Source organism: Myotis nattereri, assembly GCF_964212035.1.
Source record: "Myotis nattereri genome assembly, chromosome: 2".
In the NCBI taxonomy this organism is placed as follows: Eukaryota; Metazoa; Chordata; class Mammalia; order Chiroptera; family Vespertilionidae; genus Myotis; species Myotis nattereri.
In genome coordinates, this window is record NC_138076.1 from 86,899,382 (window position 1) to 87,043,560 (window position 144,179).

General features: G+C 44.5%; 1 protein-coding gene across 1 annotated transcript; it reads right to left on the reverse strand.

The window, feature by feature from the left end:
- Nucleotides 1-29,603: 29,603 nt before the first annotated feature.
- Nucleotides 29,604-109,894, reverse strand: SIAH3 (siah E3 ubiquitin protein ligase family member 3; the record flags this gene model as incomplete). Its single annotated transcript, XM_081082778.1, has 2 exons — nt 109,670-109,894; nt 29,604-30,272 (listed from the first exon to the last, which is right to left on the reverse strand). Exons 1-2 carry the CDS (start codon nt 109,802-109,804, stop codon nt 29,604-29,606), a joined length of 804 nt encoding a protein of 267 aa, XP_080938904.1. The 5' UTR covers nt 109,805-109,894.
- Between the last annotated feature and the right edge of the window lie 34,285 nt (nt 109,895-144,179).

Sequence of the window (144,179 nt, forward strand, 5' to 3'; positions counted from 1 at the left end):
TGTGGGGAAAAGGCTGAACTGCAAATGTGACTGATCTTGGTGTGTTCTCCATAAGACAAAAGAGGAAAGGGAATTGATTTTGGAGACTTGGGTTCAAATTTTAATGGCACCACTTATTTTATTGGTCCGTATCTTAGGCAGATCTGTTTTTTCATCCTCCATAAACTAAAAAATGCAGTGTTAAACATGCCTCAAGGAGTGTGTGTTCTTAAGCAGACATAAAATAAGAAAAGCACCAGACTGCCATGACCTTGTCTTTGATTCTGACCTGTTAGGAACTGTAGTAGGGTTATTATGCAATGAACCCACAAGAGCTCTACTTAGTTTTAATACACAGATCCCAGGAGACACATGTATGCATGAACTTGTCACCCCCTCCCCTTCGAAGAGCCATAGTTAAAATATTTCCATGTGTGGTTCACATTTAGGGGCCAACATATACATATAAAGAGATAATATGCTAATTTGTCCTTTATGGTGTCTGAGTCACTACCAGGCAGGAGCTGGTGGGTGGGGATGGGGGCGGGGACTTCCACCCCCAGAGCAGGTGCACACAGGCCTGCCCAGCACTAACTATACACTGCCTTGTAGACGGAGGTCGCTCCTGACTGGTGGGCCGGGACAGGGGAGCAGGCCTAAGCCATCAGTAGGACATCCTGTGAGGGCTCCCAGACTGTGAGGGGGGACAGGCCGGACTGAGGGACCCCCCTCTCCCATGCATGAATTTTCATGTACTGGGCCTCTAGTAAATAGAGATCCACTAGTAAAAAGACATTTCAAGGAAAGATATGTCAAAAGAGCCCAAGGTTGGGGTGGGGCTGATATTGTCATGTTATTGAGTGTAAACTGCCTGATATTTTAAAAAAAATTTTTATTAATCCTTACCGAGGCTATTTTTTCCACTCGATTTTAGAGAGAGTGGAAGGGACGGGGAGAGACAGAGAAAAACATTGATGTGAAAGAGACATTAACTGGTGTCCTCCTTTTCTCACCCAAACAGAACCAGGGATACAGCCTGCAACCAAGATATGTATCCTTGACCGGAATTGAACCCACAACCCTTCAGTCTGCAGGCCAACACTCTAACCACTGAGCCACCGGCTAGGGCTAAACAGCCTTATTTTTAAGATTAAGACACGCAAATGCATCAAAAGCAGGAAGAGAAGAGAGTCCAACCAAAATAATTCCTTTTATTCCCTTCTTATTGAAGAGAAACACGCAGCAGTGCTGGGTGAATACACTCCACTGGATTTCCCCCCCACCCCCCCACCCCCCAAAAAATATTTTATTTAAATAAAAGTAAACCACCTTAACTGGTATGGCTCAATGGATAGAGCATCGGCCTGTGGACTCAAGGGTCCCAGGTTTGAGTCCGGTCAAGGGCATGTACCTTAGTTGCGGGCACATACCCAGTAGGGAGTGTGCAGGAGGCAGCTGATCGATGTTTCAAATTCTCTATCCCTCTCCTTTCATCTCTGTAAAAAATCAATAAAATATATATTTTAAAAAATAAATAAATAAGAGTAAACCATATTTATTATTTTCTGTTTCATTAGAGTAAAAAGTATGACAATGGTATTTGTCAAAAGAGAGACTCGTGACTTCTGAGTAAATCAGAAAATCAACCAGAATCACCAAGAAAGATTCTTCCTTTTTGCTGGAAATCCTGAATATTAAAACTGAAATTGTTAAGCCAAAATCAAGGTAAATCCGCACTGAGTGGAGGGAAGAGCACCACATTTTTGAAGCTAGAAAAGGAGGCATTTCTCACACGCGACTATTTCTGATTGAACTCTTTATGAGTGGCCTGCAGTCCTTGCTCATGGTGATTAAACAGCTGCCTGCCTAATCAGCTCCCCATTAGTTATTATCTATGCTTTCACTTATCAGCCACAGTGAGTGGTGACTGGCTTCCTCTGGTTCCTTGTCAGGCCTTCAGAGTTCTGAGGAGGGTGAAAGAAAGCTCCAACCTAAATGGAGGTTGAGAAAATATCCTTATTGGTGATGAAGGGTCCCCACTGTGAATGTCCCCTGGAAACCACCCCCTCTGTGGGGGTGAGCCCGATGGGAAAGCTTTTATCCTGTCCCACCTGATCCAGGAGCCGCTGTTGCCTGTACTGAGGAGGCAGATCCGAGAAAGATGTGAGTAGGTTGGAAGCTATTTCTGCTCAACAGCAGTATCCTCTGCATGAGCACTCACAGCAGCTCTGGGAGTCAAAGGGGATAACCTGGGGTTAGTGCCAGTCCCATGATTCCCTATGGAGACGGTCCTTTGAGTGCTCCCAAAGGGTGGGAGGAGGTGAGCTCACCCTACTGACATCTTCCAGCCACTCAGTGTCTCACCTCTTTGGGGTCCAAGTAGACCCATGCTGCCGTGGTTGAGGTCCTTACGGGTTGAGTTATTAAAGGCTTCTATGTGGTTCCCAAAGGCAAGGGCTACAGATGAGGGTGGTTTCTCTCAGGGAAAGGGATGGTGGTGGTTTTAAAACACGGTCACTAGTTCTTGGACTCATCCCCTCTTGAGAGGTGGGGTCCCTGTGCCCTCTCGGTGCCAGGGCAGGTTCTGTGACCACGGTGTACCAATAGCCAATGGTGAAGTGATGCTGTGTAACTTCCAAGGTTGGGTCATTAAATGGCATGCAGCTTCCACCTTGTTTGTGAAAACACTTACTCTTGGAGCTCCAAACCACCATGTAAAGAGTCCGACTGTCCGGGGACTGCCATGCTGGAGATGCCACATGGAGGCACCTCAAATGACAGTCCCCGCTGAACAAATTCATCCTTAAGCCTTTCAACCCAGGCCCCAGACCTGAGTGAAGAAGCCCCTGGGGAAGTGGGTCCTCAGGCATTGTGGAGCACCTTCGCCCTCTCCAGATTCCTGACCTACAGAACCCTTGAACATAATTAAGTGAGTATTATTTTATGCTACTAGGTTTTGGGGTAGATTGGTAGCAACACATAACCAGAACAATGGTGTATGGTAAATATACCAGCTTTGGAGTCAGTTATAGGTCAGTTCAAATGCAAATGCCCACTTGGCTCACTCTGTGATCTTAGATAGGGTCTGATACAGCTTTAAAGAAGGGAGGTATCACCTATATTTCAGGTTGATGTGAGGATTAAATTGTGTGTTACTTAGTGTATAAACAAGGCCTGTAATGTATTAGGCATTTGCAAGAAAGTCTGAGTTTCCCTTTTCTTTCCTCCCCTCTTCCCTGGAAGGAAGAAAATAATAACCTGGCTCTGTCTGTGTTGGAAACGTGAGTATAGTTGCAAATTGTGTCCCCATGGTGGGTCACTCTGCATCAGGGCTGCCAGGTCACTTGTCCCAGTGCCCTGCCTGCCTCTTCCAGCTCCTTTAGACAGGGCCTGCTCTCTATGCTAGTAAACTTAGAGCTAGCCCAGGGTCTGGCTCAAAACAGTTGCTCAATAAGTGTTGTCAAAGAAATGTGTTGAAGAAATGTCTACAAGCAGAAACCAGAACTTGTATGTATGGCTTCACAGTGGATTATGGGTATACAAAAATTATTTCTCTAAGAGTTAAGTTTGATTTTTAAATGTTAACTATTAACAAGGCCCAGACTTTGGCACTCAACTGCCAGAGGTCAAATCCTGGCTCTATTTATTGACTATGTAACCTTAGACAAATTGCATAAGCTCTCTGTGCCTACATTTCTCCATCTACCAAAGGGAAGAAGAATAATGTTTGCTGTCATGAGTAAACACTATGCATAAAGCACCTGTAACAGTGCCTGGCTCATGGTAACCCTGTGTGACACTGTATTGTTGTTGCTCAAAGTATGATCCTTGGGACCAGGAGCATCCACATCACCTATGAACTTATGAGAAATGCAGGGGTCTCAGGCGTAAGCCCAGACTGATCAAATCAGAATCTGCATTTTAACAAGATCCACAGGTGATTCATTTGCTTATTAAAACTTGAAAAATACTGCTCTAATAAGCCTTAGCTAATATAATGGTGTGGTATTGGCCTACCTTTGGAAAAACATCTTCCTAAAATTTTTCTGCAGTTTCAACCTGCAGGGTTTTACAAAATGGTATTGCCTTTGGGATTAGCCAAATAAAAGACAATGCACTTGTCTAGCAGCAGCATCTCCTTCTTCCCCTCCCACTATACACCATCCTTCAGTATTTTTTCTCACTTGCAGGCTAATGCACACCTTGCTGGGTGGCCCCTGGTTTATTCCTGGGCCTGATCACTCTCTATGGTTCAAGTGTGGTTTATTGTCCAGTGCTCATTCCAGGTAAAGGGGAATCTGCAGCATCCCATTCACAGAAATTTTCTGTACTTTTGTCAGAGGAATCTTCCTTTGTTATACCTATAAGTGCACCTGTAATTTTATCTCAAGCTATGAACCCATTAAAAATGTATTCCTTTGTATAAAGCTTCAGACAGCTTCACAGTTAACACCTTTGCCGCTCTTATGCAAAAATAACCATCGTGGCCTATTTGTGAATTGGTTCTTTCAGTAATATACACCTCTCTAACTGCATGCATATCACTGGGGAGACAGTTATTCAAATTGTTTTTGGAATGAAGATAATCCTTGTAAAATTACTGCAACCTGACTTCTCATTAAAATTTCATTAATGCTTTTCATGAGTGTGTTAAATCGGATACTTTTTAAAGTATATTACTCTACTAGAGGCTAGGTGCATGAATTTGTGCATGGGTGGGGTCCAGCCGGCCTGCCCGATGGGGGCTGATCAGGGACAGGCCACCTGGGGGAGGGGCCATGGGTGGTTGGCCAGCTGGCCCCGCCCCTGATCAATGTGGAGGGCAATTGGGGGTGGGACTGGCTGCGGGGAGGGGCTGCTGGCAGCTGGCCGGCTGGTTTTGTCCCCAATTGTTCTGGTCATTCTGCTGTTCTGGTCCCTTGGCTTTTATATAAATAGACTAGAGGCCCAGTGCATGAAATTTGTGCATGGGGGGTGTGTCCCTCAGCCCAACCTGCACCCTCTCCAACCTGTGACATCCCTCTCACAATCCAGGACTCCTGGCTCCCAACCGCTCGCCTGCCTGATTGCCCCTAACTGCTTCTGCCTGCCAGCCTGATCGATGCCTAACTGCTCCCCTGCCAGCCCGATTGCCCCTAACTGCCCTCCGCTGCTGGCCTGGTTACCCCTAACTACCCTCCCCTGCCAGCCTGATTGCCCACAACTGCCCACCCCTGCCGGCCATCTTGTGGTGGCCATCTTGTGTCCACATGGGAGCGGCCATCTTATGTGTTGGAGTGATGGTCAATTTGCATATTGTCTCTTTACTATTTAGGATTACATTTCCATTAATATTTCCCACTATTTTAATAGTCCAGAATTATATTAATACCTTTACATTTTGTATTTTAATACAATGTAGAGTGACTGGACTAGAGTAAACATCCTGATGGGTCTTTTGCACACCTGTCCCATTCCCACAGCTCACTAACTCTAGAACTCGCCAATAAAAGCAGAAGACCCTTGGAAATAATTCTGGGAAAATGTCAGGAAATCAGCAGATTCCTGGGGCCTTGTGTTGACATGTGACTGAGAAGGGCCCTCTAGGCTGCAAATGCAGCTTCTCCCTTGGCTTGGTGGTGATGGCTGGGGCTTCCCCAGGTGCAGCAGGCAGGCTATGGACACTGCACAGCTCTTTGGACCTTTGACCAGGTTTAAAGCCAGGGAGGCATCGTCCACTCCTGTGTGGAGGCTCTCTAACCCCTCCCTACCCCACGGACCCCCCACGCCTCCTCTGCCTCACACAGTTCACAGGTTCCTAAGATGCCAGATGAGAAACGGTTTGGAACAAAAAGGAAGATATGACCACTTCACCAAGGCACCTGTGTTCATGCTGCCTCCTTCTCCTGTTGTGGTTTAATGGGCAGTTGTGGAGAAGAAAGCTGCATGTCTTTATGTCCCCAAAGGGAGTCATTCAAATTTTCAAAGCTTCCACCCCAGCCTGCAGGAGTCCAAAGGTTTTCTGGACCAAAGGATCTCTCTCAGCACAGATATTATTATTTTAACATAATGAAAAAATGCAGTGACTTAAAGGGCTTATAATAGCCCCCATCATTCATGCTTTCAAGCCACGCAAGAGTAGTTAGTAAACAAATAGAGTAATCAGGGAGCACAGGGCAGGCTGCTCCATTACCCGGGTTATTAGGGAACCAGAATGGGCAATGTTGACTTTCTTATTATAGTTTTCCAATTAGTGGGAGGGATGGCAACAGCACAGCTTGGGGTCTCTAGGGAGATGCCTGAAATTTTACATGCAGCTTAAAAGGATAGAAGGAGTTATCAAGGCTGTGATGTGCGCTAATCTTCCCTTACCACCAAGGGATTAGGTGGAGAGTTGTGGATTTGCAATTTTAACCAGAGGAGCTGCTGGAATGTTTGTCACAGCCTCTGAATGATGCCTGTGCATCCCTCCATTTCTGATTGCCAGGGCTTTCTGGAATTGGCAGCTGAATGGTTGCTGTTTCCCACTCTTGAGTCCATGAACCTTTCCTCCATTCCTGGCTCTGTGACACCCTGTCCCTCGGCCACAAGTGTGATTGAGGACACCATACTTAGCTGGACACCTCCGTGCTCCAGCCAGCCTGGCTGCTCCCCCTACTCCCATCTGTGCCCTTGGCCTTCCCTCAAATGTTTTCCTTACCTCCCTCTCAGGCCACCACACTTGACTGTCTCTTCCACCTCTGAGGAAGCCTTCTGCATGCATCTTCTTCCTCTCAGGGCTTTAGTAGTCTGTAAATAGGCCTTTTCTTCTTTAAAAAAAAAATAGTATGCAAAGATATGATCATAAAGCTATTTATTTTAGAAAATGTTAATAATACAGTATCTATAATAATAAAAGTGTAATATGCTAATTAGACTGGACAGCTGAATGACCTTCCGGATGTCATTCCAGATGTCCTTCCAGACAAAGCCACTGTGATGGGGGCCGAGGCAGAGGGATTAGGGGTTATCAGGCAGGCAGGCAGGTGAGTGGCTAGGAGCCAGCAGTCCTGTATTGCGAGAGGGATGTCCGACTGCCGGGCTGAGGGGGACCTCCCCCACCAGCCCCCGTGCATAATCTTGCTGCACCCAAGGGCATTCCTTTTCAGCTCTTTAGCAATGGTTTTCATATATGCATATTCAGTTACTTTCTGACAGTACTGTGACTTCTTCTTTATGTCATTACTTTCTCTACAGCATCATTTTAAATAGCAGAGTAGTAGTTTATTATGTGGGTATCTTGTTATTGTATTAAAACCAATTCCTTATTGTTGTCCATTTAAGTGTTTTTTTTAAGATTTCTCTCATATAAGCTACCCAATGATGAATATGTTTGTACATATCTATTATTGTTGCCTTAAGATAAATTTCTAAAAGTGGATTTACTGAGTTAAAGTGCATGCCTATTTTGAAGAGTTTTGACCAATGCTGACATTTTATCCTCTGGAAATATTGTTCCAACTGCCTTTGGTCCAGCAGGCAACTGTATTGTTATGACTGCTCGCTAGTTTCATTAGGTAAACCTGTAAGTTCCTGAAGGGTGGAAACCATACCTCTCTTTGTGTCCCTACACCAAATATTGGGGACTAGTCTCTTGACCCTACCATACCCAGCCAATCTAGCCTGGACCAGGTTAGAAATTCATTCTCAGGGTTGTGCAAAGTGCAGGATCACATCTGGTCTTTATTTACAATTCTAATATTTTTTCTTAATAAATTTTTTGGCATCAGTTTTGATTTTTAAAAAAATATTGCATCAAGCCCTGGCCAGTATGGCTCCGATAGTTGGAGCGTCATCCTGTACACCAAAAGGTGGCGGGTTTTGTTCCCAGTCAGGGCACATACGCAAGTTTTGGGTTCAATCCCTGTTTGAGGCGTGTGTGGGAGGAAACCAATCCATGCTTCTTTCTCTCTCACTCTATCTCTCTTTCCCCTTCCTCTCTCTAAAATCAATAACATACATATTGCATTAAAATATTATTTATCTCGCCGAAGCCGGTTTGGCTCAGTGGATAGAGCGTCGGCCTGCGGACCGAAAGTTCCCGGGTTCGATTCCGGTCAAGGGCATGTACCTAGGTTGCGGGCACATCCCCAGTGGGGGTGTGCAGGAGGCGGCTGATCGATGTTTCTCTCTCATCGATGTTTCTAACTCTCTATCTCTCTCCCTTCCTCTCTGTAAAAAATCAATAAAATATATTTAAAAAAATATATTATTTATCTCGATTACTAACTTTTTGGCAGCCCTTACACTTTGCACCTGAAGTGAATGTCTCACTCTCCTACTCTCTCCCTGGCCCTGTGCCAGCTTGCAAGGTACTCTCTAATCCACTGCTACCTGCAATGCAGGGCCTTGCCCTGTGGTCCTAAATGAGCTGACCAGCTGCCACGCAGCCAGTGTGCTTATCTGGTGTTCTTTCTTGCGGCAGTGAATGTGTCTTATCCCTTGTAGATGCATGTGATGAAAATGACAGCTCTGAGGTTGGTGTCGGCCTTGGCCCCATGTGTTGCTTTTCTATTGGGTGTCTGATGCTTCAGGAGAGGGAACGACTGATTTAGAATAAGAGAATGGGGCCACGCTTCTAAGTTCTGGGCTTTCTGTAAGCAAAAGTTTATTTCTGGCCAGAAGATATAGTAACACCCCAGTGATCCTCCCTTATCCTCCTGCTTGCTAAATCCCATGGGTATTCTGCTTCATGGTCTCCATAATTAACTGGCAATAATTATGATGATCATAATAGACACTTATTGGGGAGAGTGGGAAGGTGGGAAGAGATCAACTAATGAGCTTGTATGCATACATGCATAACCCAGGAACACAGACAAGAGGATGGTGAAAGCTTGGGGTTGGTGGCAGGGGCAGGCTGGGGGAGGACAATGGGGGAAAAGGGGGACATATGTAATACTTTCAACAGTAGAGATTTTAAAAAGTTAAAAAGAAAATAGACACTTACCAAGCACTTACTGTATGCTCAAGAGAACACAGACAGTAGAAGAAGGAGTCCTTGTTTAAACTCAAGTTACCTGGCCATGGAAAACTGTTTACAAATCATGGTTCTGGGCTTAGCCCTACTGCGTTCAAAATCTAATTTGTCATTTTCAAGATGGGTAACTTTGAACAAATTACTTTAGCCTCCCTAAGTGAGCCTCAGTTTCCTCAGCCATAAAAGGGAATAACATGAGTGCCCATTGTGTAGGCAGTGCTTTGCAGATAAAGTACCAAGCCCAGTGCTTTGCTTACAACAGGTGATGATTCAATGTCAGGATGTCAGAGGCAGTAGTGATCCTCCCCCTTTTTCCCCTGGGCATATGACTCTATTTAATAGTGACTCCTCTTCCCAGCACCCACAAGCCAGTGTGGTCATCCTAATTCCAACCCTTTAAAGAATCGTAGGCTTAATTAACGTGGGGAAGAGGCCTTAGAAATCACCTCACTCTTTATTACACAATGTGTGGTTTGAGGCACAAGAAACAGTCGTCACTGGGGACTAGTCAGAAATGCAGAACTGGAAACTCTACACAGCCTTGTGGAATTGGAACCTGCATTTTTATGAGGGATCCTCAGATGATTCTTGAATACCCTAAAGTTTGAGAAGCATTGATCTAATCCAATTCTCAACTCTGTCTCTCCCTCCCCAGTTCACTGCCTCTCCTACCTCTTCTATTGCACCCCTATCCTCTTTGAGTGTTCACAGCCGGCACTCTAACCCTAACTTTCTCCTTTCTCTTTGATGTCCCTTTCTCCCATGGGACAGAGGAATAGGAGAACTTGATGCCACATTCTTAAAAAGACTCTCACCCCCTAATCTAGGTTCTCAAGATGCTCCCGCCTTGCCTCACATTCTAGATGTCTACATTTGGCCAGGTTTGGCTCTGACTGACATAGGAATGTTTGTGTGCAGCCATGTCAAGCTTGGGTGGAACCATGGTTACCAATGTCTGCAATGACTGTAGTGTTCCCAAACCTACACGAGAGGGAGCACTTCCCTGGTGGGCCCCAGAGAAGACTATTATCAACATAGGTGGGTCTGGGGTTAGGCATGGAGAGGGAACACAGGTGAACCAAAGAGCTAGGATAGTTGAGTTACAACAAAATTGCACCAATGTCACACCAGCCAATGCACAAATCTACCAACAGGAACCCAAGATACCATAAGAAAGGCTAAGAGGTGAATCATGTGGAATTACCTTTCCAGAATTTATAGAAGCCAAATTCCACTTTGCTCTGTTTCTTTGTACTTAACCTTTTGCACACTAACCTTCAAATTCAGCTTGATCAAAAGCAGCAAATGTTAACTGGGCTCCTACTGATACCATTGTAATAAAGCTGAGGTGGACTCTCTTGGTGCACCCCTTTGTGGGCTTTGTGCACAGTCTTGTTGTAGTTAAGCCTTGGTTGTTGTAGGTAATACTGGGAGGAATTGATCTCCAGGCCAATTGGCTGTGAGAATCAGCTGTGTCTACAGTGGGAGAACTTCTGTGCTGGAGACACCCTTATGGGGCAAGACTTGCTTCAGTGGGGCTTTGGTGCTCACTGAGTCTGCCCCCTGAGTGTGTCCCTTATGGATCTGAGGAGTTGTAATCTGGATGGTCCCACACTGACCACTGGGTACACGGGCTCTTGGATCTCTAAGGAGGTGCTAATTTAGCCTCTGCCTGAGCTACCCAGCGGGAGCTATGGAGAGATTCCTCTTCTTTGTTTGGGGTTTGGAGGTGCCCAGATGAGGCCCAGTTGTGAAGCAATGCAAGCTGCTGTGGGGCCTTGGGCCTTTTGGAAGTTCTGGGTCTCTCTGACCCAGCTGCAATTTGTTAGGTAATTTTCAGATTGCAAAAGGCCAGGTCTTTCATATGCAAAAGCCTCTGCGCACAGCTTGGATGGGGTGGGGTCTCAAGGGATCAACAGGGTGGAGCAAGCAGCTATGGCTGCTCCCCAGTCCTACCCTAAGAGGCCCTGGGTCTCAGTGTCCTGGTAATCGCTGCAAGCACCTCTGAGAGAAAGCTGCCCTCAAGTTCTGCCTGATGCCAGACAGTCCAGTTTCTCCCCGTATGAGTCTGGGTCCCCAGAGACTCACCTGGAATTGGAGTTCAGAGCAGTCGGGAGCTTGAGACTCCCTCCAGATTGAAAAAGACAACCGTATCCTCAGCTGCCAGCCCTTTCGGCGTGGGCCTCTGTACCTCTGCACTTTACTTCCGCACCTCCTCTGAATCTCAGTGTGCTTTTCTCTTTCCTTCTAGTTGTAGAATTTCCACTCAGCCAGCCTTCCTGTGGTTCTGGATGATGTCCGTTTTGTCTTTTAGTTGTATTTTTGAAGTGGTTGTGCGAGGCAGCAATTTCCGGTGTTTACCTATGCCGCCATCTTGGTTTTTTTCTCAATAGCATGTTTTAAATTACAATTGACATAATATTATATTAGTTCCAGGTGTACAACATAGTGATCAAACATTTATATAACTTACGAAGTGATCACCCCACTAAGTCTAGAAACCACTTGACACCATCCATAAACATATCTTGAGGACACACTATGTCAAAGTGTAGATACCGAGGAGGATACAAAGACCATGGGGCAGCCTTGGCTCAGGGGCCACATGCATTAGGGGAGAGGTATGTAAATAACTAAATAATGACATAAGGAGGGTGAACTAACTGCTCTAATGGGGCTTCAACAAAAGTGGGGACCTGGGAGCCCAAAAGGTTTTGCGGAAGGGTGACCCATGTACTGAAGCTTGGAGCCTGACAGGAGGAAAGGGAATACAAGTTGAGGGAACAGCATTCAGTGGTTCTCAACCTTCCTAATGCCGTGACCCTTTAATACAGTTCCTCATGTTGTGGTGACCCCAACCATAAAATTATTTTCGTTGCTACTTCATCACTGTAATTTTGCTACTGTTATGAATCGTAATGTAAATATCTGATATGCAGGATGTATTTTCAGGGGTCGCGACCCACAGGTTGAGAACTGAATTAAGCAAAGGTCTAGAGAAGTAAACACACCCCACTGAAGCATAGGGTATGTGCTGGAACACATGGAGGACACATTTGAAAGGGAACAGGAGGGACCTCATTGTGATAGCTTTACATGCCACACTCAAGAGTTAGAATTACCTCTCAAGTCAGTTGGGTGCCACTGAAAACTTGGAAGGAGAAGAGTGACATGACATGGTCTGATGTGTGCTGCACAATGATCATCTTTCTTGCGGTGCAAAGAGAGGTTTGGAAAGGCAAGAGGTTGGAGATACCAGGAATGGGGCAGGGGATGGATGATAATTTTAGTATCTAGGTAAGAATTTGAAAAGAAGCAGTAGGCCTGGAAAAGAAAGTTAAATGCAAGCTGTAAGAGAAGGAGCAGTATTTATCAACCCCATCTGAAATGAAGTTCATGAATAACATAACCAACTTACTCTCATAATTTCAGAAATTATAGTACACTAAGTGTAATATAAAGAAGAAACATCAAGAAAGTAATTTATAATAAAATAACATGCATTTCACTATGAAGTAGTCAAATATTTTTACTCATACTACGATCATTGCAAAGGTGACAACTGCAAATACAACCTACTATAGTAGGGGACATTTTTAATTTGAATACCTTGAGTGATACTGTCAGTGTGATTTTTTTTCTGAAATCTGGGACAAGTCTTGGAGAACCAGTGATATAGGGGAAGAATCAAGAGGATGCCAAGGTTGACTGGAAAAGCTAGTGGGATTAAGATGCCTCTGGTGTGAAGGCAGCCTGAGGTCCCCCCCCTGCACCGCCCCCCCCCCCCCCGCACCTGCATTCCCATGCTTATGCTTGCTAACCCCACTCCCACTTTCCGCTTGCGCCCTAGCTAGTCTTGCAGAACCTGTGTATCTGCAGGGACCATAAAAAGCCCCCACAGAAGATGAACTGCTGGCGCCAGCTATCCTGGGTGGCTGGTCATAATCTCCCTTCCCCCTTACCACTGTCAGAGGGACTGCAAAGCCTGCAAAGAAAGTCCAGAAGCCTGGTCCATATTTGGGGAGACAAAGAAACCAAGGGGATAAATGGGAGAAACCCTCCGCATTCAGTGCTCAGGCTTTGGAAACGGAATCCCCTGTACTAGTACATCTGCAAGAAAGGGTTTTTCCTGAATCTTCTGAGTATCTGTTGTGTGTTTTCTGGCTGCCTGGTAAATTCTGTGATAGCTCTTATCTTCCCCCAACTGGTGGGCGGAGTATGACATAACCTGCAGCCCGGAAATACCTGAGTGACTAACCATGTACCTTATATGGACTATACATTGAACCACCAATCCACACCTGCCAAATACCCTAAGCCCTTGTTCCTATATGGACCATACAGTAAGCCACCAATCAGCATGCGCCGAGTACACTAAGCCCCCATTCCTTCCCATTCCGCCCCTCAAAAGGCGTGCCCACCTCTGCACGTGCTGCTGTTCTCCCCTCGCGAGACAGCCCGGCAGGTGCCTCTCCTCTAATAAAGCCTATAGTCCTGGTTTTCGGCCTCTGTCTGATCTTTCATTCTGCAACACTGAGATTTCTAGTCCAGGTGACTGAGAGAAGAGTGCTTCCTTACCAAAGGCAGGGAACTCAAAAAGAATGGAAGGTTTGGTGGGATGTCCCCTTGCAGGTAGAGGATGCAGGTCAATGTTGGCTTTGGGTAAACTGAGTTTGAGGTGCCTGGCAGGCCTCTCTGTATAGTGTTCAGGAATTTCCTGGAAACTCACGACTGTGCACAGAATCAAATGTGGTAGAGAGTTTGAGTAAAACAGAGTGAGAAGAGGCACTGAAGTTGGCAATATATGACCTGAGAGGGCCCAGGTAGTAGAGTTGTGAGGGATGACATAGAACACAGAAAAGGAAGACAGTAGAAGTGAAAGAAGCAGAAGCAGCAGATTTTAAGTGGGCGGATTGTTGCAGGGAGTGGGAAATAAGTGTGGCTACAGAGAGTGTGTGTGTGTAGAGGTAGATGGGGAGACAGAGGTAGGGACAGTGAATTACAATTCATTTGGCATGAGTTCTATTTTAGAACTTAGAGAATGAGACCTTAGCCAGGATATTACAAAATTTGTTGAGTTAATAAAAACAATATCAATATTTTTTTCCTTGAGGAATTTAAAAGGCATCTAGCCCAGTGTTCCTGGTACACATTGTTGACACTTTATTGTTACCATTGAGTGTAGGCATTGGTTGGCCTTCCAGTAAAACAAAGATAACCTAGTTAAAGGAAACATTGGCAATTTAATTATTGTTTTCCAATGATGAGGCCAAAAGATCAGAGTTAGAGGAGGCTTCTGTTGGGCTAACGCTCCTCAAGGAGGCAGTGGGCAGATTGCAGACAGCCCTTCATTTGGACTTGGACAAAAATTTTTTTAAAAAAGTGATTTTATGTAAAGGGTCATCTGCATGGCACCAGGATAGAAACCCATGTAGTGTTGAATCATGAGATTAAAGTACTTAGAGGCTGATATTCAGAGCTCACTCAAAGGCACCACAGACCCCGAGCCCCTCCCTCTGAGCCTGCTGTAGAAACATTTATCTAATTCTATTTTACATCTCTGACCTGCTGGGCTTATTACCTTGATTTTCTCCCATTCACCCAATTGTTTAGCACAACTGAATCAAAATGACGTTTTGATAATAAACTCCACGATGGGGCCAGTTTTCAAATTTGGTATCTTTTTCCCTAATCTGGTTTTCATTGATCCCGAGAGTTGTTGGAACAGCGGTGGCTCTTTTACAATTCCCAGGCAGGGACTGAAAACACTCTCTTTGTACAGAGATGGCTTAGATTTCTCCACAGCTTCCTCTCCTGCGACAGCTCAGGGAGCATAAATGGGCTGTTGGGGGGTGGGGTGTGTGTGGAATGGATACATTTTGTAATTTCAAAGCAACCAAACAAAATAGATCCTTCAGAATGGTTTTATTTTCTGTGGTGACATGGTGGGGGGCACACAATCTCCTCCTCTTCCTTAACCTGAGTCTGTAGCCTTTTGAATTACCTCATCACTAGCAGAAAATAGGATTTCTCACCTACAGATGGTGAAGAGAGAAGAGTCTAGCCTGAACATTAGGTAGAAATTACTTGTCAAGTTTGATCAATTCAGAGAAAATCCAAATCCCCTTTGAAAAGACACAGTTGATATGTGAAGATTAGTGGGGATGTCCTTATAGATCCATTGTTTGGCTAAATTGTCTGCATATGCAGCGTGTATGCTAAATGAATGACACATTTGCATGTAAATGGCCCATAAATAATTTGATTCTGCTGCAGACAGGGCAATCAACAAGCCCCCTCCCCACAGTTGGACTGGCGAGATGTGTGTGAGTGCAGACTCCTTTCCTATCGCTTTGCCTGCTACTATTTGACAAGGCACTGGGGAAAGAGTGCATGAATCTATTAACGAGAACCAATCTCCATTATAAGCTGAGATTTGAGTGAGTTGGCAGAGAAATCTTTCAAAATGTGCAGCTTTTGGCCTCCAGCTCTCTGGGCAAAAATTTAAAAAAAGAAATTAGAAATCAGAGTTGCTGCCACCGTAGCAAGTCTGCTTTGTAGGTTGGGGACAGTGTGAGGCCTTAATTACCATCTGCTTGCTGCTTTTTATGAGCGCGTTGTGTCTACTCCTTCCATCCAGCACCTAGGTATTTATGGCACACACGTGGACGGGGCCCATGAGCTACGTTTGAGTTGATACCTTGAGGACTTTAGCTACTGAGTGGGCACACCCCGGTGTTAGGATCACAGTGATCTTCACCTCCGTGACCAAGCTGATGAGTTCCAGCGCTTAATTGGGAAGGCAGGGGGTTCAGTGACGGCATGAATAGTTTCCAGTTTCCATTTGCAGTTCTGTCATGCTTGTTATGTCAAAACTGTGATTTTTTATGGCCTCCTTTCATGAGATTTGTGAGGTTCCGTTCTTTTAAAGGGTCCAAGGGAATGGTATACCTTGATTTAAGATAGCTCAATCTATTAAATCCAGCTTCATCTGAAAGAAATATAGAAGGACTATTATTCACTTTGCAAAAGGGTTCACAATAGGATTCTTAAAGTAATATATAGTATAAGTGGCACTTAGAATGTGATTTAGTTCTTTTTTTCAGGAATGGGTCTATTGGCAAAATGCAGTCTACTTAAAGGGTTTTGTTCCTGCTTCAGAATATTCACTGCTTATTCCCCAGCCCATACCAGCATGGGTACAACCCAGAACTCAGATGATAACCCTAGTGCTGCTTGCATTGAATCCCCAGTTTTGTTCCTGGGACTCTAAACCTCTTATACTTTACTATGGCAGGTAGCTTAGCTCTGGCTCGATCCCCTTTCAGTTTGCCTTCCTGAGCAAAGAGCCCGAAAGCTAATCAGCTAGGAACCCTGAAATAAAAGACAGATTAACAAGAGAAAAACAAACAGAAGCTTATTAACCTATACCTTATGCAGGCATGGGAGATGCCCAGGAAAAAATGAGTAACTCTCTAAGGTGGCTTAGAATTCAGGATTAAATAAAACAGGACAAGGGATATAGGCCTCCTAGTGTTAACAAGACCTCAATTCTTGTCTTATTGAAGATAAGATTTCAATCAAGACACAAAGTGTAGCAAAGTAAGAAAGAATTTATTTATTTATTTTTTATTTTTTTATTTTTTTTTAAATATATTTTATTGATTTTTTACAGAGAGGAAGGGAGAGAGATAGAGAGTTAGAAACATCGATGAGAGAGAAACATCGATCAGCTGCCTCCTGCACATCTCCTACTGGGGATATGCCCGCAACCCAGGTACATGCCCTTGACTGGAATCGAACCTGGGACCTTTCAGTCCGCAGGCCGACGCTCTATCCACTGAGCCAAACCGGTGTCGGCAAGAGAGAATTTATTGACTGAAGCAAAAACACACTTAAGACAGTGAAACAAGGAAGGGCATAGAAGAAGCAGCAGGAGAGCCTAGGCTGGGCCGCTTTCGCTCACTGGGAAGTCAGAGAAAAGGGGGACCTTGGAGACAGGGTCAGGGGGTGAGCCCGGGACAAGCTGCTGCTGCCCATTGCTCCCCTGGCTGCAAGTCTTGTGGGGTCCCTTTGAGGGAAGGAGAGGGGGGAGGGGGTGGCGCGGACATGCTCCTCTGGGGGAGAGTGCTCGCTGGGTCCTTCATCCTGAGCATATTTATCTCTCTCTTGTAGGTGGAAATCTTAGGGGAGGTCTGAGGGGAGGTGTGAGGGGATGGGTCATTAGCTTTCTAGGTGTGCTCTTTCAGGGTCATGGTCTCCACTGATGGGTCAGCTCCAGGGCAGAGGGCCTTCAGTCAGTGCAGCTGGTCCCGAGGCAGCCACAGCATCACTGGTCTGGTCTTGCTGCTTTTCTGGGTCTAGAGTTGAAACACAGCTAAGGCCTAGATGTTAAATTTAGGGAGGAAAAAGTCAGGGGGTCCAAACTGCATGACCAGCGATATGCTAGGGGAGGATAAGCTACCCTGGAGACGAGGTTCCTTTTTCCCCCAGTTTTGCCCCTTGCTAGGCATCTAGGTCTTTTTGCCCTGGTGAGTGTCTGTACCTGGCCCATTGTCCTTGCTCTGCTCATGTCTAACTGCCTGTAACACTAGAAGAGAGTAAATGATTTTAAGGAAAGATGCATGGGTCCTTAGAGGAATAGATGGGAGGTAGTATAGTTTGTGACAAATTTTGTCTGGGTGTTGTGTCAACTTGTAGTCTCCTCTCCCATGACGAGTCAATCTTCTCTGGTTGATGAAATTGCCAGGGAGGGGGTCTATGACAGTTGAGTCCTTTCTGGAGGGTCAGTCTTTAGGCAGATAAGGGGAGTTCAGAGAAAACTTCTCCCTGCATTTGCTGATTTTTAAGTGCCTACCACTCAACACAATCAATATACCAAAGGGGCATGTTTTGGGGTGGCGCATGCCCTGCTACCCTTCCCTCTTCCGAGGCAGCTGGGAGAGAGTTTTTGACTCTAGTGTGTGGTCCCTAGTGTCAAGGTTCTGAGCAGCAGATGGCAGCAGCAGTGGCATTTCTGCTACAAAAATTCTGTGCTGTAGCTGGGTGTTGTCCCTGGCTGCTCTGCCCCTGACTGTGGGACTCTCTGGCCCTCCTGTGAACTTCCTAATTTATTTTTTTGCTTCAACTAACTAAAGTAGATTTTATTGTCCACAACTAAAAGTCTTCACTGGAGTACTGCCTTCCCCTGTGTCCTGTGGGGTTCACACTCAGGGCTGCTGTTTACAGCTGTGCAGACTGCACTGCACAGCTGAAGATGGAACCGCCCACACGGGCTGAATGCTCTTCCTTACCGACTGCTGTCCTCCAAAGGCTGCTTTCTGTCCCTAAGCTCTGCTGCTCCCACTGCCTTAGTTCAGGCCTCACTCACAGCTTATGCCGTAGCCACCCAGGTATGAAAAGAGAATTTTCTACAAAGATCAGAATGCTTTCAGCCCACACGACCTTCTCCAAGAAATTAAAACACATTTAGGCTATACTTTCTCCTGTCTAGACATTTAGAAAAAAATTTCCCGGGGCTAGAGGTTATAATCATGTGTTCTATCGTCTATATTTTATGATGCTTTGACAACTTAAGATCCTGAGGAACTCTGCCCCTTCCAAGCTTAGCTAGTTAGTTCCTAGAGATTGCAAACAACTTGCTGTGAGAATGCCCTCCATACGCAAACCAGCCAATCCTGAATTCACATCCCAAACCTCCTCCCTTTATGGGCTCCTGAAGCCCAGAACACCATCCCTTGCCCTGAATCACCACAGGGCGCAGTGTGGGACAAATTAGAGACCATCCTTGTGGCCCAGGGCCATTGACATCATTCCAATACTCAATATGAAACCTGCTCAGCTGCTTGTCCCCTCTGCCTCACCCATCCCTTCCCATGAAAAACCCACAATAAAAGCTCTTCCCACTGATGTTTCCCCTTACTCCTCCCGCCTCCTGATCACACAGCTTATCCTCCCTCCTCTGGGAATTGTAGGTAATAAACTTTTCTTTCAAAGGCAGCTGTCTTTGTGTCTCTTGACTTGATTAGATCAAATTCTGGGTACATCTTAAAACAATGAGAAAGAAGATATTTGAGCAGCACCATGTAGTGTCATATTCCAAAATCTTTTTTCTCCAGCGATGAACTGGATTTCCCAAGACAGAACCCTTGTATTTTGACTGCTTTCTGCTTCAGGGAAGTTACTTACAGAATTCTCCATCTATGCACACCCCCTCAGTGTTATAATGAAGCCTTAATCACGACATTATGGACAGGTCACTGACTCTCACACTCAAAGTCCCCTTCATCATTGGTTCTGAGAACGTAAGAGCTATCATGAGTAAGGCTCTCTATAGCCTTCTAGAATCGCTATCTCTTCTAGAATCTTGGAGGTGAATACATGGACTAAAATTCTAACAGGACTCTAACTTCATTCTTCTATCTGGGAGAAAGCTCAAATTGTCTGTATAGTTTATTGTTACTCTACCTATGGAATTTCAGAATATAAAGAACCCTGGGAATTACCTAATTTGGATATTTCCTTTTATTCCTTTCATTGTTCCCTGCTTCTTCATCTAATTCTCTTCCCCTTGAATGAATCGCTTCTACCATTTCTGACATTTGATCATCTCATCGCATCTGTGTGAATGTTAATTGTTGTGAGTTTTAGTGCAGGAATTGACAAAATATAGCCTGTGGTACAAATCCAGTCTGCTGCCTGTTTTTGTAAATAAAGTTTTATTGAAACACAGTCACAGTCATTTATTTAGGTATTGTCTATGGGTGTTTTCAAACTACAGTGGCAGAATTAAATAGTTGCAATAGAGGGCATATGGTCTGCAAAGCCTAAATATGTATTATTTACTAATTACTATTTATATGTAGATACTGGCAATTCCTATTTTAGCAGATAAAATGGGCTGTTAGTCTTGGATATTATTTACAAGTTCTTCAGGAACAATCTCAGGTTTTTTCTCTATGAAGCATTCTTCTCTTATTTAATCATCACCCAAGGATATGTTTTTATTGATTTTAGAGAGGAAGGGAGATGGAGGGAGGGAAGGAGGAGAGGAAAGAATGAGGGAGGGAAGGAAGAGAGAGAGAGAGACAGAGAGAGAGAGACAGAGAGAGAGAGACAGAGAGAGAAACATCAATGTGAGAGAAAAACATTGTTCAGTTGCTTCCTGAATGTGCCCTGCCAGAGGATCGAACCTGCAACCTAGGTATGTGTCCTGACCCAAAATCGAGCCTGTCACCCTTCTGTGTGCAGGACAATGTTCCAATCACTCAGTGAGCCACCTGGACAGGGCTATGAAGTATTCTTTAATTTCTGTATCAGCTGACATCAAGTTCTTCATCAAACCATGTCAGTTAATCATTTTTTTAACTGTGTATTATGTAAGACTGTATTATATAACGCTGTATTACATAAACTTTAATCCTGATGCTATGAAGATTGTCGTTGGTAGACAATTGTCCATGGATCTCTCATGTGTCTACACATATAAGCATGAATAACTCAATTTGCTTCAGAACTATCTTTTCAGGAATGTTAATATAGGCATGGAGACTGAGACTCATTTTAGAGCAAATTTATTTACATTCTGGAGAGTAAAGATAGAGGTATTCCCTTCCCAGGAAGATTGGCTTACAATCCAGGGTTAAAATAACCCAGAACACTCCCTCTCCCGAGAGAAGATGGTGAGCAACCCCATACAAGATCAGTCTCCTAATCTCCTTCAGTGCAACACCTACTTTGTGCACACGCAATGCCTCGCCCTCATTATATCATCCTATTAGAATCGGGGCTGAGGGAACCTGCACCAAAATGTTCTTATTGCTGTAAATACTAAGCTAAGTACATTTGGGCTCATTGTTTTCTTACTGGCCAGGTCCAACTTCAGCTACTGGGCTGCTGCGTGGGAACTGCTGGCTGCTTGACAGTTTCTTGATGCCTCTGTAAGTACATTTGCTTTGTCTCCTTGAGTTCACTGAGAAATTCCTGAGGGGAGGGACCTGGTCTCCTCTCCGCTTTGTGTTCTTCAGCAGCCCCAGCATACAGCGGGCATGCAATAAAACGTTGTTACTCAAGATAAAGGCACCCAGGCGTCCTTCCTGAAGCATTCTTCTCGGTGGAACACAGAGACTTGGGACTATTTCTAAATTGCCTTGACTACCTTCTGCCTAAGTGCCTCTGAGACTCTGGGATCTAAAGCTATTTTGGTCTTGTTTTAAAGCAGAGGCGAGTTCCAGCCAAACATTGTCCACCCATAAAACAGGCCCAGCGTGGGTGTGGCCGTGGGGCCTAAGGAACATGATCCCACCAGCCCTGTGACCAGAGGGAATTAGACGTATTCTTGGCTCCCCAGGTTGGGGGCAGTTAGAAAGGGGGAACGCTCCCTCCTGAGTGATTGCTGTGGGAATCAACCTGCACCCATAATAACATGGATGCACTTTGCTCTGGCCAGTGTGGTTTAGTTGGTTGGAGTGTCCCATACACCAGAAGGTGGCAGGTTCAACTCTGGCTCAGGGCACATACCCAGGTAGTGGGTTAGAGCCCCATTCTGGGGCATGAGGGAGGCAGCCAGTCAATGTTTCTCTCTCTCTTTCCTTCTCTCCCCCTTCCTCTCTTTAAAATAAAAATAAATGAATGTACTTTATGGACTCTTGCCTCCTAGGTTTGCCAGATTTAGCAAATACAGGACACCCAGTTCCATTTGAATTTCAGGTAAACAAGAAATACTTTTGTAGTAGAACTATGTCCCAAATTTTTCACAAGATACCTGTATGCTAAACATTTTTTGTTGCTGTTGTTTATCTGAAATTCAAATTGAATGGGCCTGTTCTCTGCTCTCTCCCCTCCAGGGCCCATTCCCCAGCTGAGTCTGACCCCCAGGGCGTGGCCTCTTCTCTAAACCAGCCCCAGCAGAAACCGCTTTTCTGATTCCTCTTTTCTGTAGTATCTTTAGTCAGGGCAGAGCTGGATGTTTAGGAACTGGACACAGACTTTCAGGAGACCTTCTTTGAGTTTCGCTGATGGGCCTACTAGACCTCCTGTCATGGTTTGCAGGAAGCAGGACGAGATAGGTGGTGAGCTCAACCTTTTAAATTATCTGAAAGCATTTTGATGCATTGGGGTGCTTAATGTCCTGTTTATTTGTGTTTCATTTTCAAATCTGCAGTTCCCAGAATTATATATCAAGTGAGACATAAAAATCAAGAAATGTCTACCCCCTGTGTGTTGTTGAAACTGGAATTGGAACCCAGGCAGAGGCAGAGAGAATAGAAAATTCAATGATTTCCTAGCTGGGTGGTAATCTGTGTTCCCACTTTGATCCTTAGCAGCTGCTTTTCCCACCTGCCCCTTGCAGAGGGTGTGCAGAGTATATCTTGTCTACCTCCAGGCTGATAAGAGACTAGTTTAGTGATTTCCTTCTCTCTCGCCCAGCAGGCAAGGCTTACGTGGGGTTTAGCTCTGAGCTGCTGGGGAAAGCTGCCTGATAATTCAGTCCCCACTGAAGGCCCTAAAACATGCCGCCTGCTCAGTCATTCTGGGGAGATTTGCAGGGAAATAAATGCCTCCCTGGGGATTTGGTAGGTAACCCCTTGTCCGGGCTAGGGGCAGAGATTGAAATATGAATTATCATCCCTACCTGGCGGGGATTTGCAGGATGAGCCCCTTCTGTACTCACAGGGAAGACTTATGCAGTCTCTTCAGCCGCACCAGGCTGCAGGCTTGTCACTGTGTGACGCTTAGCAGTGGGGAGCATTCCACAGGGGCCTCCGTCAGCCAGCCCTGGTCCTGGACGGTATCTGCTGAGCTCCAGCATTCTGCCCACCGCTGCCCTCCAGCCCCAAATGACGAGGAAGAGTTCTCTCTACGGCCTGGTTGTAGGAAACTCCTGCTCAACTCACCTCTGCTATCCTTTGGGAACTCCATTTCCTGCTCCATTAGGACGTGGCTGTGGCCACTTCCCTCACCTCCTTTCCCGCCTTCCTCCCTCTTGCAGAAGGACCAGCTCTCTTCTTCAGGTGATTTTATCTGCTCCTTTGTTTTCTGTGATCCCTTTTCTCGCCAGTGTGTCCAGCTCTGGATCTGAGAATCTAATGGGCAGCCAAACACCCACAGCAGAATCCCATGGGGAGAGTGTAAAACCAGAATCCTGATTCTACCCCAGATCTCCTGAATCAGAATCTCTGGTTCTGGGGCCCAGAAATCAAGTTCTCCAGATAATTCTTAAATACACTGAAGTCTGGGAACTGAAACTCTAGATTTCGGAGCGGAGCCTGGACTTGGCCGCCCTCCCCTGCCGAACTTCGGGAGGTCAGTTTCTCCCTTCCTCCCGTGGATTCTCTCTCTAGCACTGGCAACCTCACTGCACATCTTTGAAGGTATTTTGAAGGGAAGGGCAAATAGCTGAGACACTGTGGGGTTCAGAATTGTCCCCAAAGAGGACATGCCTGAAAACTAACCTGGCTTATGAATATTCATGCTGGCCATTCGGTCAGTTTTGATCACTCAGATCAATTCAAGACATTCTCTATAAGCCTTTGTGAGAGCAGGAAACAGGCTGGGGAATAAGAAGGTAGGGAAGAAGATAGAGGTTAAAAGGAATTGACAGGCAATAGGATTAGAACTCTTGCTCAATCCTGATCTTGCCAGTAAGTAACAGTAGCCTGAAATTAAAGAATTAAACCATGAAGGCTCCCTTGACAACTGATCTGATAGGCCAAGAAGTAAATTTCAGAGACACTGTCATCTGGAAGAGGCAGGGGACAGCTGAGATAAGGGGCACAGGGAGGAAGGGGGGCTGGGAGTGATGGCCTGTTTCTTTCTTTGCAATCCAGTGGTTCGCACCATATGCTGAAATAGTATTGGGAGCAAATTAGTTGCTAGGCTTTTATTCACCCCCAGTAGCACTTTCTTTCCTACATCCAATTATAACTTTAAAATGGAGGCAAAGTGAAAAGGGGAGGGAGATGATGAAACATAAGTCAAATGTGGCATCTGGCAAACCTCTGATAATTGTACTTTCCCTTGTAGCATTTCATTTCTATTCTCTCATATTGCACAGTAGCCTATGGGGAGGGGAAAAAAAGCAACAATAACATAGAGCCACTCTGAAGGGTTCAAGGAAACAATATCAAATGCAATTTAATGACATTTCTCATGGGAGACAGGGTAGAGATAAAGTAGTATTCTCAGTTTGCTTCTTCTTGTCTTTAACATCATAAGAGAGTCTAGAAAATTAAATATACATCAATTTAGGTTAAGTAAAATGATTCTTGATTACCTTTCTCTTCCTTATCTCAATAACTTTTTAAAAAGGTTAAAAAAGGGAGAGGAGTATTTATAGACTAGCACACAAGGCAAAATATTTCCATACAATATTGGAAAAGACAAACTAACCCATGCAGGCAACCCATGTGATAACCTGCTTTGGGGGAAAAAAAATCAGTGCTTATCTGCAACAGGTCTCTTGGACCTCTTCTCATTGTTTGTCTCAACTGGCCATTCTCCAGTTTAACACAATGGAGAACTCACCAATTCTTGAAAGAAATGTTTTGAACAAATAATCTGAAGGTTTAACAATCCACTAGGTGACTCTGCTCTTACTCTTGATACTATTTATAGCTGAACTTTAATCCAAGCATAATTCTTTGATGTCTAGTCCATAGTCCCTTCCCCTTCCATCAGAAATTGGATCCAAGTGGAAACTTCAACAAGCCTCACCTCTTCCCTCCCTTACATTGAAACCACTGGGATCAGAGTAATTGATTCACTATTGAGCTTGGAGATTCTGCCTGTTTCAAGGTACTCAGGCTGCAGTTTCCTGTGACTTTTATCCTAGTGGGAACCATGTCCTTAATTTAGAAAAAGTATTGCTCTGGGCTATGGACTATGAACAGGGTCCTTTTTCAGTTGCAATGAAGTGAAGTAGCCAGAGTAGAAAGGTAAGATGCTGGGCTCTGTTCTTCATGGGATTCATTTCTTGACTCATTCCCTTTCCTGTATCTCAGCTTTGTGCTATGTAAGGGTCCTATTTTGGTGGTTCCATATTTTATGTGATGTTTGAAACCACTGCTCACTTTGCCCTTCTCAGGTGTTGGATATTTCCAGTCTCTAATTTAAAAAATAAAATATTTCTTTAGATTGGGTTTTGATCTACATGTAGAGATAAGAAAGATGACCTATAAGAACAAGTAACAGGAGATACCAGTGTTGTAGAGCCTGGTTTTACTTTTTGGATTGGGATGGCCAATAGGCTGGTTTGTGGGGCCATGATATTTCTGTGAAAGTCATTGAACAAAACTTCCCACACTAACAGCAATAAAGAAGGGTCTGGAATAGGGCAGGGAATGCTCTTGAAGCAACTTAGAAGCCTCAGTCTCTTCAGTAGAACAGTTTGTATTTTCCCGATAATTTTCTGTTTCACTGCCTTGCCTGTCAACTGTGCCCCTGTCAGTGTGGCCACCAGGATCTTGCTTCATCATTTAAAGTCCTGTGTATATTAGAATTGTCTAGGTAGTGGTGTGCTGGTTACTGTTTAAAGACTAGATCTCTGAGAGGTAAAAGCCTAGTTAAAAACACTTGCCAATTTCTATGATATAAATACTACCCCCAAGGTCAATTTCAAGCCATGTCACTAAATGTGAAGTTGGGAGATGTGCTGTAGGACACCATTATATAGTGTGCTCACCATATAGTTATGAAAGATGGAAATAACTTCTAGAGCACAGAAAATAAAAAGTAGTGAAATAATTAGGAAGTGGAGAGTTTTGAGTATTATCTTTGTTTAATAACTTATTCAATTGCAAATTTATACAATTTAACTTTTAATAATGGCTGTGTTTAACATTTGTCTCATAAATGTCTTTTAAAAATTTAACAACTGGTATATAAGCCACCTTTAGCACACCACTCTGCCTTGGGCTGGGGAAAAAGGGAGAAAAAGGAGAAACAAAGGGGCACATTTAGTATTAAAGTACAAAAGGCCTCTATGCCATTCAGACTTTAAGATCCTTCTTAGCCTTGGTCCATGAATTCATTGAAATTACATAGTTGGTATTGGACAGAAGTCTGGACATTAGAGCTAGACGTACTGGGTTACAGGCTCAGCTCTACCTTTTGTTAGCTGTGCAATCTTAAACAAGTGTCTAACCTCTCTTAGCTTAAGTTTCTTGTGGGTACAATAATGTACTTGCTTCATAAGGTTGTTATGGGAATTAAATGAGATAATATACTCTAAGTAGTTAGTCCACTGGGTCACATAGTAAACCCTCAATAAATGGTAGCCATGAGTATTACTATTATTATTAACTTGATCTATTTCTAAACTGTCCACAGTAGTTGCAATGATAGGATCTACCTCAGGTGCAAGGTCACACAGAGATTGATTGTTAAAGACAATCTTCTTTGTGTAGCCTGACCTTCATTTCTGCAACAACCACTTATGTAGGGTCAGCGGCAGGGGCAGAAGTGTCCTCTCCACACCTCCTGAAAAAATTGCCCTCACAGGTGCCTAAAGTTCACATACTGGTGACTCACTTCTTGCTGTTAAATGCTGTCTTCTCCCCAGGCCTGCTTTTAAAATGCAAACACTCTTTGGTGCATAATTAAGGCAGCACCTGAATGGAATGGAATGAGGCAACCAGTTCCCAGGGCTCTGGGAGTCTAAGAATGAGGAGCCTGGAGTGGGTGATCAGATACATGAGGGTTCCCACACCTCAAACGCCCTTCCATTCCCCCTCTCCCCCCACCGCCACTTCTAAGTTGACCAGTTCTTCAAGCTGATATGCCTCTAAGAGCAAATCTGTCTGTCTGCTTCCCCAAGTATCCTAGGGTCAAGACCCAGTTGACCCTCAGGCCCACAGTCCACTAATGAGGTGGGAACATTGCTGAATATTTGGGGTCAGACTTCCTATTGAAGGAACATCAAGTTTGCGGTTGATTTACCGGGTTCTAGTCATGGTCCCAACCACTTGTGACTTTGGAAAGGTCATTTAATGTCTCTGAACCTTTTTTTTTTTTTTTTAAGGATACTGAGGATACTAATGAAGATTAACCTGAGACTCAAATGAGGGAGCCCTTTATGACTGTAAAGCTCAACACAATGTGCTTTGTTGGTACCAATCTCTGTCCCTGTTCTTGGAACCAATCTCTTGTCTCTGTCACTGTTTCCAGTTGGCTCCTTTTGCTTCCATTCTCCACATGTAGAGATGGAGAGAAGGCCTTCCTGACAGCACCATAGATGGACAAAAATAACGCACTTCTACCCTTTATGCTAAAAGTTTCTAGTAATCAAAAATATCGGTTCCTAGCTAGGATCACTTATTCATAAGACAGTCTTGTGAGCAATAGCAATAATGTGAAGTCATTTCCAGTTTGGCTCAGGTAACTTGGCACAACAAGAAGGCAGAGGTAATGTTTGCAGGAGTCCTAAGGCTCCATGAACACTAATTATGCTCTAATTGAGGTTTTGTTTGTTTATTTATCTGGGCACCTGGGATGCTACACAAATGCTATAAAAGCGGTTGAGTAGCAGAAACCGGGAGGAACTGTAGCGTCCAGAGGGAGCAGACTTGCAAGGAGGTCTTAGGTTCCAGGCGAGGGCCTGGGCGAAAGCAAGAAGCCAGGTGAGCCAGGCTCTCCAGTGCTGATCAACTGGCCCCAGTTTGCTTCCATTCTTAACCATCTGTGTGGTCTGAGCGGGGCACTGGTGCCCTGGTAGGATGTTCTGACTACCTAAGAGAAAGGAGGTTGTAATCTGATGCTTATCTCAGTCAGTGACACAATATGTATTGGTCCCCTTACAGCTCTCAAAGAAGGAAACCGCAGCCCCAGGGTCCTAGCAATCACTGTGTGACTAGAGGGGCTTCGTGATTAAATCTTCTGTTGACTGGCACCACCCTTCAGGTGCTTGCGGTGTGGGTGGGTGAGACAGGTGGCTAGAGGATTACCTGGTCATTAAGGGAAGGGCGTTGTGTTTCAGGGCTGATTATTTTTGGCGGGGAAAAGATTGCTGGTGGCCAGCCAGGCAAGCTGCCTGAAACTAAGTACTCGCTTGGAGGCCTTCCAGGATCCAGCCAAGGGGCTGGGGCGAGGGAGTGAAGCATTGGTTGGCGAAAGGCCCACTGGGTTCTGACGAGCATTGTGTGGGGTTTGGCGCCATGCTTCTGCAGTGACTGGAGAGTGGCCAAGGGGAGCACAAAAATGACAAAAAGAAGGGAGAAGAGGGCCTTCGGGGAAAGATTACAGATATTCCACCTTGAACAGAAGAGACCAAGTTGACTAAACATGCTATTTTCTTCAAGTATATGAGAGATTTCAATAAGATGTTGACAAACTGTTCTAACAACCAAATAGAGAAAGCCGTCTACCTAGAGGCGACACGGATTTTCAGTCACACTGCAGCAGGGCGCCGGATGCACACCTGACCAGTGATAACATCTGTGCGCTGAATGGGGCCCTCAGAGCAACTTGGAAAATAATGAAAGGTAAGAGGACCCTCCCTGATGTATGAGGACCTGGGCCAGCCCTCCAGGTCCAAGGATCTGGGCACAGATTCCAAGCTCCTCCTATCTGATGGTGAGCTGTGGTTCTGGTTTGTAAGGTTCCAAGAGCACAGGGGGTTTTTTGTGTGATAGAAAAGTGCTCCAAGCTAGTGAAAGGACTGACGGATTTTTAACTTGATAATAAAACGCTCTGAGTAGAGAACACCCTCCCAGAGGTGGGAGATTAATTTTATCCGTGTTTTTTTCAGCTGCTTCTCTTTCCCCACATCTTGCCCATTGTATTTTACTACTTGCTCAGAGGAGGGCAAAGAGGTTTTCAAGAAAGCACCAGAATATGAGGACTTTGATTCCAGAGCAGGAAAAGATGGCACAGGCCGAGAGCAAGCCCACAGCAGCCTGCCAAAGGGGCTCAATGCCTGCCCCTCCCCTGAGCCCTGGGACCAACCAGAAGACTCATTGTGTGATGGCGCCTCCAGCCCTGGGCCCTGCCTGGCCTTCTGAGGAGACACCATCTGCTCACATCCAGCAGCATAGCTCCGACCCTGAGGTTGTGTCTGCTTGGTCTGAAATATATCTCTGAACTGGCCAGGTCCCCTTCCCACCCGGCTGTTCTCACACACTTCGGTTAGCTCGCCCTGAAATAGACTGAAAAGGGAAGGAAGAAATGGTTTGGATACCAAGTCTCTTTTCAACCCCAACAGTCTGCTTCGTGGTCTCGGTAAATTTTGCTCATTTTGGAAGCCACAGAGGAGGGAATTGGGGGGTGGGGGGTGATAATAATTATCCTGATTGAATTAATTAAAAATGTTCTGTAAAACTATTCCAACTAATCAGGACAAACATTACACCAAGGTCTTGAATCACAGGATGTTTACATAATATAATGCCCAAGGCAGACAAATACTAGATACCCCTAAGCACTTGAGACAAAAAAAAACCAAAAAAAAAAAAAAAGAAAGAAAGAAGGAAGGGAGGGAGGGAGGGAGGGAGGAAGGGAAAGAAGGAAGGGAGGGTGGTGAAGGAAGAAGAATAAAAGGAGTATGGAGTCCTGGAATCTGGAGATCCGAAGGGCACAAGCAGAGTTTCTTGGAGGAGGGTGGCTGTGTGTGAGCCTCCGGTGGCCTGTCACTTCACATCTCGGCTTCTGAGGAGCAGACCTCTCTCGCAGTGATAGCGATTCCGATGGCAAGGCTGCCATTGTCGGAGAAGAGCTGCGCCAGCGAGGTGTTGAGGACGAGGCAGTCCCCATCAGTGATCACCGAGTCCACACACTCAAGGACAGACCTGGGGGTGGCCTCCCATTTGAGACGCCGATGGTTTCTGTTGAGCTCCAGGCGGTAGGTGAAGCAGTCGGCCTGGGTGGGGGTCCCAATCAGCATCATGGTGGCAAAGAACTGGGGGTGCCCTTCATGCCTCTCCTGCTTCCTGAGCACCAGCAGAAAGTGGTGGCCAAGGCAGGAGTGCATGATGATCCAGTCAGCCGGGGCCGGGAGGTGCATGTCCGTGGCCAGGAAGACGATCTCAGCTCCCTGCAGGATATCCACCCTGTGCATCTGCTGCAGGTGGGGCACCACCACCTCCAGGTGGCCTTCCCACTGGCAGGAGAACAGGGGGCACAGGCAGGGCGTCACCTGGGTGGCATGCAGCTCTGCCTGCTGGTGGTGGAGGTGGTGAGGGTGGGCGTGGTGGCGGGGGTGGTGGTGGGAGTGGTGGTGGCGGTGGTGGTGGGTGAGGTGGTGATGGGGGCAGCCGCCTTGCTCTGGTGCACTCTGAGTGACGGCGTGACAGCTGGACACATACTGTAGGACAAAGAGAAGGATGTTAGTTGCGAGAGGTCAGTCTCCCAGCCTGGCTGAGACTCCCCTGGTGTTCAAAGTGTAACAAGCAGATTTTCCAGTGCAGGTAGAGAAAACTTTATTTCTTAAAAAATGAGAACTGCTGTGCTGTTTTCCAAAGTCGCAGGACCATTTTACACTCCTGTCAGCATGTAAGGGAACTCCAATGTCTCTGCATCCTTGCCGACACTTTTATTATCTGTTTTGACAAATATTTTGAGACAAAATTGTTTTGAATGTTTTGCCAAATTTAGATGCTGAAATATTATAAGTCCTTTCTGTCATTTCATGTCAGTATAAAACCTAAATTTACCCAATTAAAAAATAGAAGGTCCTTCAAAAGATTCCTCCTACAAGAAGACATTTTCCAAATCTAATGGAACATTTTTAAAAGTTTACAAAGAAAAATGAGGGACACGGTGAATGCTTTGCATGACTGAGATTCTGCAAACCCAGTCCAAAAAAAATGCACTAGTTACGCCTTTCTGATTCTTTAATAAGATACTCAAACAAATAGGAAATTTTCTCTTGAACATGTAGTATGATGATTATTTGTTGTAGAAAACAAACAAAAAAGCCTTCCCTTTTGCTTTTTTGATACTGTTGATATTTATGTGCAGGCACTGGAGGTCAGTGGATCATTCCCCCTATTTTATTATTGCTGGTATTTTTAAAACAAAATTTTGGCAGGTTCCCATTTGTCCTTCCAGTGCTGTCAGGGGTTGTGCTGTTTTGGGTGCCCTTCTCATGGATTCCCAGGTACCTGGTGGGACGCAGAGCTGGTCCTATGCAACTGGGCAAGGTCCCCAGAGAGGAAGCCTCACCTGGGACCCCTGGGACTCCTGGGACTTTGCCCCCAGGCATACTTCTGCCCTGTTCCAGGCTCACTGTGGGGAGCAGCTTCCCAGGCTCTCACCACCAGGCAGCTTCCACCCTCAGGCTCTCCTAACCTTTTGTTCCTCATAGTAGCGCCCCTCAAAATGCCCTTAAAAACACCGGGAGCTGTGACGGTACCTTCTGCTCAGGTCTGAGTAAACATTTATTGAGCACCTGCGATGGCCAGGCTCTGCGGGGGGTAGGAGCACAGCCATGAGCAAAATAAACAGAATGTTTCTTGGTGTGGGTAGTGCAGACATTAGTGTGCATATGATAACTGTGGTTTTCACAAGGGTCCTCCCTGTGACATGATGACTGTGATTCATATTTTTCAGGTGAAGAAACAGGCCTCCTGTAGTAATGTGCCTGGGGATACAAAGCTGGTAATTGAAAGACAGATTCATTTTTCACACCTCCTAACTCTGAGCACAGCAGCATCCCCCACCCCTCCTCCAGCTCCTTCCTCCATTCCTTTAGTTCTTTTTTATTAACTTAATTAGCCTGCAGGACCTAGACTGCTGAATGGAGGTGGCAGCTCTGTGGGCGGGTGCTCCAAGCAGGAGGCTGTCACATGGTTGCCTTTCTCTGGGCTGCCCTGAGGGAGAGAGCGCCTTCTGCCCTCACTCTCCAAGCTCTTTCTGCACTTCCGGTGCCTGTGAGCACTTGCCTCCTCACCGGGCTTTGGTGTGCAGAGGACGAGGGCACAGGTCTTTTTCACACTCACCACCACTGCTGCCCACGTTTGTCTCCCTGGACCCAGAGTGTGGCGAACAGTTGAGGCCTAGCTAGCTCCCCTTTCATTAGGGTGTGCAGTGGACACACACACACACACACACACACACACACACACACACGCGCGGTGTGCTGGGATGGCCACCCTGGTGGTGGAGGTGACCTACCGGCAAGTGGGGGCCCGACTAGCTCTGCCTCCAGTTGCTCCCCCAGCTGCCAGTTTCTGCGTCTCCTGGGGGAATGCTGCCAACCCAGAGAGTGAGCTACGGTGCTCCTGCCCTGTCCCTGGGGGGCAGCTACTGCTGTCACCAACCTGCACACCCACCAGGCCCAGGAAGGAACAGGCTGTGTCCAAGAATCCCCCTAACACTTACCCATTAGTGTTAAATATAGGGAAGGAAATAGTATGCAGCATTTACTAAGTGTTACTAACTGTGGAAAGTAGATTTTATTTTTTTGCATAATTATTTCATTTAATTTTTCATAGAAAAGACCAATTTCCTTTTTTAGAAAAAATAAAACTAAATCTGGCTTAGTTCTGCCAGATAGAGAAAGACAAATACCATATGATATCACTTACTAGTACATGTGGAAACTAAAGAACAAAATAAATGAACAAACAAAATTGAAACAGACTTATAGATACAAAGAACAAACTGATAGATTCCAGAGGGGAGGGGTGTTAAGGGAGGAGTGTTGGGGGGGAGGGTTGGGCAGGGTAAAATAAGGTGATGGGATTAAGAAGTACTAAATCATTACAAAATAGGCATAGGTATATAAGGTAAAGAATAGGGAATATAGCCCTGGTCAATGTGGCTCAGTTGGTTGAGCACTGTTGCATGCACTGAAAAGTTGTTGGTTCGATTCCCAATCAGGGTACATGCCTGAGTGTGGGTTCGATCCCTGGTCAGGGTGCATACAGGAGGCAACCAATCAATGTTTCTCTCTCTCCCTCTCCCTTCTTCTCTCTCTAAAATCAATTAAAAACATTAAAAAAGAGATAAAGAATAGGGAATATAGTTAACAATCCTATCTAATATAGGGAATATACAAATTGACTGTTACACCATCACAAAGATGGTGGCGCCCATAGCCACAAGATGGAGGCACCCAGTCCCCTCAGCCCCACCAGAGTCCCCCAGTCCTTTCAGCCCCACCGGGGGGGGGGGGTGGCAGGCACATGGTACGGCCGGACCCGCCCTCAGCCCCCCAGCCACCTAGGGCAGGCTCGAGGTGCAGGCAAGCCTTGGATGTTGGCTGCCCAGCCACCCAGGGCTGCCTGAGGCTCAGGTAACCAGGGCCGGCCGAGGCTTGTGCTGCCGGCAGTGGCAGCAGCGGAGGTGTGATGGGGGCATCACCTTCCCCTGATCGCCAGGTCACCTCCCACTCCTGAGGGCTCCCAGACTGTGAGAGGGGGAAGGCTGGGCTGAGGGACTCCCCCGCTTCAGTGCATGAATTTTCATGCACTGGGCCTCTAGTATTGTAATAACTATCAATGGAGCCAGGTGGACACTTGAATTATCGGAGGGAACACTGTGTAACCTATATCATCCATTTTCGTCTCATGGCACACATAAACTAAGTACTAAAATTCTGCAGCACACCAAAACATATATTTTTGCCGATCTAACAAAAATGAAATAGGCATAATTTTGATTCATTCATACTGGATGGCTAGTGTTGTGTTGGCTGTTGTCACTTTTTTAAAATTTGACAATGTAAGGAAAAAGAGGTCAGTGCCCCTGACTAAATCGTCAGGTATTGCATGTTTTAAAAATGCTTGGGGCACACCGGTTGAACATTGCTGACCTATATGAATGTCTATCTGTGTTGTACATCTAATACTATTACAAAACAGTGTTGAATGTAAACTATAATAAAAAAATAAAGTAATAAAAATAAATAAAAATCTCCTATTGGTTGCAATTGTACAAGCCCAGGGCTCACACACTCCATTAGCCAGGTATGAGGGCCCCTCCCAGGTCCTTCTACCAATTTCAGGCTTTCAGGCCCTGCAGAAGGCCTGGTCTTGGCTTCCCATGGAAAGCCCCAAACGTAGCTTCCTCTCCCAGCCTCTGAGAGGCCCCTCTCTCTCACCTAGTCTTTACAACAATCAGGAAAGAAACATATTGTGTTTGTCTTATTGATGAAGAAACTGATATACAGGGAGGTTGAGTCACATGACCAGATCACACAGCTTATAAGGAGCTCAGCTGGGAATGGAGCCCACATCAGTTAAAGATGATATAGATCATAGACCAGAAAGATCACACCCTGAATATCAGTAGACTCCGGTTGTTGTTTTCTTTCACAGTTTACTTGTCCAGCAGTGTCGACTAAGTCAGTTTCCCCATCAGTAAAATATTTATCTCAAAGGGTTATTAGGGAATCAAATGAAATAATGCCTGTCAAACAGCTTTAAAACCACATCAAGTATTACATCAAGAGAGCATTTCCATATAGATGTGCTTTTGGGTAAAGACTTGGCAGCCTTCTGCCTCAGTCCATGCCTACTTGTGTCTATCCTGGTGATCTGATCTTTGCCCCTGGGCAGTATTCTGGGCTGAGAACAGGCCAACATGAGGGTCTGGAGACCCCAACAGTGCACTAAACCCAGGGCCTCCTCCCCCAAAGCTGAGCCATGACAAACATTCTGAAATTTCCATCTCAGAAACAATCTCTGGGTGAATTATTTTCAACATGTCCTTTTCCAGATCCCTTTTCCATCTTCTCCATCCTGTTCTGTGTAGCTAACCTTTGAAATCAAAGCAAGGAGGAGTGGGAAAGAAGTACCTAGCTCTCCCTTTCTTCCCAGCCTCCAAATTCTTGCCAGGGTTTCCCATTGGCCGAACCCAAGCAGAGCCCAGAGAGGCGCTTAGCAAGGGTCGGCTCCCTTTGGAAGTGGTGCTGTCTGAGGTGCTCAGGTGAAGCGGGAATGCCCACCTGTTATGCAAATGTCTCCATTCCTCCTCTGTGATGTTTGCTGATCTGACTAAGCTTTCCCTCCTAGGCTGAGATTTGATGAGGCTGAGGGAAGAGGTGGAAAGGGTAGAATTCCCACCTACAGTGCACTTGGCCATTCGACAAACGTGTATACACCACTTACCATTTACAACAGGCTGAGAATGCTGAACAGAATAAGATCCTTGTCCCTGCCCCAGTAGCTCCATATAAGTATAAATCATAGAATAGAATACAGAAATGCAGGATGCAGTGGGGGCTCTGACTGAAAATGTGGGAGGTAGCTATTCTAGTCAGTGCAAAGTGACATTTACCCTGGGCAAAGCATGAGTGATGAATGCTCTAACAGAATAGGCAAAGGGTTTGCTGACAAGATGGATAGCAGGTTAGAAGGAGCTGGGTTTAAAAGAACATGGGATAGTTAAGAAAAGACAAGTTCCAAGTAGCTAGTAGATGGAGGTCCTGGTGGGGATGGAGAGGAGCTGGGCTGTGGTGCTGGAGAGCAGTCGGACCATATTGCCCAAGACTTATAAGCTGAGCTGAGGCACCAAGGTGGCACCCAGTCCTGGTAGAAGTCAGTAGAGGGGCCCAAGAGATACAACTTCATGCTTTAGGGAGCTCCTGCAGGCAGCCCCAGCAGGGCCTGCTCTAAGCTGGTGCTCAGGATGGGGCCAGCCACCAAATCCCCACACCTGTTCAATCATTGGACCCTAGCAAAGGGCATTGCACCTAGGCTGTCCCATTGCTTCTGTTCAGCCTCCACTTCCACTAGCCTTTTCATTTTTAAATTGCTGCCGGGTAGGGTAACAAAGCAGCAGGGGTGTAATCTAAAGTGATGGAAGTCAATGACTGTGCAAATAGAGCGAGACATTATAAACTCATGGAGAACCCTGTGCTTTCTGCGCCCCAGGAAGATGCTAAGAATAAAAACAGCCTTATTCTTCACTTCTTCCTGCTCCATTTTCTGATGCTAAATATGTTTCATTGAAATGATCTTTGGGTGAGCGAGGTCACAGGGCTGCTGGCAGGGAGAAGGAATTCTTTTAATTGGCAAAATGCTAATCATTTTGAAAAAGTGAATTCTAATCTTTCCATCTAATACAGTGGATGTGTGAGTAATTACTTTCCTTCACTAAACTGTTAGTGCAACATTAGTGATTACGCTAATTAAAACTAATGAACTCTCACAGGCTGATAAACCCCAGTCAGTCCACAGATGCCTTCCTTCCATTGGCTGTATTTAACTTTCCATTTGGAAGAAGATCTTGAATTAACCTTTAGAACATTGTACAAAATTGGGTTTTAAAATGTTAGGCTTTATGGACTGCATATAATTCTTTCCCCAAGCATTACTGAGACCATTTCCACTGAGGGTGTAATTGAATTTAAAAACACTTCCCTAATTTGATCAGCCACACTCCTACGGTTGGTAATGGCTATCCCTCCAAATCCTGGCATCCAAAGGTGAAACCTGCCCTGGAAAATCATGTGACCTTTTTCCAGCGACTGCTCCCAATACTTAGCGGACAGCTTTGCCCTTCCACTTGTTTCCAGGAACATGGCCATGCTAATGCATTCCAGCTGAAGGAGGATTTTGTACCCAAGGTCAAATAAAGGACATTTGTTCTGAGTTTGCTTGGGCCTTATTTGTGAGAGTTAATTAACTGGGGTTTTCAGTGCTGGGAGAAAGGGGAAAGGCAGCGATGCTATGGATGCATTTTACACAGAGAGGAAGAGCAAGTGTGTGGGGTACCATTTCAGGGCCGAGAAGTGGGATAAAGTCAAGGCCTGAACCAAGTTGAGAATCAGGTCGATGGGGAATAATTGTAACTGCTCCCAGGCTCCACTTGGTAGTGTTAGAAAAATCCTCAATGTTTCTGGGAAGGACAGCTAAGGCTGAAGGCCGAGTGTTGCTCACTCCACCTTCCTGGAGTGGACACAGTGAATAGGCCCCACCTCTCTTTCTCAAAACCTAACGTGATTGTACGTGTGCCTACAAAACCCAGGAGGACTCCGAAAGGCTTCCAAACAGTTAAGAAATAAGTTAAGGTGCGATAGAAAACAACGGCTTTTATCACCTGGGATAGAACATCCTCATTAGAAAGTGTATCTTGCACTCCTTTCTCTCAAACTTAGTTGTACTTGGTTCACAGATGGATGAGGTCTTCATGTGGACAGCAAGAAGATATCTATAATTTTCTTTAAACTACTTTAGAGGAGAGAATGTGATATAAATGTGTACATTTTTAACCTACACTTTAGGGGTTATCAATTCCCTAATCAGAAATTCACACTTTGAGGTGATCACCTATTTGATTAGAAAGGCGACATTCCAGAGATAGCGGACAATTGCCTGAATTAGCATCCATATTTCTGATCTACATCAGATGCTGCTAATTAACATTCCGCAGAGGTTTTCATTGGGGAAATTAGGTTGGTTTCTTTGTTTCATAAGAAAGGCAAACTGCCACATGCAACACCTACATCTCCTACATTGAGAGCTTGTTTGGAGGTTCTAGGAGGGGAGCGCAGCTACTCATACCCTTGACCAAAGATGGTTCTCTCTTCTGGTGGGAAGCTGTCCTCTTCCAGAGCTTGTGCATTCCTCAATGCACACGGAGCAGTGAGGGAGGAAATGGACACTGGCTTAGCCAGCCATAGCAGTGGAATCAGCCCTGGCGATCAATGGGGTGACAGATGTCGTAGGCAGATCACCCTCATATCCAGGTTTTTTGTGTTTTGTTTTCTTTTTGCCCAGAGTGTAGCCAGTAGTGTCTTAATTAGCATAATAGGTGCTAGAAATTTCTCTTTGGTGAAATTCATAGTCTTCAAGCTATGAAAATTGGTTAAACTATTTCAGAGAGATTCTTTACTCTAGGAATGGGCCCGGGAGCTTATTCCCTACGTATTGCTGTATCTGTCCAGAGTCAAGGGCTTATGCTGGTCTCATGTCATCTCTAAGGGTATCAAAATCTTGGCTCTGATATACCACTACATACACAGTTTCTTTACTGCTGATCAAAATTATGTGAATTGAACAAGGAGATATTGGTTAGTAAACACACAGATGCCTTGAGTTTTAGGCCATATAGGTATTAATTACTTAGAAAAGAGAGAAATGAGTATTACTGATAAAAGAGAAAAATAAAAATTTTGGTGGGCAAAACTTTTTAAAAACAGGATCCATGGGTAACATACTGTAAAAATGGGTCCATACAGATGTCTACACAGATGCTGGTCCTATGGTCTCAAACACTTCCTCATCAACCTGGTCATCTTATAAATCAAGCTAGTCCCTGTTTCTCACTCCGACTAGGTCAGGTGTGTCTGTTACATGTTTATTTTATAATATGCAACACACTTATTCAATGCCCAGTTTTCCTGCTGGACCATGATGTGAGCTCCAGGTGGGTGAGCATTACATCTGTTTCTTTCCCACTGTATCCCTAGTGTCAGCAGTGCTTGGAACATGGTAGGTACACAAGAAATATTGTGGACAGGCTGAATAAATTGATTCCTTCCTATTGACTTGTCACACCAACACAATCGAACCACTTCTTAGCATCTGACTGTGACCACCAAGAGCAAGTCATTCTCATCACCTTTCTTGACTACTTTGATAGCCTCCTGATTGGCCCTACACCCAATGACAAGTGTTCTAAAGAGACAGAAGAGGAGAAGACACAGACACAGAGAAAAAGGCTATGTGAAGACAGTGGTAGAAATTGGAGAGATATGGCCATAAGCATGTAATGCCAGGAGCCACCAGAACAAGAACAAGAACAGGTCATATTGCACATGCCAACACCTCGATTTTGGGATTTTGGCCTCTAGAACTGTGTGAGAATAAATTCTGTTATTTTGAGGCACCAAGTTTGTGGTAATTTGTGTGGCAGCCTTAAGAAACTAATACATGAGTCTTCTTGTGTCCACCTTGCCTTTTCTCACTAAATATTTTAATGGTTTTCCATCACATTCAGAATGAAACCCAAATGCCATATTATGGCCATTAAGAACCAACATACTCTGGCCCCTGGCTAATTCTCTGGCCTCATGTTTTATTCACCCACACTCCTTCGCTCATTCTACTGTAAGCACATTGACCACTTGCTATTCTTTGAACACTGTCTACACCTGCCATAGGGCCTTTGCATTGTCAGTCCTCTCTGCTTAAAACACTACCAGGTACTCACATGACTCCTTCCCACACTCTGTTCAGGTCTCTGCCCTGAATTATCTTCAATCTGAGGCTGTCCTTCACTTACCTATTAAAAAATGAAAGCCTGCCAATCCCCTTACCCTGTTTTGTTTCACTCCATAGCATCTATCAGTACTAAAGTTAGTCCCTCTTTATCTACCAGAGATATGTTCCAAGAACCCCAATGGATGCCTGAAACCAGATAGTACTGAACCCTATATATACTACTAGAGGCCCGGTGCACAAAATTTGTGCACAGGTGTGGTACCTAGGCCTGGCTGGCTATCAGGGCCGATAGGGGCCGGGCTGATCAGGGTCCGAAGGCCACAGTGGGGTCGGGAGAGGAGGAAATGGTCACCAAGCTGGGCGAGGAAGGAACGGGCACCAGATGCCAATGCCACTGTCGGCACCCCACCAGTGAGTAGTTCCCCCGCTCCTTCCCTCGCCACTATGCTGCTACCGTGACAGGCAGGCGGCGGGTCGATTGGGCCCTGCCAATCAGGGGCTGGGGGAAGGGATTGTGGGAGGTTGGCTGCCGGCCCCAAGGAGGGAGCTGGTCCTCAGCTCCCTGGGATAGGGGCTGCGTCTGCTACCACCCACCCCCAGTTCCCCATCCCAGCCCGGGGCATGGCCATGATTAGGCAATCAGGGCCTGCAGGCCAGGGGGAGGGACCACAGGATGTTGGCCAGTCAGGAGAGGTTGTCTGTGGGAGTGCACTGACCACCAGGGGCAGCTCCTGCATTGAGCATCTGCCCCCTGGTGGTCAGTTCATGTCATAGTGACTAATCAAGCAGTTGTTCTGGTTGTTCGGTTGTAACAGTCACATAGGCTTTTATATATATAGACTAGAGGCCCAGTACACAAAAATTGGTGCACTCAGGGGGCAGGGGGGGTGCCTCAGCCCGGCCTGTGCCCTCTCACAGTCTGGGACCCCTCGGGAGATAACAACCTGCTGGCTTAGGCCTGCTCCCAGGTGGCAGAGGGCAGGCCTAATCCCTAGGTGCAGCCCCTGGTCGGGCTCAGAGCAGGGCTGATTGGGGAGTTGGGGCGCCGCCCCCTGTCATGCATAGAGCAGGGCGGATTGGGAGGTTGCGATGCCACCCTCAGTCATGCTCAGGGTAGGGCCGATTGGGGGGTTGGGGCACCGCCCCCATCACACTCAAGGCAGGGTCGATGGGGAGGTTGTGGTGCCACCCCGTGTCACGCACAGAGCAGGGACAATCAGGGGGTTGGGGCGCTGCCCCCTGTTACTCACAGAGCAGGGCCAATCAGGAGGTTGGGGCCCTGTCCCCTGTCACGCACAGAGCAGGGTTGATCAGGGGGTTGGGGAGCTCCCCCCTGTCACTCACAGAGCAGGGCCAATCAGGAGGTTGGGGCACCGCCACTGTCACACTCAGGGCAGGGCCGATGGGGAGGTTATGGCTCTACCCCATCACACACAGAGCAGGGCCCGGGCTGGGGTGGGGATGGAGTTGGGGCGCCACACCCTGCCACACACATAGCCGCAGGGCGATCAGGGGGTTGGGGTGCCTTCCCCTGTCACGAACAGAGCAGGGCATATAGGGAGGTTGTGGCCCCACCCCCTGTCACACACAGAGCCGCAGGGCGATCAGGGGGTTTAGGCGCTGCCCCCTGTCACGCTGATCCCATTGCTGGGATGCCTCTCGGCTCCGCTGATCCCGGTGCTGGGAGGCATATTACCCTTTTACTATATAGGATAGAGGCCTGGTGCATGGGTGGGGCTGGCTGGTTTGCCCTGAAGGGTGTCCTGGATCAGGGTGGAGGTCTCCACTGGGGTGCCTGGCCAGCCTGGATGAGGCGATGATGGCTGTTTGCAGCTGGTCACACACCCTTCAGGGTTGGGGTCCCCACTGGGGTGCCTGGCCAGTCTGGGTGAGTGGCTGAGGGCTGTTTTCAGGCTGGTACTGAATTTCCAACCGCTCCTTTTTCTTTTTTTTTCTTTTTTTATTCTGGGCCAGCTTTAGCTCTGAGGCTTGGCTCCAGCTCTTGGGCCTCAGCTGCTGAAAGTAGGTATCTGGTTTGTTTAGGAACTATAATCGAACTCTGTATCAACTCCAGCTCTGAGATCCCAGCTTGCTGAAAGCTGGTTTCTGGGGTTTATGTTTAGCTTCTATATTTGTAACTATGTTTGAAACTGCAGGCTCAGAGGCCGGCAAGGCAGGTGGGGAACGTTGGAGTCCTCTATCACTGAAGCAAGCAAGCCTCATGTTCACTTCAAGCTGCCTGGCTTCCGGCCGCCATCTTGGCTGGCAGTTAATTTGCATATCGCCCTGATTAGCCAATGGGAAGGGTAGCAGTCGTACACCAATTACCATGTTTCTCTTTTATTAGATAGGATGCTTTTCCTATACCAGTAGAACCTCTGTTCTCTAATTTAGTTCATTCCAGATGGCTGCTTGAGAAGTAATTTGTTAAAAAAACCAAATAAGTTTTTCCCGTTAGAAATAATGTAAATTGAATTAATCTGCTCCAGAGCCTCAAATGATTCCCTATTTTAACCTTTCTCAATTGTCTGTGATCATTATTTTGTGAGAGCACTTTCACACTCTTAGCAGCATCAGCACTCTTGATGGCCTCTTTATGTTTTAAAATTGTGCTAATTGTCAATTTTGCCATGCCATACTCGGTATCTATATCAGACATGTGAACACCTCTATCATACTTTGCAATTATTTTGTTACTAAACTCTATCATCATTCTCACAACTTTTCTTTTCAGTTTGCTGTTATCACTAATCTTCTTAGGACCCATGGTGACTTATTGTACATATCCTATCTAATAAAAGAGAAACATGGTAATTAGCCATACATCCGCTACCCTCCCATTGGCTAATCAGGGCGATATGCAAATTAACTGCCAGCCAAGATGGCGGCCTGCAGCCAGGCAGCTTGAAGTGAACATGAGGCTTGCTTGCTTCAGTGACAGAGGACTCCAACATTCCCCGCCTGCCAATGCCAGCCTCTGAGCTTGCAGTTTGAAACATTGTTACAAATATAGAAGCCAAACAAAACCCCAGAAACCTGCTTTCAGCCAGCCGGGATCTCAGAGCTGGAGTTGAAACAGTGTTTCGATTATAGAACCCAAACAAACCAGATACCTGCTTTCAGCAGCGGAGGCCTAAGAGCTGGAGCCAAGCATCAGAGCTAAAGCTGGCCCAGAATGAAAAAAAGAAAAAAAGAAAAAAAGAAGCAGTTGGGAGCTTCAGTCACCTGCCAGCCTGAAAACAGCCCTCAGCCACTCACCCAGACTGGCCAGGCACCCCAGTGGGGACCCCCACCCTGAAGGGTGTGTGACCAGCTGCAAACAGCCATCATCCCCTCATCCAGGCTGGCCAGGCACCCCAGTGGGGACCCCCACCCTGATCCAGGACACCCTTCAGGGCAAACCAGCCGGCCCCCACCCATTCACCAGGCCTCTATCCTATATAGTAAAAGGGCAATATGCCTCTCAGCACCGGGATCAGCGGAGCCGAGAGGCATCCCGGCAATGGGATCAGCTTGACAGGGGGCAGCGCCTAAACCCCCTGATCGCCCTGCAGCTCTGTGTGTGACAAGGGGCAGGGCCACAATCTCCCTATCTGCCCTGCTCTGTTCGTGACAGGGGAAAGCGCCCCAACTCCCTGATCAGCCCTGCTCTGTGCCTGATAGGGGGGAGCTCCCCAACCCCCTGATCGCCCTGCGGCTCTGTGTGTGACAGGGTGCGGCACCCCAACCCACCACCCCCACGTGCCCTGCTCTGTGTGTGACGGGGTAGAGCCATAACCTCCCCATCGGCCCTGCCCTGAGTGTGACAGGGTGCAGAGCCCCGGCCCCCTGATCCGCCTTGCTCTGTGTGTGACAGGGGGCAGTGCCCCAACTTTCCTATTGGCCCTGCTCTGTGCGTGACAGGGGGGAGCTCCCCAACCCCTGATCGACCCTGCTCTGTGTGTGACAGGGTACGGAGCCCCAACCCCCCTGATGGGCCCTGCTCTGTGAGTGACAGGGGGCAGCGCCCCAACCCCCTGATTGGCCCTGCTCTGTGTGTGACAGGGGGTGGCACCATAACCTCCCCATCAACCCTGACTTGAGTGTGACAAGGGGCGGTGCCCCAACCCCCGAATCGGCCCTACCCTGAGCATGACTGAGGGTGGCATCACAACCTCCTGATCTGCCCTGCTCTGTGCATGACAGGGGATGGCGCCCCAATTCCCCAATCAGCCCTGCTCTGAGCCCGACCAGGGGCTGCACCTAGGGATTAGGCCTGCCCTCTGCCACCCGGGAGCAGGCCTAAGCCAGCAGGTTGTTATCTCCCGAGGGGTCCCAGACTGTGAGAGGGCACAGGCCAGCTGAGGGACCCCCCTCCCCCGCGAGTGCACCAATTTTTGTGCACCGGGCCGCTAGTATATAATAATATATAGTACATAGTATATACTATATACTATATACTATATAGTATATAGTATATACTATATACTATATAATATATAATATAATATATATATTTATATATATTTATATGTATATATATAAATAAATAATTCTTTGTACTATCTTCCCTACTGCAAGGTAAGTTTCTTGGGAATAGGAACTTGGCTATGTTCACTGCTGTGTCTTTAGAATGCTATCTGGTTTCATTAAAAGCTCAATAAATCTTTTATATGGAATGAATGAATAAATTCCTCTGGGACTTAAGCTTTTCTATCTTAGAGGACCTGAGTAAATTATACATCCCCCTGGAATGTTGATGTGACTATTACCATTCCTCCTCCCCCCAACTCTGACCTAGTGGTTTTCTCACAGTGTCTGACTGCTGGAACCATGGACCTGCTGTAATGCAACCTATTGTGTGTGCAGGCATCATCTAGCCCTATCTTTAATACCCTGTGTGAATTGGGTCCCAAGGAATGAGTGCAAAAATGCAAATCCTCTGGCTACTGCGATTGCTGTAGGTAACAAACTGCCCTTCATCTTTGACTCGGTGTCCCATGTCATCCATTATCATCCATGAAATTGGGGTGAGCTTGCAAATAGAATGAAATCTCAGGCTCTTTGTAGTTACATTCAACCCCTGATAAAATAAACATTTTGAAATAAAAGAGCACACATACATGAATATTTATAGAAGGATTAACCAAAATAATAATAACCAAAAATGGGAAAAACACCTAAATATTCTTTAGATGGATACTTTGTGGTATAGTCACACAATGAAATGCTATACACCTATAACAAGAGAATGAACTGCTACTGCATCCAGCAACATGGATACCTTTCAAAAACATGTTGAATAAGAAAAGCTAGACACAGAAGAATACATACTTAATAATTCTATTTTTATGAAATTCAAAAACATGCAATGATGAGGAGGTTTGCATAGTGGTCATCTTTGTGTGGGGCATATTGACTGGGAAGGGACAGGATGGATCTCTGGGGGGCCAGAAATATTTTGACTCTTGATTTAGCTGGTGGCTACATGGATATACCTATATATATAGATATAGATATGTATATACATAAAGACAGATAGGTGTATCCATGTAACAATACATTAACGATCTGTGCTCTTGCCCTGACCAGTTTGGCTCAGTGCATAGAGCATCAGCCTGCAGACTGAGGGGTCCCAGGTTCAATTCTGGTCAAGGGCATGTACCTTAGTTGCGGACACATCCCCAGTGGGGGGTGTGCAGAAGGCAGCTGATCGATGTTTCTCTCTCATTGATGTTTCTAACTCTCTACTCCTCTCCCTTCCTCTCTGTAAAAAATCAATAAAGTATATTTTTTTAAAAAAATAAATAAAGATCTGTGTTCTTTACTGCATGCTATACACCAGTGATGGCGAACCTATGACACGTGTGTCAGAGGTGACACGTGAACTCATTTTTTTGGTTGATTTTTCTTTGTTAAATGGCATTTAAATATATAAAATTAATATCAAAAATATAAATCTTTGTTTTACTATGGTTGCAAATATCAAAAATTTCTATACGTGACATGGCACCAGAGTTAAGTTAGGGTTTTTCAAAATGCTGACACGCTGAGCTCAAAAGGTTCGCCATCACTGCTATACACACACACAAAAAAAAAAAAAGAAAGAAAAAGAAAGAAAGGAAGAAAGGAAGAAAGAAAGAAAGAGAAAGTGGGCGTTGTGTGGCCATTGCCTCCAGATCACTATTAAATGGGCATATTGTATGAGACTTACGAACACTAGAAAGCCTTTGCTTTCATTTTCACATGTGCTTGTTTGACCATCCAGTGATCTAGTTGCTGTGATACCAATAACTAAGGGCATTGGAGGCTGGGAATGAGAATCACAACAGGGACAGGTCCTGGGTATCCAGGGAGAGGGAATCACGTGGGCTGAGAAGGGGTTGTGGCTGACACTCCCGGGAGACTCCGGGCCTGAAAACCAGATGAAAGGCAGTGAAGGTATCCACAGCCATGCCTGGAAGGTGCAGGCCTAGCCCTTGAGTGCTAGAGGCAGAAGGCTCCCCTGAGATAGATTAGGGGCTGAGGACTGACACTAGTACTACAGCATGCGAAGGGGTTAGAGGAGGCTAACCCCTGACTTTGGTGAGGGTCTGGCTGAATAAATGGCTCATTCTTTCTCCACAGCCCCACCGTGAAAAGCTACTGACAGCTCTCAGTAAATCCCCATAAGTGAGGTGGGCAGGTGTTTTATTGACTCTAAAGCTTTCCCAGTCACTGGGTACATGTTTAATAAAAATCTTAGGCTTTGGAGCGGTACAGGGGAGATATAGAAAGGCAGGAGAATTGATACCCCTTAGGCTTGGGAGGTTAGCAGTCTGGCCAGTCCCTAATAACTCATTCATCCAATATTCATCTTTAAGTTATTACAGCCACTGTGTGTCTCTAAGGAACACGTTTATTAGTGTGTGCTACGATAATGAGCTCAATGTACTTCAAGGCAATTGAAACTGTGTCAATAATTGTATTTCTTTCCAGAATTCACCATGGCTACGATTCCACTTGGCCCTGTTGTGTTCACATGTTCCCCATTGGAGGATGCTCACTTTCTACAAGCATCTCAAACTGGCCCAAGGGGAAGGAGATTGGCGTCCCAGGCTCAGCCATCTGCAGGCCAGGGTGGTTGAGCCCACACAATGCCTGCAGCTTGGGTCACTTCTGGGATGGCCGCAGGGGCTGGCCTTGCTTCCTCTCCCTGCTGTTCCCTGTGCTCTAGGGGTGTCGTAGGAGAGAAGACACATGTAAAGTTTCAACTAATCTAAAGCGCCGGATTTTATGCCCTGCACTTGCATAAGTCTCTCTCCCATAGCGACCTGGAATTTCACAAGCAGAAAAACTCTTTTTACTCTTCTCCACTGAGAGAAGGCTGGGCCTGCGAGCCTCAGACACGGCCGTGTGCACACGCATTACCCAGGCATCTTGTGAAAGGCAGGCTGAGTCAACTAGGCTGGGGCTGCGACTCTGCATCCCTAACCAGCTCCCCAGATGCCCAAGCTGCTGGGTCACAGATCACATTTTTAGGATCAAGGGCTCAACAGATATTCCCCGCCCACTTTCCTCCTCCTACGGATCCCTTTTGGAATCAGATATATGATTCTTAATGACCTCAGACATCTCTCTTGCCTCTCTGATTCTTTTATAGCCTCTATCCTTGTGGATTTCAAAGTCTTTTCATAACAGAGGGCTGCCCCATTCTGCAAGAACTTGTCAGTTGTATGGAGTCCTCATGGCCAGGCAGAGCTTTGAACACAGACCAACCTCACAGGAGGGGTGGGGGAAGCATGGCTCTGAGGGAATTTTAAGTACAGAATGGGAATTTGGTTTATCTTCCTCCCCCATCCCTACACAGTATTTAAATTCTTTTTTTTTTTTAGGAGAAATCTTAGCTTTATTTTTATTTATTTATTTTTGTTAATCCTCACCAATATTTTTCCATTGATTTTTAGAGAGAGTAGAAGGAAAGAGGAAAGGCAGAGAGAGAAACATTGATGTGAGAGAGACACATGGATTGGTTGGCTCCCACGTGGGTCCCAATAGGGGTGAGAATCGAACCTGAAACTGAGGTACATGACCTTGACCAGAATTAAAGCCAGGACCCTTCATTCAGAGGGCCGATGCTCCAACCACTGAGCAAAACTGGCTAGGGCAAGAGCTTAGCTTTAAGTAATACATTCTCCACTTTCTGTAATCTCTTACTATTTAGTTTAGAAAGTGGAGAATGTATTACTTAAAGCTAAGCTTTATTACTTAAAGCCTAGCCAGTTTGGCTTAGTGTCTGTAATCTCTTACTATTTAGTTTAATTTGGTTTTCAAGTCAGAATTTAGAAGTAGCTTCCTCCTCTTAGTTTTAAGTAGTAACAATACATAAACAAATAAAAATCACCCTCTTCAGTAGCATCTATTGATTTCTGTACCATTCTGCTGTTACATAGTAAAGCTGTTCACTCATTCACTCACTCATTAATTCAACAAATACATATTGAGCAGTTACTATATGCGATGCTGGAGCTTAAATAGTGAACCAGGCAAACATGGTCCCGATCATCACAGAATTGGTGTTTCCAGCAGGGACAGAAAATGCTCTCAGGGGTCTGGGAGGGATTGGCAGGAGAATGATCAGGGCGGTATCCTGTCCAGCGGCTTACAGAGGCCTGAGTACAAACTCCCCGTCCTTTCAGTTTTTCTTCTCTGAATGTCAATCCCAACAGGAGGAGAGGAAGGAGAAGGAAGGTGCCTTAGACAGGAGGTGACGAAGGAACTAGAACCCACTTTAAGGGCCTGGTTTTTGTATAAATTACCTGTAAAGGAAGGGGAGTTTGGAAGGACTTTATCCTCCTCCTCAGACCTTCCCCCATTCCACAGCTGCCAAAACTTCTTCCATGAATCTATTATCAGAGTATTTTGGAAGGAAGCCTTCCTCCATAAAACACAGAAATGGCGTCGAAACCGGTTTGGCTCAGTGGATAGAGCGTCCGCCTGCGGACTGAAAGGTCCCAGGTTCGATTCCGGTCAAGGGCATGTACCTGGGTTGCGGGCACATCCCCAGTAGGGGTTGTGCAGGAGGCAGCTGATCGATGTTTCTAACTCTCTATCTCTCTCCCTTCCTCTCTGTAAAAAATCAATAAAAAAAATATAAAAAAAAAAAAAAAAAAAAAAAACAAAAAAAAAAACACAGAAATGGCAGGTCCTCAATCCCAGCCCTGTTAATGCACCAGCCTCATGACAAGGACTCAGAATGAACAGTCTCTCCAATTTCTCCCCATGACTGGAACTTGGCGTTTTCATTGAATTTGATCTTGGCCAAGCACTTAACAGTAACTCCCCTGCTAATCTTCACAAGTCTCTATGTATAGGCCTCAGGTTAAAACTGACATTGCCTGAGCTAAGAAAAGAAACAGAGGTATAGTTGAACCCCACTGTGTGTGGTGGGGAGCGGGGGTGGGACATACAGCAATGAAGACTCATGAAGAACTGACATATGGTCACAGTTCTTCCATGCCTTACAAAACTAAGGGCAACTCATTTTACTTTTCCAGGCCTTGGTTTCTGTGACTGTAAAATGAGACTGATGGTACCTGCTCCTCTCCTAGACCTGTGGTTGGCAAACTGCGGCTCGCGAGCCACATGCGGCTCTTTGGCCCCTTGAGTGTGGCTCTTCCTAAGCCTTACGAGTACCCTAATTAAGTTAATAACAATGTACCTACCTATATAGTTTAAGTTTAAAAAATTTGGCTCTCAAAAGAAATTTCAATCGTTGTACTGTTGATATTTGGCTCTGTTGACTAATGAGTTTGCCGACCACTGTGACCTAGGGGATACATGGAAGAGGTCAAAATGTGTTTCAGTCTGGAAGAAAGTATTATGTGAACACAAATCATGGAAGGGCATACACATAATAGTCCTGACTGACACCTGCTGAGGGCCTCTGACAAGCACATTACATGCACCATCTCATGGAATCCTCCTCTGGGCTCCAGGAGGTGGGCACTATTACCACTAGCAGTTTGCACGCAGGGAAACTAGGGTGCAGAAGGGATGGGGGTCTTTTCCAAGGCCGCAGGGTTAGCAGCGGTGGTGCTATGCTTTGATCCTTAGGAGCCTGGCTTTAGAACACAGGAACTGAGCCACCAGAGCTGCCTGCCTCCCCTGTGTGTGCAGCCGGAGCTCAATGATCTGCCTGTGGATTATCTGCAGCTCATACTTCATTTCATTCCAAACTGACTTTTCCCTGCTATCCAATTCAGCTCATTAGCTGGCAAGGGAGCTCAGGGACTTAGAACTAATCCTAATACTAAGTATAGAGCAAAGCATAATTAGGAAGATAAGTCTTCTGGGGGAAAATGTATGTAGCATATTCCAAAGTCAGGCACGGGTGATTTTCCCCAAATTCTAGATGATCTACACCACTGTTACACCACTGTTCTCTTTTTCTAGCACAGATAACTATGAGCTGATGATGTAAAAAGTTTTAAAAACATTTTTTTCTGATTAGAAGAAAATGTATTCTCATTGCTAAATTTTTAGAAAATTCTGCATAATATAAAGAAAATGAAGAATGCCACTATTCTGACAGTAGCACTATTAACATTTTGGTGTGTGTGTTCTTCAGTGCCTTTTGACCATAAATACCTAAATATGATATATATATATATATATATATATATATATATATATATATACACATATATATAGCTTATAAGCTGTTTTTTCCACTTAGTACCTTACAAACAATACAAGTGAAAAAGTGTAGGTTAACATCACTGTTTTTATTGGCTCCTTTAGTCTTGGAGAACTTACATGGATGTGGCATAATTGGTTTCATTCAGATCTGGCTAAGAGAGACACTATTGTTGTTATGTATCCAATAATTTATTAGTAAATGTATTTGGCAAACCTGCCAGATAGTGGGGATGGAAAGAAAAATAAGATTCAGTTCAGATCCTCAAAGAGTTCACTGTCTCATCTCGGAGTCTCTACCTCAATTTCTTTTGTGGCCCAGTTTCATTGCCCTCTGTTGCACCCTCCTCCTGATGCATGTGGTACAAGAAGTAGCTTTGTGGCTGGAAGCAGTCAGGCCTTATTTGCTGATCCTCCCCCACTTCCAATCCCTTCCCTCCTCCCCCTTCTTTCTTTGCCTCTGGGTTTAACAGTTGCATAAAACTAATTTATAGCTCTTGCCAGGAAGAGGACAAATTTTCATCTCAGCCCGTCATGCAAAAAGCACTAGTATAAATGAATAATTGTTGACCCATGCTACCTATTAGAGATTGTACTGGGGTCACCTCATTTGTTGTTTTAACACAAGAAATTAAGGGTCCTGGCAAGGGTTTCCACAAGGACTGAATTGGTAATGAGATAGAACATTGTCTTTGTCGGTGACCTCTCCTGGCGCTCTGTCCATGCAAGGAGGGGGATGGGACCTCACTTCCATAGCTATCTCATAAGAAAGGCAGATTCTTCCAGTATTCACTTTTGATTGTAGGCTCATTCCCTGCCCATCCTTGCCAATCAGCATATGCCCATAGGGCAACTAGACTATGCTGGACACTGTGACCTATTGACCATTGGCATTGCTATTTTGTCCACCAGGAAGCTCACCAGCACCTGCCATATGTGAAGCCTTGTGTTTATGAAATAAAAGAGTGCATGGAGTGAAGCAAGCTGCCTTCCTTTCAATATCAAATGGCTTGAGTTGTAGGAAAAGGCTTTTCCCTGGGGGGGGGGGGTGACCCTTGAAATGGGCCAGAAACCATGAATGAGAGCAGGGTAGTGGAGGGAGAGGAGAGCACTCCTGGAGGATAGGGAGCAGCTTGAGCATGGCAAGGAACTAGTCTTTTCATGGACTGGTGAAGCCCCGGCAGAATAATGAGAAATAAGGCTGGGTAGGAATAGTGTAACCAGATTACCGACTGCTTCAAAAGCAAGACTGGGGTGGGGTGGGAAGAGACCTCACAACACTTTTGATTGGTTCGGTATCCTGGATATATGACCACTAGGGGCCCGGTGCACGAAATTCGTGCACTGGGTGTGTGTGTGTGTGGGGGGGGAGTGTCCCTCAGCCCAGCCTGCCCCCTCTCACATACTGGGAGCCCTCAGGCGTTGACCCCCATCACCCTCCAATCGCAGGATCAGCCCCTTGCCCAGGCCTGACGCCTCTGCCAGAGGTGTCAGGCTTGGACAGGGGACTCCCATCTCCCCCCGATCACTGGCTCTGGCTCCCGCCCAGGCCTGAGGCCTCTGGCCCAGGAATCAGGCCTGGGCAGGCGACCCCCATCTCCCTCTGATCGCTTGCTCCACCACCCCCCCCCCCCCCCAAGCCTGACGCCTCTGACCCAGGCTTCAGGCCTGGGCAAGGGGACCATCATATCCCCCCAATCCCCGGCTCTGCCCCCCACCCAGGCCTGAGGCCTCTGGCCCAGGCATCAGGCCTGGGCAGGGGACCCCCAGCTCCCCGCGGTTGTAGGCTCTGCCCCTGCCCAGGCCTAACACCTCTGGCCTAGGCGTACGGCCCGGGCAGCGGGGACCCGCAGCTGCAGCGGCCCCGCGATCGTGGGCTCCGCTTTAGGCCCAGGCAAGGGACCCCTAGCTCCTGGGACTGCCAGCTTCAACCTTGCCCAGCTCCCATCGCTGGCTCCACCCCTACTTCCTGCTATCACTGGCCAGGGCGGAAAAGGCACCTTATTCTCCTATCATGGCTGGGGGGCAGGGCAAAGGCGGCCTCAGGGCCGCCTTTGCCCTGCCCCCCAGCTCTTAGCTCCCCCCTGGGTTTCTGATCACCATCAGTGGCAGGGGGCTTCTTCCTGCTTTCCCTTTCGCCTCCCTGCATTGTGCCTACATATGCAAATTAGCTGCCATCTTGTCAGCAGTTAACTGCCAATCTTAGTTGGCAGTTAATTTGCATATAGCCCTGATTAGCCAATGAAAAGGGTATCGCCGTACGCCAATTACCATTTTTCTCTTTTATTAGTGTAGATGATACATAAGCTCCACTGGGTATGATATGGCTTTTAATTGGAGTGGCTAAAGATTACAGTGGAAGTATGTGTGTACAGAGCCTTTCCCACAGGGGCTCGACAGATAGTAAATAACATATAATATTATTCATTTTTATTCTATCTCTCCAGTCAAGAACTATTACCCTGAACCATCACTAGCATTTTAAAAAGTGTCTCATGTAATTTTGAATATAGGTAAGGTCAATAGCATTTGCTGATTCACATTTTCCGTATTCCTCTAGGCTGATGGATGAAGACATTGGCAGCAAGGCTGTTTGATGCATATTCTGCCTGTCCAGGCTGACTCTGGAAGAGGCAAGTAGCAGGAGGGGAAATGCTTTTCAAAGAGACTGAGATATTACCTAAGAGAATCAACTAGAAATTAGTACAAAGAGGAAGAAAATTCAATACAGTGGTAGGTTAACAGGAGTCCAGTTTTGGGGTGTTTTTTTTCAGCCAGTGAGCCCTGACCTGATGACAGGGTGGCAAGGTATAGAGTGAGGTGGGGTGAAGCAGGGAAGAACTATTGAGTGAATGCTTATCTTGGATCTTGGAGCATGGTCCCAGGGCAGAAAGGAGAGTGGGAAAAGCTTCTGGATTAAGCTAATTCTCAGCAAAGGCATTCAAGCACTAGATTATGGGGGAGACACATTTTCTGTCACCAGGAGCCACAGTTCATGTTGTGTGGCAGGCAGTGGAAATGCTCCGGGAGAATGCAATATTTTGTAACATGAGGCCGTGGTGAGCCTCATGAAAGCGCCCAGCTAGTTCCAGATCTGCACTCGGTATATTGCCATGCCAGGCTCATATGCACTTGGCAAGCTAAAGAAGGTTGAACAAGAGTTCTGGATTCAAGCAGCCATGGACCATCATGCCAGCTTAGTAGGGTGTGGGCAGGAGTGATTTAATCTTCTACACAGTTTGGAAGTGAGGGCTGCACTTTTTATAACTCCACCTTATTCAGGTCACTGGTGGGTATGCAGCGGGTGATCAGGTAGTGCTCTGTTAGTATGCCTGAAGCTGGAGTGTATGGATTTAGTTTTATTCTTTCATTTTTTCATCTAACTTTATCAACCATCTCCCATGTGCCAGAAACTGTGATAGAACTTGATGATAAAATAATAAGACCTAGTGTCTTCCCCTTAAAGAGAGCACAGTCTGGTGGAGAAGAGGCTGGAAACAGAGAACTACAGTACAGGTGTAGTCAGAGCTATGGCAAAAATAAGCTTAAGGTGCTGTGGGAGCGGAGGAGAGACAAGGAGAGAAATCTGGCCAGGAAAAGTTTATGGAGGAGGGGATAGCTGAGCTCAGCCTTGGGAGACAAATGGGGATTATCTTGTCAAAGAGTAGGTTGTGGAAAGAGGGAAAGGACATTCAGGTAGACAAATAGCAAAAACCTGTGCAAAGGGTTCAAGACTACAAATAGTTCAGCAATCCTGGGAGGTCAAGGTGGTCAGGTAGGTGGGAATGATGAGAAATGGCAAGGAAAAGGTAACTAGCTATGGATGTCCTGCAAGAAAGCTTGGGTCTTGTCATGAAGGCTTTAGTGGTCCATTAAACCAATTTAAGGGGATGGAGAAGAGGTTGACATAAACAAATTTCTTACCAAAAAAATTGCCAGGTAGACGGAGTGGGATGTGAAGAGGGATATAGAACTAGTAGCAGTTACAAAATGCATATTTAAAGCCAATCACATACAACTCCTTTGTAGAGATACATATAGTTGTATACTGAAAACATAAATTATGGTGGGAATTTTTACAAATAGAATGGTTTATATACTACATTTATTAATAGAACAACTTTATATTTTACTTAAGTGAGTTCATTATTACTATTAATATTGCTGCAAGTACATTTAATTAAAACAATCTATTTCTAAAAAGCAAAGGCTCCTTTTACATTGCAAATATTCTATTGTTAGCTGTAAAGTTGTACATTCAAGTTTTGTGTAACATACTAGGTATTTTTAAAATTATATTTTTATTTTGAACTAATTTTAGATTTAGAGAAAAGTTGAAAAAAACAATGCATGTATTGTTAATACAGCTTCATCTCATGTTAACAACCTGTTCAACCATCATACAATTATTAAACCAGGAAAATAAAATTGGTGCAATACTCTTAACTAACTACAGACCTTATTCTGATTTCCAATTTAGGACTAAGCTACTTACCCATGTCTGTTCAGGAAATCACCCTAAGTGAGCAAGACAAGAAGCACAAGAAATGAGCTAGTGACTCGGTGGAACCTGTGCCAAGTGTCCTGAATGGGGAATCTGGGTTTAGTGTGCAGGATCTAACTTGTTTCACATTTAAATCATTCCACTGAGGCTAATGTGCAAAAGTGGGACATGCAAAGAGGTCTCCTTTACCTGAAGAAACAACTTGAGTAATTATTAAAGGACAGCTCAGAGGGAGGAAATTTGTAGAAATGACGAAACTATTTTGTTTCAGCCTATGCAAATATATGTCTACTTTTTCTAGAATAGATGAATTAACAAAAGTAATCTCAGAAGAGATAAAAAATTTAAACATATCAATTGCTAGAAAATAATAGAGAAAACTGTTGTTCTTTTCCCACAACCCTCCCAAGATGCAACCACCAGTTTCACAGAGAAATTCTTTACCACAACTGTTACCAGATCTTTACAAACAGGTGATCCACACCCTACTTAAATTGTTAAGAAGATCAAAAGGAGGTCTTATTTTTAGAAAGCCATTATAATAATAATAATAAAATATAATAAAGATAACACAGAAAGAAAACTATAGACTAATATCACTTATGAATACCAATGTAAAATTCCACATAAAATAGTAGCAAATAAAATACAGCAGCAGCATATTGAAAGAATGATAATCCTTTGGCTTGGAAGTGACCATATCAGGAATGCAAGGATGATTTAATATTTATAAAGCTCTTAATATAATTCATCACATAAATAGATAAAAAAGAATTACATAGCCCTGGCCAGGTGCCCCAGTTGGTTGGAGCATCATCCCGTACACCAAAAGGTTCAGGTTTTATTCCCTATAAGTACGGTCACATGCCTGGGTTGTGGGCTCCATGCCTGGTAGGGGGCATGCAGGAGGCAGCTGATCTCGATGTTTCTTCTCTCTCTCCCTCTCTCTTCCTCTCTCTCTAAAAATCAATAAAAAAATCTTTTTTAAAAAAGGTAAAATATTTAAATAGGTATTTCTCAAAAGAATATACATAAAGGAGGAATAGGTAAATGATGTGCTTACCTACTCCCATGAGCACATCAAAATTACAAATAAATTACAGAACAACCATCATTGAGAACCAACTAAACACTAGTTGAACAGAAATCCCATAACTAAGGATATGCAGAAGAAGCCATGTAGAGACTAGTAGGAAGGGTGGAGATGTGGAATGGGGGGAGGAGGAGGGTTCCACACCCACTGTGTGGCAGAGAGTAAATGGAAAGGATATCTCAACTGCAGTCGTCCTCTTGAGGAGAGAGGGGTCCTAGCCCCACACACAGTTCCCTAGTGCAGGGCTTCAGTGCTGGGAAGAGAAGTCCTCTAACTTCTGTCTGTGGGAACCAGTGGGGATTGTGGCTGAATGAGACAGCTCTTTATGGACAGAAGTGCTGACAGACACCTCTCTTCCTTTGTTGAGCTCTCCCCGCACTCAGCCTGAAGGTTCAGGCTGAGGCCAAATCTGAGTTTCCATCAAACTGGCTAATACCGTTTGCCCAGCTCTGCTGATTCCCTGAGATCCCCACACACTCAACTTGTGGGCCAGCACAAGCCACTTGCAGAGGCTTTTACACACAAACAGCCTGTCTCAGATTGTGCTAGGGACTTGATTAAAATCTCTCATAGGTTCACAAACCACAATAAACAGTGTCGTGCCTCAACAGGCTCCGTACCTCTTACTAAGTGGCCCTAAGCCTGGCACTAATGGCAGCTGCTCTCAATTTGCAGCTTAGCCTCTCCCAGGCACCTCCAAGCCCAGCACAGGTGGCAATCATCTGCTGATCACTTTGTAGCTCCTACCAGGTGGATGCAGGCTGAGCATGAGCAGTGGTTGTCTTTGACCTGCACCAAGACACTCCCAAGAGGCTTAAGACCAACATACCCAGTAGCTGGTTTCAGACCACACCAGAGCACCACCCAACCATCTCTACAAATGACACACACAAAGACAGACTCAGAACTAGAGCCTGCTAAAGTGAATACTGCTTCTTGGGGTCAGCCCCTGCAAAACAGCTCCTCCACTACAGTCATGACCATCCTTCACAACCAGTCATCCCTGAGGGTCAGTCTCTCCTGACACCACAACAAAAACAAAGGCTCATCTACAATAGGAGGATATACACAACCCACACAAAGGACATGCTTGAAACACCTGGATCAGATGACCAAGGAGACTGTGCCACTGGGCCCCATATGACACCAACTACATAAGGCAACTCTGCCAATACCAGGAAAAGCCAATACCAGATTTACCTAATAAATAGAAACAAACACAGGGAGAAGACAAAGAGACATGTCCCACGTGAAAATAAAAACAAAAACAAAAACAAAAGCAGGACAAAACTTCAGAAAAAGAACTAAACAAAATGGAGACAAGAAGTCTACCAGATGAAGAGTTCAAAACATTGGTTATAAGGATGCTTAATGAACTTAGGGGAAGAGTAGATGATCTCAGCAAGAACTTTAATAAAGAGATAGGAAACATAAAAATGGAGCCAGAAAACATAAAAATGAACCAGTCAGAAATGAGAAATATAATAACTGAAATGAAGAAAAAGAGAGATAGCAAGGGATTGGAAACATATGAAGAAGTAATGACATAAAATGTTTCTTATCTGGTGAAGGAAATAGAAATAAAAGTCAAGGAAGCATAGAGAGTCCCAAATAAATGAACCCAAAGAAGCTCACACCAAGACACATCATAATTAAAATGGTTAAGGTTAAAGACAAAGAAAGAATCTTAAAAGCAGCAAGAGAAAAGCAGCTATTTATGTACAAAGGGACTCCCATAGTACTATAAGCTGATTCCTCAACAGAAACTTTGTAGGCCAGAGGGATTGGCACGAAATATTCAAAGTAATTAAAAGCAAGACCTACAACAAAAACTACTATACCCAGCAAAGCTATCATTTAGAATCAAAGGAGATATAAAGAGTTTCCCAGACAAGAAAAAAATAAAGGAGTTTATTACATCCAAACCAGTATTATAAGAAATGTTAAAAGGACTTCTTTAAGAAGCAGAACAAGCTCAAAAATATAATGAACTTGTAATAACTACAAAACTACCAATAATTAGTTTAAATATAAATGGATTAAATGATCTAATCAAAAGAGATAGGGTGGCTGAATGGATAAGAAAACAAGACCTACACATATACTGTGTACAAGAGACCCACTTCAGATTGAAAGTTGCATACAAACTGAAAGTAAAAGGATAGAAAAGATATTTCATGCAAGTGGAATAAAAAAAAATAAAGCTGGGATAACAATACTTGTATCAGACAAAATAGACTTTAAAACAAAAGCTATTATAAAACACACAAAAACAGACATTTAATAATGATGAAAGGACCAATCCAACAAGAGGATATAGCCCTTGTAAATACAGATGGACCCAAGATAGGAGCACTTAAATATATAAAGCAAATATTGATGGACATAAAGGGAGATACGGACAACCATACAGTCATAATAAGGAAATTTAACACCCTATTGACATCAATGAATAGATCATCCAAACATAAAATCAACAAGGAAACAGTGGCCTTAAATGACATTAGACCAGATGAATTTAATTGTTATCTTTAGAACATTTTATCCCTAAAGAGAAGAATGTACATTCCAAGTGCACATGGAACATTTTCCAAGATAGACAACATGTCAGGCCATAAATAAGTCTCAAAAAACTTGAGAAGATTAAAACCATATCAAGAATCTTCTCTGATCACAATGGTATGAAACTACAAATCAATTACAAAAATAAAACTGAAATAAGCACCAACATATGCTACTGAACAATGATTGGGTTAACAAGATCAAGGAAAAAATCAAAAGATACCTTGAGACAAATGAAAATAAAAGCACAATGACCCCAAAAATCTATGGAACACTGGCAAAGTAGTTCTAAAAGGAAATTCATAGCAATTCAGGCCTGCCTCAAGAAATGAAAAATCTCAAACAATCTATCCTTATACCTAAAGAAACTAGAAAAAGAACAGCAGACAAAGCCCAAAGTGAGTAGAAAGAAGGAATTAAACATCAGAGTGGAAATGAAATAGTCTAAAAAATACGAAAGTTCAATGAAACTAATAGCTGGTACTTTGAAAGGCTAAAAAAATTAATACACCTTTAAACGAACTCATCAAACAGAGAGAGAGAGAGAGAGAGAGAGAGAGAGAGAGAGAGAGAAAGAGAAAGAATCAGAAATGAAAGAGAATAGTGTCAACTACACCACAGAAAAAAAAGTATAAGGAAATATTACACTTTTCAACACAATAGAGGCCATATATGGCAAACCCACAGTTAACATCATACTCATTGAGGAGAATAAGAATATTTTCCTTAAGATCAGAAATAAGATAAGGATGCCCACTTTCTCTTTTATTCAATATAGTATTAGAAGTTCTAGCCACAGCTATCAGACAAGAAAAAGAAATAAAAGGCATCCAAATTGGAAAGGAAGAAGTAAAACTGCCATTACTTGAAGATGACCTGATACTGTATAAATATAAAGACTCTACCCAAAATCTATTAAAACTGCTAAATGAATTCAGTAAAGTAGCAGAATACAAAATTACTATTCATAAATTGGTTACACTTTATACACCAATAATGAACTATCAGAAAGAGAAATTAAGAAAGCAATTTTACTTACAATTGCATAAAAAAAAACATAGGAATAAATTTAACTAAGAAAGTTAAAGACCAATACTTGTAAAACTATAAGACATTAAAGAAAGAAACTGAAGAAGATACAAATAAATGGAAGGATATACTGTATTCATGGATAGAAAGAATTAACATCATTAAAATATCCATATTACCCAAAGCAGGCTACCAATTCAATGTGATTCATATAAAAATACCAATGGCATCTTTCACAGAACTAGAACAAATGATCCTAAAATTCATATGAAACTACAAAAAAAACACACACACAAAAACCAAAAAAAAAAACCAAACAAAAAAAAACCCCAAAGAGCCAAAGCCATCTTGAGAAAGAACAAAGTTGGAGATATCATAGTACCTGATGTCAAGCTATACTAAAAGGCTCCAGTAATCAAAATAGCATCATACTGGCATAAAAACAGACACATAGATCAATGGAACAGAATAGAGAACCCAGAAATAAATTCTCACCTATATGATCAAGTAATCTATGACAAAAGAGGCAAGAATATACAATGAGGTAAAGACAGTCTTTTCAATAAATGGTGTTGGTAAAACCAGACAGACACATGCAAAATAATAAAACTGGATCACTTTCTTACATTGTATACAAGAATAAACTCAAAATGAATTAAAGACTTAATGCAAGATCCAAAATAAAAAAACTCCTAGAAGAAAACAGGCAGTAAACTCTCTGCTCTTGCTCTTAGTAATGTTTTTAGATATCTCCTCAGACAAGAGAAACAAAAGAAAAAAAATTAACCAATGGAACAACATCAAACTAAAGAGCTTTTGCACAGTGAAGGTAACCATCAACAAAATGGAAAGGCAACCTACTGAATGGGAGAAGATATTTGCCAATGATGCATCCATTAAGGGATTAATATATAAACTATACAAGAAACTCATACAATTTAACAACAACAACAAAAAATTGGCAAAGCACCTGCATTGACATTTCTCCAAAGTGTACATTCAGATGGCCAACAGACATATGAAAATATACTCAACAACCCTAATCTTCAGGGAGACACAAATTGAAACCACAATGAGATATCATCTCACAACTGTCAAAATTGCTATAATCAATAAAAAAAACAACAACAAATGTTAGTGAAAATGTGGAGAAATGAGAACCCATGTGCATGATTGACAAGATTGTAAATTGGTGCAGCCACTATGGAAACAATATGGAGGTTCTTCAAAAATTAAAAATAAAACTACCAGATGACCCAGCAATTCCACTTCTGGATATTTATCCAAAGAAACCCCAAACACTATTCTAACACACATATACACCACTATGTTTACTGCTGTTTTATTTTAAATAGTCAAGATATGAAAACAACCTGTCTATTGATAGATGAATGGATAAAGAAGATATGATACATATATGCAATGGAATATTACTTAGCCATAGAAAGGAATGGAATCTTTCCATTTGCAACAACATGGATAAAGCTAGAGGATATTATGCTAAGAGATATAAGTCAGACAGAGAAAGATAAATACCATATTATTTCACTTACATGTAGAACACAAAGAACAAAATAAATGAACAAATAGGAAAAAAACCTCATAGATACACAGAACATTTTGATGTTTGCCAGAAGAGAGGAAGTTGGGGGAATGATTATAAAAGAGAAAGATTAAGATGTGCAAATTGCCAATTTAAAAAAATAGTCATTGGGTATAAATTGTAGGATAGGGAATATAGTCAATAATATTGGGACAACTATGTATGGTGTCAGATAGGTACTAGATTTATCAGGATGACCACTCTGTAAGTTATATAAATGTCTAATCACTATGTTGTACACCTGAAACTAATATAATGCCGTATGCCAAATGTAATTGAAAAATTAAAAAATAAATGGCCAATAAGAACATGAAAAGATGTTCAACTAGGGAAATGCACTTCAAAATCACAGGGGTATACTACTTCACACACTAGTGTGGCTAAAGTAAAAAAGATAGATAACCAATGTTGATGAGGATATGGGGAAACTGAAACCCTCATACACTGCTAGTGGAAATGTGAAATGGTGCAGCTGCTTTGGAAGACATTGTGGCAGTTTCTCAGATGATTAAACATAGAGTTACCATATGACCCACTCCTAGGTACATACCCAAGATAAATCTATAATAATAAAAGCATAATATGCAAATCAACCAAACGCCTGAACAGTGGAACCACCGTCTGGACAAAGCAGCAGTTGTGAGGGCCAAGGCAGCCGCCAGGGCTGCAAGGACCTACTCTTGCATGAATTTTGTGCATCAGGCCTCTAGTAAAAACTTATATTCTCACAAAAAGTTTTAGTTTTATGTTCATAGCAGTATTGTTAATAATAGTCAAAGCTGGGGGGAGGGGGGTGGAGTGACTGGGGAGGGGTGGGGGACAAATATCCTTAAACTAATAAATATATGAACAAAATGTAGTATGTATATCCATTCAATGGAATATTATTTGGCAACAAGAAAGAATGAAATATTGGTATGTACTATAACATGGATAAAACCTGAAAGCATTGTGCTAAGTGAAAGAATCCAGTCATAAAACACATAAATTGTATGACTTCACTTATATGAAATATCCAGAGAAGGCAAATCCACAGAAACAGAAAGCAGCTTTGAGGTTGCCAGGGGCAGGGGGAGGAGGTAATGGGAGTGCTTGCTACTGAATATAGGGTTTCTTTTTGGGGATGATGGAAATGTTCTAAAAATTGATAGTGGTGATGGTTTCACAACTCTGTGAAGATATAAAAACCAACTAAATTATATACTTTAAAAGGCATGTGAATTATACCTCAATAAAACTGTTATAAAAAAGAGAACTAGAAAGAAACTTTCTTAACAAGTAGGCTGACATCATTTATAATGGGCAAATGATGTCTGGAACAAGTCCAGAATGTTCACTGTACCATTATTATTTAATATTTCACAGAAAGCAGCCAATTTAATTTGATAGGAGAAAGAAATAGGGATATAAAAATTTGGAAAGGGGAAGATCAACTGGGAAATTATTATAAAAATTAAAGAACTCAGTAAAGCACAAATTTCATAAGTTTAAATAATAATTTTTATATATTCACACACAAATTATAAACATTAAAAACAATATCTATTAATAAACTTTATAAGAAACACTCACAAGCAATAAGAATAAAAGTATAAATTGCTGCTGAAGAACACAAGTAATTAAATAAATAAAAATTACAATCTATTCATGAAAAGGGTGGTTCAATATTATAAATTTGTTGACATTCCATAAATTTAACAGGATCATAATAAATATGCTAATAGGTTAAAAATTAAACAAGTTGATTTAACATGTTTATATACAAAAAAATATATATAAGTACAGTCAAAATGTTACTGAAAAATGAATGGTAGTGCAAAAGACTAGCTGACCACATTGTAAAACACAGTATAAGATTACAGTATTTAAAACAGTGTGATTCTGGTGCATAAAAAAACAAGTATGAACTTAGGGGAACAGCAGAGTCCAAATATAGACTATGGGTCTATTTAATAAATTTAGTGGAGCAGCAAGTAAGCATTGCATATCATTAAAGAATAGAATCTCCCTAATGAGTTTTAAAATCTGAACTGTTCATCGAGAAAGGCAGAGAAGTGAGCTGAGAGACAGTATTGTGTGGAGAAGTCAGGACACAGCAGCGACCTGCTTGAACTACGACAGGAGACCAGATGGTAGCAAGAACTCTTTAATGGGCTTCAATATGGATCGATGACAATAGCTAGAAAGAATGCCCACCAAATCCAACCACTGGCAATACACAGGCGCAGTGTGTACCAGACCTCAAGAGCTACTTGTTAACATTTCAGAAACTTAGTGAGCTGATTGTTAAACACAGCCACTATCACAATTAAATTATGTAATCTGGCAATTGATAAGTTATATTAAAATAAAGGTATTAGTAAATAGCCCTGGCCAATGTTCTCAGTGGTTAGAGCACTAGCCTGTGCACCAAAGAATTGCAGGTTTGATTCTTGGTCAAGGGCATGTACCTGAGTTGCAGGTTTGATTCCTGGCCCCAGGGCACATGGGGGAGGCAACCAGTCTATGTGCCTCTCTCACACTGAGATCTCTCGATCTCTCTCTTTCTCTCTCCCCTCTCCCACTCTCTAAAATTCAATGGAAAGAATATTCTTGGGTGAGGATTAACAATAACAACAAAACAGCAGCAAAAAACAAAGGCAAATAAACTTACTGCTTCCTAATTATTTTACTATTATATTTGTTCTTGAGGTTATTCACATATCTATAAATCTGTATTTGTATTTGTATATATGACAAAAATACTAAATACTGGTAAGCAACCCTTTCCCAACTTTATGTACAATGTCATATTGGTAGCTTGAAATTAGCCATGGTGCAAGTATTTATACCATGAAAATTGGCAAATGCTGAAAATCAGGGCTAGATTTCCTGTTTTGTTTATTTATTTATTTATTTATTTATTTATTTATTTATTTATATTACATAGAGTAGACTGAAGAAAGTGATGGAGAAATGATATGGTGACATCTCATTGTAATCTGATTTTGTCAAATGATAGCTGCATTGTCACCATAAGTTGGCTCTGGGAACAAGCAAAACTAGTGAAGGCGCTTGGTGTGGCTACATGGAATTTAAAATTAAGAATATTGTATATGTTATTATTCTTTTAAAATTGTGTCACACATCCTTTATATTAGTAAAATTTATAATAAACTTATGCACATATGTACATGCATACTTTCCCTCCAGGCAACTGATTGTCAAACATCTAGCAGGACATCACTTCATAGGCTCTCAAAATTTGGACACAACTCTCGGCAAAAGTAGGGAATCTTCAACTTGGCTAAGATTAAATTTCCACTCTCGATGGAATGGAAACCCTAAATAGATATCAATTCAGTTATGGAGAAAAGAATGTTGCATTTATTGCACACCTCAAATTAGGAATATGTTTAAGACTTGTACACATTTCTCATTTGAAAGAGCTTAGTTGAGGAAGGAACCTCTAAAGCTACAGTACCCTCTGCTTGCCTTCGGTGACATGTCTTACGTGGTGAATGAATGGGCTTCTAATCCTATTGTAAGAATATTGATGGTCCTTTCCTGGTCCCGACTCATAAAAGAAGTTGATGAGGGTCATGAGTCTGGGAGTGGACATAAATCCTGAGGCTGTCCTGCATAACCTTTGACCTTTCAGTGGCTGCTGCCTTAAGGAAATTGGCTGAGCTGCTGGGAGTTAGGGTCGGGGGAGTGGGGATGTTGGGGGCTCCATAGAACTGAGACCTTTAAATGGACTCCATAATTTCCATTCCACGCTTAAGGCTACACTGGAAATTTATAGACTGTGGTTTGAAAATCATTTAGACACTTCTGTGTGTGCGTGCCTGCAGATCTGCAGAATGAGAACCTCTGGATGTTGTAACGAGTGCCCCAGATAAACTGCATATGTCCACTGAAGATTGAGAGCTGTGCTTCATGGAGATATTGCCAGGCATGACTTCCGCTCATGGGCGAAATCAGCTGCTTTATGACTGCAAGGAAGTTTCAGACAAGAGTATCAGTAATTGGGACCATTTTTCTCTAGCGTGGTCAAGACTCAAATCAGGGAATACTGGGCTGAAAGTGCCCAAAGTAACTTATGCAAGAAGGTCCTATCTCCAGACTGGCCTAGTAAAAATGTTTACAATATAGTAATTAAAAAAATAGATCAAGGTAAAACTATATATGCATAATGATATTTAATGTTCTTATAAAAAATACAATAAAACACATCGAATTAAAAATTTGCTGGAAGTACAAACACCAGAATACTAATCATGGTTATCTTTGGGTGGGATTGTGGCAATTTTTTCTTAGTGATTTTCTGTATTTTACCAGCATACTTAAAGAGCACATACTGGTACTGGTTTTATAATTAAAAAATAAATGCTATTTTCAAACAAATTGTGTGAGAGAGAGAGAGAGAGAACAAAACAAAACCAGCGCAAAAATCACTTCCATTTAGAATTTCTCCTATCAGCAGCCCAAGTCCAGGGCTTTCACCCAGCCATGGGCTCCCTATTTGTGCCAGTCTTTTTTTTTTTTTAACTTTTTTTATTTTAGAGAGTAAGAGAGAGTGAGAGAGAGAGAGAGATAAAAACATCAACGATGAGAGAGAACCATTGATCCGCTGCCTCCCATATGCCCCACACCAGGGACTGAGCCTACAACCCAGGCATGTGCCCTGACCGGGAATCGAACCATGACCTCCTGGCTTATAGGTCGATGCTCAACCACTGAGCTATGCCTGCCAGGCTGTGCCAATTTAATCCATAGCACTCAAAGTTCCTAAACCAATGCAGAGTGCTGGGGCAACCTGCTGAAGGCACAATTCAGCAATGGCAGTTGGGAAGTCAGCTTTGATCAGAATGGTCCACAGCCAACGTTCTGGACCCTCCCCGGAAACTAAGGTCTGTGTCCTCCCCTAGGAGACACTGGGTTCCTCTGGTTGCTCAGTCCTCCCTCCATCTTCCATGGAGGTGAGGAAAGCAGGCGCAGCCCTTTCCCGAATGCATCAGGATGCTTCATAATGCCTAGAATGGATGGATGAACTTCTGCTTTCCATGGGAGTCAGCTTTCACACAGTGCGGGGGTGAGGAATGGTTTGCACCAAGAACGCACATATATCTTGACTCTGCTATATGTTGTCTGGCTGATGTAGTGCTGCTGCAAACCACTCTGGATACTTAAAATCCAGGAGGCATTTTTCAAACCTACCAGCAGCTGGTATTTGGTGGCTAGACAGGGAGCATTGATATGTCCTGGAATTGGAGCAAATCACTCTCTGGAAACAGAAAAACGCTGTGACAGGCAGCAATGCACCACTAGAATTTTAGCCCAGCATTGCCTGGAGCTCATTGATTTCTCTACTCTAGGCTTGGAGTCAGAGGCAAAATCCTGAGAAACAATATGCTGCTATACTCAGGTGACTGATGGGAGTCTAGAATTGATAATCAACTCTACAAGAATGATTACTTTGAACAAATTCTATTCCTAAGATTGCCTGTGCATTGTCACTACCAATTTAATTTCAAGCAGCTCTGGAGACTTGAAGCGACAAGCTTCCCATGGATCCTGTGTTTTGTGTCTCCATGGACCCTTAGTTTGATCGTGGGCCTGAGCATACAGTGCCTGGAAGGGCCTGGGACAGAATTTCCAGACATCAGGCACTGAGTCAGGAAGAAAGACCACACAGCTTGCATGTCCACATCCTTCTTGTTGGCTTCAACGGAAATATGGTTGAGGAATTATTCCATTATACCCAAGAGAGGCAAAATGGGGAAGAAGTTAAGAGCATGACTTTTGGAGACTTGGGGTTGAGTTCTGGCTCAGCTGCTCATTTGCTGTGCGACCTGGGAAAAGTTACTTAACCTCTTTTAGCATCTATAAAATGAGGACAATAAGAGAACGTCTGTCATAGAATGATTTCAAGAATTAAAATAAAAATTAGCACACTACCTCGGACAGAGTAGATGCTAACTAGTGGTGGTGGTGGTTGATGATGATGAGATTATCTGAACTTAGTGAGGCAGGACTACTTGGAGGGGATGAAGGTGGTAGTAGTTGGCACTTTGGCCATGATGGAGGCAATAAATGTTTCCTGGGAAAATGAATGTTTTCAGCCTAATCAGATCTTGAAAACTCTGTAATTTGGCTTTGCTGATAGGACAATTAGACAACCTGGAAAAGCACTTTTAATGCCCTCCAAATGAAGCCTTATGGCTGACATTTTCTTTACATCTCAGGAAACCAGGATCTTAGGCTATGAAGCTATGGTGTGGGACAGGAGACGGCTGCTTTCCTGGTCACCTGCTCCACTTTCTCTTTCCAAGGGCCCCAGGACTGCCCTCTCCTGGAGTTTGCTACTCTTGGGTTTAACTTCTGCTCTTCGTGTACAGCAACCTGTACTGAGATAGGGCTCAGAGGTCATTTTGGAGAGAGCGTTTTCTAAAGGGAAGGTGATTCTGTCTCTGGGGAGCCAGAGAACTGTTAACCTGTTCTGCTGTGAGAAGGGTTCGGGCCTGAGCTGGACTCTGGTGGGAAGGCTCCACCTGAACTTTCTGAGGTGCCTCAGGGGCTGAGGGGAGGCAGATGTCACCTGGGCATGGGTGCTGAGGACACAGTTAGAGAACAGGAACCAGACTCTCCCCGTGCACTCCCTTTAGCCCAGAGCCACTCATCCAGAGGAGACCTGTCAGCGCTGGTGTAGGTGGAGGAGAGACAGTGAGTCATGTTGGAGCAGATGCAGGGACTTCTGAGGAGGAGCTGCCAGTGGAACCTCAAGCTGATGCAGAAACTTGGCCTGAGGGTTGATAGTGCAGGGCCACACGGGACTATGTTCCAAGCTTTGCTAGTTTTCATCAGTGTTCACTTGCATGATCTCTTCTTGTCCTCACCCAACCCCAGGAGAGAGGACAGACAAGCCCAGGGTGCCCATTTTAGGGACAAGGAAATAGAATCAGAGAGGTTGCATAAGTGGCCTAAGCCTCTCGGCTAGGGCATGGCAGGGTGGTGGCCAGGATGCAGTCCCATTCCTAGGTTATGCTTTTCTTTTTCACCTGAAAGAGGTTAAAAAACTGCCTCCTGAAGAGCTTCCCTCAGGACTCATGGCACTTTGTTAACAGCATTCCATTAATCCTCACAGTCACTCTGGAGCAGCAGGTGGCTCATATTATAATGATTATACTGATCATTATTCTGACACAGAATCACTAGGAGCCTGCGTACAGCTTACTCGAGGCCATACTTGTTTGTCACACACACACACACACACACACACACACACACACACACACACACACACACCAAAGAGCAACCAGGTGAGGCAGCTTTCACTGAGTGCTAAGAACAGGCCTGAGGTCCCAGCACAAGCAGGATTTTCCTAGTATTTCCTGATGCTCTAGTGGCACAAAAGCTTTTGCCAATGACACACACAGGGAGTTAACACAATTAGAGAAAGTTTTGGGTGTCTCTGCAGGCTCAAGTGCTGGAAATGTGAGGCCACAGTCAGTCCTAAGGAGCAGAAGGAAGCCAGCGAACTGAGGCCCCCCAGGCTTCCTGGGCTCCCATGGGCTGTTGGGAGGTGGAGGTTATCCAGCCTTTGCTGTCGGCACTGTCCACACTCAGAAGCGAATTGGCCAGAAGCAGCGGGAGGGTGGTGAGCCTGCCCCAGGACCGGGTCCCGGCACATGGCTGGCCTCAGCTCTTTACTCTGTGATGCTCTCATGCATCTGAGAAAGGAAGAAGGCAAGGGTGGGAAAGAGGTTGCTTGGCTTCCACAGTGTAGTGAGCGAGAGGAAAAGCCCTGGGCTTGGTGCTGGGGCACCTGGATGCCACGGTCTGAATGTTTGTGTCCCCCCAAGTTCATATGTTGAAAGCTTAATGCCCAATGTGATGGTATTGGAAGGTGGCCCTTTGGAGGTGCTTAAATCATTAGGTTGGAACCATCATGTATGGGATTGGTGCCTTATGGAGGAGGCTCCAGAGAACTCCCTGCCCCTTCTGCCATGTGAAGATACATGACCCAGCAGAGGGCCCTCACCCAATCCTGTTGACACCTGATTCTGGGCTTGTAGCCTCCAGATCTGAACAATAAATGACTCTCTAGATGAGCAGTCTGTGGTACTTTGCATTAGCAGCCAAACAGACTAACACACTGGAGAACATTGTTCCTGGGGTCTTGCATCTGAGCCTCTGTGGCCAGCTTTGTGACGATGAGTCCTTCTGCAGAGTCATTCACGCTTTCATTCACTCATCTGTCTCAGTCAGTTCATGCTGCTATAACAGAATACCATAGAAGGGTGGTTTAAACAACAATTTATTTCAGACTTTTCTGGAGGATGGGAAGTCCAAGGTCAAGGTGCCAGCAGATCTGGTATCTAGTGAGAGCCCTCTTCCTCACAGGGCAGAGGGAGCCCAGTCTCTTTCTCTTCTTATAAAGGCACTACTGCCATCATGGGGGCTCTGCCCTCATAATCTCATCGAAACAAAACCACCTTCCCAAAGGCTCCACCTCCTAATATTGTCCCATTGAAAGTTGGGGTTTCAATATATGAATTTTGGGGGATACAAACATGCAAACCATAACACTCTTCCATCCATTTAAAAGTGTGTTTGGAGCATAGTCCCCAAGATGCTGAGAGTTCAGTGTGAGGAACTGACAAGTTATTAAACAACTAGTAGCCTGGTGCACGAATTTGTGCACATTAAAAGGAAATTAATTAGAAAAAATATTTTAATATTGCTATTTGCCCTTTCTCTATAATAGAAGTGTCAACCAAATTCACGATCCACAATGACAGATTGAAACACACACGTGCAATTGGCAACAGCGAGAGCTTTATATGTATCGTGTATGCGAGAGTCAACATAGCCTTTTATAGATATAGAATAAACTTGCTTAATTAGACCTGCTTTCTGATGTAGCTAAACTTTTTCCAGCCCAGTGAAGCACCCCAACTTCTCTTTCAGGTAATTATCAGCAACACAGCAATAAATATTAACATGAAGCACATTATTATTGTAGATCACTCAGGGAGAACAAATGGTGAAATATTTAACTGCAGCAGTGTTTGACTATATTCTGTGCAGTGAGAAAACCTAAAGTCATTTTCAAGGTCCACCATTTCTTACTTTTTTTCAGTCGGGTCAAGTTTCTAAGCTTTCTAAATCTCTGTTTTCTGGTGAATGAAAAGAAAATAGGATTCCACCACGTCTCCTATTTACCTACTCCAGGAATTCTGTGAGGATCAAGTGAGATGAGGCATGGGAAAATGCTTCACAGACATTTGGTTAAAGTGTGCAATGTTTGCACCTGGCTATAAAGCAAGTCATGTTCCTGGGCTGAATAAATTGCAAGGAGGCTAGTTGCTAGGGAGAGGAAGCCAGGCATTGCTACATGACATCATTACCCCGCACCCACAGCGACCTTTCCTGGGCTGGGCTGGGCTGGGCTGTAGGCTGCATTTTGCACCATGGCAGCACTGGCTGAGATTTGGTGGGGTGTCACTCTGGGATGGTGGTGGGGACTGTGTCCCACTTGGGGGAAGCTGAGTGTTGCTTTGTCAGCACCAGGTCTGCACTGCTGTTTCTCTGTAAATGACCAGTGCACATCACAGCAGCTTCTGCGTTGAGCGTCTGCCCCCTGGTGGTCAGTGTGCATCATAGCGACTGGTTGGATGGGCTGAGGGACACTTAGCATATTAGCTTTTTATATATATAGATTACATTGCACGTGAGAAGTGCCATGGCATGGGGAAGGCACTGGGTGCCAGAGGATATTTAACAGAAAAACCAGCACCATCTTGGGGTATTGAGGAAGGCAACCCAGAAGTGGCCACTCAGAGAATGGCAAGAACTGGGCAAGCAAAGAGAAACAGAGCAGCAGGCTTGCTGATATGTTGCACAAAACTTTGCTCTTACCCCAAGCCCCATGCTGCTCATATCATTCTAGGCTGCTGGGGTAAGTCATGAGTTTATCTGCCCACAAAGATCCAGCAGGAAAAAAATACTCAATGTGGAGCTTGCTGGAGAGCGGCTGTACTGATGCATTATATCTTCTGGGACGTGATAGTTAATTTTATGTGTCAACTTGGTTAGACCAAAGTACTCAGATATTTGGTCAAACACCAATCCAAAAGTTTCTGTGAAGGTATTTTTTAGATGAGATTAATGTTTAAATCAGTAGACTTTGAGTGGAACAGGTTGCCCTCCATAATGCTGATGGGCCTCATATGATCAGCTGAAGGCCTTAAGAGAAAACAGACTGACCTCCCGGAGGAAGAGGGAATTCTGCCTGCAGACTACCTTCAGACTCAAGCTGCAATACCAACCTTTCCCTAGGTTTCCAGCCTGCTGGCCTACCCTGCAGATTTTGGACCTGCCAGTTCCCACAATCACATAAGCTAAGTCCTTAAAATAAATCTCTCTCTTTTTTCTACATATAAATAAAGTTCACTCTCTTTTCTTTTTTTATAATATATTTTTATTGATTTCAGAGAGGAAGGGAGAGGAATAGAGAGATAGAAACATCAATGATGAGAGAGAAACATCGATTGGCTGCCTTCTGCACACCCCACACTGGGGATTAAGCTCACAAGCCAGGCATGTGCCCTCACTGTGAATTGACCCATAACCTCCTTGTTCATAGGTCAATGCTCAACCACTGACCCACACCGGCCAGGCTCTCCCCCTTTTCTATAGGTCGGTCGGTCGGTTCTATTGGTTCTGTTTTCTGGAGAAACCTGACTGAGATAATCCCTGGCACCTTTAAGTTGCCACATTCATTTGAAAATATTACATCTTATACACCAGGGAAGACCAAGCTTTTTGGCTTTTCCTGATGTTTTTACACTAAGAATTCAGAGGCTTTTGGAGGAAAACAACAGCCCTAAAATCCGTTCTTGCCCCAACCTGTAATGAGACTCTGAGTCTAGAGGAGTCGATGAACTTCCTGGTAGCTGTTTTTTTTTTCATCTCTCACACAACTGCAGAGGCCATTAAGATTATATGGAAGTATGGAGGATCTTTATAATAAAAATGACAACAGATAATATTTATATAACATTTTCTAGGAGTCAGGCCCCCATTGAGCACATTACATGCACCATCTCATTTAATGCTCACAGCAAAGCCACGTGTTAGGAATCATCATCAACTCTATTCTAGAGATGAGGACACAGGCAGAGACACTCGGCTGCAGTGTCCCAGTTCACACGGGGGGTGGAGGCAAGACTGAAGGCCAGGCAGCCAGGCTGAGTCCTTTTAACCACTTTGCTGGGCCTGGACTGAGACCAGAGGAGGTGAAGGTGAAGCTGCTTCTAGTGTGTGCTTCTGTTCTGGGCCGTTACGTTGCACACCTCCAGGAGCCCTCTCTTCTTTCACAAAGGCTATCAGGGATGGGCCCTGCAGTCAGGCAACCTGGGGCCTGTTTCTGCTGGCCTCTTCACCTTCCGACCCTGATGACTAGACTGGATGAAAACCATGGAGTGAGGTTTATCCAGTGAACCCTGTTCATGTCCCAGTAAAAAAAGAGAGGTGTTTACAGCTACTTACTTCCACTAACATGTGGACTAGAAAATGATGTGTATGCATGTATTTTTTAAAGTCTTGTGATAAACTAGAACAATAGAGTTATAAAACCTGAGGAATGACATTCATCCAAACGTGAACAGAAGCACTTCTGCTGCACCTTTAAGTCATGCTTGCTCCACCCTGCTCACCTTCATCTCCAAGCAAGGTGAAGGCTCATGGGGCTGCTCTGACACCACGTGCATCAGCAAGGGGCTCCCTTCACTTTGGGTGGCATTTAACTGCTTTTCACCTGGTCTGGGACAGCCAATCCAGTGTGGCTGCAGAAGGCGGCTCAGAGAACTAGGACCATGGGAAAGGAGTGTTTGCTGTGCACTTCATGTGCCTAAAGGTAGCAGCAATGATCAATAATATATTGAGCACTTATTACCAACTGGGTAATTATTTCAGCGAATCAGGCAATATTATTTCATTGCAAAGAGGCAGTACTACATCCTGATTAAGAATTTGTGCTAGGCAATCAAATCCCATCTCTGCTATTTACTAGCCAGTGCCTTAATGTCCTCATAGGCAATATAGGAATAATGATACCACTGGCCTTTTACTATTACTAAGGTTTAGATCAGTTATTTACATAATGCAGTTAAAATAGTGTCTTGATCATTGTAAGCACTTTAATGTGTGCGATATATTGACATTTAATGTATGCATTGGCTTACGTTTATATGATATTTACTCCTCTGACTGTCCCATGAGCCAGGCCGCAGTGCTTCTTCCATTTTAGAGATGAGAATATGACAAGGTCTACCGGAGCCCCATTCCATACTCTCGACCTCTGTGCAGCTGTTGACATCTCCCGCACTGGAAGACTGCATGCTTGGTGCACACGTTGCAGCGGGTGCTGCATCCCCCTGGCACTGCCTTTCCCAGACACCCCGATGCCTTCCAACCGCAAGTGCCTGAGACTAGCCCAGGGCAGCTTTCACAAAGGATGAGAAGAAATTGGGGGAAAATACCCAGATTCTTCCTTCCTGAGGGAACAATTGTGAGGTGTGTTCCACAACATTTCCCATGGGTTTCCAGGGTGACTGCCCCCGTCGCCCACAGTGGTAACTTGCCTACGCAAGCACTTTGCATGGCTGTCTTTCTACGGAGTGAGTAGTTCCAAGAGCCACTAAGCAACAACATTCCTTGGCTCCCACCACTCCCCTCCCCTTCTCTGCCAACATCCTAAATAACCTCCTGCAGAGAACAGACTCTCTGCCTGGGCTGCTTCTTCCCACATCTCTGGTTCCCTGGGGTTTTTCTGCCCCCACCCCATCCCAGATTCTGGGGTCTTTGGAGTGACATCACCAGGGGCTCAGCTGTGGGGCTTGTTTCTGTCCTGCTGGCTCCGTTTTCTAGGAGGCTAATCCTAGCCCACTGGGCCTTTGCACATGCTTCTCCCTCTTTCTCCTCCACCTAGCCAACGCAGTCTCTCCCACCAGGACCTGCTGTTAACTTTGATCTGTGCTTTGGGTAGCATATGGCTTGAATTATGTTCCCCCAAAAGATGTTGAAGTCCTAATTCCCAGTGCCTAGGAATGTGACCTAATTTGGAAATCGGGTCTTTGCAGCTGGTCAGGTGAAAAAGCTATCATTAGGGTGGACCATAATCCACTATCAATGGTGTTCTTACCAAAGGAGGAAATTCGAACACAGAAACAAACATAAACAGAGGAAAGAGGAAATGAAGATACAGGGAGAATGCCACCAACCAGCCAAGGAACTCCCGAGGCCCCCGGGATCCTCCCTCACAGCCTGAAGAAGGAGCCAACCCTGCCTACACCTTGATTTGGGACTTCCAGCCACCAGAACTTTGAGATAATAATTTCTGTTGCTAAGCCCTCTAGTTTGTGGTACTTTGTTAATATGGCCCTAGGAAATGAATACAGGCACCAAGAGCCCAATCATGATGTATTGGATTTATTTGATTTCTCATCTCCCCAACTAAACCATCAGTTCCTAGAACCATATTCCCCAGGACCTAGTACAGTGCCTGGCATGTAGTAGGCAGTCAAAAAATGTCGGTTCCATTCAAATAATTAGACATTAAAGTGGAAACTCATTTAATTTTAACCATTGTTCTAATTAACTATAACAAAGATGTGAATAACAAGCGTGTGCTATTTCAATAGCTTTTCAGACGTCTTAATTACACCATCACCTAGCTATGGCCCCAGGAAATGCCTGGTCATTATCGGGCTGATAATCAATGAAGGGGCAGAAAGGCAATGAAGGGGGGTCTACTGCTCAGCAAACTGGGTATGGAGAGAGGGTAAGAACAAATGCTCACTGTGAACTACCTGGAGGTTCTTTTTCCTAGGCCACATTGATTCCTGGTTACCTTTCAGCACCACTCTCCAGGAAGCAGGGCCCAGGGCCTGGGGAAGAGCTGGCAGTGATGTATGAGGGCCATCCACAGCTGCCACAGGGAATGCATCAGACCTGTGTGTTCCTACCTCAGACTACATGCTTCTGCTCTTGGTGCACATGTTCCCAGCTGCAAGTGACTCAGGGCACCTCAGAGAACTCTGGCTGCTGGAGCTACAGGTCCACGCTCCCCAGGCCTGAGACCTGCCCAGCTGCTGTGACAAGGCACTTTCTGAAGACATTGAGGTCTCAACTCAGACCTGTATAATATCCTGCTCTCATAATTTGAGAACAATGAGCAGGAAATTTGCAACCTTTCTGAAATGTGATTTGGAGACTTGTTCTTCAACTCCAACATAGATTTCTTATTTCCCCAGTAGTCATTCATTATTTTTCCCCATATAGTAGGCAGCATATTGGCTCATGTGGAAAAACACTGGGCTAAAGGACTAATGATTGCCGCTGGGCCATGAGATTATGGTGATTTAAATTTTTAATATTGTTGATTTCCAAATTTTGAAAATGACTGTGTATTTTTTATATAATCAGAAAAATGTTACTTTTTATTTTATTTTTTAAATGCCTTCCTTCATTTTCTTTTTTTTTTCTTTATTGATTAAGGTATTACATTTGTGTCCTTATGCCCCCATTGTCCTCCACCCCCCAATCATGCCCTCACGCCCCTGGTGTCTGTGTCCATTGGTTAGGGTTACATGCATGCATACAAGTCCTTTTGTTGATCTCTCCCCCTTACCCTCATCCTCTTCTACCTTCCCTCTGAGGTTTGACGGTCTGACTGATGCTTCTCGGTCTCTGTTTTTATTTATCAGTTTATGTTGTTCATTATATTCCACAAATGAGTGAGATCATGTGGTATTTATCTTTCTCTGACTGGCTTATTTCACTTAGAATAATGCTCTCCAGTTCCATCCATGCTGTTACAAATGGTAAGAATTCCTTCTTTTTTATAGCAGCGTAGTATTCCGTTGTGTAGATGTACCACAGTTTTCTAATCCACTCATCTGCTGATGGGTACTTAGGTTGTTTCCAACTCTTAGCTATGGTGAATTGTGCTGCTATGAACATAGGGGTGCATATATCCTTTCTGATTGGTGTTTCTAGTTTCTTGGGATATATTCCTAGAAGTGGGATCACTGGGTCAAATGGGAGTTCTATTTTTAGTTTTTTGAGGAAACTCCATACTGTTCTCCACAGTGGCTGTACCAGTCTGCATTCCCACCAGCAGTGCACAAGGGTAAAAAGACTCAATATCCTCAATACAGGTGACAAATGTTTACTGTGAAGAAGCTGGGTGTGCAGCAAGTCTGGAAGATAAAAGCTCCTTCTTGTTCTGTAACAGGAAAAACTGCTTTTAAAGCTGCCCATGACCTCCAGCCCCAGCCTTAAACATTAGCTATGAGTGGTTCTATTTATTGTCTTTATTAAAGAACAAACAAAGACCAGAGGGCACATGGTCTTCCCTGGAAGTCTATGTCTGGGTCACCCTAGAGAAGCAAACATAGGGCCTCTTTTCATGACCCTCTGGCCAGACAGCTCCTCCTTAGGTGTAACTGGACCCTTCTGCTAAATATTAAAGCTGTTAGCTCTTATTTGAGTCTCAGTAGCCGGTGGGCACCCTATTCCATAATAGTCCTGTGCCTACTTGCATACTGACATAATCACAACTCATATTTGCAGGATGCTTAAGAATGGCGGTCTCTCGGCTTTAACTGTGTAATTGAAATTGCCTGGGGAGCTTTTACTGCTCAGGCCCACACCCCAAACGCTGGCCTAATCCGTGTGTGGTGCCAGCCCCCTGGCCCCCACTTCTGGAGCTCTGTGAAGCCTCCCCTGGGTGATTCTAACATGTAGCCAGCGCTGAGGACCTGCTTCCCGGGAGTGTGTAAAGCACTTGCCCACTATTGCAGCGGGTCCTCAGAATTGCCGTGTGCAAAGTGAGCTGCCCCAGTTTCTCAGGTAGGCCTTTTTATAGCCACTGCTTTCGAAACCTTAAGTCTCATTCTACCCCTGGGGTTTCCCCAATTTCCTTTTCTTTTGTGAAATCTACAACTGATATGCCTTCCAGCTTTAAAATTCTCCAATTATCTGAATGCACGCTCTGGACCTTAGAGAGCTTGGTCTATTCTGTGATTCCCCGACCAGACCACGGGAAACATTTGGGTGGCAAACGTGATCTGCAGACACTAGGAAGCTGCTCCAGCTCCCCTCCACCCAGCATTGTCCCGCCCTCCCTTCCAGGCAGAGGCCGAAGGGGCAAATGCCCACAGGGTACGCAGGTGCCAGGAACCTTCGCACCTGTTGGTTTTGTCCTATAGGGGGTGGTGCCGATTTGTATCAAAAGAAGGGTGTCTGTCCCAGGAAGGCCTGCGCTGTGACCTGTGACCTCAGGCAAATTGCTTACCGGCTCTGAGACTCAGTCTTCTCCGCTGTGGAATCACCGGGATGATGTGTTTACGGCTCACCGAGTAAACCCTACACACTTCAAAGATACACTTCCTTTCACTTGATCTTCACACGAACTTAGGGCAAATTTTCACATCCCATTTTACAAAGTAGGTAAATTTGATTTAAAGGGCTTTAGGTGCCTTGTTCAAAATTGGACAAATAAACATTGGCAGAGCTTGGTTTGGAAGTCAATTCTGATTAGCTCCCGCCTCTATTTGTTTCACGTTTCCATACTGAGTTCCCTAAAAGTTCAATATGTTCCTCGCCTCAAAGGGATGTCAGTGGGATTAAATGTGACCAGGCCCAGCAGCAGGCTGGGCACCTGTCCATAAAGCGTTGCCATCACAAGTGTTAGCAGAGGAACCATCATATTCTTACCATTTCCTTTCTTCTTGCTCCCATCTCTACAAGCTGAAAGGTTTGGGCCTGACCTGATCTAATTAAAGCAAATCTCTGGGGCTGGGACCCAGGTTCCAGCACTTGAAATTTTTTTTTAAGTTTCTTGATGAGAGTGCAGGCAGCCTTGGGAAGTGTTGGTAGAAAGCACGCCATGTGCTAAACTTCTCTGGGCCCCAGACTGCATGGCACAGAGCAGGCACATACAGGAAGTGGTGCGATGCACCTGTAAAGTGCACTGGAATCGAACAGCCCAGCCTTAAGTCCCGCCCACCACTTATTACAGAAGGAACTTATTCTCTCTGTGCCTTAGGTTTCTCCTTTATAAAAAGCAAAAGCAGAACAACAGGCCGTCTTCTACTGTCTCCACGGCTGGGCTGAGAGGCAGGTGAGAAGCCCAAAGTGCCCCAACAATGTGTCTGAATGTGTTCACATTAATGAGTGCCGAACGCTATGCAAAGGTGAGGTGGTGTACCAGTTTTAGAGGTGCTTCATGTATTTATTAATCATCATGAGATCTTACTGACCCATCTTTTCTTCACCCTTAAACATAAAGCGTGGAGAATAAATAAGAAATATAATTGTACCTCACACTCCAGGACTCCCCAGGCATCTCACAGTAATAGGTCGCTTCAGCTGCCCTCTCCAAGTGCTAATAATTCCTGGGCGATTTGATGGTAGCACTCTCTCCCAGAGATGAATTGACCCCAGCTAAGAGCCCAGCTCCCTCCCAGATCTCATTACAATCAGCCTGATGGCAGACAGGCTTCAGAATGTAACAAAATTGTAGCTTTTAAATCATTATCTCAACTCTGGGAGCATCACATTAATAAATAGGAATAAAGAGAAAGAAAAGTCAGGAAAGGGAGTGTGGCCTCTATGCCAAGCTTCCCACCACACTGCTCACCATGATACACAGGCAGAGAAATTGATTTTGCAAAAGCCAGGAGCCCAGCTCTCAGCCAAGTAGGAGGATGTGCTTAGCATCACCTCGAGGTGGAGGGCCTTATATCTGAATTGACCCTCTCACCTTTGAAAATCAGTGCTCCAGATTACCCAAGTCTCCCAGATCACCTTCCTGCCAAAGGTAAAGGTAGGGGAAATTAAAAAGTCAGTGTCTTTATGAAGCATCTTGGTGAGCAAGAAGTGACTTTGGAGGCAGCATAGCACTTTTTCTTGCTGCACTATTTTCCTTCTTGCTGCTTCCCTGAGCTTCTGAGCTGACTCATCACTTGTTCATTCATTCTGCAAACATTAGTGCACACCTGTCATAGGTAAGGTATCAGGCAGGCCCCGAGGAACATCCAAAAAAATGAAATCATACTTCTACTTCCTACTTATTTCCCAGATCAACTCTGTTTCATACCACTCAGCCCCCTCTAGATATCACAATGCCTCTAATGGGTATCCTGCCAGCTTGTACTCCCCCACCCCAGTGGTCCTCGCCTGTTCCCATTCACTGCCCCACCAAGGTGTTCCCAAGGGTCTAGGGCAGGGTCTTCTCAAAGATCCTTTGTGTCTGCACACACCTTCCCTTCTCCCATGTCATACCTGCTGCAGCCACACACTCAAGCCCAGGCCCTTTGCCATTATCCCGCTTTGTCCATAGGATGGCCCTTCCTTCGGCTCCCTCCATGCTATCTGGGCTCATCCTCTAAGACCCAGGTTTCTTCCAGAGGCTCCGATACATGTAGGCAAAGCCCAGAACCCTCAGCACTCAATGCCCTAGACCTGTGGCTTTGCCTTGTGGGTTCTCCTCAGCCTCTGCCTGGAAGGGATTTTCCCTGAGCCCTGCCAAGCTGGCTGCAGAACCATTCTTCTCATTCAGATCGAGCTCACGTGCACTTATTTAGAGAAGGCGTTCCTGGATGACCCAGTCCACAGAAGCTTGTTTGAATTCTCTGTAAAGCACTTACTACTACCTGACATGTTTATGTATGGTTTTTTCTTCCTCTCTCAATTAGATTGTAAACCCTGAGGGACCAGGAATGGATTTGTTTCATTCACTGGTATATCCTCAGAGCCTAGTACAGTGCTTGGCATATAGCAGTTGCTTAGTGAGTATCTGAATCGATGGATGGATGGATGGATGGATGGATGGATGAATGGATGGATGAATGGCCTTGTCTGAAAGGTGAGCTCTTTGAGAGCGGAGATGCTCTTTACTTCTCTCACAGTGCGTGGATGGTCACTTGTTCTTGGTGGGCACTAGGCAAAGGTTTAGATGTACAAATGCTCCCCTTAAAGCTTCCAGAACTCTGTGTCAAAGCCCACTTCTTTTTTTTTATTTTTTTTTTTATTTTTGATATTACATATGTGTACCCTCTACCCCCCCCCCCCCGCTCATCCCCTCACCCCCCCGTTGTCCGTGTCCATTGGTTAGGCCTATATGCTTGCATATAAGTCCTTTGGTTGATCTTTCCCCCTTGCCCCCACCCTCCCCTACCTTCCCTCCAAGGCCCGACATTCCAATCAATGCCTCTCCGTCTCTGGATCAGTCCTTGTTCATCAGTTTATGTTGTTCATTATATTCCACAAACAAGTGAGATCCTGTGGTATTTATCCGCTCTCCAGTTCCATCCATGCTGTGGCAAATGGTAAGAGTTCCTTTTTCTTCTTCCTCTTCTTAAAGAATACCTTTCAGCATTTCATATAATGCTGGTTTGGTGGTGATGAACTCCTTTAGCTTTTTCTTATCTGTGAAGCTCTTTATCTGACCTTCCATTCTGAATGATAGCTTTGCTGGATAAAGTAATCTTGGTTGCAGGTTCTTGCTATTCATCTCTTTGAATATTTCTTGCCACTCCCTTCTGGCCTGCATGGTTTCTGTTGAGAAATCAGCTGACTCCCTTGTAGGTAACTGACTGTCTTTCTCTTGCTGCTTTTAAGATTCTCTCTTTATCTTTTGCTCTTGGCATTTTAATTATGATGTGTCTTGGTGTGGTCCTCTTTGGATTCCTTTTGTTTGGGGTTCTCTGCGCTTCTTGGACTTGTAAGTCCATTTCTTTCACCAGGTGGGGGAAGTTTTCTGTCATTATTTCTTCAAAAAGGTTTTCAATATCTTGCCCTCTCTCTCCTTCTGGTACCCCTATAATTCTGATGTTAGTACGCTTGAAGTTGTCCCAGAGGTTCCTTACACTATCTTCATATTTTTGGAATCTCTTTTCTTTTTTCTTTTTCGGTTGGGTATTTTTTGTTTCTTTGTATTTCAAATCTTTGACTTGATTCTTGGGATCCTCTTGTCTGCTGTTGGATCTCTGTAAATTATTCTTTATTTCAGTCAGTGTATGCTTAATTTCTAGTTGGTCCTTTTTCATGTCCTCCATGGTCTCACTATACTCCTTGAGGGATTCATTAAATTTATCGGCGGTTTCCATAAAATTCTTGACAAACCTTATAAACGTGGCCTTGAACTCTATATCCAGTCGTTTGCTTTCCTCCGTTTCTGCCATTTGTGACCTGTTTCTTTGTCTCCGCATTTTGGCTGCTTCCCTGTGTTGATAGAGTGGCCCTGCGCGCCAGGTGTCCTGTAGGGCCCAGTGGCTCAGCCTCCCCAGTTATCTGGGGTGGACACTCTTGGAGCACTCTTGGTGCCTTGGTTGTTGTAGGATCACTGGGAGGAATTGACCTCCAGGCCAATTGGCTGTGGGAAGCAGCTGTGTCTGAAGTGGGAGAATGGTCCCCCTCTGACCACTGGGTACAGTGGCTCCTGGATCTAAGGAGGTTCTAATTCAGCCCCTGCCTGAGGCCACACAGCAGGAGCCACAAAGAGGCTCAGCTGTGAAGCAATGCAAGCTGCTGCGGGGCCTTGGGCCTTCTCTTGGAAGTTCTGGGTCTCCCTGGCTGGGCTGTGGTTAGGTACATTCACATGCAAAAGCCTCTGCCGCAGCCTGGGTGGGGCGGGGTCTCAGGGAGTCAAAGGGCGGAGAAAACAGCTATGGTGATTCTCCGCGCCTGGAGTCGCGCGTCTCAGTGTCCCTGTAACGGCTGCAAGCACCTCTGAGGGAAAGCCACCCTCAAGTTCGCACGCTGCCGCTTGAGCTGCTGCCTGACAGACCAACTTCTCCCCGTATGAGACCTGGGTCCCCAGAGACTTGCTGGAACTGGAGTTCAGAGCAGTCGGGAGCTTGTGATTCAAAAAGACAGCCGCGTCCTCAGGTGCCACCCCCTTTCCGCGCGCGAGCCGCCACCGTACCTCTGCACTCAGCCTCCGCAGCTCCTCTGGCTCTCAGCGTGCTTTTCTTTTCTTCTAGTTGTAGAAATTACACTCAGCCAGCCTTCTGGTTGTTCTGGATGATGTTTGCTCTGACCTTTGCAGTATTTTTCAATTGTTGTGTGAGGCGAAAATTTCCCGGTGTTTATCTATGCCGCCATCTTAGTTTCTCCCCCCAAAGCCCACTTCTTCTACTGAGGTTGAATTAAGAAAATTAGTGCACACCTGTCATAGGTAAGGTATCAGGCAGGCCCTGAGGAGCATCCAAAAAAATGAAATCATACTTCTACTTCTTACTTATTTCCCAGATCAACTCTGTTTAACAGAAGTATAAGAAGGAAGGCATATTTAATATTTCTGTGAGACTCAAAAACTACTATCCCAGGTCACCTAATATAAGAAGTCAAAACCTCTTCTCCATCTCTGCTGAGCTTCTGGGTGTAATGAGATTAGAGCCAGGACTTTACCACAAGGAATCAAATGCAGCCAGGACCAGGCCTCTTTGGGGGCCGAAGCAAAGTCTACCGTGAGGGCAATAAAGGTCTTTTTCAATAAAGCCAGTTTCAGCGGTGTGCTCTAGCCCCCGTAGGACTGAATCCAGGCCATAGCAATGCCTGATGGCAAAGGGGAAACCTGCTTCCCAGGCAGGAAGTCGACACCTAGACCAAGTGTGGTTTCAAAGAAATCAGTCTGTGAACACAAGTGGTATTGACAGAATCATTAGAAGGGAGGAGAGGTTTGGACAGCACTGACTCATTTTGTTGCATTTAGAAAAACTGTACCTTAAAAAAGTACATACATCTCAAAGTTTTGTAAACAATAATATAAATGGAGCCACTTTAAAATAGAGCAGGAATTGCCATGCCATGCAAAGGAGCTGCCTTGCATGTCTTATGCCTCAAATTTTTGGAATGTTAAAACAGGCAAAATAACCTCTGGACTGGGCCTACACAACCTCGTTTCCCAAAGGACTGCTTGCAAAGATAACAAGAAAGCAGATATGATTACTGGACTGATGACTACTGGGCTGAAAATTAGAAACATTGTTTAGAATTAACATCACAATTACCAACGTTATTTTATCTGCACCAATAGAAGTGCCTTCTTTCTATTGATGTAATTGTTCCCCTTCCCGTTCTCATAAACACCCTTTGCCTCTGTCTCCTAATTGGAACATTATTCCCGCTTTGGTCTCAATTAATGGTTCCCGAATACCTATTCTGACTGATCTCAAATAAATGCTATTTGCCTCTCACTTTGAAAGGCATTTTTATTTTTAGGTTAGCAGTTTTAAGCATTGTAATAAGCAACAGCTTACATACCTAATTGAATAGTGGTTAATGTAGCTAATATGATAACGAACCACCATTGACTGAGCACTAACTCCTCTCACCTTTCCCACAGCCCTGTGAGGTAGAAGTGCTGATCTCACCCTCTATGTGTGGAGCAAAATGAGGTTTAAGAGGATAAGTAACTTGCTCACAGATATAGAGCTGGTGAGCCCAAGCTGACCGCCTCCAAAAACGGCTTGTGTGTAAAGTGCATCAATCTCAAGTGTGCAGCTCAGTGGATTTAAACGTGTGCACTACCCAGTAACCACCACTCAGATCAAGATATAGAACACTGCCAGTATCCCGGATGCTTCCCGCATGCCCTTCCCAGGCGTTACCCCCTCGCGGCCCTCTCCAGGTCACCCCTCTTCTGATATCTATCTCCATCAATTAGTCTGAGGCAAAATAATCTTGCTTGTTTCTCTTCCTGTATTTTATTTTTTCTTCAGAGAAGACCAAAGTGTGCTTCTCTCTCTCAGGTCTGCTAATAAATCATCCTGTCTAATAAAGAGGGAATATGCAAATTGACCATCATACCATAACAAGATGGCTGTGCCCACAGCAGAGGTAGGGATTCCATAACACAAGATGGCTGCGCCCACAGTAGAGGCCTAGTTCCTGTAATGAGCCTTAATGAGCAATCAGCAGGGACCTGAGGCTGAGTGGTGCTAGGCCAGGCAGGGGCTCTGAGGCTGTGCTCCCTGCCTGGTGGGAATTGACAGGAGACCTCAGGCCATGCCCCCTGCCCGGTGGAGCTTGATGGGGGACTTCAGGCTGTGCCCCCTGCCCAGTGGGGCTTGACGGGGGACCTCAGGCCATGCCCCTCACCCAGTGGGGCTTGAGGGGGTTGGGGCCAGCTGGGTCTGTATCTAGCCCAATGGGGGTGGGGCCGGCTGGGTCTGGGTCTCGTGCGATTTCGAGGCGCATGTGGGTGGGTGGGGACTTGACTCTGGTTCCTGTGGCACACCCCAGACTCTGCCAGGAGGAAGATTTTCATATACATTTTACTAATTTTCTTTCATCTCTGACACTTCTATTATAGAGAAAGAGAAAATAGCAATATTACAATATTTCCTCTAATTAATTCCCTTTTAATATGCATGAATTTTATGCACCAGGTCACTAATATATATATATATATATATATATATATATATATATATATATATATGGCTAATAGGCTAAGTGTCCAACTGTCTGACTGGTCGCTATGATGCACACTAACCACCCGGGGCCAGACGCTCAATGCAGGAGCTGCTATGATGTACACTGGCCAGCACCACGGACCTGGCACCGACAAACCAACACTCAGCTTCCCTCAAGTGAGACACAGGCCCCACCACCACCCCAGAGTGACACCCCACCAAATTGCAGCCAATGCTGTCAAGACTCCATGGTGCAAAATGTGGACCACAGCCCAGCCTGGAAACGGTTGCTGTGGGTGCCAGGTAAGGACATCACGTAGCAACGCCTGGCTTCCTCTCCCTAGCAACTAGCCTCCTTGGAGTTTCTTCAGCCCAGGAACACAGGTGGAAACATTTTACACTTTAACCAAATGTCTGTGAAGCGTTTTACCATGCCTCATCTCATTTGATCCTCACAGAAGTCCTGGAGTAGGTAGATAGGAGACTTGGTAGAATCCAATTTTCTTTTCATTAGCCAGAAAACAGATTTAGAAAGCTGAGAAACTTGACTCGACTGAAAAGAAGTAAGATATGGTGGGCCTTGAAAACAACAATCTGAAGTTGTTGCACTATATTGTGCAGAATATAGTCAAACACTGCTACGGTGAAATATTTCACCCTTTGTTCTCCCTGCATGATCTACAATAATAATCTGCTTCATGTTGATATTTACTGCTGTGTTGCTGGCAATCACCTGAAAGAGAAGTTGGGGAGCTTCACTGGGCTGGAAAAAGTTTAGCTACATCAGAAAGCAGGTCTAATTAAGCAAGTTTATTTTATATCTATAAAAGGCTAAGTTGACTTGTGCATGCGCAATACATATATAAAGCTCATGCTGGTGCCAATTGCACATGTGTGTTTTGATCTGTCATTGTAGATTGTGAATTTGGTTGACACTTCTATTATAGATAAAGGGTGAGTAGTGATATTAAAATATTTCTTCTAATTAATTTCCTTTCAATGTGTACAAATTCATGCACTGGGCCACTAAAATTATATATATATATATATATATATATATATATATATATATATATATATATCTCCTATCTAGAATAGCAATTTCCCTATATTTTTAGAACTTTTGAATTCAGAACACAAGAACCATTTTCCCCTCTTGATGAGGACTTCCTTCCTGTCTGGCTGAGATGCAGGCCACCCCCTAACATTAGGGAGACCCAGGGCAAAGGTCAAACATTTATCTAGATGTTTCAGAGTTACAAACTAAGCCAACAGACTGTTAAATAAAATACACTTTTTCTTCCTATCATGATACATAAACATCTTCATAACATGTTAGAAGGCCAGCCTTGAATTTAGAGAGCTCAGAGTTCTGGAACAAGGTAGTGGAGATAGTCACACCCCCTTTTCCTTTATCTCTGGCTCCATCTCATACCTGGTACATGTAGGTGGCCACCCCAACCTATACATCTAAGTTCTGCTCACAGTTTCCACAAAAATGAAGCCCTGACTACCTGCCTGGGGGCATGCATGCTGGCGGCACAGTGAATCCTTGGAGGACAGATCGGCAGAAGACAAGCCCTGTACATCCAGAGAGAGGCCTGGAAAAGGAAGTGTGAGCTCAAGGTAGGACATTCACTTGGGCTGCAGATTCTTTACCTCACAGGGTGGGCACACCCTGAGGAGGACCAGGTGAGACCTGCAGAGTTTGGGGCTTAGGATGCCCTCTTGTCTGGTCTAAGGGTGGTTCCACAGAACTGAGATCATCTGTCTCAATCAAGAGACTATTCTCTTCACTCTCAAATTCACTTCCTCCAGCATATATTTATTTACAGAGGCCTGTTATGGGCAATGGTGCGAAAATGGAAAGATTGTACAGACACTGTCCCTGTATTCACAGTAGTTATGTATTGTGGGGGAGTCAGACATCATTCAAATATCCCACCGCCAGAGATTATACTTTGAAGAGAAGGAACATGGGTTTTTGAGAGCATATAAACAAGGAACCAGACGTAGCCTGGGTGGTCTGACAAGGCTTACTTTGGGTAGGTGGAGGAGCATTCCAAAGGTGCAGTGGTGGGAGAGAGCAAGTAAGGCTGAACCAGCCTCAAGTGGTTGCAGGTGGGGTGAAGCCACCTGGGCAGTGTCCTTCCATGCCCAGCTTTGTTTGGAGACTTTACCTATTTTTAAGTGAAGTTTTTTTTATATATATATGATTTTATATATATATCAGAAAAGTTGCTACTTTTATATTATTTTTTTAAATAATTGTATTGATTTTAGAGAGATCAGAAGGGAGAGGGGGGAAGAAACATTAATGAGAGAGAAACATCAATAGGTTGCCTTTTGCATGCCCCCTACTGGGGATTGAACCCACAACCCGGGCATGTGACCTGATGGAGAATTGAACAGGTGGCCTCTTGGTGCATGGGACGATGCTCAACCAGCTGAGCCACACTGTCTAGGGTTATTTTTAGTATTTCTTAAATGTGCAATTCAGTGGCACTAATTACATTCACAGTGTTGTACAACCACCATCATTATTTCCAGGACTGTTTTTATCACCCCAAATAGAAACTGCCATTAAGCAATAACTCCCAATTTTTCCTTCCCCTTAGCTCTTGGTAATGTCTAATTTATGTATCATCTCTACAAGCTTACCTATTTGAGATATTTTATATAAGTGGAATCATGCAATATTTGTCCTTTTGTGTCTGGCTTATTTCACATAGCATTATATTTTCAAGGTTCATCCATGTTGTAGCATGTATCAGATTTTCATTCTTTATGGCTGAATAACATTCCATTGTTTATACAGACCACATTTCGCTTATCCATTCATCTGTTGATTGACATTTGGGTTGTTTCCACCTTTTGAGCCCATTTTCAATGGTACATACTCAGAAGTGGAATTGATGGGTCATACAGTAATTCTATGTTAAATTTTTTTTAGCAAACTCCATACTGTTTTGATAACAGCTACATCATTTTCATATTCTCACCAACAGTGCACAAGTTTTCCACGTTCTGCCAATGCTTGCAGTTTTCCATGGACTGTGCCTTTATCCTAAGAGCATCAGGTCTAAATCCATTCTCAGAACTCCTAAGACCACATAAGTCTAGCACGTAAGCTGGGGAGTCCTCATTTGTAGGGCGGAGGGGGACTTTGAGTAGCGTGCCTTCCAGTTAGTTGAAAGAATTCAGGGGGATCCTGTTCAATACCTATATCATCAATGTCAGCTAGAAAGCAGGGGTACCCGTGTGAAGAAACTGGATAAAAATTGGGAAGCTGGTGTAAAATTCGGGACCTCTCCCATGAGGCACTGGTTAAGTAGGTAGCTTTTGAGGGTTTTTAAAATCTTTCCATTAAAGTGCCACTTTTCATAGCAAGACCTCGATAAATAAATATGCACTCATAACAGAAGCTCAATAAGTAGACACATGAGTTAATGGGTTACTCCATCTTCTTTCCCTCTGGCCCAGGGCTGGGCAAACTACAGCCCGCGGGCCGGATCTGGCCCTTTTGAAATGAATAAAACTAAAAAAAAAAAAGACTGCACCCTTTTATGTAATGATGTTTACTTTGAATTTATATTAGTTCACACAAACACTCCATCCATGCTTTTGTTCCGGCCCTCCGGTCCAGTTTAAGAACCCATTGTGGCCCTCGAGTCAAAAAGTTTGCCCACCCTTGCTCTGGCCCATTATCCATAGCACATTCTGTGCTCTGAAGACCCGGCAAGGGTTCTACTCTCTCCAGGGCCCTCAGGCTCCTGTCCAGTGGAGCAAGCAAAACATCCTGGGTCTGGTTTTGGTCCTGAACCACTGCCTGCCATGACAGTTATTCTAAAGTGTGTCCAGAGCTCTATAAGAAATTAGGAAAAAAATAGGCTTGTTGCCTTGAGTCCTTTTTAGAGCAGGGCGGGGCTAAGCAAATTAAAGGGTGAGAAAGGGGGTAATTTATCCAAATGCTCTCCACCCACATTGGGATTTAAGATGACAGAACACTTTGCCAGATATTTTCTCATGTGATACAATAAGTCATTGAGGTTGGCAGAGTTAGTTCTACACTCCATCCAGGTTCTGCAGGAGGGAACAGATTCAGAAAGGAGGTGAAGGTCAAAGCTGAAGGTCAGGGAGGAGTCTGCCCAGCTACGGCCCCCTCTTCCCCAGTAGGTGGTAACCCACCCTGCCTTGCTACCCAAACCTGCTCAGGGTCTCTGGGCAGAGCTTAGCCAGGCTTTTCAGAATCAGTCAAACGTTTTCTTGAGGCATCTGCACAGACTTTGGCTAGCCTTCTCAAAACCTGTTCTTGCAAAATGCTTTCTTATTTTTTTGCCCAGTCAGTACTAAGGTAAAAATAAATAAATAAATAAATAAATAAATACCCTTCATTCTCTTTTTTTTTTTCTTTTCTGTACCAGCCTGCCGGGTGAAGCCTATTTCATTCCTGAAATTCAAATTGGAAACTGCCTTCTGTTCTCATTAGTTTGGGTTGTAGCAGTCATTATATTCTAAACAATTAATCCCTGAATGCCAATTTCTTACTAGAATTATGCTGGACTCAACAGCTGGTTTTCTTAGCAGCAAGGCTGAAGCAATTATTCCTGGCTTTTGTAACTAAACATGCTGTGCTTGGCACTTTACAATGTTTTCATTATCATTGAGTTATCAACATTTATCTCTATCAGGGGAGAGAAAATGCTGTCCAATAGTGAAGGCTGGGCGATCACACAGCCCTGTTCACTGACATCAACAGGCCCCCAGGGCATCTTCCTTTTGCTTGGAGAAAAGGGAGAAAGCCCCAGGCCCCAAGCCCCTGTGTTCTGAGACTGGGGACCATCCGAAAGAACTGGGAAACTGAGGGGAGAGGAGGTAGAGGGCTCTCAGGTTATAGGGTTCCCTGGGAGCTCAGGGCCCATGGCTGAGACAGTGTCCTTGTCCCGTCCTCAGGGAGACTATCCCCTGGGGTTCTCAGCTCAGTGTCTGTGTGTAGCAAAACCTTCCTTCCAAAGCTGGGCTCCTTGGAGTCAGCCCTAGGAATCTGGTGGGGTTTGTGGGAGTCCCCTTTCCTTCCAGCAGGGAAGGCAGGGTTTCTCTGAGGGGGACACTCCAGGACAGGCAGGCAGCTCCACCCACCTGGGCTGGAGAGGCCTCTTACATTCTTGTGCATTTACTCAGGGTTCCTGGACAGGCGGGACGAGAAGACATGGGAGGAACTATGACCAACTCCCGAGTCCACTCACAATCCCGGCTCACCACGCACACAGCTTATCCTCATCCTTCATCACACAGTGGTGGCAGTAACTGCTATATTTCACAGGGGTTATTTTGGTGACTAAGTGGATGCATACTTGTCATTGGAAGAGTGTATCTGGCACATAGCAAGTGCTTTGATGCATTTAAAAGGCGCATGGAGCGGTGCCCCGAGCAGACACTGCAACCCCTGCAGAACGATCTGAAGGTCCATGCAGATTTCATGCCTTGGACAACAGAGGAACAGAAGCTTTTGGAATAAGCTTTGGAAATGGACCCAGTAAATACACCTGAAATCTGGGGAAAAATAGCAGACGCGGTGCCTGGCAGAACAAAGAAGGACTGCATGAAACAATATGAGGAACTTGTCAAGATGGTAACAGCAAAGAAAGCTGCTCAAGAGCAAGCACTGAATGCAAGCAGAGCCAAGCAATGACTGACATAATCTTTGCTATGTGTATATTTTTATAATAAAATGGAAAATACTGTAAAAGTAGAAAATAAACAGGAACTTTCCTTTAACAACTACAGGGGCTTTTTAATGCTCTTTTGTCCTCTTTAGGCCTGAGAGTCCACAAAACAGACTACAAAGACGGAAAGAGGAAGATTGATTCCCCAGCCCCTAAGCCACAAAGCCCCTGATTCATTTGAATGCACCAGCAAACCAATCCCAAACCCGTGTTTCTTAAAAAGTCAAGTTTTGGCACCATTGTGGAAGTGACTGCTCCCAGGCTCTCAAAAAGTGGAACTTACAACATTTCTCAACAGCATATAGGGAACTAATCTTCAAATGATCAATTCCTAACCAGTTAAAGTTAGAGCAGCTATATATTACTAGTACAGTTGGTAAAATCCAGGACCACTAGATTCCTCTTTCATCTGTCCCTGCATCACTGTCAGGAACTATGGACTAAGTGTGCCTCACATGTGGTAATGATAATAAAAGCAGCAGCAGCAATAATAATCACTAGCATCCATGTAGCATTTACTCTGTGCCAACCACTGTTTCAAGCAGTCTACTATATTAACTCAATTAGTCCTTACAACAAACCTAGGAGGTCGGTACTATTATTATATCATTAGGGTCCCAGTGCATTAATTCGTGCACTTTGAAAGGAAATGTGGGCCACGAGGCTGCGGTGGGCACAACAGCGGGTCTTGGCCCATCCTCTGTGCCCCCACCCGGCCCCTCCCACCATGGCTCCCAGTCCCCTGATGGCACGGAGCAATTGGGGCTGGTGCCAGCAGCAGGTGCGAGCGTCAGCTGCTGCCCCAATCACCCCTCAGGAGCAGGGGGAGGTGGAGAAGCCCTCAGGGGTGATCGGGGCTGGCAGCCGCCGCTTGCACCCACTGAGGGTGCTGAGCAATCAGGACCGGCGCTGGGCACTGGCAGTGGGTGCGAGCAGTGGCTCCAGCACCAGCTGTGGGTGAGAGCGGGGCCGACACTGACAGCAGGTGTGAGTGTTGGGTGGGACTATGGTGCACGGGAGCAAAGAATTTTCAGTAACCACCAGAGGCTCACCTGATGACAGCAACCGGTGCCCCATCTTGGTCTGGCGCCTCCACTCACATGCTCCACCATCCTGCCGCGGCTGATGCCTGCCATGTTCTGCATGCACCCCCTGGTGATCAGCACATGTCATAGCGACCAGTTGTTCAAATGTTCAGTTGTTCCAAAGTTCAGTCTATTTGCACATTAGGGTGATATATATATTCTTACAGGTGGGAAAACTGAGACATTAAAAAGCTAAGTTGCAAATCTAAAGTTATAGGACTGATAGTGGCAGTAGTTGAACTCAGCAGTGTGGCTTCTGAGCCCAACACTTGATAACACACTACACTTTCCTATCTCATTGACTCCAACCATGAGCCCAGACCTAGTCCAGGCCGAGATACCCAACACTGTCTTAAGACAGGAGGGCTCTGGGAATCTGAGACTAAGTCTCACTGCTTGTCTAGCTCTGGCTTTGTAACCTGACTGTCTTCCTCATAGAGAGTTTCTAGCGAAGAGCAGGCTTCCCAAAACAGGCTCTGTCTTTTCCAGTGTTCTTGTGCCTCTGTCTTGACAACACGCTTGGTTCTCCCACTTTCTTGCCTTGTTCTCATGAGCTTTCCAATTATTACCTAGATCCACATCTACTAAGCACGTACTATGTGCCAGTCATGTGCAATAGGCCTGGGGACACAGAGCCCTTGGGAGACTCACTGTCTTACAGAGACACAGATCCTATATAATAAAAAGCTATTATGCAAATTGACCGAACAGTGGAACACCAGTTGCTATGAGTGCACTGACCACCAGGGAGCAGATGCTCAATGCAGGAGCTTCCCCCTGGTGGTCAGTGTTCTCCCACAGGGGGAGCGCCACTCAGCCAGAAGCCCTGAGCTGGGCTCATGGCTGGCGACCACAGTGGTGGTGGTGGGAGTCTTTCCCACCTCCGCGGCAACACTAAGGATGTCCGACTGACGGACATCCCCCAAGGGCTCCTGACTGCAAGAGGGTGCAGGCCAAGCTGAGGGACCCCCTGAGTGCTCGAATTTTGTGCACCAGGCCTCTAGGCTATACTAATAAAAGGGTATTATGCTAATTAGACCAGATAGACCAGATGTCTTCTGGACATCATTCTGGATGTTCTTCCTGACAAAGCCAGGGGCATGGCTGGCCTGAAAACTACTGGCAGCCCCTTGCCCAGGTCGGCCCTGGCCCCCAGAGGGGACCCCCACCATGATGGGGGCGTGGCTGGCATGCAAACTGCCAGTGGCCCCTTTCCCAGGCCAGCCCCACCCCCTAGTGAGGACCCCCCACCCCGATTCTGGGCCCCCTTCAGGGCAGGCCAGTCGGCCCCTACCAGTACACCAGGCCTCTATATAATCTAATGAAAGAGTAATATGCAAATTAACCATCACTCCATGACAAAGATGGTGGCGCCCATAGTGGCCAATGTCCTGCACCTGACAGCGGAGGGAGAGGGGCTGCTGGGCTGGAGGCGTGCTCCGAGCTGCTGCTGCATGGCTAACGGCTCGCCCCCAGCCCAGCAGACAGAAGCCCAGCAGACAGAACGTGGCTGGAGTTCCCAGTCCTTTTGGTTTCTACAGCCCCTGGACCAGAAGTGGAAACCCACAGTGTGGCAAGCACCAAGAATTCTAGGAATTGTAGTTCTGGTGGCAGCCCCTGGACTGGAAGTGGAAGCCCAGAGTGCAGGAAGCACCAGGAATGCTGGGAATCGTAGTCTGGTGGCAGACTCGTTGCATGATCTCCTCTAGACACTAGAGCAAAGTGAGCCTGGAGCCCTAACCAGTTTGGCTCAGTGTGTAGAGCGTTGGCCCATGGACTGAAGGGTCCCAGGTTCAATTCCAGTCAAGGGCATGTACCTTGGTTGTGGGCACATCCCCAGTAGGAGGTGTGCAGGAGGCAGCTGATCAATGTTTCTCTCTCATCGGGGTTTCTAACTCACTATTCCTCTCCCTTCCTCTCTGTAAAAAATCAATAAAATATATATATATATTTTTAAAAGTGAGCCTGGAGCAAGTTACTGTTGTGGGTGGAGGATGGAGGGAAAGCAAAAGTGAGAGACATAAGTAAAGTCAGAGTGTTGAGGAAAAATTAAAAGGAAGATATCCTGCAACTTCTAGGAAATCTCCACCAATGGAGCAAAGAAAAAAAAAAAAGACCTCTACTATTCTGTGAGCACCAAACCAGACTGGCCTGGGGTCTCAGACAATTTGCTCATATGATTGCAAAGACAGACAGAAACTTTACTCTTTTATGTAGCCAGGCAGATACAATGCACGACATGCACATTTTCGCGGAAGAGGACTCAACAGCACAGTTTGCTATGCACCCTTTGGTAAGTCACCTTTTTGGTGGCCATCTGTTAGTTAATTGCCATAATCAAGAGTAAAAATTAAAACTTTTCTATCTCTGTGACAAGCAGGTCCTTACAGTTTGGAGCAAGGCAACTATAATAAAGTGTAATATGCTAATTAGATCAGATAGCCAAATGACCTTCCAGACATCATTCTAGACGTCCTTCCGGATGAAGCTGTGGTGGCGGGGACGAGGCAGAGGCTGTTAGGGGTGATCAGGTAGGTAGGCGAGCAGTTAGGGGCAATCAGGCAGGCAGGTGAGCAGTGGGGCAATCAGGCAGGCAGAGTGGTTAGGGGCAATCAGGAAGGCTGGCAGGCAGGAGTCCCAGATTGTGAGAGGGTGCAAGCCAGGCTGAAGGACTGCCCTCCCTCCCTGTGCATGAATTTTGTGCACCAGGCCTCTAGTCCTACATAATAAAAGGGTAATATGCAAATTGACCCTAATGGCAGAATGACCAGAATGACTGCTGGACCAGTCACTATGGGGCGCCTCTAGCTCTGATCACTCACCACCTCTTGCTCTGATCACCTGATCGCCACCCGTGGTGGGGGTGAGGCTGGCAAGCGGGCGGGAACAACCGACCTCTCAATCCCTTTCCCCAGCTGTCAGGCACAGATCACCCAATGGCAAATGGGGAACTGGAGGTGGGTGGCGGTGGGGGATGGGGCTGGCTGCAGGCAGCTGGGGAAGATGGCCCTGATCACAGGCCAGGCCTAGGGACCGTACCCACACATGAATTTCGTGCACTGGGCCTCTAGTATACGAATAACTGCATAGAGAGAAAGAGTCCGAGGAATGTGATTAAATGTATAAAGGGATCAGTGAGGCAGAATGAGGAGGGCTGATTCTCATACAAAAGAGGGGTTCTTAAGACAGGATTCACAGCTGAGACCACGTGGGCTGCTTCCTACTGATGCCTGTCCCTAATACCAACCAGTTGCCAGTGGCTACTTTGCAGACACCACATCCTGCCTGTTTGGACATACCCATGTGACCTTAGAGAGTAAGAGGAAATTGCATTTGTCATATTTATTTTCTTTTAAAAAATTATAACATTTATTGGGATCACATTGGTTAATAAAATATTATAGATTTTAAGGGTACAATTCTATAATGCATCATCTGTATATTGTATTGTGTGCTCACTACCCCAAGTCAAGTCTCCTTCCATCACCATCTATCTTCGCTTTACCCTCTTCTACCTCCCCCACCCCTGTTTCCCTCTGGTAATCGCCATACTGTTAACTGTGTCTATGAGGTTTGATTTTTTTTTTTTTTTTGCTTAATCCCTTGACCTTTTCCATTCAACCTCCAACTCCCTTCCCCTCTGACAGCTGTCAGTCTGTTTTTTGTACCTATGAGTTTGTTTCTATTCTGTTTGTTAGCTTATTTTGTTTGTTAGAGTCCACATATAAGTGAGATCATGTGATACTTGTCTTTCTTTGACTGGCTTATTTTGCTTAGCTTAATACTCTCCAGATCCATCCTGTAAGGAGTAAGATTTCCTTCTTTTTTACAGCTGTGTAGTATTCTATTGTGTAAATGTACCACAGCTTTATTACTCATTCATCTACTGTTGGGCACTTGGGCTGCTTCCAAATCTTGGCTATCTATATATATAAAAGTCTAAGCAACCATCCAACCATCTGACTGTTCGACCAGTAGCTACGATGCACACTGACCACCAAGGGGGAAGATGATTAACGCACAGGCATGGAAACATGGAACAGACTGATGACTCTCAGAGGGAAGGGGGAAGGGCGGGAAGAGATTAACCAAAGATCTTATAAGCATACCAGATGCCCGGTGAATGGATTCGTGCACCGGTGGGGTCCCTTGGCCTGGCCTGTGGGGATTGGGCTGAAACTGCCAGTCTGACATCCCCCAAGGAGTCCTGGATTGCGAGAGGGCGCAGGCCAGGACTAGGGTCCCCACCAATGCACGAATCTGTGTACTGGGCGTCTAGTTGTAAATAATGCTGCAATGAACATAGGAGTGCATATGTCTTTGGATTCAGTGTTTCGGGTTTCTTCAGGTATATTCCTAGAAGTAGAATTGCTGGGTCATAAGGCAGTTACATTTTTTATTTTTTGAGAAAGCACTATACTATTTCCCACGGTGACTGCACCAAACTTCATTCCCACCAACAGTGCATGAGGGTACCCTTTTCTCCACATCCTTGCCAAAACTTGTTTGTGATTTATTGATAATAGCCATTCTGACAGGTGTGAGATGATATCTCACTGTGGTTTTGTTCTTCTTTTAATCCTCATCCGAGGCTATGTTTATTGATTTTGGAGAGAGGAAGGAAGAGAGACAGAGAAAAAGAAGGAGAGAAACATTGATGGGAGGAAGAAACATCAATTGGTTGCCTCCTGTATGCACTCCAACTGGGGACTAAGCTCACAACCTAGGTATGTGCCCTGACAGGGAATCAAACCCATGTCCTTTCAATGTACAGGACAACACTCCCACCGACTGAGTAACACTGGCCAGGGCTCACTGTGTTTTAAATGTGTATTTTTGTGATGATTACTGACTTTGAGCATCTTTCCATATGCCTATTGGCCCTCTCTATGTCCTCTTTGGCAAAGGGTCTTTCATAATTTCAAACTCTTCCTCATACCCAGAGATTCCGCTCTAACCCACTACTCAAATAATGTCAGAGGTGTCTTCTGAAGACTTTCTTATTTAAGATGGAAAACTAATGAAAAGAAAAATGAAAGCAGAGAGAAGAAGGGAAGGAGTGATAAAAAAAAAAAAAAAGAAAGAAAGAAATCAGTATTTACAAGGGCCCTACTATATGCCTGGCACTGGTCTAGGTGCTTTTGCATATACTGTATTTGTCACTTTTATGCCTCCTTAACTCCACATTATCTGTCTTAATATAGACAAAGAAAATGAAGCTCAGAATGGTTAAGTAACTTGTCAAGGGTCACGGACTTATAAATACAACTAAATTTGAAGCCACATTTCAGCCCAAAGGTCATGATCTTCCCAGTACACTGAGAGGTGTTTAAAGCACATACATGGAGTTTCACTTTTGTGTTAAATTTCTGTCACCCATGATAAATGGGTTACACCTATACAACTAATCTACTTACATTCTCCATTTTACTTCCATTTTGTTTACCTTGTCAGTCCATCATTTGTTGTAAACTGCCTCAAACCCCTTTTGAAAAGAGGCAGTACGTAGATAAGGCCAGTGGTAAAGACCCATCGCTGCGCACCAAGGTCACCTCAGAGAGAGGCAGACAGCAGAGTCACCTTCTCATCTGACAGACAGAGAAGCCAAGGTTAAAGGACTGTTCCAGACCGCACGGGACTGGGCCAGACTGCAGATAAAAGCTTAGCTTCTTGGTTCTGAGAACACTTCCTCTGCCAAGTATTTTCAATGTTTGGTTAGTAAGTGCCTGGGAGCTCTCCTTTCTGCTTCTAATTTCCCTCGGATTCTTGGAGAGCCCTGTGTATCTGGCACTTGCTTCAGTAAGCACACTGAGAAGAGTCCAACTGGCATTTATTTAATTACCATAAACAGATGTATCACTTTGGCTTCAATGAGGCAGCTTCTTAATGTGCTCATCAGCTCTCCTTCTTGTGGGAATGCCAGGCAGAGCACGGGCACAGCAGAGGTGCCCATGGTGCCAAAGTCTGCCCTGTTGCTCTCCATGCCAACACCCAGGGGCACAGGGATGAGCAGGTGTTGTGGGAGACTGGGAATGATGGTGATGGAACATTACCCATGTCTGAGGTACTTCCCTCACAGAATTCCTTCCATTCCTTCCACTTCAGTGTCCCCTGTGAGCCCTCTGCAGCTCTGTGTGATGTTTTCCAGATGTCAGGACTGCTGGATGAGTCTTAACTCCAGGCTTTACTTTGGTGACTTCCCTCCACAGCTCCTGGCTAAGTGTTTAGACATTCTCTGATGTCAATATAAACCCTCGCCTGAATTTCTCCAGCTTGCACAACTGGAAACAAACCTCACAAACATCGTTCCACTTTCCTCCAATAAGCTCCCCTCTCACCTTGACGCCTCTCTCAGTTCTTCCCACAGCAGTTTTGGAAAGAGAAAATGTTTGAAGGGCATTAGGCGAAGGATTTACTAGAGGCTGAATTAAATTAGGTAGAAAATAGTCATCAAATGTTTTCCTCTTTGCTTTAAAAAATTAATTTACACAAAAGTATGGCTGCTAATGAGAAGGGAAATTTCAAACGCCTATGGATCTCTCAGAGAACAGGTGTGACATGGTAAGAGCCATGTTCTCTTAAAGCACATTTTTGCTTTCATATGAAAAGATTTCTTTCTTTTTTTTCTTTTCTCAAAGAAAAAGTGACCTGTTTAATCCTGTTCTAATGCTCAGAGAGCGTTTGCATTTCTGATGTCCTCAGCGAGCTCCCATTGTCATCGAGAAACAAGTCAATCACCCGCCCCAGATTTGGAGTCACTGCTAGTTTCAGAGGGTCTGTCCACCTGTCAAACCATGTAACCCATGTTTTGAAAAAGTCATAGGTCACAAATTTCCTTTTCTGCAGGATAATTTTGTGTTGAGCATTTACGTAAAGTTGTTGCAAAGATTTCTGTCAAGTATTGTATGCAAATCATAATTTTTATTGAGCCTGAATTTGGACAGTTGGGCTCTTTGTAGAAGCTTCTAGATAACCAATCCTGTGATGAAGAGGGAGAGACAGCGTAACATAGAGGTTAAAAACCACCACTCACTGGATGCGTCCTTGCAGAAATGACCTAATCTCTCTACGCCTCAGCTTCCTCCTGAGTAATGTGGGGATAGACTGATGGCATGGTTCTGAGGATTTTTTAAACAGGCAATTAATTCAGGTAAATTACTTAGCACAGCACTTGGCACTTAGCAAGTTCCCCATAAACATTGGCTAATAAAACACACAGGTGTAGTCTTCATTTGGTTCCCCCAGGGAGACTGAGATAAGGACTTGGATGTAGGACTTATTTGGGAGGTGATTCCAGGTAGCAGGAGGCGAGAACAGGGTCCCCGCTGTAGACCACAGACAGGGCTTGCTTTCACAGGCAGCTCAGAGAAGCCTAGAACATGCCTCCCAGGGTCATCCACCAGCAGCTGGAGCATCTAGTGTGTGTTTGATGTGTATGTACACACAAGGGTGAATAAGTCAGAATCCCAGATCGGTATTTTAAAATGAAATACTAGCATAATACACTCAATATTAGACCTATAGCCAAGCAAGTTGGCTCACTTGTTTGTCGTGAGAAGAGAGCACTAAGGGATGACCTAGCAATACGTGCTTAAAAGCACAGAATTTTAATTTAAAAGATTCTGCCACAAAGAGCTGCGGGACATTGAGCTGCGGTGAGATTCTGTATAATGGGGAATGAAAATAATGTACCATTTCCTAGTGGGAGTCAAATGCATAGCATTTAACACAGTTCCTGCACATAGCATGCCTTTCAGTAAAGAGTAGTCATTTTGCAGTTGTTCTTATCATCATTATTATTATTGTGTGCATAACTGAGACACTAGAAAACTATTGTTGGAGTGTTTCAGGATGTGTAGTCAGCTTACCTTAGTATAAGTCACAATATACTCCTTTTTATAGAAAGGGAGCCTGAGGTTCTGAGTGGCTGCTTGCCTCAGACTTCCCAGCACATCCTTGACCAGGTTGTAGAAGTTAAAGCTGAGGGGCGGAGGGGCTGTCTACAAAGCTGGGCAGATGGCTAGACCTGCTGGCCAGCCTTTTAAAATCTTATTATTGATCTGCATTGGTTCCATCTCTGTGGGACCTTGCAAATGCCAAGCTAACCCCATCTTCTTTCTCCAAATACCATCTGCAATGGTTTTTCTCCTCCATAGAGGACACCCTCTGGTTTTGTCCTGGGAGGCCCGCCCTATCCTGTCCACAGGCCACTCTTTCCTGGCTGGAGTTCCTGATGCTATAGCTGGAGACAGCCCTGCAGCACACAGCTCCCTACTAATCATGGATGTGTGATTAAATATACATTACAGGACCAATAAATGATTGAGATACAGCATCTTGCAAGGAAAACTGACATTTCCAGTAGACCACACTTCTGAATTACACACAAGGACCTTGTTCTTCGGCTAAAAACCGTAGGATAGTTTCAAATCCATTTTCTGATGGCTCTTTCATCCTGGGCCCATGCTCAAGAAAAAAATGTAGCATTTGTAGCAGAACTTGATCCATCCTGTTATTCAAAAGTCTGGGGTTTTAGCTTTGTGGCTTTGGTAACTGCACTTGGAGCCGCATCCCTATCTCTGCCAGCACTAGAGACACAAGGAATATTTGTCTTTTGAATGCCCACTGTTACCCCACTGGTTTATACTCTGGCAAGTTCCTGGGCACAAGGACCCTCAGTGAAGATGTCTACCACTGCCATGGGTCATGTTATAAAGGCAGTGTCCTTAACCAATGCCCCAGCCCCCGGCAGTGTGGTGGTACAGATGAAACAATGGATTCTGCCCCTCATCACTGTGACCTTGGGCAAGTCGATTCAACCCTTTGGACTGCATCTGTTAGAATACAACCTAGAACTAGAGCATCACTCCGGTTATCTTAGCTTGAACATATATGTTTCAAAATCATGGTCACTCAACAGATCTGTTCCCTCCCTTGTCCCCAACACCCAATTAGAAGAGGAAAAATTTGGTCACCCATACAACCTGGGCTAAAGAACCGTGGCCACATCTTGTGCATCAGGTAATATCTCTAAGGGACTCCACTTAATAGCAATGGTGGCGACCATTTATGGAGTATTTATTATGTGCTAGGTGCAATGCTAAGTAAGCACTTGACTTTGGTGACTTCACACATTATTTCATCTTCACAACAATCATTTTACAGGTGAAGAAGTGCAAGCTCAAGAAGGTCAAAGGCATTACTCAAGGAACATGACAGCATTGGATTCAAACCCAGATCTGTCTGACTCCACCACCCATACTTGAGCTTTAGCTAGAATGGTGCTCTTCTTTTCCAGGCCTACTTTCTCCCTTGCCTCTGTCCTGAGACTGGAGTGACCCATCACAGACTGGGTGGAGGAGAAGGGTCTTCTTGTTCATCCCTAGTCTTTCTTCCTCAGTGCTGGGGACCAGGTTCTCCCCTCCACCGGGCTTAGCATCCCGTGATCTTGCACTGCTATTTGGAGATCACTTTGGGTCCAAAGAGGTTGGCTTCTCAGAATTACCATAAAGCGTGTGTGTGTGTGTGTGTGTGTGTGTGTGTGTGTGTGTGTGTGTGAATGCGTGTAGAAACAACTCAGATTGGAGCGCAGGGGACTCAGGCCCATGGCCTAGCCTGGGACTTTGTAAAATTCTCTGATGATAGTGGGATCCAGGAATTTTCTTGGCCCAGAAAGATCAGGGTGTCTTTCTCAGCCTCCTTCAATTCTAAGGACTGCAGCCTCCATTGAGCACTGGCGCCTGTTTCATTTCCACCCCACTCAGATCAAAGCTACTTCTCAAGGTAGAAAGAACTGAAGGGCAGAAAGAAATATTCAGTCTTCCAGGGAGCATATGGTTTTTGCCCACCAACCTCCACCCTCCCCACTGAATCTCAGTGGTATCACTGGGCCTCAGATCCACAGCCTCCGGATCAGAGCCCCCTCACAGAGTCCTGCCCGTGTGCTCACTCAGCTGCTGCTAATGAAAAGAAATCATGCATAAGTCATGAGGGACAAGTTTCAGGCTGGGTGGGGAAGGGGACTGATCTGCCTGGCTGGCTCCTGCCTGTGAATGACAGGGGACGCCACTCTTCAGCTGCTGTCCCAACATAGACACCCTGTTCTCCTGAGACCCAATGGGCTGCTGGACTCAGAACCCAAGCAGAGTTTAGAGTTTTCTTTAAAATTTAGCAGTAAGGACAAATCCAACTTTTATGTAAGGTAAGACAATGTTCTATTCAAAATTCTCTTCAAGGCCAAGGGCAATTTACATACCACGGAACAGCAAGCACTGGGGCTCACAGAGAAGGAGGCAGGCGGCAGAGAAAGACAGCCAGTGGGGATCCTGGGGAGTGGACACCAGCTTCTGAAGAGCCGCTTTCATTGTAATGACCTGGTTGACAATAACTGCTCTTTACAGACTTTCCTCTATGGCAGACATTTTCCTTATGTGAGCTCGTTTAATTTTCACAGCCACCATAAAATGTGGGCATTATTGTCTCCTTTTTATAGATGAGGACATATAGCCTCTGAGAGGCCGAGTCATTTGTTCAAAGTCACACATCAGCAGGTGGCACAGTCTGGACTGGAATTCAGGACAGTCTCTCCCAGAGCCCCGGTTTTGCCCTCCACCCACTGCTTCCCTCCCTGTTAAGTTGGTGGGTTTAGAAAATCTGCACCAAGATAGATGAAACTACCATATAATATAAATAATATTGAATGTCAACTGTAATTGAAAAATAAAATTAAAATAAATAAATAAAATATACACCAGGGGAAAATATAAAACACTATGCTTTTGACACTATGTATCTGGTTATTATTTGATTTTCAATATATGGTGTGTATGCATCCATGTAAATTGTATTATTTTTAAAAGAGTTTGAAAAAAAAGGAAAGATTTATGGGAAAGGTGGAGAAATAAGGGGGGATGATAATGTAGAGGTTCCAATTTGCTAAGAAAATGTGGGTCTGGTGAAAGGGAAATGGTTGAGTGTGGGGTACAGCCATGGGGTCATCCTGCTGGCCCAGGGCAGGCTGATGATGGGGCACCAGAAGAGTTCCTGTGATTTTTTGCTTCCACAGAATGTACCAATGCAGGGCCATCTAGTTAGGGCTGATCTGAAGGCATCCCAGGTCAGTGCAGGGAATGTAGGTCTGTCACTCGGAGGCCTAAATTTTGGTTCCAATTCTGTCAGGAAATAAGTTAACTTTGCAAAAGTCCTGGGTTGAATAGTGGCCCTCCAAAACAATGGATCATATCTTAATGTCTGGAACATGTGCGTACTACCTTATATGGCAAGAGTGAATATTATTTTATATGACTAAAGGTGTGACTACATTAAGATTCTTGAGAGGAGAAGTTTACCCTGGAGTATCCAGGTAGGCCCTAAATGCAATCACATGTATTCTTAAGAGACAGACACACAGAGAAGAGAAGAAGGCAATGCGACCACAGAGACAGAGAGTGGTGTGCTGTGTCTACAAGACAAAGAACAATGGAGCCACCAGAAGCTGGATGAGGTGAGGAGCAGGCTCCTCCCTGGAGCCTTGGAGGGAGCGTGGCCCTGTTGTCACCTTGATTTTGGACTGCTAGCCTCCTGAACTGTGGGAGAATATGTTTCTCTGATTTTGAAGCAACTCAGTTTGTGGTAATTTGTTATAGCAGCCATAGGAGACTAACACCAGTCACTTCCTCTCTCTGGACTCAATTCCCTCAACTGTAAAATACGATTTAACCCCCCAGTTCTGACATTCTCCCCATCATTCCCTAAGCTGCAGACCCTCATAGGAGGACAGGTCTCCATTCTCTAGATTGACCCCTTCCGTGTGACATCAGTGTCTAAATAGGTCAAGTTTTCCCTTTGGGGAACAGAGCTGGTTTGAGACAAGATGACTTTGCTAAGAGTAAAATATATTGCCAGACAGTTAAATTTTTTTCTTACTGTTAATTGCTAGAAAAATATTCAGCCTCATCCCAAGGAAGCCATCCAAATAACTCTGATCTCTCTGTGCATTTCAAAGAAAGCTCTCAGTATCTGCTTTCTAATTTCTTCCAAACAGGCCCTGAAGCTTGAGGGACCATGGTTAAAGGAGTTCCATAAAATTTGCTTTGGGAATGTAATCCCCATCAAAATCCCAATGTAATTTTTAAAGAAATAAAATGGAACCACAAAGGACCCCAAATAACCAAAGCAATCCTGAGAAAAAAAGAACGAATTTGAAGTTATCACGCTACTTCACTTCAAATTATACTACAGAGCTATGATAATCAAAACAGCATGGTATTGGCAGAGAAACGGACACACAGAGCAATGGAACAGAATAGAGAGCCCAGATGTAAAACCATATTTATATGGACAGATAATTTTCGACAAAAGAGCCAGAAACACACAATGGAGTAAAGATAATCTCTTCAATACATGGTGCTAGAAAAACTGGAAAGCCACATGTAAATGAATGAAACTGGATTACAGTTTATCCCCAATGTACAAAAATTAATTCAAAATGGATAAAAGACCTAAATATAAGACTCAAAACAGTAAATTACATAGAAGAAAATATAGGTACCAAACTTATGGACATTGATTGCAGAGACCTTTTATGAATTTGACCCCAAAGATAAGGGAAGTAAAGGCAAAAATAAATGAATGGAACTATATCAAACTAAAAAGCTTCTTTCTGTACAGAAAAAGAAACTGACAACAAAACAAAAAAGCAGCCAACCAGATGGGAGATGATATTTGCAAACAGTAGCTCCGACAAAGGTTTAATTTCCAAAATGTATAAGAACTCAAAAAACTCAACACCAATCAACCAAACAAACAACCTAATCAAAAAGTGAGCAGGAGAGGGGGTGGGAAAGGGGGATAGGGACACATATGTAATACCTTAATCAATAAAATAAAAACAACTGCAAAAAAAAAAAATGTGGGCAGAGGACCTGAAAATACACCTGTCCCAAGAAGACATAGGAACAGTCAACAGATATATGAAAAGATGTTCAACCTCACTGGCAATTAGAGAAATGCAAATCAAAACTACAATGAGATACCACCTCACACCTGTTAGAATGGCCATTATCAACAAATCATGCAATGACAAGTGTTGGAGAGATTGTAGAAAAAGGGAACCCTCATCCACTGCTGGTGGGAATGTAGACTGGTACAACCACTATGGAAAGCAGTCTGGTGGTTCCTCAAAAAATTAAGAATAGAACTACCATATGAGCCAGCAATCTCTCTCCTGGGAATATACCCAAAAAAACCTCAGAATCATGTATTCCTAATTATATATACATCCCTATGTTCATTGCAGCATTATTCATGTGGCCAAGCCAAGAAAACAAAGAAAGTGTCCCAAGATAAAGGACTGGATAAAGAAGATGTGGTATATTTACACAATGGGATACTACTCAGCCATAAGAAAGGATGAAATAGCGTCATTTGCAACAACATGGATGCACATTGAGAACATTATGTTAAGTGAAATAAGTCAGTCCGAAAAAGCAAAGAACTATATGATTTCACTCATATAAAACTGAAACTCGCCGAGGCCGGTTTGGCTCGGTGGATGGAGCGTCGGCCTGCGGACTGAGGGGTCCCGGGTTCGATTCCGGTCAGGGGCATGTGCCTGGGTTGCGGGCATATCCCCAGTAGGAGATGTGCAGGAGGCAGCTGGTCGATGTTTCTCTCTCATCGATGTTTCTGACTCTCTGTCTCTCTCCCTTCCTCTCTGTAAAAAATCAATAAAATATATTAAAAAAAAAAAAAAACTGAAACTCATGAACACAAGCTGCACTATGGTGATGTCAGGGGGAAGCGGGGGGGGGCGGGGGGGCAAAGGAGGTTCTAATATAAGGTGACAGGAGAGCATTTGACTTTGGGTCATGAGCACATGGTACAATATACAGATCTTGTAACATAGAAACCTGTACCTGAAACCTATATGTTCATGCTGACCAATGTCACCCCAATGAATTTAATTTAAAAAATTGCTTTGGGGCTCCTGGGTAAATGTGGTACAGAGGTAATCAACTCACCTCATCTTAGGGCCAGCTTCAGCCTTCTCTGCAACTCCATTATTAGCAGTCACCAAATGACTGCACGGGACTCAGGGCATCCAGTTATGTGACTCAAAAGTCTCATTTGCAATTACTATTAACCAGAAAAGCCCCATGACTGCTTTGTGCCCACAGAGTAGAATATCATACAATATTCACAGAAACCAAAGGGCTGGAAGAGGCTGCAGGGGAAGGCTTTAGAGTTAAGCTCCTGGAGTGAGCACCACTGGCTCCTGCCTCTTCCTTATCCTTCCTGCCCTGGAAGGTGCTAATGAGCTGTGAGGAGGCTCAAGCCTGGACAGCAGAAGGAAGGTGGTATTATTCCTGGAGAACTCAGAATGGGACCCTCAGAGGTGGCTATGTCAATAAGAACTGAGTAACTACAGGATTAAACAATCTTGTCAGAGCCTTTAACTGCTTTAATAAGATATTCAGACTGAACACTCCAAAGGCGGCCTCTAAATTTCTAAAAACAATGCTCAGGTCTTCAGCTCTCATTTGGCTGCCTGCGGTGCTGTATCAAGCAGAGTTAGTGAAAGCCCCAAGGCCCATGGGATTTCCGAAGATTATTCCATAAAAGTAGGGGCAATGTTTGGCTTTGCCACACTTTTCTTCTTGGCTCCCTCCTTCGATGATCCTCCTCCTCCTCCATGCACCTCCCCCTGACCCCACATCCATCCCCACCGTCACTCAACATACTTCACCCACATAGGTTGGTCTTAAAATGAAAGGCATGTGATTGCTTCAAGTAATGGTACTAAAAATGCCCTAAGTTTCTATTTAGTATCTGTCAGGCACTTAAAGTCATTACTGTCCCATGCCCCTCCCACTATTGTGTGTGCGTGTGGGTAAACCCAAGGTTAACAGGTTACAATAGAGAAGAGCTCTGGGGAGGCTGAATAGAAGAGGTAGAGGTGGGGAGGTTAAGCCCTCGCATCTGGAAGCTGGGGAGGACACCGGGGGTCTCAGCAATGATGCTGACACTAACAAGGGCCTCTTGCAAGTTTCTCAGAAAGCGTCTGACTAGCCTTCTTTCAGGAACTGGTTTATCAGGGGCTGTGGGTAAGAGGAGGAAGTTGCCCAGCCGGCCTCAGCTCAGCTACGATCTGCTTGGGAAGGCTGTGCACCCACCCCAGAGGGGCTGTGCCGCCACCTCAGATCCTTCCCTGGAGAAGTCTAGGTTCAGCACCACAGGAAGCCCGAGTCCAGTCCATCCCTCCAAGGGCACCTCTGGAGATGGGGGGAAGGGAGAGGGGTGCCCAGGGCAGGCATTATAGAAGCAGCTAAGGTGGATGGGAGAGGAGCTAGGAGAGAAAGGCACTTTGGATTTGGAAACAAGAAAAAGACATGAGGGAGAAAGGAGTGATGGATCCAGACCAGGATCAGAGCCCTCACTGGAGCCAGCCCCGGCCGCTGGCTGCACTTCAGTAACCTCTGTGAATGAAGAAGCAGAGGGCCGCCAGCCAAGAACACTGGCTTCTTGGCCTTGGTCACTTTCAGAGCGTAGGAAGGAGAAGTGGGGGCATCGCCTGTGCAAGGAGCCCTCCCTACAGGCAGAGACAGACAAACAGTGTCATTTGCACTCCACAGAGACAGCTCTGCTATAAATCCTTCCCCTGCCTGGGACTTGCTTAAAGCAAAGACCCCTCATATTCCAGGCCAGCTACACTAAACATCTCTTTTAATTAGGATGGGATTAAGGGGCTAAATGACTTTAACCAGGGTGTCTGCATTCCTGGGAAGTCTTCTGCCTTCCATTTAGAAGGAAAGATATCAGCTTCGAAGGAATCCCAGGTTACTTAAGTAATTGCCATAATAAGATTGAGAATGAAGGTGACCTATACAAACATGATAAATACACAATTTTCTCTGCTCAGAAAATGAATTTTGATTATAACTCAGCACTCGCCTCAGGCCCTAAAATACTGTCAGCATTATCAGGAAATCCCAGGAAAGGACGAAGGGCAAAAATGTTTCCACAAAAGAAAGCAAAGCCAAAAACACAGTTTTCCCAGCCCTCTTAGGTAGCTGCGTGCCACCTAGAACATTGAAAGTGAGGTTGCAGTCCCTGTGTCCTTAGTCATCAACCCAGGTACCAGCGTGTCCTACAGAGTGTGGGGAAGCACCACAGATCAATAGCTATTCTGGGTTAACATTGCCACAGCTTTTTTTTCTTTGAAAGAATTTTTCCCCATTTGGATCAGAGCTTATTATATCTTAGGCATATTTCTGTGGTCTGTCTATGGAAATTAATGCTTATAAGGAGCACTTTTCTTTTGAGGTTTTATTTTTTAATATAAGTGATGGGAGCAGCAATGCGCCTGTGGAATTGGTCCTTTAAAAGCTCTGCAAATGACTGTTAAACCTCAGGTTTGAGAAGCAGGTAATATGCACCTGACGTACCACCTGGATCGTGGATGAGCACAAGGTGTTACCTGCATCTCCACGGAGGCAGCCTGGGCTGCAGAGGTGCCTCTGCCTGGCACAGCCTCTGTGAATCTCGTTTGCTCTGCTGCACCCTCTGGTTGCATTAGCAGCACTCAACTTGCTTTGCTTACCTGCAGTGAAGCTCATCTGAGCCAATCTCTTAAGTAGTTTTTTATGGGACGTGGAAGGCCAAATGAGAATGTATTTGAAAAAGTGAACCATGGAAAGTAGCCTCTCAAAGCTATGTCCGCTTTTTTTCTGTTACTGCTTATAGCGTTTCTAAGTCGGCTAAAGGCTTTAAGTGACAACTTTTGAAGTTCCCGATGAATCCCTACATATTATGTGCAATAACATAATTTCTTTGAAGGAGAGTGTTATAAAGCACATCCACCTTTAGTATCTCTTTTCAGCCTCACAGAGCCATGGAGGAGGCAGGATAGGAATCTGTACATTCATCTTGAAAGGTTCAGAGAGGTTGAGTCTTGAGGCCACACAGCTCATCAGAGCTGACCCATGGCCTCCAACCTGACTCTGGACTCCTGGACGCAGGCAGCAGAACTACTTGTCTATATCCGGGCACACATCACTGAAAAATATACGCAAATGCACTGCACCCACCCCACACCAAGATCTGAGCGCCCTCTGCTTCTCCATCAGCAGCAGTAGGCAATGAGCCACAGAAATCCAAACTTTGGGAAAGCTAAATCTCATAAACAATTTTCAAATATATTGAAATGCAAAACAGGAGTAAACAAAATGTCTTGCCACAGGGAACTAACTAATGTAAAGTGACAAAATAATGGGAGTTTGAATGTGCTCTCAAAAGTGGCCATGAAATGGAATTCAGAATCACATTTTAATATGTACACCATACACTTGCTTGGCCAAGGGTGACTAGTGGTGAGTTCTCATTTATACAACTAAGCCATAAAAGAAATAGTGAAATGAGGAGAGAGTGAGAGAGCGCGCACGGGGACAAGAGAGGGAGAGGTTGCCTGAGATGGTGTTAGCCACAGCTTGGGTACTGCAAAACGCCAGGACTGGCCCCAGGGGCTCCAGGCAGCTGTCCCTTCTAGGGACTTGCAGATATTGGGGGGCTAGTGTTGGAGGCACCCACCAGTGTTGCCCTGCAGTGATCTGACCGAGAAGAGTCGAACTCTTTCTAGGAGTTTATAAAGTGATGAGCAACAAGCAACTCCCCTCCTGCACAAGATCAGTCAGTGGTCAGAATAACAGATCTGTCCTCATAGAGATTATTCCAGCACATTCTTCCTACAGACGTGCCCTTCCCCCTCTCTCTCAGCCCTGGGTACAGTGAGGACAACTCCCAATGAGTCCATCATTTATTTTAGCACGGAGTCATGATGGCTGTTTCATATTTCGGGAGTTCAGCTACCCGCCCGCACCCCCGCCCCGCCCGCCCACCCCCCCCCCCACCCCCGCCCCACTACTGCTCTGCTTTCCGGTCTTCCCAGCTAGTGGCTCTTGATTCATTTCCCCGTCATTCTTGGCCGGGATGTGGTGCGGTCCTCCAGAATCCCATATTTTGGCTGTTCTTCTAAAGAGCAGTGACCTGAAGGCACAAATGCAGAGGCAGCGGCGCCAGACGCGCAGCCGGGCGGCCGCAGGCAGCACAGCACCCGCAGCCGCCTGCGGTGACTCAGACAGCAGCTCGGAGCCGGTTTCATTATTGTACAACTGAAGCGAATCTGCCTCCTCCAGTCCTCGGTGCCAGGGGGCGGGGAGCGGGGTGGGGTGAGGTATCTAGCTCACAGGAAGCAAACACAAACTCCTGACCTCTCTCTTCTCTCTCTCATTCACACCTAAGCTCACTCACCCAAGCCGAGTCTGAGCACAAGGAAAAGAGAGCCCGCCCCCCCCCGCCCCGCCCCCTTACCAACTCCAGGTCCCTGTCCGGTGTTTCTGCCCCGTTACTTCAGTGGCAGCCCGAGGGGGCTTCCAAAACCCATGTGCTTGCCTGCTTTTGCAAACACATGGGACAGGCTGCAATCTGGGTAACTTTTCAACCCTGTCTACTGAACATTTGCCTACAAATTTCTGAGAGAGAGGGGCGGGGACGCCCCCTAATCCCTGCCTCCGCCAACCTCCACTTCTGACCCCCACCAAACGCTTGGGCTGACGCTTGGGGGAAAGAAACTAGACCATCACTCCAGCTGTTCTGGCCAGTCAGCGGGGAAGCACCAAGCCGCCTAGAGAGCCAGAAGGAGCGAGTCAGCCTCTGAGTCCCAAACACGGTCCTGGCCCCAGCGAAACAGCCTTAGCCAGGAGCTCCGTGCACGCGCGGGAGGGTCACTCGGTGCCCGCGCGGGAGGAGAAAGGACTTGAACCCTAGCAGCGTGAATATAAAACCATAGAGAGCAGCTCACCTTCAGGTTGTGCGTGGGGTTTACGACGCAGACAAGTTGGCCAGCGGCGGCGAACACCCGTTTAGCCTTGTAGTGCTGGAAGCGGAGGTGGATGAGATCTAACACAGCTCCAAAGCACTGGGTAAAGAAAAGCATCACAACTTTTGGGGGGTCGTTGGCACAGGAAGGCAGCGACGCGGCTGTAAGTCCTTGGGCTCTGGAAGGAGCGCAGCGGCTGAGACACTCCGCTCCAGACCGGCTCAGCGAGCCTTCATATTCATCATCAAAACAAGATGGTTAGAATCTTGCAGCAGTGAGGCGGCCAATCAAAAGGACAGAAGTGTTATCCTTGAGGTGCAGAGACAGCCAATAACAAATGCCTCCCCTACTGAAACTCCCTGATGAATTGAGCCTGGCGGAGAATGTATTATTGAACATTACCATAGATCAGCACATTGCATTTATCTTGTGATTACAGCCAACCATACATAATGCTGGGGAGATCGGCTGACAAAATTGATTGCTTAATGTGTCTCCATTTATTAATTGACTTAATTTAACGTAAGAGCCTTTCTTAATGGGCTGGCAAAAACGTAAAGCGTTTCAACCTCCAAATAGTAAAACAGCCTGTTCCAAAGTAGGCAGATGGATAACGCTGATCGTGGCTCGACTCACCAGAGCTGCTTGGGAGAAAAATCAAATATTACAAGACTCGTCTGATTCCAGATAAGGATTTGGCAGGGGAAGAAACATACATCTTTTAATCTTGCGCTCTGACCCTCTCTGCAATTTGGGTTTCAGCCCCTTGACAAAATCTTACTCTACACTCTTTATAAAAAGGAAAGAAAAAAATTCCAAACAAGGAAAACAGACAATGTATATACATATACGTATACATATACATATACATATACATATACATGCATATGCATATATATACATATACCCATAATACTGTAATTACTGAAGCCTGAAGATATTAAACCATAAAAATGCACTAAGTATGCTTCTAAAAATAATGAAATCCCTGATGCATGAATGCACACCACAGAAAACCTACACTGAGAGGAAAGTGGCTTGTAAATCAGCAAAATAATTACAGATGCAGAGGGTCTTTGCTTGTCATTCATTTGCATATTGGTGGACAGCCAATTGCTAATTAACCACTAAATTGCTGGTTACTTAAAATAGAAACTAAGAGCACACATATCACATCATCTGCGTGTGCCTGTTAATGCCGGCAGCATGTTTCAGCGCTGATCAGGCGGAGGGCATGCCAGCCCTCAGACTGCACTCCCCTTCTTCCGAATGGGACTCGGAGCGGAGCAAGCCCACTCGCAGGTTCTGGGAGCAAGCCCACTCGCAGGTTCTGGAAAAAAGGCCCGAGTAGCACCTGAGGAGTTACAGTTTCAGGGAGTAGGCAGCCTTCCTGCCTACAGCAGGAGAGTTGAGTGTGTGTCTCCCTCTTCTTTGGTTGTTTTTCTATTAAAAGTCAGCCCAAATCCAGTGTGTGGGTGAGCAGGGGCCTTCTGCCCGAATTGCATCCAGAGTTGTGAGCCCATTGCTCCTTCTGGAATGGCTCTCACTCTGCTCTGGCTATAGAGCTTGGGCTGTAATATACGAAAGCGTACATACATGTGGAACACCTATTCTGTGGCCTGGTCAGGCAATTAAATCAACAACACATTAAGATATAGGGGGGAAATGAGCAGGTTTACTGAAACCAGGACGAAGCCCAGGTATTAGTTTTAATTTAAATTTTAAACCAAACCAAATGTCTTAAGAGATAAATAAACCAGGCGCCAATTAAAATGGAAACCTAGTACTTTCTAAAATAATTGCACTGGCACAAACCTAGAAGATGATAACTGTTGAACTGATTAGGACCTCATCGATATGATATGTTTATAGGATATGAGTCCCTGCACCTAGTCATTAAACAGTTTGTAAACAAGGTTGCTGACCCACAATACCTGCATTCTCTCTCTCTAGCTTTTATTTTCCAGAACAATCAGTATTTTAGTGTTCAGCTGAAAAAATTCAACATTTTTTATTGCCTTACCTTTTTTAAAAGATAAAAGATTGCAATTTCATAGATTTCTTAAAAACACATCTAATAATTCATAAAGGTCCAAATTTCCCTTTTCTCCATCCTTGGGTTAGAATGGAACTATTGTGTTTTTGTTTCTCCCTTTGTGCAGCCTTAGTCAGGTTTCTTAACCCTTTTAAAGTTCAGTTTCCACACCTGTCACAAGAGAATAATAGAAATTTATTTTTTTCAAGGTCATTGTGAAGACTAAGATGATGTATCTAGAAGTACCCAGCACAGTGCCTGATCCAAAGCAGCCTCACAATAACTTGAGTTCAGTGAGCACCTTGGTGGAAGGGTGATTATTTGGCAGTATGCTTCTTCTTCTGCTCCATGAAATATTTTCCCCTACTGATATTCATGCTGTCATCCAGGGTCATGGAAGCAGAGGGCATGACAAGAATGAACTTGGCTCCGGCTATGTTCTTACCGATTAGTGTTCCTGATATTACCTAGAGACCTGGCCTGGGAGTGAGGGTTGAAGGGCTAAGGAGTGCATATTGATATCAGTGGTGAGAGTAGTGCCATAGACCTGCTATTGTGGTTTTGTTACCTTGGTCTCAGATTTGCCTCCTTGCTCTAACTCTGTATTCAAAACTGCTCTATGTCACTCTCTTTTAAAAAATATTTTATTAATTGAATTTATTGGGATGACACTGGTTTGAAAAACCATACAGGTTTCAAGTGTACAACTCAATAAAACATCAACTGCATGCTGCATCCTGTACCCATTAACTCCAAGCAAAGACTCTTTCAGCTCCCATTCCCCGCCCCTTTGCCCACCTCTACTTAGCCCCCACCCTTTTCCCTCTGGCTATCACCATACTGTAGTCTCTGTCTATGTATTATACTAATACATACGCTTTTTGGCTACTCCCTTCACTTTCTTTCATCCAGTCCTCCCACGCTCCTGCCCTCTGATAGCAGTCAGTCTGTTCCATGTATCCATGGCTCTATTTCTATTTTGTTCGTCAGTTTATTTTGTTCATTAGATTCCATATATAAGTTAGATCATTTGGTATTTGTCTTTCTCTGACTGGCTTATTTTACTTAGTATAATAATCTCCAGTTCCATCCATGTTGTCCCAAAGGGTAAGAAGATTTCCTTCATATTTACAGCCGAGTAGTAACGTGTAAATTTACAACAGTTTTTTCATTCACTCATCTCCTGATGGGCAGATCTTAGCTATTGTAAATTATGCTGCTGTGAACATAGGGGTGCATATATTCTTTCTGCTTGGTGTTTCAGGGTTTGTAGGATATATTCCCAGAAGTGCGATGACTGGGTCAAATGGCAGTTCCATATTTAATTTTTTGAGGAAACTCAATACTGTTTTCCACAGTGGCTCCATCAGTCTGCATTCCCACCAGTAGTGCACGAGTGTTCCCTTCCCTCCACATCCTCGCCAGCACATGTTGTTTGTTGATTTGTTGATGATAGCCATTCTGGCAGGTGTGAGGTGATACCTCATTGTCCTTTTAATTTGTCTCTCTCTAATGATTAGTGATGTTGAGCATTTTTTCGTATGTCTATTGGCCACCCATATGTCCTCTTTGGAGAAGTGTCTATTCAGGTCTTTTACCCATTTTTTAATTGGGTTGTTTGTCTTCCTGGTGTTGTGTTGCATAAGTTATTTATGTATTTTGTAGATAAATCCCTCATCATATGTAACTTTGGAAAATATGTTCTCCCATTCAGTGGTGATTCCCTTTTCATTTTGTTGATGTTTCCTTGGCTGTGCAATAGCTTCTTAGTTTGATGTAATCTCATTTGTTTACTTTTTCTTTTGTTTCCCTTGCCTGAGGAAATATGAGCAAAAATATTGCTATGATAGATGTCTGAGTTTTTAGTGCCTATGTTTTCTTCTAGGATTTTTATGATTTTTATCTTGTGTAAGATGTAAGTTGATGGCCTAGTTTCCTTTTTTGCATGTACCTGTCCAATTTTCCCATCGCCATGGAAGCATGAACAGACTGTTGAACTTCAGAGGGAAGGCAGGGGAGGGTGGGTGGGAAAAGACCAATGACTTTGTATGCATATATGCATAACCTGTGGACATAGACAATAGGATGGTGAGGGCCTGGGGGTTGGGGGGGTGAGGACAAGAGTGGGCTGGAAGAGGTTAATGGGGGGAAAAGGAGGACCTATGTAATGCTTTTAACAATAAAGATTAAAAAAGCAAAATCCTAAAACACCAGAATAAAAATAAAAATACTATACTGATAATTGGCATGGGACAAAAAAGATTTTCTTCATATACTTAGGTGCTTCTATGTTGGATACATAGATATTTACAAGGGTTATATCCTCTTTTAAAAAAAATATTGATTTTAAAGAGAGGAAGGGAGATAGATAGGTAGGTAGATTAATAGACGTTGGATGGATAGATAGATAGATATTGATGTGAGGGAGAAACATCAATCAGCTGACCCCTACATGCACCCCAATTGGGGATTGAACCCCCAAGCAGAGTATGTGCCCTGACCAGGAATTGAATCTGCCACCTTTGGTGTATGGGACAATACTCCAACCAACTGAGCCACACTGGCAAGGGAAAGGGTTATATCCTCTTGTTAGATTGATTTCTTTATTTATTATGTAGTGATCTTCTTTGTCTCTTTTATGGCCTTTGTTTTGAAGTCTATTTTGTCAGATATAAATATTGTTACCCCAGGTTCTTTTTTGTTTGCTTCCATTTGCATGGGTATTTTTTCATTACTTTACTTTCAGTGTGTGTGTATCTTTTGTTCTGAGGTGGGTTTCTTGTAGACAGCATATATATATGGGTCATGTTTTATTATCCTTTTAGCTATCCTATGTTTTTTTATTAGACCAGTGATGGCGAACCTATGACACGAGTGTCAGAGGTGACAAGCGAACTCATTTTTTTGGTTGATTTTTCTTTGTTAAATGGCATTTAAATATATAAAATAAATATTAAAAATATAAGTCTTTGTTTTACTATGGTTGCAAATATAAAAAAATTTCTGTATGTGACACGGCACCAGAGTTAAGTTAGGGTTTTTCAAAATGCTGACACACTGAGCTCAAAAGGTTTGTCATCACTGGATTAGACCATTTAATTTGTTTACATTTAAAACTATTATTAGTAGGCACTTATTAATTGACATTTTATTCTTTATACCTATGTTCCCCTCTCTCTCTCTCTCTCTCTCTCTCTCTCTCTCTCTCTTTCTTCTTCTTCTTCTTCTTCTTCTTCTTCTTCTTCTTCTTCTTCTTCTTCTTCACAAGCCCTTTAGCATTTCTTTCAATACAGGTTTGGTGGTAATTAACTCCTTTAGATTTTTTGGTCTGGGAAGTTCTTTACTTCACCTTAAATTTAAATGATAGCCATGTTGGATAAAGTAGTCTTGGTTGTTGGTCCTGGCTCTTCATCACATTGAATATTTCATGCCAATCTCTCCTGGTCTGAAGTGTTTTTGTTAAAAAATCAGCTGATAGCATTATGGGCACGCCCTTGTAGATAACTAACTGCTTGTCTCTTGCTGCTTTTAAGATTCTCTCTTTGTCTTTAACTCTTGGCAATTTAATTATGATGTGGCTCTGTGTGTGCCTCTTTGGGTTTCTCTTGTTTGGGACTCTCTGAGCTTCCTGGACTTGTAAATCTATTTCTTTCACCAGGTAGGGAGAGTTTTCTGCAATTATTTCTTCAAATAGGATTTCAATATCTTGCACGCTCTCTTCTCCTTCTGGCACTCCCACAGTGCAAATGTTGGTACACTTGAAGTTGTCCCAGAGACTCCTTACACTATCTTCATATTTTTGGATTCTTTTTCTTTTTGCTCTTCTGATTGGGTGTTTTTTGCTTCCTCATATTCCAAATCACTGATTTGCTTCTCAGCATCCTCTACTTTACTGTTGAATCCCTGTAAATTATCCTTTATTTCAGTTAGTGAATGCTTAATTTCTGACTAGTCCTTTTTCATATCTTTGATGTTCTCACTACAGTACTTGAAATTCTCACTAAGATCCTTGAAAGTCTCACTATGTCCCTTGAAGCTCTCATTAATATCCTTAAGCTACCTTATAACCATTGTTTTGAACTCTGTATCTAGTAGTTTGCTTGCTTCCATTTCATTCAGTTATTTTTCTGGAGATTTCTTCTGTTCTTTCATTTGTGAGATGTTTCTTTGTCTTCACATTTTGGCTGCTTCACTGTGTTTGTTTCTATGTATTAGGTAGAGTTGCTATGTCTCCTGGAATTGGTAGACTGGCCTTGTGTAGTAGGAGTCTTGTAGGGCCCAGTGGCTCAGCCTCTCCAGTCACCTGAGCTCGGCATTCTAGATGCACTCCTGTGTGTACAGTCTTGTTATAGTTGAGCCTTAATTGCTGTTAGTGTCACTGGGAGGAAATGACCTCCTGGTAAATTGGCTGTGAGTACCAGCTGCAACTACAGTGGAAAAACTGCTGTGCAGGAGATACCCCTATGGAGCAGAACTTGCTTCAGTGGGGCTTTGGTGCTCACTGAGTCTTCCCCTTAGTGTGTCACTTGTGGATGTGTAGAGTAGTAATCTGGTATGGTCTGAAGTTATCCACCAGGTGCATTGGCTCTGGGGCCTCCCAAGAGGTGCAAAGTCAGCCACTGCCTGGGGCCACCCAGCAGGAGCTACAGAGTTATCTGCAGATGGCTGCTACTTTTATTAGGCTTGGAAGGGCCTTGGCAAGTCCAAGTTGTGAAGCAAGACAGGCTGGTACTAGTGCTGGGTCTTGGGCCTCTTATCGATAGGTATGGGGCATGCTGATGCTTGTTTGAGAGATTTTAGGAAAGTCTGAAGCCTGAGTTGGGACAGGCCATTCATATGGGAAAAAAACACTGCAAACAGCTTGGGTGGGACTGCAAACTGGATAAGCTGGGGTCTCACGGAATCACCAGGGTGTAGCAAACAGTGTGAGCCAGGCTGATGGAGACTCGTATATGGCTTCCAGTGAGCTCTGCGACAAGGGAGGTCTCAGCATAGGAACAATGAGCCCTGTGAGCAACCCTGTCTGGGACAAAACCACCCCCAAGTTCTTACTCCAATGCCAGATAATCCAGTTCTTTTCTGTATGTTCATGGATTCCCCCCACCCCACCCCAAGCTGCTACACCAGCATGGTGCTCAGAGGGACTGAGTCCTGGTATGTCTGTGCACTGGCCCTTTAGGATAAACTGCCTGGGTCTACAGCAGCTTCCAAATCACTCAGCCACAATCCCTGCTGGTTTTTACAACTCAAAATTATGGTTATTTCTCTTTCCAGCTCTAGAATCCTAGGCTGGGAATCTGGTGTGGGGCTGTGATACCATGCTTCTCACAAGAGGCTTCTGCAGCAGAGATATCCCTCTGCATTGAGAAAAAGCACCACATATGAATGTCAACCAGCCCATTCAGTGTCTCTGCCCTTCCTACCAGTATCAATGTACTTTCTCCGTTACTTCTGTAGTTGTAGGACTTCTATCCAGCCAGATTTCAGGTGGTTTTGAATGATGGTTGTTTTATATTTTAGTTGTAATTTTGATGTAGTTGAAAAGACTGCTACTAGAAGCCCAAGGTAAACAAAGGCTTACTTTGAAAGAGTTTGTGAATATGGTTTCATCCTAGTGGGATTAACAAGGATCACAGAAGATCCATGAAGTTTTTAAGAGAATGAAATAGGCTGAAATACCACATGTTTGAATTGGAAGGGGCGGAGTCAATACAAAATGACAAGAGGCCTTTGGATCATAAAGCTTCTGTAGGCAGGAAGCAAGCTAAGAAAATTATTCAGCAGAAAACAAGGGTTGCCTTTCACGAAAAAGAAAGAATGACCAAGAGCTCAGAGGCTGAAGCTGAGAGCTATGAAGACTCATTTTTAGGCCTAGTGTTTTAGCCAAGGAACTTCCAACATTTGCCCGGATGGGTTTTACTATGGGTTGGAGGCTCCTTTGTGTCTTCAGTTTTCCTCTCTTTTGAATGGGGTGGGGGTGGTTTATAGTAGTTACCCTATGCTTGTCCCACCATTGTATGTTAAGTGTGTGTGCAGATAACACATAACTTTTCTCTTTAGAGCATAGGTGTTCAGATTGTGAGGAACTGTACCCAAGGAGCTCTACTCTAGGACACCAGAGGAGTCTCCTCCACACTGCAACCTGATGTAGTTAACAAGATCCTGCACTTCAAGCTGACGCCATTGAAGAATGAGATTTTGGGGGAGTCTTTGGAAGGGATGAGTTTATTTCACATTTGCAATGTAAATGAGTTTCAGCTAAAGAGTGGAAAGAAATAAGCCTAACATTCTTTGACATTCCCCTTTCAATGGATGGAGCCTAATTCTCCTCCCTTTGAATATGAGTCAAACAAAGTGAATTGCTTATAACTGAATCTGATAGACATGACAATGTGTGATTTTTGAGGCTAGATAAAAATACTGCCATTTATACCTTGCTCTCGTGAGTTACTTACTTTGTTAAAAGCCAGAAACCAAATTTTAAGGACCCTCAAGCAGCCCTCTAAGAGCAACTGAAGTCTTCTGTCAACATTAAGCATTGACTTGGTAGCCAGGTAAGTATGCCTCTTTGGAAGCAGGTCTCCAGCCCCAGTCATACCTTCAGATGACTGCAGCCCTGGCTGACATCTCATGGGAGATGTCTGCAATCTCATGGGAGACTCTGACCCAGAACCGCACAACTAAGCTGCCTCTGATTTCCTGATCTTGAGAAACTAGGATGTAATTAGTGTTTTTCATTTCTTTGAACCATTAACTTTTCTGGGAATTTTATATACGTGTATTGTTGATGAAGAAAATGAGTAATTATGTTGTTGTAATTGATGTAAGAAAAAGAAGCCTCAGGTATTACACTGGTGAATGCAAATGGCAATAATTGCAATGGTATATTTCATGTTAGAGAGCAGGGAAAGGAGGAAGAGGAGGAGGATGACGATAAAGAGGAGGAGGAGGAGTGCAAAAGCAAAGTTTCTTAAGTCTGTTCACAGGAAAGACCTTGAAACATAAGTACCTTAAAAAAGAGATTGTGGTTTCTACATAAACAAATAAACTAGATCTCCTTGAAGAAATGACTAGTTCTAGATCTGGAGTAGAAAATGTTTAAGATGAATCTGGAGCATCTCATCACACCAGAAAGTAAGGATGCAATAAATAGAATACTAGAAAGGAATTGAAAGCAATGTGAAGAGGCTCTCACTGGCTGAAGACAGGGCAATTAGAGAATGATTAAGAATAACAACTGCCTGGCCAGCATGGTTCAGTGGTTGCACATCAACCTATAAACCAGGTCATGGTTCGATTCCAGGTCAGGGCACATGCCCAGGTTGTGGGCTTGATCCCCAGTGTGGGGTATGCAGGAGGCAGTCAATCAATGGTTCTCTCTCATCATTAATGTTTCTATAACTCTCTCGCTCTCACTTCCTCTCTGAAGTAAATAGAAATATATATATATATATATATATATATATATATATATATATATATATATTTTAAAAAGAATAACAACTATGTGGGGGGCCCTGTCTAGAGTACACCTGATGTTCAAGGCCACTCTGAGTGTAGGAATCCTAATCAGTGTGTTTAAGGCTAATTTGCTATATGCAGGCTCAAAGGCAAGGACGCAGCAATCTATACACTGCGCAGGTGTGCCTTTCTGTAGCCCAAATACTGAGGTCACTATTTGGCATAAAGCCTCTTTTGTCTAACTTAGTATAAGGTATGTTGCTGATCAGCTGGTGCGCTGCTTCTATTATGTTTGTATAGCTCTTATGTTGGGAGCTGTGTTATAGGGAAGTGGTATTACTGACCAGCTGGTGCTGGCTGTTTTTGCTAGGATGGCTCCTGTGTTTGCTACTATGTTAGCTGAGGCTACTTTCATGTAGGACTAGACTGCTTTGTCTGATACAAAACGTAGCAATGGCTACTTGGACTACAATACTGTTAAAGACTCTCTTATACATCTACGACTTCTTATGACTTCTCCATCCCTTACCCAGCATCCAAGGAGGTCCAGCTCCTGGAGAGGGACTCGGACCCAACGGTTGTGTAGTGGAGCCATATTCAAAGAGTGAACACTCCAACACCTGATGCAGCAAGTAGGGCCAAAGAGAAACTTACTCTCCAACAAACTGAAATGGATTAAAACACATCTAATATGTTTAAATCTGTGCATTCGTAATGGTACTAGAAAAACTAATTTGTCCACATTGGATCATGCTTGGCACTTAATTCGTTATATTGATACTGGCAAGTAAAGGGAATAAATTTGGGCCCTTATTCTACTTTTCTTCATGAACTGGACCTCAGTATAATTGGTATTGTGTGCATCCTGGGAAGTCTACAACAGTGTTTACAAAGCATTCTTGCTAAAGTAACAAATATGAAGTCAGATCAAACTTCCAGATTTAGCTACCAATTTTTAGGAAATATAGGAGACAGGGGAACATGATAAATGACAACATGGAGATTCATTAGAAAAATCCAGGTTATAAGAAATTCTACAGGACAAACGACCAGGTTCTTTAACAAATAAATACATTGGAAAAAGAGACTGGGGGGTTGGGGGGGGGTGAGAGAGAGAGAGAGAGAGAGAGAGAGAGAGACAGAGAGGAAAATCATGTTTCAAATAAATTTTATAGCATGCAAACATGTCCAGTGTATATTAAATTAGGAAAATCGGGAGATACAATTGTATTTATAGCCTGACCAGTGTGGCTCAGTTGGTTGAACGTCTTTCCATGCATCAAAAGGTCACCAGTTTGATCCCCAGTTTGAGAGCATGTGGAAGGCAACTGATTGATGTTTCTCTCTCATATCAATGTTTCTCTCTCTCTCCCTCTTCCTTCCTCTCTCTCTAAAATCAGTAAAAACATTTTAAAAATTGTATTTATAAAACAAATCCATCTTATTTTTTAAAGAAACATACAGCATAAAAGAAAAAATACAAAAATAATAACAATGTCTATTTATGGGTAGCAGGATTATTGGTAGTTTTAAAATATTTTATATTTCCCAAACGTGTTTTAACATGCAAATATTATTTTTATATTCACTGCATTATATCCCTTTTAGAATAAGAGTAAATAGATAAATTAGTAAAAATATGTCTACAGTCATGAAAAAAGCAGATTATTTAAAAACTGTTGTTGTTTTTCACATGGTGGCCCTATGCCTCTGTCCATTGACATTTTGTTTCCTACAAGAACAATGACTGATTTCATTGGATTGTAATGTATTGGTGGGTGCTGTCTCTCCAGTAACAGGCATATAGCTTACTAAGGATTCTACAAGAAAGACAAGAATCCAAAGGCATGACCCAGCCCTTTGAGCTCTGTGATGGGTAGAGAAATTCTGTTAATCTCATGCATCTGAATAATGAAGTTTGACTTTGGTAGATGAAAAACAGGAAAAGGAAACAAACAGCCTCAACATAGCCCAGGTTGGGTACAGACGGTCCAAGAGCAACAAGTTTATTCTGTAATGTTGCCAAGGCAACAGCAGCTGCTTCTGGCATTACAGAGGGGTGGGGGAGGGGGAACCAGTAGAAATAAAGAGGCAGAATGATTCCGTAAATACTAGTATGTCCTAGGAAAATAGGAAAGAATACTAAAATATCAGATATTGTCTGGGTGTACATACTTCCATAACACTTGAAGTGTCATCAGTGAAAGTCAAATGGTATTTTTCATATTATAATCTACCTAGACCAAATAGGAGCTCAGTGCCTCTTGTCATATTGCTACGTTCCCTTCCATGGCTCCAAGCAGCAGTGGGAGATCTTTCTGATAGCTTCAGTCCCCTGAGTGTCAAAGCACATCGATGCTTTCTTGTGACAGTTACTGCAGCACCTATTCACATGGCTGAAAGATGCTTATGTTTGTACTGTGTCTGGACTCGAGAGGAAAGGGACAGGATTGGTCTTCCTCCTCCGCCTCCCCTCCCCATGGCTCCAGCCTCCAGATCTTTTTATCTGCAAAGGAAGGTGATGAAGGGAGGGGAATGTGGCAGCGAGGAGGGAAGGGGAAGAGCAGGGGGTGTGCTAGAGATATTTTCGCTTAAGGGGCAGAGCCAACAGGCGACCTGCCCAGAAGGCAGCCTCTGTAGGACCACAGGGAGCCTGGGGAGAGCTAAGTCAGGGGCTGTGTAATCCGAGTTGGCACCCAGCTCCATGTCTAACAGGTCTTGGAAAGGGGTGGGAGCTGAAGATGAAGATAGAGATATGGACATAACCAGTGGGAGATGTGAAGCATCCAAATCATTCTCAATTTGGAGAAACTGAGAGCTCGGACGCACTGGCTCAGGGAAGGGCCTCTTTCCCCATTGAACCTCTTTTCACGGTTCAGAAGCTCAAACAGTCTCTGGGTAGTTTTCACCTGCATAGAAGTAAAGAGATTTTAGAGCCCTGCTTGTCCCTAATTTGAATTTTTTTTTCAAATACCAAACCACTTTTACAATAAGGCTGAATGGCACAGAGGTCCAAGGCCTGACCTTGGGAGTTCGGCAAGTCAGGTGAACCGGAGCTGAGGCCCAGGCTTGCCACTTTCTCATCCTATTGAGCTGGAGCCACATGTGCAAGGCTAGAGGCAGGTAGCCAGTTGCCCCAGGCCTGGGGTCCTCCTCTGTCAAGGGGGCTGCTAACATCAAGCTCCGGATGTTGGGTTTGAATTTGGCAGAGCACCTAGAACATGACTGGTATTTGAACATGTCTTTGAAAAATGGGAAAAATGGAATTCACCTGTGCTTGCTTCTTGGACTTGAAAATTACACCAGATAAGGTAGAAACAGAGAGGGTGGAGGGAGCAAAGGGAGAGAGGGGATTTATTTTCAGGAATTGACTCATATAATTATGGAGGCTGGTGAGTTCAAACTCTGGAGGGCAGGCCAGCAGGCTGGGGGCCTCCAGAGAGAGTTTATGCTACAGTTCAAGTCCATGGCAGTCTGGAGGCAGAATTTCCTCTCCCTCAGGGGATATTAGTCTTTTTCTATTATTGCCTTCAACTGATTAAACGAGGTCTACAATATGCAGGGTAATTTGCATCACTGAAGGTCTGCTGATTTAAATGTTAAGCTCATCAGAAAAAAAAAAAATACTTCCATAGAAATATCTAGTACCATGGCCTAGCCAAGTTGAAAGATATAATTAATCTTTCCAAGGCCCCTAGAGCACTGCCCAAACGTTGATCCTTCTTCACAGGTCAGCCATGGTGACCCCACAGAGTGGCTCACACAGCCAGTTGGTTTCCACTAATGCAGTTACTGGCACCACATCTGTGGGGTAGCTGGGGCCAGATTTCAGCTTTGTTTTGTTTGTGCTGCACCCTTCCACAGGAGAAAGTAAGAAAAAGCACAACCTAATTTGTCAAAAAAGCAATTTCTATCACAGATCCTGTGGCTACAATGTCTTTATTCTAATTTTTTCAATATTATGTGCAAGAGGAAAATACTTAAAAGGCACATTAGACTGAGGACCAGAGGTTCAGCGTGCTGCCCTGCCATTTCAGCAAGTGTCCTAACCTGCGGAGAAGTAGCTAAATCACACCTGTGAAAACAACGGAGCGCAGAGGATGTGCCACGACAATCTATGTGAAAGCGCAGAGGTATCTATTATACTCGGATCTGGAAGAGGATTGAAAGCCGAAACCTTGTTGGGGTAATCTAACTTGTTTTGAAGAGCAATGCTGTATAAACAGAAAGTGTTGCTATTTTTTTTTAAATAGAAAGGAAGGAATGAGAAAAACAGGCTGTCTATCTCTGAGGCTGACACCTTGTTCTTTTCTCTTTCTTTCTCTTGAGCAAAAATTCACTATGTCTTGACAGCCCATCTCAGTGATTTCTCCCATTTATGGCTGCCAGCCCATCTTTCTTTCTTTGGTGACACACGTGGTACTGAGCTCTTTCTATTCGTGGCTGTCAGGGAAGCAGCATGTTCTGGAAGGGAGTCCAGGGGCAAAGATGATCACAGGATTTGAAAAGGTGCCTCTCTTGGGTTTGGAGGAAGAGGCTTAGACACTGCTGCTAACGGTGTAAATCAGTACCATATCCTACAGTACAGTTTGGAAATGTATAACAAATGCCTCAAAGCTGTATATGTACCTAGCAATTCCACGATAAAAAGTTTATCCTAACAAAGTAACAGAAAAGTATGCAAAATGTAGGTATAAGGATATTCATTAGGGTCTACTTTTTTATCTTTAATTTCTTTATTGGTTAAGGTATTACAAATGTGTCCTCATCCCCCCATTAACCCCTAACGTCCCTCCCCCCACTCATACTCTCATCCCCCTGTTGTCCGTGTCCAGTGGTTTGGCTTATATGCATACATACAAGTCCTTTGGTTGATCTCTCCCCCTTACCCCCACCCTCCCCTACTTTCCCTCTGGGGATTGATAGTCTGATCCCTGTTTCTCTGTCTTTGGGTCTGTCCCTGTTCATCAGTCTATGTTGTTCTCTACATTCCACAAATGAGTGATATCATGTGGTATTTATCTTTCTCTGACTGGCTTATTTCACTTAGCATAATGCTCTCCAGTTCTATCCATGCTGTTGCAAATGGCAAGAATTCCTTCTTTTTTACCGCAGCGTAGTATTCCATTGTGTAGATGTACCACAATTTTTAATATTATTATTATTATTAATCTTTATTGTTGAAAGCATTACAGATGTCCCCCTTTTTTCCCCATTGACCCCTTCTAGCCCCCATTCCCACTCAGGCCTTGTCTACACTATTGTCTGTGTCCATGGGTTAGGCAAGATTTTGGTTGATCTCTTCCCACCCACCCATCCCCGCCTTCCCTCTGAGATTCTACAGTCTGTTCCATGCTTCTATGTTTTTGGATCTATTTTGTTCATCAGTTTATTTTGTTCATTAGATTCCACATATGAGTGAGATCATGTGATACTTATCTTTCTCTGACTGGCTTATTTCATTTAGCATAATACTCTCAAGGTCCCTTCACTCTGTCTAAAAGAGTAAGAGATTCTTCTCTTTTGATGCTGCTACATAGTATTTCATGGTGTAAATGTACCACAGCTTTTTTATCCACTCCTCTACTGATGGGCACTTGGGCTGTTTCCAGATCTTAGCTATTGTAAATTGTGCTGCTATGAACATAGGGGTGCATAATACTTTCTGACTGGTGTTTCAGGTTTCTTAGTATATATTCCTAGAATTGGGATGACTGGGTCAAATGGCAATTCCATATTTAATTTTTTGAGGAAACTCCATAATGTTTTCCACAGGGACTGCACCTGTCTGCATTCTCACCAGCAGTGTTCTAGGGTTCCCTTTTCTCCACATCCTCACCAGCACTTGTTTGTTGATTTGCTGATGGTAGCCATTCCGATAGGTGTGAGGTGATACCTCATTGTCATTTTAATTTGATAGAATATTACTTAACCATTAAAAAATAATAATGGATGTGTGTGTATAAATAAATATATAAAGATAATTATGATATATTAAGGGGAAAAGTAGGTTACAAAATATTAAATATAGTATTAATTCCATTAAAGAATAAGCACATATTAATGAAATATTTTCTTAGTCTAATTTGGCCTCTGTACTAGAATATTATAGACAAGGTGGCTTCTAAACAAGAGAAATTTATTTCTCACTAAAGTCCTGGTGCACGTATACATGCATCAGCAGGGTCCCTTGGCCTGGCCTGCGGGATTGGGCCGAAACAGGCTCTCCTAGATTGCAAGGGGGTGCAGGCCAGGCCAAGGGACCCCACCTGTGCACGATTGGGGCCAGGGAGGGACTTGGGAGGTTGGCCAGCCAGGGAGGGACCGTGGGAGGGCTCCAGGGCATGTCCAGCCCTTCCCACTCAGTCCCAATCAGCCGGACCTCAGCAGTAAGCTAACCTACCAGTCAGAGCGTCTGCCCCCTGGTGGTCAGTGCACATCATAGCAGGCTGTTGAGTGGCCTTAGCATATCATTAGCGTATTACACTTTGATTGGTTGAATGGATGACTGGACAACAAGACACTTAGCATATTAGGCTTTTATTATATAGGAGTGTCCTGGAGGCTGAAAAGTCCAAGATCAAAGTGTGGGCACATTGGTGTCTGGTGAGGATCCACTTCCTGATTTCGAGATGGCAGTTTTTTCACTGTATCCTAGAGACTCTTTTACGGCACGAATCCATTCATGAGAGCAGGGCCCAATCACCTCCTAAAGACCTCACCTCCAAATACCATCATAGTAAAGGTTAATTAACATACCAATTTGAGTGGGTGTTGGGGGACACAAATATTCAATCTCTAGCAATTCATATGCACCAAAATATTTACAGTGATTTTCTCTGGGCAGGAAAAATTTGGTTGATTGTTTTATTTCTTGTTACTTATCTGTGCTTTATATTTTTCTACATTGAGCATAAGATTACCTGTATAATTTTAAAAATAAGGAGAAAAATACCTTTCTCAGTTATTATTTGTTATTTTATAATCTTCCTAACTTTGATTAGAAGGGTGGGTGCTGTGTATTCTTGAGGCCCATCAGGACATTTTGGGGAAAAAATTGTTCTCAGCATTATCTCTGTTATTTTCTCTCTCCACTGGTATTTTAACATCAATGTTGATCATAACTGCTGCGATTGATTTTCTCTCTCCTGTAAAAAAGAAAATCCTAGCAGATGTCAACAGTAAATAGCTCTTTCTGAAGAGTCTAGATCATGAACCAGAGCAAGGTAAAGCAGATATTTAGTTCCATAAGAGTTCCTGGGCCCCAGATTATCATAAAGACTGTATCTCTTTGAGGTTTGTCTACCTAAATTCATCAAGAAGGTTCTGGGGTTAATGGTGAAAACCAGACTCAGTAATATAAACAAAAGCAGCACCGAGAAACCTGACAGGTGTGTGTGTGTGTGTGTGTGTGTGTGTGTGTGTGTGTGTGTGTTTCTGTGAGTAGGGTTATTTTTCTTCCTCTTGGCAGACCATGAGATCTGTTATTTTTAGTGAATGTAATGGCAGGGCTTGAAATGATGCTATTTCTTGATAATCTTGAGACATTTCACCCTGAGTGCTCATAGTGCAGATAACAGCCAGCACTTTTCAGATTGGATACTGCAGAAATGTCAGCATCTAATGGTGTAGCCTCTTCTTCTCTTGGACTGCTGACCTACAATCAGAGATTTAGTCTCCTGCCTGCACAAATGTTAAAAACTGTGTGAGGAAGTCTCAGGCTTCTAGATCCTGAAACACAAAGTAGAAGGCCAAAGGTCACGGTTTCTTAAAGGGCCAGCAAATAGTCACGATGCACGGAGAAGGACTGAGGGTAGAAAGGCCACCATGCTGCTGCTATATTTGCAATGTCAGATTGTCTTCAGGAGGCTCAGGTGGCTGGCATTCTGATTGGCCTTGTCCCTCTCCCCATGCTCATGCAACAATCGAGTTGTAGGTCCTTCTCTTGCCACACCTCGCCACCTTGGAGCACTGCTGGTCTTTACCTGCAACTCTCTCAGGGCATTTACCTCGTCCTGCTTGTGTGGTGGTAATGCACAAATACTTCTTAGACTCTTACTAGATTGCAAGCTCCCTGAGGGCACTGACAGCTTTCCAATTAGCTTGGCACTGACAATATACGGTACTTAGCAGATGTTCAGTAAAAAAAAAAAAATCATTGAATGAGGGAATGAATGAATAGCAAACACTAGTGACAGAGAGAACAAGTTCTCTTTAAGAAAAACAAAAGCCGATTTTTTCAAGCTCCTAATGGTTCAATGGATGTATGTGATTTTCTGTTCTCAAGAAAGGAGCTGGCTCTGATAGCCCTGACGTCACCACTCTGATGCTCTCTTGCTCTTCTCTTGCCAGCAGAAAAGGTGACTTAGCCATGAAATCCGAAGGGCTCATTCTTCAAGTTGCTGCTCTCCATCTGAGACTCTGCCTACCCAATTCCTCTTTGCACTCCACTGTTAACAAGCTGTCTGATGGTGAGACAGGCTTCGTCTTTCCCTTTACAATCAATTAAATGGGTCAGTCCATGGGTATTTATTATTTAACTATTAGGTACACAACACTGAGAAGTACAATACTCATATTTATAGAATTTTTGGATTGAATGGGAAAGTAAAGTGGTTCTCATAGATTACAAGGACTAGTATAGATCATTTAATCCATCCCGTTTACACAACAGAATGAACCAAACCATTCCAAGGCCACATTATCATCCTATTCCTCCTCCTTTCCCTTCTCTTCCTTCTTCTTCTCCTCCTCCTCCACTCATCAGCCACAACCTTTACTAAACACCCTGTATACAAGACACTGTGCCAAGTGTGTAAAATGAACACAGAGAACTGTTAGATCAATATATGCACATCCACAGAACTATTTTTTTGTCATGATTTAGTTTTACATTGTAGACTAGAACAGAGGTTATAGCTTCATTTCTAATGTTATCCTAGTATTTTGTGACTACTTTGAAGGACAGGCTAACAATATAAATGGAATATGCAACAGTTTGCTGGCCCCATGCCCCTTTCCCTCTCATAAGGTCCGAAGGGGGCATGGCCAGGGGCAAGCTCTGAGTGCTTTTACTAACGGTGGCAATGGTGCCCCTGATGGAAGTTCCTGAGAGAGGGAGCTACCCCTCTAATTGAGTTCTTCCTTGAGTTCTGGCAAAAAGTGTACACTGCGTTATTTCATCATACACAACAGTCATTTCTTCCCTACTCATGCCCATAAGTCTCTTCCCTGAAAAAACTACTTTTCCTTACTTCAGATTTGAATGGAGCCTCAGACATGCTCCAAATCATTGGGCCAAATCTGCCAGGAATCATAAAGGAAGAAAGTATTTCTAGGAGTGAATTATATATGGCAATGAATTCATACACTCTGTGTAGCTCCTCATTTCCTTCCATTATGTTAATTCTTCCAACTCAATAACCTAATTCCCTGCCCCCCACCACACACATTTTTTTTTTACCCCCTGGGAAAGAAGCTGATTGATGCTGAAATCAGGAGCCATCCAATTTTGTGATGGTCTAAGTACTCCAGGCAATTGCCCAGCAGCTGCCAGTGGCTGTCTTAGGCCCACACTAAAACCACCATGTTGCAGCAGGCTCATTTAGAGCTGCAGGCAGGTCGGTGGTATGTATGAGGTGTGTGCATTTCGGAGTGTGTTTGTTTGTGGCCACATGTCCTGGACAAATGCCAAGGTCAGGAAATCTATAGAGCGTTGTCCTAATAATTCCTCTTTGATCTGTTCAACCTGCCTTTGTGTCACTCAGGGAGGCCTGCTCCAGCCTGTTGGCATTGCTCCCTCACACAGTCCTGATTCAATGCTTATTTATTATTCAATTATTAGAGTTATTGGTTGTGCTCATGCCTTCTTACCCTCAGGGCACATTTACAAATAGGGTAGGAAAATTCTACAGCAGCTTAATCTCTGTTATTGTCGAGAAGTGCATACTTAGTGTGAAACATTGCCTTTGTTTCATAAAGCTCTTATGGCGTATTTATCTTCTCAAACCCTGGTTTTCTTTTTAGAGACTACCTAAAAATGTATACGTGAGTCTTCCATATAAAGTAGGCTAGTAGCAAGGGACTGGGCTGGTAGCCAAGAGCCCCAGCTGTTGGGGAAAGGGCTCTAAGGGAAAACCTGACCCCTGCAAGGTGCGACTTGGCTCCTGGTTATGTCAACATTTGCTTAACAGACAGTTTCTATTCCTTTCTGGTCTTTCTCAGAAGCTTGCTTTCTCTCTTCAGTTTGTGGACAAACACATGTGCACACAAGCAGATGCACACAGACACGCACACAGAGCTGCAATATTGTAGCCGCCTACCTATAACAGAAAGAAGCATTAACCATTTGCTGGGGACAATGGGGACACATTTCATGTCCTTTCAGCAGATCCTTTTCCGTGGACTCTTTCAGAGGCTCAAAGGGTCCTCGTGTCCTGCACTGTTGCTTCCACCGATGGGAAAGGAGGGTCTGGGATGTACGAAGCAACTGCACCTGGGGACGGTCTTGTCCTGTGCACACAGGAGGCCAAGGTTAGAGCACCCATCCTGTTGCAGAACCACCCTCCTCCCTACCTGGGAATGAAAAGGGACCTGGGAGCTTAAGTTTTATTATTCTAGCTATAAAATGTCATTGATTGTAAATAAAAACCCCACAGAGGAACACAAGAGTTCTGTCATTTATTCTTTTTCATTTCTCTGGTTGCCTTTGTCCTACAACAATAACAACCCCTATAATTAGGTAGGACTCCGGCTGTCCTGGTATCGCTGCCGAGACCATCTGGAGCCCAAATGATTTCTTCGCCTCCTGGCAGCTCACGCCAAAGTTCTGATTGTCTACCAGCCAGGTATTGTCAGAAGCTCTGCTCTACCTTCTTGTGGTCCAGTGTGGGAACAGAGCCGCAGTCAGCTCTGACCGCTCTCAGAGGTAGCACCTGGATGCTCCGTCTACTTTTTTTTTCTAGGATTGAATGGAGTGAGTCCCAAAGTTCTCAAAGCAGTCAGAGCCTGCCCGCCTCTGGTCACTCTCTTGCATCAGCCCAAGACAGAGGCCATCTGAAGTCCCCATATGGCTTTTTGCTAGATGGGCTGGGGACCCTGGAGGTAGCTTTCCATAAGCTTCTGCTCTGGCCTGTCTGGGAGTCACCATTTGTTGAACTTGGGTACCTACAGGAAAGACAAAGGGCGGCACAGAGGCCTGGTCTCCTTAGTGCAGATGTGTGATTCACACGGGCGGGAATTTCTTCCCGCATCACACTCAACTTTAAAAGTGGCACTAATGCTTGAGGCCCTGGAGAGGAAGGGTCTACGGAATTTAGACACCAAAGGAGTGTTCACTGGTTGTCTATTGATTGTTTCTGCTGCCTCTCTGTAGTCTGGCCAGTGACAGGTGCTCCCTCCATGCAGCTTGCCCACAACGGGACAGCCCCTGAACAAATTACTCTTCCATGGGGTGCTCTGTTCCAGCTCCATTTTCATCTCAGCACTCCTCTTCCTACAATTCACACTCCCTGCTGTCCTGTGAATAGTTCCCATTTCATCTTCTTTTTTAAAAATTATCTTTATTGTTGAAAGTATAAGAGATGTCTCTTCCACCCCTCCACCCACCACCTCCTCTACCCCACACACCATCCCCTGAGGCCTTCACCATACTGTATGTGTCCATAGGTTATGCATATAAATTCTTTGGTTAATCTCTCTCCACCCACCCACCCACCCACCCACCCCTGCCTTCTGGTTTGTCTCTTGGAAACACTTATTTCACCCCCAATACACAGCTCCCAAAGGGTTGCATCTGGCCTTCCTCCTGGTGCCTGATTCTACAGTACAATAACCAGCAATCACTTATTGATCATGCTTCCTGTAGGAAAGCTCTGCCGTTGAAATGCAAATGGCTTATCAAACGTGGCTAATCCCTTCCAATAACAAGGGCTATCTCTGCCTTATTGGGCTTTGCCAAATATTTCAAATAGCCTTTCTGATCTAGGCAAGGTGGGATACTGGTATTTATCATTAGGTGAAGTCAGTGCTCTTAAACTATAGGTCAGGATCCATCAGTGGGTTCTGAAATCAGTTTAGTAGTAAACAACTAGTATTTAAAAGCTAGAATTGAACCAAATAGAATAGAATAAACATACAAGTGCACCTCATGTAATAAAGGTGAAATTTTGTTTTAGTGTACACACACACACACAAACACAGATATATAAATGTGTGTCTTGGGGTGGGGCATAAAATGTACTTCTGCTTATTTTTTAACCTTTATTTTTATTGTGAAATAATTTAAACTCCCAGAAGCATATATACAATTCATATATTTCAAAGACTAATAAAGCCCAAACCTGAATTCCCATGATTACAGTGGACAACAGAGCTCATACCTTAGAAACCATCTGTGAGACCTGCCTCACCTCATTATCTTCCTCCCCCAAGAGGCAACCACTCTGCTGACTTTTATGATTATCACCTCCTTGCTTTCTCTATAATTCCACCCCCACCCACATATATATCAGGAAAATAGAGCTTAGTTTTGGCCTGCCTTTGTGCTCTTTATAACAGTTCTTCCAGGATTTGCTTCTTTCACTCAGGCCATTCCTCTCCACAGTGTTGTGGTTGTGAGATTTATTTCTGTTGAGTCTACAGCTGTAGTTCATTCATTTTCACTGCTGTGTGACTTTCTTTCTCTAACCCCAGCACAATATCTGAACTGCCCCAGGGCTGGTGGGATGGGGATGGTTCCAGTTGGGCGTGTATAAACAGTGCTGCGTGAACCCTCTCCCTCATTTCCTTGGCATGCCTGCCAAGGAGTTTCTCAGAAACATATGGGAAGGATGTTGGGTTTGAGGTTGTTCCTTCAAGTTCAGCCTGATGAGATGGAGCCCAATGCTTGCACCCATTTCCTACACCCCACATGTGATTTTGTTCAAATGTATTTTTGATTGTGGGTTGTGGTTGAAAAATACTAGTCTAAAGACTCCTAAGATAAGAATGGTATTGCCTGGCTGGTGTGGCTCAGTGGTTGAGCGGTGACCTATGAGGTAACGTTCAGTTCCTGGTCAGGGCACATGCCCAAGCTGCAGGCTCAATCCCCAGTAGGGAGTGTGCAGGAGGCAACTAATCAATGATTCTCTCTCATCATGGATGTTTTATCTCTCTCCCTCTCCCTTCCCCTCTGAAATCAATAAAAACATATTTTTAAAAAGATGGTACTTTTATAAAACTAAGGATTTTCTCATTGCCATATGTGTGTGTATGTGTGAATGTGTGTGTGAGTGTGTGTGCGCGCGCGCGTGTGTGTGTGAGTGTGTGTGTGTGTGAGTGTGTGTGTGAGTGTGTGTGCGTGTGCATGTGTGTGAGTGTGTGAGTGTGTGTGTGCATGTGTGTGTGAGTGTGTGTGCGTGTGTGTGTATGAGTGTGTGAGTGTGTGTGTGCATGTGTGTGTGTGTGCATGTGTGTGTGAGTGTGTGTGCGTGTGTGTGTATGAGTGTGTGAGTGTGTGTGTGTGTGAGTGTGTGTGTGTGCATGTGTGTGCATGTGTGTGTGAGTGTGTGTGTGTGAGTGTGTGTGAGTGTGTGTGAGTGTGTGTGTGCATGTGTGTGTGAGTGTGTGTGTGTGTGTGCATGTGTAAGTGTTCTCCAAGGAGCCTGGAGCAGGAGAAAGGATGAAAGGATGCTCACATTTGTCCAGTGCCTGTTATCCGCCATGCACAGAGCTCAGTGCTGTCTGCATTACATGTATTGTCTCCTGGATCTTCACATTAGCCTTATGAGATGTGATTACTCCCACTTAATGATGAGTTGAAGGTCAGAGAAAATAAAGAACACACCTAGAGTCCTACATCAAGGAACATGCTGAAGTCAGAATCTGAAGCGGGCCTGTCTGTCCGCGAAGCCTGACCATTCTTTCCCACTTCAGGTGTTCTTCCTCGTGCCCCTGCATCCAGGCTGTGCTCCTCTGCCTCGTTGGCACTTGGCCTTGGCCCACAGCTGCGCTAACATCACTGTGAGGGGGACACAGCTCAGTCCCGGACCACACCTTCTGGATAGTGCCTTTTGCCTCCTTCTGGGCAGATCCTTGCCTCCCACCCAGGCACCAGATGCTTAGACCTTCCCAGCCTGCCACCTCACTTATGCTTTCCAGCCCTGACCATGCTTAGATGTTTCTTCCCACTCATTGACTTTGCCTTGTCTCTCAGAGTCTCTCACTCTTTAGAGCCCTGATGCAGAGTCCAAAAGACAGGTGTGCATGGTACTGCCCCAATTATATATCATATATTACTAGTATATGTGTATTTTATTATATACTAGAGGCTCGGTGCATGAAATTCATGCACGGGGGGAGGGGGGATCCCCCTTAGCCCGCCCTGCACCCTCTCCAATTCAGGACCCCCCCAGGGGATGTCCAACTGCCTCTCAAAATCTGGGACCGCTGGCTCCTAATCCGGGACTCGCCTGCCTGCCTGCCTGCCTGATCACCCCTAACTGCTCCCCTACTGACCTGATTGCCCCTAACTGCTCTCCTGATCACCCCGAACTGCCTCTGCCTCGCCCTGCACCCAGGACCCAAGGATCCCTCCCTCTGGCTGGCCCCAGGCACCCAGGACCCGGGCTGGCTTCACCTGGACCAGCCACAGCCGCAGGGGACCGTGGGCAGGCGGCTTTATCTGGGCCGCAGCTGCAGGCATCCAGGACCACAGGGTGTGCAGCTTGTCCCTCTCCCAGGCCGCAGGGCAGGCGCAGCTGCAGGGACCTGGGACCGCAAGGCCGGCAGCTTGTCCTTCTCCTGGGCCGCAGCCTGGCTGGTCCCCATTCCTCTCTCCCCAGTGTTGAGTGTCTGAGCCATGACGGCGTGACAGTGTGAGGGCATGGTGACCATTTGCATATTAGCTCTTTATCGTATAGGATTATACACCGCGATTTGATTTAAGGAATTGGCTTACATGATGTGGAGGCTGACAAGTCCAAAACCTATAGAGTAGGACAGTAGACTAGAAACTCAGGCAGGATTTCTGTCACCATCTTCAGTCAGAATTCCTTGTTCTACAGGAAACCTGGTTTTGCTCTGAAGGCTTTCAAACGATTGGATGAGGCTATGATGGAATAAATTGTATTCTCTCAAAATGCATATGTTGATGTCCTAACCCCCAGTATGACTGTTTTTGGAAATAGGATCTTTAAAGGGGTACTTAAGGTAAAATGAAGTCACAAGGTAGGGCCCTAATCCAATAAGAGCAAGTGACACTAGGGAAGGGTCAGGGAGAAGGCCAGGTCAGGACAAGAGAAGGCATCTATCTGCAAGCCAAGGAGAGAAGCCTCAGGAGAAACCAAACCTGTTGGTCCCTTAACCTTGGACTTTCCAGCCTCCAGAGGTGTAGGAAATACATTTCTGCTGCTGAAGCCGCCCAGTCTGTGGTGTTTTGTTATGGCAGCCCTAGCAGACTAACACAGAGGCACACACACACAACTGAGGGTAATCGCCTTTATTTAAAGTCAGCTGGTTGCAGGCATTAACTACATCTTCAAAATACCTTCTCTACTAGTGTTTGACCAACAGCAGGGCACCATAGCCTAGCCTGCATCATTAAACATGTGGACACTTCAGTAGAAAATGCAGGAGCCTTCATTCTAAGGTAAAGTCCTTCACTAAATTCCCTTGACTTCTGGTCAGGTTTTCCCACCAGATGAGTTTTTGGAGCTTGGGCATGGAGGGTAGAGATAAAAGGTAACCAAAGATTAATTTCACTTCACAGTTTTGATTCTGGTCAGACCTGCTTGTATTGATAAAGCGAAGCGCTGCTATCTTTCCTAATAGTGACAACAATGGCTGTAATGGAGGGTTACACACCCACAGTGTCTCCCTACTAATGATTAACCGTAGGCAGTAAGCCTCACCCTAGCACTCAAAGCCCCCAGGAGGGGGCCTCCACTGAGGTTTCCTGGCAGCGATGCATCTCCTTGCTGCTTTCCAGCCCCCTTGCTCCACCTGAATTAGAAACCTCTGTCCCCTCTGCTGCTGTGGTCCCTTCTCCGGAGGTTCCTGAATGGAGCTGGCGGGTTGGTGAAAGCGGGGAGGGCTCTGGAGTCCTGGCTTCCCACCGTACCATCTGAGTTAACTTACCTTAAGCTGTTTACTCGCTCGGAGCCATTTTCCACTTGTGTGAGATGGGCAGAGTGGTACTTACTGACAGGGTTGATGTGAGGGCTCAGAAAGATAAAGCTCATAGAGCACTCGCCTCTCTGTTTGTAAAATCTGTCACATTGTTATTTTCGTTGGCTGTCACCACCCTGGAAGACACCAGAAGAGTCCATTTGCCTCCAGCTTCCATCCTTTCGGCTGATCTCTCCCATCATCACAGTCTGGCCCCAGAGCTGGAACAATGTGGGCCACTGCAGTAATGGGCTCGGCAGCACATGGCCACGGAGCCCCCGACTCTTAGAAAACTCGGGTATAAAGACTTTGAGAAATACTATTTCCATCCCCTCTTTCAGGGAGTTTCTGAGCCAGTGGGCAGGAGCAGGCTCATCCTTGCGCACTCAGGGTCCGAGTTTACTGTCCCTTCCTGCCGTGTGAGTGTGGCTCACGCTTCTGGCCCCCCATTCCCAGAACAGCAGCAGCCCCTGTGTGACTGCCAGCTTGCCGGAAAGCTCTCCTTCAGCTCCCAAGTTCTGGGACTGGCGTGCTCTCCTCTGGGTGTAGAGCTGGGAATGAAACTCCAATTGAAAAACATCAAGCAGAGTTTCACTGACATCGCATCTCTCCTGCACGCTCTTCACTTGAAGAAAACAAACGCCCGAACCCTGCAGTGGAATGCCCGTTAAATAATTTAGAGCATTGGCCATTTTCAGTGGTGATGGAATATGACCACCTTTAGAGCCACCTTTGCAACAGGACTTTGCCCAGCACCTCACTGGAGCCCACCCTGTGGATGAGAAGCAGCCTTCTTTGGGGGGATCTGTGTCCCCTGCAATGGGTGCCTGGGTAGCAAGGGAAGGCAAACGCCCTCAAATGTTCTCCAGCCCCCACAAAATCCAACAGATGAAGTTCCATGCAGATGAAATTCCATTCAGGGGTAATACATGGAGACATTTAGATGGAAACCCAAATACTAAGTTGTGTGTGCCTAAGATTCTAGTTCAAGGCGATTCGAAAGAGGTTTGTGATCTTAGGGATTTAACAGCTTCTCATTCTCTCATTGACTTTTTGAAATTTATGGCACCTTTTCTCTTTACAGAGTTTATCTGGGTTAAGAATGTAATTGTTGTGAGTAACAAAAAAACTAAATGGATTTATTTCTTAGTTTAATGGACTAATTGTATTTTTTTAAAAAACTGGAATAAAATCAAGAAATCACGTTTAAGATAAATTGTGGCAAAATACATATAACATGAAATTTACCATCTTAATTTAAGCACCTTTACGTGTACAGTGCAGTGGCATTAAGCACATTATACTGCAGTGCTGTCGGGGATGCTTGTGCACTTGCTCCAACCCCCCCCCCCCCCCCCCCCCCGCCGCCAGCAGTCTAGACTCACTAGAAGTGGTCATAGCAAGACTTTGACGACTAATTTATATTTCTGTTCATCCCGTAATAACTCTCTTGGGATATTGTGCCTTTATCCTGTGAGAGTCTCTCCTCCGTTTGAACAGTAACTACCATAAAACTCTTTAACTTTAGCCAAACATCCACAGAAATATAAAGGAAAAAAAGTTCTGAGGGGAAGGAACCAGCGCTTATTGGATAGCTCTGTGCTCTTTTTGTGCTAAGCCATTTATGATGTCATCCACTTACTGTTTACGAGTAGCCTCCACCATACTATCTATTTAACAGACTAGGAAATTGTGGCCCAGAGAGGTTAAGTAACAAGGTCACACAGTTAGGATTCAGCTCCATGTTCAAATGAATCCAAAATCCATTAGGATTCATCGCCGAAGAGGAAGAGAACCTGAAGGGCAGGAGGATTTGGGGGGAAGATGGAGAGGGTAAATGAGTGTGAGAGTGATAAAAGAGAATGCTGGTCTCCCTTTTCAGGAGGTATCAACCCCATTGACCACTGATCTTAGGGGCACTTTCAGGGTTTTAGCTGGCTGAGTCTCTTTCTTGGGGAGAGACCTCCCAGCCTGCCCTCCCCTTGGGAGTCTGATTACAGACATTACAGATTACTTTCATCACTTGCATTCTCCTGCTCAAAGGGTCACTCAGAGCTGCTGGCAGAGTTTTTGACTCTGGCAAATTAAGACGCCAACTATTTGTCAAGATAGATTTCCTTAACCAACTCGCTCCACGTGTTGGAATATCTCTGTCTAGTTGAAAATGCCCCTGGAGAGTTACCATGGCAACCCTGGTCTAGATGGAGGATAAAATCCTTAAAAGAGACTTCCAAATTGGTGTGGCCACTTTCAGCCACAGGCTGACACTGGGTTTTGCACTGGGTGCCTATCTGATGACTCTGGCCTAGGCGGTGAAAGTCAAAGGGAGCAAAGATGTAATGAGGTGTCTCCCCAGCCTCAGATGTAGGTTTGTGTTGTTTTTGCGTTTTGTTTTGTTCTTTCAGGCTGTGCGTATTTTCCTCTGTCCTTCCTCCATCTTCTGGGCTCAGGGTCAAACACTTAAAAGCAGATTTATTTTTTATAGAAAAGTCCTTGACATGAAAGTTAGGGAAGAGGTAACTGGCTCAAATAAAAGAAGATAGAACATTCCAAGGTATGAAAACCGGAATTGGGTTTTGATAAAGGCTTAAGATAATATTCAAGAGGTCTCAATGACTGCATGTGTGTTTTTCTTCCATTCTTCCTCCTTTCCCTCCCCTCTCCCTCCCCCACCCTCCCTCCCTTCTTTCTTCTCTCTCTCTCTCTCTCTCTCTCTCTCTCTCTCTCTCTCTCTCAATACAAATGTAAACAACCATGAGATTTGGAATGTAAAATTTTGATGCAGGTTAGTAATTTACTAGGAAAATTCCCTGGCAAGTGGAATGAGAAAATTGAGACAAATGACTGAACAAACATCCTGAATGGCTGAGCAATTCACAGCCAGCTGATAAATCACAAGACTCTATCTATCCTCCCTAACCAAAGATGCCTAAGAGCAGGTGGTTTAAATCACCTTACTCAGGGAGATAGATAACAGCAACAAAAAACAATTAGAGCCAGACTAATCCAAGTAAAGGTGAAGCTAAGCAGCGATTGACCCCTAACTCCACTATACGCTCATTTTGATACCTCAGCATACTGAACAGCACACCTGGAAATCTAAAGAATATTCTGTTGAGGTCCTCCCCTAGGACCTCCTCTAAAATTCCTGCCTATAGAAAATAAAATTTTAAATTATCTGAACTTTAAAAACCCTTGTCCCTGTGTTATATTTTTCCATGTTCCTCAAAGTTTGATTTTCAGTCCTATGCCTTTCCCTCCCCAGCGCATGCCTAACCCGGTAAATTCCTATTCGATCTTTAAGAACAGTTTGTATCTCCCCGTTGACTATGAGCCCCTCTTAGTCATCCTGCACTACCAAGCACAGTGCCTTGCACTTAGTCATTATCCCATAAATGAATAAATGAATGAATGATGCGTGAATGAGGGGTCATTGGTTATTTCAAGCTCCCCATACCCCACAACTAAAAAGTGGCACTGTAACAACAGAGCTGTGTAATCCATTACAGTTCAAAATGTGTCATAAACCAGGACATGCTTCATAGTCACACAAACACCTTGAAAATAGTTACTAACAATTTGTTCACGTGTCATTGGAAAGGCCAATGTACGACTGATTTGTCTTCCCACAGTGTGATTGTTCTTTGATGCGTAACCACAGTCTTTTTTCCAGGGCCTGTCAGTATTCTCTTCACAGCTTCTTCCCCTCAGCTCCAGGTCAGCTTGCTGCCTTCCCTCAGAAGAGCAGCCCGATGCCCATCACCTGGCACTAGGCCTGTCTCTGCCACTCCAGCCTCCCAGCATGCCACAGCTCTGCCTCTGGGCAGTAGTTCCACTTCTCCTTGGGTGCAGGCACGAGGCAAATGCAAATTCTTTTTAAATCTTAGACCATTTTCTTTCCCTTTTTCTGGGCTTTTGCAGGAGCAGAGACGCACCTAAAACATGGGCCTTTTGTCGTTAAGGTATCCCATCTTGCCATGACAAATTCATCTCTGAGTCTGTGAAGCACAATGTTACTGCCAGCACCAGCACCAGCAGAACCTGCCGGGTTTCTTCTGCATTATTATTGTCCCTGTTCTCATCACTGTCAGCACCCATGACATTTGTCAAGCACCAGTGTGAGTTGTTTTCCTTGGAGTTGAAGATGAGGTGACAGGACTTTTAAAATGTATTACAAAGGCATATTTTTTTCCACAGGAATTTTTTTTTTTACCATTAACTCAACTATTTAATAAATATTCATTCTAGGCCTACTGAACTGACAATACAATGGTGAAATAGACCCAGTACCCCACAAATGTTTATAGTGGCATTATTCACCACAGCCAAAATTGGAAACAAATCAAATGTCCTTCAATGGATAAACAAAATGTAGATTATTACTCAACTACAATAAAGTTTTGATACACACTGCAACATAGATGAACCTTGAAAACATTATGTTAAATAAAGCAGCCAGATACAAAAAGTCACATTATTATATGATTCCACTTATATGAAATATCCAGAATATAGAGACTGAGTGAAGATTGGTGGTTGCTAGGGTCTGGGGAGAAAGGAAGTATACTTTAATGGATACAGGATTTTCTTTTGAATGATGAAAATGTTTGTAACTAAACACAAGTGGTGGTTGCATAACAATGTGAGTGTACTAAATGTACACTTTAAAATGGTTAATTTTACGTTATGTAAATTTTGCCTCAATTAAAAAAAAAAAAAAAAGACCCAGTTCCTATTCCTCACAGTCCATTATTTCTAAAGTTTCATGTCTGAAGTTGTATGAATCTGTAATGGCCGATGTGGTGACACAGGCTCTGCTCTGTAATGTAATGGGTGAGACAGACAACAATCTTACGATGAAGTCAATAGTTGATATCATTGGAATTTCAAAGTGGAAAAGAATGTAAAAACTAGCCATGGCCAAGAGCTAGAATGGGATTAGCAGAGAATTTAGACACTTGGCTTCCTGGCCCAGCTCTTAATCAGCAGGGTTTTGGTTTGTTTTAGCAACATTTGGCAGGTACCTGACAAGTTGATGGAGGAAACGGGAGCTACAAGTGAGATGAAGACTGTGTCTACAGCCCAACCGACCTGCACCGGCTGACATGAGAGAGGGAAGAGCCTGGCACAGAAAACTGAGAGATGAGATGGAGTAATAAGTGCCTTGGAGAGAGTCATGCCAAGCTCTCCAGTAAAAGCCCAGGAGGAGGAAGGAAAATAAATTCTATTTAAGCCCTAGCTAGTTTTGCTCAGTGGATAGAGCATCGGCCTGTGGACTGAAAGGTCCCAGGTTCGATTCTGGTCAAGGGCACATGCCCGGGTTGTGGGCTCGATCCCCAGTGGGGGACTTACAGGCCAATCCATGATTCCCTCTCACCATGGATGTTTCTATATCTCTTTTCCTCTTCCTTCCTCTCTGAAATCAATAAAAATATATTTTTAAAAAGGAAAATAAATTCTATTTAAGAGAAAGAATCATGTTATACCCATGCAGTGCCCGAGGGTAAATGCCAAGTGTTGAGTCCTCCATGGCCCAACCTCTACCCTGCAAGCTTATTTCATCCCATCAGTAAAGGAGGCCAATTAGGTGTGTGTTTCCCACTTAGATCACCAACCTGCTGAGAATGGAGGACATGCCCCAAATGCTGGCTGACTCTGGTCTTTTTCCTTATTTTCCTGTCCCCAGCAGTTGCCCAGAGGGTTTTCCACATCCCCTGGGTTATATGTTGCGAGTGGGAGAACTGATGGGTAGGAAATGCTGTGTCTGGCGTTTCACTCTGTCAGAGAGAGCACTTGCTGTTTTTCTTGCAATATCTCTCTTAGTCATCCTCTGAAATAGGATTTATGACCATTTCTCTCTTGCAGATGAAGTCCAGAGAGGTTCAGTGACTTGCCCACATCACACAGCCAATAGGCAACAGAATCTGGGTTTGAACCAAGACCTATGTGATAGCACAGGCTCTGCCCGCTGTGCCTCACCCACAGCCTCCCTGTTGGGCTGAGTCATTGCTGTAGAGTATACACCTTATTAGGGCAAGCCCTCTGACTGGAAATGTGAAGGGAAAGCTCAGTTTAGAGTTAAAAATTAAGTTAAAGACCCATAGTTTGAAATATCTTGCCCGGCACAGATATGGTCACCTCCCCGGGTGACCCAGGCTCACTTCCTTAAGATCTGGGCTCCTTCTGGCAATAAGGTTCCGCTGCTGAAAGCTGACCTTAGGACAAAGCTGCCATAGGTCAGAAGCCAGGTGGTGCGCAGGGGGTGGAGGTAAACTCAGAAAACAGAAGTGTCATGTTATACCTTCACAGTGTTCTTTTTTCAATTTTTGAATTTGGGGACAATATTTAAAACTCAGGAGATGTCACATAAAATGCCGATTTCTGTCTTCTCTTGACAAGCCCGCTCGTCCTATATTCCTGAGCATCCCCCGGAGTTGGGCAGCTGTGCTCCATCATCACTGGACCTCCCTGGCTCCCCTTGGGCATCTGTGGCCTTAACTGCTACCTAAAGTCAGGTCCTTAGCACAGAGCTGGGGCCTTCAAGGTTTCTGATGAAGAAAGAGCAGACATGAGTTATACTCTGTCACGAGGAAAAGGCCAGAATTGACTTTTTTAAAATTCATTGCCTTCTAATAATAAAACTATATTTACAGAGAGTCATGCTTCCGAGAGATTAGGCTGTGCAAACATCACTTCTGCCACGTTCCCAGCAGAGGGCTGGGGCAGTGACAAGGGAACCCCAGCTGGGGTCTCTGCGATGAAAAGCAGCAGACATAAAGGAAAAGTGGCCTGCTCCAGGCCGGGCAGGGAGCAACCAGAGGGACAATCTGAGTTCAAACAACAAATATTTGCTGAGCCCACAGGAACCAGACAGTGAGGCAGGCACATTAGCAAGCCAGCCGTTGCCCTGTGGGGTGTCTGCCTCCTAGGTCCTGTGCTCAATTCTTTATCCTTTAACCGCAAAAAAGATGCAGGCAGAGGAAGCTGGTGGTTAGTGTACCAGCAGGACAACATCCACCTTGGTCACTTCTTGCATGCCCACCCTTGTTTTGCACTCGCCCTCTTTACATCAGGCCGTGGGCCTTGGCAATCCTAGACCTGCTGCCTCTTGTCCAGCAGGCAAGGGCTTCTCTCATCCTCTGGCCTCAGCCCAGAGGCCCCTCTACTCTGTAAAGCAATTACTGTATCGTTTTATAACCCCTCCTCCCCCCCATTACCTGCTGTGCTGATCTCTCCATGAGAGGAGAGTGTATTTATAGCTAGAAAGTATAAACAATGGATATTGTATATGAATCTTGTAGCCTACAACAAATGATAAACTCATTTATAAGGTCTAGGAGGCTTTTTTTTCCCTTTTAGGTAGAGTCCATGGATTTTGTACATAGATGATCATGTCTTCATGTCAGGAGAGTTTTTATTTCTTCCTTTCCACCCAGTATGCCTTTCTTTTCTTACCTTATTGCACTTGTTAGGACTTCTAGTAAGATGTTGAATTGGAAGAGTGAAAACAGATGTCCTTGCTTTGCTATTGATCTTATGGGGGAAAGCATTCAATCTTTACCACTAAGTGTAGTGTAAATGTGTAATGTTAGCTGTAGGTTTGGTTTTGTTTTTGTTTTTGTAGATGGCTCTTTTCAGGTGAAGAGAGTGCCTTCCTATTCCAATATGAAACACAGTCTAAAAGGGCCAACTAAGGTGTTTTAAATAAAAATCTCCTGTATGATCCTATATAATAAAAGGGTAATATGCAAATTGACCTCAATGGCAGAAAGACCAGAATGACCGCTCAACCAGTCACTATGAGGTGCACTGTCCGCCTCTCGGTTCCTTTCCCCAGCCAGCAGGCTCCAATCGCCCAATGGCGAACTGGGAACCGGGGGTGGGTGGTGGGGAACTCGGGTGGCACCAGGCTAAGGCCCCCGGCCCACCGGTCACCCACACACAGAGAGCAGCCCCCAGTTGGGGCGGGGCCAGAAGAGTGGGTGGAATGGCCGACCTCTTGGTTCCTCCACCCGGTGGGCAGGCTCCAATCACCTGATGGCGAATGGAAAACTGGGGGGTTGATGGCTGCCTGATTGCAGGCCAGGCCTAGGGACCATACCCATGTACAAATTTCGTGTGTGGGGCCTCTAGTTAGAGAATAAAAAACAGCTTAAACTAGGAATAGAAAGGAACATCAAGTGGAATAGGATATTCCACATTCTATGGAACCCATATATGGCCAATACATTTTGTCATAGGTACAAAAGCAATTCATGGAGACTCAATAAGAAGGTAGAGAAAGATCAAACCAACCAGAAAATAAGAGATGCTGGAACAACTGCACATATGTATATAAAAAAATGAAACTCAATTATACTGCACACACACTACAAAAATTAACTCAAAATGGATCAATATGCCAAGCTATAACTTCTAGAAGAAAATCTTTGTGACTTCAGGCTAGGTAAAGAGAAATTTGATACGATGCAAAAAACACAATCCATAAGAGAGAAAAAAAATGTGTTAAACTGGACTTAATCAAAAATTAATAATTATATGTAATCCTCCAAAATAAAAACCGAAAGTCCCTCAACTGCAGAATGAATAGTCTGGTAAATCCATTCAGTAATAATATAGAATGAACTATGGCTATACATAACAACATAAATGAATCAAATACATTAAGCTGAGTACAAGAAGCCAGACTCAGAAGACTACACACTGTATGATCCCATTTATGTGACATTCTGCAAAAGACAAAACTTAGAGAACAGATCAATAGCTGCCTGAAGTAAAGGATTGGGAGAGATCAATTATTCTTAAAAGTAGAGTCTCTTCTAAATAAAGCTTCTGGTTAATCGGACCTTC